We start from the raw sequence: 120,944 nt of genomic DNA, 5'->3' as shown, positions 1-120,944 counted from the left end.
GAAAAATAAGAGGGAAAGAAAGAATTTTGGGAATTCACTTATAAAGCTTTAATTGAGGGAGTACATGAAAAGATTATAAAAATCTTCTTCAACTCCCAAAACTATATCTTCCTTAAAGTTCTAACTTAACCCCACCATTCTGTGAAAAATTGTACTTACCTATTGCAACTCCTTTTTTTCCTCATGCAGAGGGTACAATCAGGATTCTCTCTTGTTTCTTGCATTACTACCTGTATCACTGCTATGTGTGCTGAACTCTGGGTCTTGGGCTGGTGTTGCAGCATGGAAGTGACCTTGACAGGGACAGGATGTTCCAAAGTTTCAGCTGCAGTGTAGCTCATATAAGGGCTAAGATATTGCCAGCTACTGCAATTTCAAATCTACAGGAACAAGATAATCATGCAGCTGTGCATATTGAATGCCGACAATCACTTGTGCTCTGGTGATTAATTAAGAAGAGCTCAGAGTAAAAAAGACTCACTTAAGAATTATCAAGGAAAAAAAAACTCACACTCCCTCCTGCAGCTTTTTTGTCTCCTAACAGCACAGTCTTGTCTTAGGCTGCTTTCTCTAAAGAAGAGAGGACGTGTCTGTTCAACTGTGATTCACAGGAGGCTTTTCACAGCTGACACAGGGAACTGCAAAGTGCCGTCTGCTTCAATTCTTTACCTCCTCAGACAATATCTGGTGGTGAACAGGTGCATGAGAATATTAAATACAGACAGAGTTATATCTTACTGCAGAAAAGGGAACACAAAAGAAGGAAAAAGCACCCAAAGAGATGAGTGTCCTCTAACGAGGAGCATTTTCAGTAGTCAGTGGGAACGTACCCAGTTACTTACTGCCCATTTCAGTTTGTATTGGTTGAACAAAGTTAATTCCTTCCTATTATCCAAGAGGCATTTAACCTCCAAATGAGACTGGAAAGTTATTTCAGATGGGTAAGAATAGGGAGGCACTCCGTGAAGCCAACAGATATTTAATGTGTCTTGCTGTATCCCCACAGTACTATGAGATACCCCCACAGTACTATAAGGATATTTAGGCTCCAGTTCACAAACCAGCAATGTGATGCAGAGGTGCTGTGAAGCCATTTATCAGGGGATATGCATCAAACCAGTGCCTAAGCCCAGAAGTATAGAAGGGTGCAAACTTACATCTATCTTCTCACTCCACTGGAAAGGATTATAGAACCATAGAATTGTTTGAGTTGGAAGTGACCTAGTTCCAACCCCCCTGCCATCAGCAGGGACACCTTCCACTAGACTAGGTTGCTCAAAGCGCTGTGAAACCTGGCCATAAACCCTTTCAGCAATAGGACATCTACAGTTTCCCTGGGCAGCCTGTTCTGTTGTCTCACAGTAAAGAATTTCTTCTTAGTGTCTAATCTAAACCTACTTTTTTCAGTATGAAGCCATTCCTCCTTGTCCTATCACTGCATGCCCTTATAAAAAGTCCCTCTCTGGCTTTTTTGTGGGTCATCTTTAGGTGGTGGAAGGTGCTATAAAATCTCCCCAGAGCCTTCACTTCTCCAGGCTGAACAATGCCAACTGTCTCAGCCTGTCTTCATAGCAGTGCTCCAATCCTCTGACCATCTTCACAGCCCTTCTCTGGACTCACTCCAGCAGGTCGATGTACCTCCTACACCAGGGGCTCCACAGCTGAGCGCAGTACTTCAGGGCAGAATCACTTCCCTGGATCTGTTGGCCAAAACTCTTTTGATGCAGCCAGGACACAGCTGGCTTTCTGGGCTGCAAATGTATATTGCCAGGTCTTGTCAAGCTCCTTCTCAACCAACAGCCCAAGTCCTTCTCCTCAGGGCTGCTCTTAATCCATTCTCCCCCAGGTCATATTTGTGTTGGTGATTGCCCTGACCCACATATGGGATCTTGCCCAACTCACCATGCAGGGTCTGCATCCCTAATTACAGCTCACCTCAGTGGGAAATTATGATGCCACAGCCAGCATCAAGGTCAGTCCATAAATTGCTGTTAAATATCTAGCCAGCCATATACACAGTCAGCAAAGTAAAAGAAATGCTATAAGACACCTTCCCCTGCTCTGAAAGTGAGGAAAATGTTGTTCTTTAACTCTCTGTACTTAGACAGCATGGGTCTATTCATCAGCTGCAGGGAGCCAAGTCTGTATTTAGGAAATGGTATTTATAATGCAGTGCTATACTCAATGTCAGTTCCCAGAGGACACTCTGAGCTGTCTCTGTTGCTCTAGTGGAAGTGAACAGCTGCTTTCTAGATTTCCCAAAGCCCTGGTGCAAAATAAATCCTTCTCTCTCCACTTAATTTTAAAGAGCAATGACGCCTGGGCAGGGAATATATGCAGGAGAGGAACAAAAGCAAGGAATGAATTGGTTTATATCATTTAACATTTGTATTATCTGTAAAATTATAATTTAAACTACAAAGCTGACAAAACTGAAAGTACCATCACGGATGCAAGAAAGTAACTGCCACAGGGCACAAACACCACTTCCCTCTTCCCCCCACCAAGCTGTGTTCAACCTTCCCGATTCCACGGAGTCTTTACCACAATGAAGGGAAAGCAAAATGAATCGGTAAAATCAAACGTATTTCATCCAAGAAAAAGAAAGAAAGAAAGAAATTGAGAGCAAAAAACACATAGGCTCACTGAAGGTCCTGTAAGCTAGCCTTCACAGGACTATGGTCAAGACTGGCTTGTTTCCATTTCAGTTCTTATTTTTAGCAGGTTTATACAGCACTGCTGACTTATTACACTGCAAACTGAAATCCAGTTCACAAAGCAGAACAGCCAATTGTTTAATCTGACAAGGTCACAAAACTAGTCTCAAGGTTACGTTACATTGTTTTAATTTCTGGTTGTGTGGGACTTTAAAATTTGTTCTTTTAAAAGCTGAGGCAAATCTTTACGTTCTTCCATCAACAAACCTGGAGGGGGCAGCTCCTTGATGTTTTTGTCCCCTTATTATTTGCCCTACATGTTTTTAAGATTTCCTCAGAGCCCTCTTTTTGAGCACATACCCATAGCCGATTGAGATGTTGGTATCCAAGCTAAGACACACTGGGGAATACAGCAAGAACAACCATGCTTTCATGTGCTCCTATTTATGGCACATGATTTCCAATGTATATTAACATTTACACCACCCATCTACCTTCTCAATCATCAGTGAGTGCTTCAGCTCACACATGATTACAGTTATTGTGCTGCCCTTTACATTCAGACAGTTTTACTAATGGATACAGCTTGTCTGATTGATAGAAATTTGTCTGTTGCCTGAACTTCACCTAGAGTTTTGCAGCGTGCTGCTCCATCTCCAACACAACTACAGTTTAACAGAGTAATACCTCATCTCTCATTCCCTGACTATAGAGGAGAGAAAGTAAATAAATAATAACATATACTTTTATACACTCACTTGGCTCTCTCATACATGTGTCTGCATTTATGCACACACAGAACTCATACACATAAATTGTGGATTTTATGTGTTAACATATACATCAGTTTAATATTCTCTCTTCTTTAATCAATTATCCATGATAATCCATTGTATTCCCCTAGGTACATAGTCATCAAAGCCACTTTAAACCTCTTCTTGAAGATCAAATGGCTCTTTAATCCATTTATTTACAGTTTACAGAGTTACAGAAAATTAATCAGGATCATAAGTTAGCTACTGCAGCAAGCATCTTCTGAAGCGTGCTATCATTACAAACACTAATTCTCAGAGACCCAACAGGACATGGGAAGAAAGGAATAAATCTCCTGATGTCTGTTCCTCCCATCAGCAGCTGTCAATGACCGTCTCTCTCTGATCCTTGTTTGATCAAACTGTGCTCCATCAAATCCATTTAAATGAATTAGCACTACTAAGGTAACAGGAGAGCTAATTAGTCTTAAACTTTGTACTTAAGTTCTTCATATAGGGTCTTCTGGTGCCTAGCAGGCTGGGCTGGATGTTTCCTTCTGAAGTTCACTGGGCACAATAATCCATATGTGAGGAAGAGTGTGGATTACACGAGAGACCACATTTCTTTGAACTCTGCTAAAGTTTCACTTTACTGCTCCATGTCTTCATCCAAACATTCCCTCCCTTGTACCCAGTTCTGTACACTAGGCAGCCTACCAATGGAGTTTAATGGCCAACTTTCTGCTTATTATCAATACTGAACCATTATAATCAAGCATTAACTGGATGAGATCTCACAAATTTAGGGTGTGACATTACACATTAGCATGTGAGCTGTGTATATTCACACCAGTTCTTCTCTAAAAGAGTCAAGAAACTCTGCCAGAAAAAGTGACACACAGTGAGCTCCTGAATGAATTTTTTATTAATTCTTCAAACCCCTATAATACTATTAATAATTACGTTCACCTACACATGCAAAACCAGCAACCCCTGAAATGCTATCATTGCATTAGAGACAGTAGGAGCAGAACATAGCTGTAAAGAAAAGGAAGTGAACAAAAATGCCATTGACAAATGGCTCTGCTGGAGGTGTTGGAGCAAACTCAACGCTATTTGGTGAAATAAAATTGACTGGGTTAGAGGGAGATCAGGCTTCCCATTCCAACTTACCCCACAAATTACCAAGACTTCACTTTTGCTTCTCCTACAAAGAAGATATTACAGTCATGAAATACATTTTCAAAATGTACATAGAGCAATAAAATAGATACACTAAAGCTTCGCTAATATTGTAATCAGTTCTCATGAAGGGATAATACATAAAACTTTTCTTTATCAGAAAATATTTATATATGCTGTAATCCCATTCAGAAAATACTCACATCATTGCCTCTTTTTCATAGAGTGCCTCCAAACAACTTCACAAATGACCTCTTCATTTGCAATTACTTCTGTGGATAAGTGATAATCTCATCATATTAGAAGGTTGCCATAGGGTAAAAGTCCCCTCCTGCCATATAATATCCATTTACTTTATTTTGATTACAGTAAATAATCAAGGAGTAGATCCTGTCTGAAACACAATGTGTATATAAGAGCACTATTGCTGAAAAAGTGCAATCTGGGTGCTCCTGAGAAAAGGGCATTTCCATGTTACAGCTAATTTCCAGACAGGCTACATGCTAAAACACATTTTTGTTGGTGTTTGGTTTTTTGGGTTTTTTTACTTATGCATTTTGGTAAATAACTTGGGCCTTGACAGACTGAAATTCTGTGTATTAAAAATTGTATTGACATATAAATGCTATTTAAGCAACTAGACTGCTTGGTATTCCTTCAGTAGAATTATTGAATAAAGGCACTTGGACCGAATCAATAGGAGGATGTCAAAAGGATAAAATTAAAATAGATCCTCCTAATTTAATGTGACAATTCCTTCTGGTTCTCTTCCAAGAAAAATCATACCAACTTGGATTCTTGTACAATCACATATCAGTACGCATCTATTAGTAAGTCTGGGCATCTAACTCTTCTCTCACATATTTCAGTCAGCTCTTAGAGAGGTGTTATCATGGCATGTGACATTTGCATCAGAGAGCCTAATTTTGCTTTTTCTTGCATTGACGTAAATCTTCAGTAACAGAGTTAACTCCCTAAAAAAACCTGCACAGGGGAAAAGAGAGTTGAGTCTAGTCAATATAAATACAATACCATATTTCCTTTTTCTTTTTCCTGATTACAGCTCTACTTTATAATCACCTTAAACATCTCCCAAAATGCCACACTTACCAGGGAAGGCAGTCAAGTAAGGACACAACAGAGTCCTTGACAAGGATTCAGATCACTTTCGCAGTTTCCCTGATTGTGTTCACCTTTAGCATGGAGAGAAGAGCCTGGAATTGCTCTGTCTGGTCTCAGCATGGTAGGGACTTGCTCCTAGAGAACATCTGCAGTTCCTTCTTCCATTTTCCCCATTTCCAGGCTTCATGCCTAAATTTCCCACTCTAAAGGTGTTTACACATCAAGGTTTTGGTAGCTATGGGGCTACAGGGGCACCTTCTGTGAGAAGCTGCCAGAAACTTCCCTCGTGTCCAGTTGGGCAAATGCCCATTGACTCCAAAACCAACTCACAGTTGGCCAAGGCCAAGCCCATCAGTGATGGGCCTCTGGAGTAACTGCAATGAAAGGCTCATGGGTTGAGAGAAGCACAGGAAGAGATCACTCATCAATTACTGTCACAGGGAAAAGAGACTCAACTTCAATAATTTAATCTATTTCAAATCAAATCAGAGTAAGGCAAAGAGAAATAACACTAAATTGTAAACCACCTCCCTGCCATCCCACACTTCTCCCTAGGATCAATTTCCCTCACAATTTTCTCACAGTTTTCTCTACATCTTCCCCCACTGCAGTTATGAACTGGAGGATATGAGTAACTTCAAAAAGTGAATTAGATGCATATTTCCTAAAAAGGTAAAAGGTAAAGCATGATGTTCACATCAGGCTTATTTACCTCTTATCCTTCATATCCTAAAGCATCTCAATACAGGGTCTCATAAAGCCTTCATTAAGGCTGTACAAGTATTTTTTTGCAGAGCATCAAACAATTTTGCTATGTGTAGGTCATTCTTCCTTTTGCCTAAGGAGAGAGCATTTGTATGCCTTTCCTGGACAGGTGCAGGAAGGAAAACAATGCAGCACTTTCTAAGCACCAAAGTTCACACCAAAATACGGTGATGTAGTTGTCCAACCTCCTCAGTGTAACACATTGCTGCATAGGATAAAAGTCGCTGGAGCATATAATGTGTCTCTCTCTTCCAAGACACCTATGAGAAACCCGAAACAAATTACGCAATGTATTTCCCAGACACCAAAAGGTGGCAGTGTTTCAGAGCATTACATGTATCTGTGTGTGGTTTGGCTAGTCTTATATGTTGTGCTCATAATGGTAAAGAATCAGCTGAATTGTGATTCTGCAATCCAGTAACAGGGAAAAAGCCAAATTTCTTCTATGCCACTTCATTACAAGGCGAGCCACAAAAACAAAGTAACCAACTGCAAAAGCTACTATTGTGCTCTGAATATTCTTCAAGATTAGCAAGCCAATGCCACATCCAATATGTACTTGTAAGACAGATATGTGTGTACATCAGTAAAAAATAAGTTTCATATTAAAGGTTATATTCTTAAAAGTTTTCTTCAACAATGTCTGGGAAAGGAGCACTGGTGAGCTAAATTTTGCATCAGAAAAGGTGTAAGAACTCATCCTGTTGCAGGGTAACCAAACACAAGGAGGGAAATTCACGCATAAGCCTGTGAAAGTGCTGTAATTTACTTTCAGTTGTGAAAACCACCTGAGAATCTCAAAGCTGCACCTTGCTAGCCTGTACCAGCATCACTGTAACATAGAGATATCATTATGAAAGTGCACTGGAATTCTTCATTCCTTAATAAGGAAAACTCTTGTTTCCACCTTCAGCATCTGTGGTCCTATGACATTTGGGGAGAAGTCTGCATCCCTCAAATGACTGAGGAGACTTGCAACTTCATTAAGCCTATTATAATTCTCCTGTCACACAGGTAGGTTGCAAAGTTGAGGGAACTTACACAGTGTTTCAGTATGCTGCTCTACCCCAGGCTCTCATAGATGTTCCACCACATCAGACAGGTCTTGAGACATGCAGGCCTGCACAAAGGGTCTACAGGAGTCTTGTAGAAGCATTTCTCATCTTCCTCTGCAATTGCCTAATTCTGATCCTAGTTCCAGGAAGCAGAGCATCTGCTTGCTTTCTGTATTCATTTCAGTTTCTCTTTTCCACGTCAGTTTTCAGTAATTCATCGTTCAGCTTTCCTTTGCTTTCCACTGCCTCTCTATGGATATACACAGTAGGTATCTTCTGTGGTCATTCCTGACACACAGCCTAGCCCCTTTAGCAGTCCTTCTTGAGTATCCCACTGCAGCTTTCTACTAGCCAATTAGTTTTCTGTTCTTTCTCCTGCATTTTTTGTGGATTCAAAGCTCTCACTATTCCATCTAATTTCTGCAGCTTTTATCTTGTCTTCATTGGGTTGCTTCAGCCTGTTGCCACCAGCTCATGCAAGGGCAGTACACATCACTTCTCTCAAAGGTACTAGCTGCTATGGTTCCTGAAATGTCAGCAGTCTCCCACATCCCACGAGGCTTCCACATACAGTAGTTGCTTGGATGGAACCTTCCCAATTTTCTTTCTTACTTTTAATTTTAGAGAATAAATCTGTTCTGGGGATGGACTGGGATTTGGTGGTAGAAAGAGCATTTATCTGTCAGACTCAAGGTCATCTGCTGACATAGGAAGACTAAACAGTAAGTAGGCAGGAAACTGGAGGAAAAGCAGAAAGATTTCATAGGTACAGAAACTGAAACTTTACCAGAAGAATAGTATCAAATCTCTGCCTCTGCTGCTGGATTTCCTTCTGATGTTTATTGGCTTTAATCTTCAGGTGTCCGTCTGCAATCTGTAAAAAGTGGATATTATCATCCCCTCTCCTTAAAAGGTCTTTTGAAGTCTTTACTGTTTAAAACCTAGAAGGTTATTTCAGCACAAGCACCCAAGAAAAGTCCAAGGTGAAAGGAAGCCATCCATGTTTATGCAAGAGTACACAGAGGAGTGGAAAAATACTTTGAAAGATATTTGGTGAATGAACACCAAGTGTCCTCTGTGCTGGGTGAGACAGGAGGCCTGTAGAAAAAACACAACCAAATAGCAAACAAAAGGCATATTGCATAGAGAGAAAGCAAATTAGGGCTTCTGCTGGGCATGAATTCCAGCATTTCTTTGTTTCTGGATACTTGGCTTTGCCTCTTTAATACTATCTTTATAAAATCATTTCATGCCATTTAGCTACCCTCTCATTAATCAGAGATTATGGATGCTTTTATTCCAGAGACATTCTTGTGCTCACAGAAAATGAGTCTCCAGTGACCTCAATGCAGAATATAGGGTGTTAGCAAAATAAAGATAGGTAACAATGAAACAATTCAATTGTTTTATTTCTCTTTTCCTACTGCAAGGAAGCCACATCCAGGGCTCTTTGAGATTAAAAAGCGACAGGACCAAACTGCCAACAGGTTTAGCAGTACTTAAAAGTCTGTTGGAAGACAAGAAAGTTATAAAAAAATTATCACCTGTTTCAAAGTGGCTGTATATTCCTGGGGTGGCTGTGCTGTGCTCATTAGTTTTGCAACAGTCCAATTCAGTTGCCTTGTTCTTACAGAAAAATAACGGAGGTCTGGATGTGTTCACTCCCTCCCCTTGATGGAACATAGCAAATCACCTTTGAGAGCCCAGGAACAGGCAGCTAAATATACAAAGCTGCCTCTTCACAGCTGCCCAGGAGGTAAAATCTCTGTGAAAAGATGAGAGAAACTGGAAGGGCTCCCTTCTAGCTACCCACAAATGTAATCCAGAGAAGGCTGGAAGAAGCTATTGCTGGCTTATCAGGCTCATCTTTGCTGGATCTCATTATCCTAGAAGAAACATTTTCATTTCATTATTTGCCTTGAAAGAGCATTGGGAAGGGGGAAATCTCTAATAACTTGACATCACAGAATGATAAAAACGAAAATGAAATTACTAGTAGCAGCACAGGCACTGGGTACACACGCCGTGCCAGCAGACCCAGCTTCTTTTTATAGTGGTTCGCCTTGTACCACTTCCTTTAGAAAATTAATTTGGACCAGTGACTCTCCACTGATTTCTCTAGAGCTCAGCCAGCTTCCTCCCACAGAGGCATGAATGCCAGAAAGCTGTTACTCATCTTCTCATACAAGGAGAGAGTCAGTATCAATTCTGATCCACAGTATCCAGAGATTAATGCAAAAATAATTATAAGAAAAATTATTTACTGAATATAATATACAATAGGTCAATCTATTGTTTCCCATCCTGTGTTTCATTTAGCATTTTCAGCATCAGCAAGCTTTTCAGTAACCCAGTTTGTCATTAGTCTTTCTGCTACTGCCACTATGCCATCCTTATCTCAACATCAGATACTACTAATACATGTTTTTGAGGTAATGTCATTGCAAGAAAAATATGGCAGTCCAAAGAAAGCACAAATCTCAGAAAATCAAAGGTGAGGCACTGCCTCTAAATCAAGAATTTGGATTAAAGATTAAATGCCCACATTCCAATTCTTCTTTTACTCCTGGATGATATTTGAAAAAATATAACACTATATAAGAACATCCAAATAGAAAGACAGAGAAATCGATTTTTATGGGAGGAACAGCAGTTAGTGATTGCACTTTCATTCCTTCCTGGGGACCAATACCTAACTTTGCTACAATAAATTCTCCCATTTTACACCTCCCTCTATCAGTGTTTACACGGCATGACATTCCTCCTATCTGCTATGCCACAATACCTACAGTCATATTCAACAACTATTTACTGCAAACAGTGCTTTATATGGTATATACAAGACCTCACAGAACATTGGAATATAGAATAAAACAATGCTGAATTGTGCAATTCTGCAATATCTCCCACATAAAGCGCATGGAAAGAGACCACAGTGGAAGTGAAGTTGGTCACAGTTTCCTTCACATTTTCCCAGCAGGAAAAGGAAAAAATGTATTTTTCTGCTTCCCCTACCCTGTCCCTCAGTGCTCTATTATACTTTTACTTCCACACCAGCACATGCAACACCATCTCCTGCATTCTCTTGTTACCAGGTTCCAGCAAGCCAATGTCTGCTGAGAATATCTCTCTTTCTGGAAACCCCTGAATTAGCTGGATTCGCTTCTGAGCGAAGATCCCTTCGATGGATGGTGGGCATTTATGGGCTCTCTTCTCGCTTTCTCATCCTTATGCCCCCAGCCTTTCCCACTTTTGAGCCATGAACCTACACCATGGATATCCAGTTATAGAGGGAATCCTGAGAATGGGCAATGGGAAGCTATGTCCAGATGCAGTGAAAGCACCCATCAGTGCACTGCAGAGGGTCATTCAATCATGTCCTGGCTCCAGGCATTTTAAGAGCCTGTCCACTTCATCCAAAAATTCTTTCAGCTTTTGCTTACTTTCAAATGAGATGTGTGGAGTTTTTATCCATAGGCACTGTCATTTCTTATTCCAAAACACTACCAGTATTTTTCAGGGCTATACACGTGGTGAGCCAAACATTACAGAGTATTTCTTTTCTCTCCTAACAAAAGCTATTAAAACATTATTTCATTTTTATCTTCATCATGACCTTTTTCCTTGTTTCTAATCTTGCACCTCTATACAACCTATTTGATGCTCTTTTCCATCACCTTCAAATCTTGACACAACATTGCACAGCAACAAAAAGACACTGCCAGAATGCGTTTCTCCAAGAAGCTGCTTTTTGGGACCACATGTCTGCCTCCCTGCCAGGCATGTGATTCAATCAGCAACAGTGCAAGCTCTGCTGCAAAGAGACTGCAGGCACATGGCTCACAAACTTTCCACCAGCCTGGGGAGGTTCTGGTGGTTTAACAATGCAATTTTGTTTAGTTTGTTGGGAATGCAAGTTTATTTAACACAATTGCCTTATAATAAGAATATGCTGGGTTTACAGACAAAAGCATAACTCTCTGACAAGTCTGAGCTAAGACACCACAGAGAGATGTTTTCTAAGTGATGCTGAGAGATCACAAGTGTCAGAAGACACCACCAAGCCATTGCAACTACCAGGCTGTGGAAAAGGAGGAAGATGACATTTCTCAGTTGAGTAAATAACATCTGATCAAGCTATAGCATCTATCTAGGAAAAACAGCTGCGACTGATTGCAGAACATACATCAGATTTTTTATTACTTTAATGCATTGAATAAAGTACATAAATAATAACCAGGATGTTTCCTTTCAGGATTTGCTTTAAAATTAGCAATTTATAACTGTGATAAATGCACAACTTGCTAATAGTCCATGGGTATGCATATTCTTGGCATACAATTCTTACTCAAGTAAACAGAGTAATTTTCTCATTTTCACCTTGAGTATCACTCAGACTCTCAATTTAAAAACAAGAGTAAACCCTGTCCAAAAAACTGAATGGGGTTCTCTCAGAGTTGTCTATTTGAAAGAGTATTATCCTACAAGACAGACAGCTGTTGTAACAAAATCATTGACTTTTAGAGACTTTTTGCAATAATAATCCTGCAGTGATTCGAGGCATAAAAATATCCAGAAAATGATAAGAAAGAGGAAATGCATCACTAACTGTTAAGTAAACATTAAAGAAAGTGAACTCTCCAACAAAGAACTGAATGACACTGACTTAAGCCATTGAATGTCAGAAGAAATTGTTTCAGGAGGATGAAGAGAGCACTGCATCCAGATAGGTATTGATTTCCATGGACCTGCAGTTTGCCTGCACTGCCTAAAGTCACATATCTGTGCTTGGGAAGTTCCTTTGCAAATCCTGTGTTCCTTATTTCAACTGCCACAAAGCTCCCAAAGGGGTTAAATTATAAGCCAGGATGTATATGCTTTAGGATGTATGAACACTGCCTTTGAGATGCAGGAAAGGGACTAGAAGAAAAGATGAGTCCCTGAAAGAGCATTTGACAATCTCCACATCAAGAAGAGAGAAGTGAATTCAGCTCAAAGAAGAGGGCTCTACTACAGAATTTTAACATTAGGTCCAAGTAACACAATCTGGCCACCATCCACTAGGGAGGCTCAGCCAAATCATGACAAAATTCACAGGCAGCAGATCACAGAAAATCCTCTCTTTGATGGCAGATGATGAAAGGAGAGGCATAAATTTCTAGCTGAATTATGCCTGAAGTAGAAAATAGAGACAAGAAAGATAAGGCAATGGATCCTGAGATTAGGAATCAAAGAGCTTGCAGTTCTCATGGCTTTAGCACTGTGTCACCTTAAAAATATTTTCAAGTCACGCTATAATAATTTGACTCCGTTTCCCCTACGTATTAAATATGAAGTATAAAAATAAATCATCAAGCTATATATATTTGTTCATTTACTTAAAAGAAAGAGCAATAAAATATAACACTACAGCAGTTGTTTACAGTGCAAATTTGTAACCAATTTGCAGTGGTTTATAGGTAGTTTGCAGCCCCACACTGAAGAACTCCCAAGCACATGCACCTTTTGAGTCACAGGCTTTCCCACTCTGCAGAGAAAATCACATTTAGAGTGTATGTATTTGTGGTCTGAGTACCCTCTTAACAACAGTCTCTTCTTACAAATACTTCTATCAATTATTCACAAATAAATATTAAATAGTCACTGTTATAAAACATGGTAAGTGGCACAATAAAGTACAGTGCCACGTCCTCCTCCCTGTCAGAACAACCTATGCCTTACACAGTTGAGGGACCAGGGAAAGAAAAAAATCTCACCACCACAGTGAACAAACAATTCCACACAGGCTCCCATGCTGTAATAAAAGCAATTGATGAGATACTTTGATCCATAAAGAATAGAGTCATTAGGAAGAAAAGGAGGTGACATTGCCTCTGTATTTCAGGTACTTTTTACTAATCCCAGACAAAACATGCAGTCCTTTTGGCTGGTTTTCCTGAAGGATAATGAAAAATTAGTGTGAAAAACCTGTTTAAAAATGTGAGAGCTTTATGGGACAAAGGCAATGAGTGCAATGCCTTTGACAACAAACACAGAAGTAATTGGAATGGTGAGGAAGAGGCATCCTAAGCAGAAAATATCAGCAATTTATTAAAAGAGATGAGAAAGATAAAATACTGACAAGTTCAAAGAAAATTTTATCAGGAGATTAGGTATAAGATTTGTTCTTGGTTTTCTTTTTATAGTGATGGTAAATAAGCATTTTATTTTTCTTGCAAGGTTAGAAGAACTGGATGCCTGTTAGAACAATGCATGATAGTTTTCTTCAAAGAATACCAAAAGGAGCAGCCAAGGTCAGGACAATTCTTCTGCAGAGGAGAGGTGGGTATGCAATGACTTTCTACAAACTTTCACCCCATCTAGCAGGTGTGGGTGGTACTTGGTGGCCTCCTAGAGACTCCCAGGGGATATGTGGAAATCAGGAGCACACAGCAGGAGGGAATTCCAGGGGTGGCTGTGGCCTTTTACACACCTCCGTTTCATGATCTTTCCTTAACAGTTTTTAGACCCTCTGAATTCACCTAGATGCCTCCCAGGAATCTCTCTGTTTACAAGCTAGTAATTGGACTTCCACCACATAGAAGACCTTCAGTGATGGTTTGGAAACTGTTGATTGCATTCATCTTCTACCAGCTGGTCTCTGGGAGTTAAAACACCAAGCGAAACTGAGTGAGCCATCTCCTTCTGGCCTTTTCCTCTGAGTGCCTTTTGGAACCCTCCCCTTCTTTTCTTTCTTTGCTTAAAGAATTTCAAAATACAATAATTTTAAATACTTGTTATCTTTTTGAACAAAGCATCAGAAAGAGACAAGGAAGTACAGTGACACAAGGGAGGCCTTGTAATATTGGTCACACAAGGAAAGAAATCAGACTGCAGTGTTCTCCATGTCTGTGACCTGAGGATCCAAAAAGCCCTTCTCCAGATCCCAATATTTTCTCACTGGATGACTGGAGAGTGTCTCTGAGCTTCAAATCACAACTCACTCCCTGGGCTCATTTACTTGCTTTGCCATATTGTATCAAGTATTCATTGGCCATGTTTGAGGCAGATTTGAGGAGAAAGAGCAAGACAGAAAGAGTAGGAATGAAAGAATTGTGTTCACCGACACATTCATGCCTCCACCCAAGAGCAAGTTTATTGAGCCCTGCTATCAGCAGCACAAACAAACAAACAAACACAACCCCACAGATTTAATAGTTTCTAAGGCTCACTGACAATCAATTGCCTTTTACTTGAAAATAAAGCTTAACTAATTTAATCTTGGGATCTTTTTACACTTTGGTTAGCCCAACTGTATTGCTCTCCTACGCTTAGATTAGCTGTTTCCCATCAATAAATACTTAGCCCAGTGACAAGATCCCTCCACAATTTCTTTTTGATTAATAGAGAAGCTACTACTGCTATCAGTTATTCTAACATTTTACTGCAAAAATAATTGGGTTTTAACACACCAGCTCAAACAAGGAATGCAACAAAAAACTGTTCCAGAGCCAGTCAAAACAGATATTTTCCAGACAATCACAATCATCTACACATTTTGTTCAATCTAAGACAACTTCCTGGTGCAATTATTTGTGTTATTTAACCATCTCAGTGTTTTTCTGTGTTTCTTATTTGTTTTTTAGACAATGTCTAAAGATACACTGCTCTCAAACAAAAGAGATTCACAGGCTTATATTGAAATGTTGAACCAATTCATTTCAGTACTTCCAGAATGTTAAAATGTTTTTATTTTTATTATTTTTAAATTTCTCCTTGCTTTTCATTTTTCAAAACAAGGTAGATGTAGTAGGACCACTACAGAGAAATTTTCAATTTTCGTGAATTTCCTTTCTTCCTTAAAGAAGATGGTTGGGTGGCCATTGTCCCCACTTCCTTTGTAGCTAATAGGGAATTTAACACATATACAGTGTCTGACTGGAATATCATAAATAATCCTGGCACCACCCACTAAGAAAGTATGAGCACAAAATATCAAGTAGCTGGCTTATAAAGACAGTACTGGCCACCCTGGCACCAAATGTGGGAAAAACACTACGTGATCATGTAATCAAAGGCTGGATCTCAAAGCACATACACAGGGGGATTGAGTTAAGCCTGCACAGGCAAATACCTGAATTCTGTTATTTATAAACTCAACTGGCATTTCCTGAACACTTAGACTTTGCAATTTAAATAGCATTAATAATTTAGGGGTTGTGTGCAGCTAATGATGACTAATGTGACAGACCCATAATTACCTCCCGATCATGGTGGTAAAGACAGATGCTTAGATAGCCACATTCTTCATATCATTTCCACTGAGTAACAAGTAAAGAACCTATGCCTGTTTTGAGTCTTACAGATAAAAACATGTTGGATAGGAGTCTGAATGTTCCTGTAATGTACACAATAGCAGATACCTCCGCACCACATTGCCCAACACCAAATGAAGAATAGGCTTCACCCATAAATGATACCTTACACTGCTCATGAATTCTTATCCTGAACACAGTAACTGACCCCTAAGAAAGACCATTACAATTTTTCACTGCTGTACCACCCCATTCACAGTGCAGTGTTTCCTTTTCATCATCCACCAGAATGCTGTTAACACTAGTGGAAGAATAGTTTTGTGTGAACACATATTTTTCAGTGTTCTCATTTTCTCAGCATTTCCTTCTTCTCTTTTTTATTTACTTCTTCTTTTTTTTTTTTTCCCCCAAAATCCCTGTTTAGAAGGGTCTCAGTGTTGCTCTTGTGCTGACTTGGTCATTACATTTCCCAAGAAATTTTTGAAACTGGCAGCAGTTCCATCTGATAACAGCAGCAGGAGGGAAAGGTAAGTAAAAAATAATGGCCTGCCAATCATGGCTGCCCAAGAAAGATCATGGGTCCCAACCAGAATCTAAAGTAGTAATAGGAAATTTTCCTTAATAGACTTCTTCTTGGGATGCAAAGTAAAGCCAGTGTGGCTAGACGGATTCTCTTAAAGAAGATTATCTTCCAGCTCTTCATGTTAACACTCTCAGATAGTAAAAAACAGGAGAAATTAGATGGCAGTAATCTCTGGAACACCCTAAGAGGTATGTTAACAAGTACTAAAGACATGTATAACATGTAACCTGGTACATTCCAAACATTAGAAGTCTGGAATTACCATAAGAGCCATGGCAACAACAGGCAATTAATTCACACTTATTCAGATTACCATAGAAACTCATCCAACATACCAGAAATTATCTAAAATGCCTCACTTCAAACATTCAAGCAACCTATAATTTCCATAGTAATTGAGTGCTCATAATAACCACAGAAATATTATAAAATCTCTATGAAACACTATGAAATCTTGGCATAATGAAGGCCAAACATAATTTTAAAAATCTGCACAGTTTTACCTGCATTATAATGTACCACAGAGTAGCCAGAAAACTTTTCATCTTCCAACATGAAATTAATTTCTTCCAAGAAAAATTAATGCCATTCTGTCAGACGAAAAGAGAAATTCATTTACATCACAACAAATCACAACAAAAATCTGCCAGACAAAGTAGAGCTAGTGTGCAGATCTCAGGCTCTCTGAAGTGTTGCCTTGTCCTTTTTTTCAAGAAGTCTTTCTTAGCTCAGAGTTGTGCAGCCATTGTATTAATGAAACTTCTTGTAGATAGTTTCTAGACTGCCTACCGTTAAGGAAAGCTTTAAAAATAAATAATAAAAAAAAGATACTTCCAATTCTGAAAGACATAAAGACATTTATATTCTTTCAAAACCTATTGCTCCTGCACGTGCCACAGCAACAGGACACTACATGAAGACTCTATGTGCTCAGGACTACTGTCCTTGACTTCTTGTATATGTTCATAGCTTTAACAAATCCCTAAATACCAAAAATTCAATTTGAAATATTGTTGACCCTAATATAAGAAGTGGGAGCCTGGTAGTCATCCAGTATGACTAATCCTATGTAAAGTCTACTTGGGTACTATTTACATGGGATTTTCACTAGTTTCAAAAAGCATTGCCAGCAAAACCATTAAAGCATAATTCAATTAATCAACACTAATTATTAGGGGGTGGGGGGAGAATTACTGATTTGGTGGAATTTTGAAGGCATCAGACAGGCAGGACTGGTGCAGAAGTGAATGCTAATTATTGTCTCAAAGAGCTGTGACAAGGAAGAGCAGTCCAGAAGAGAAACCTTCTCCCTTTTGACCCACTGGAAGACTAAGGATAACTGCTTTCCCATGCTAAAATTAATCTCTGAACATTTCTTGTCACCACCACCATCAGCCCACAACTCCATTACTTATTCTACATGACACGACATACTTCAAAGAACATGGAAGTCAATGGGAACATTCCCATTAACTCCAATTGCCCTTGAGTCAATTCTTCAGAGCAGTTTCACACCAGCTGAGCTTCATAGCTTTTGACTGAGTTACTCCTAATTTACACTGGCAGTAGAGATTTCTGTCGGTGAATGTGAGAAGCCTTGTACGTGTCTTTTCACACAGCAGATAATGAAGACAAATAAACATTTGTTGTCTGTAGGAGAATCAGAAAGGCTGGATATTTCCAAAAGATATTGTGAAAGACTCTTCTCTCTTAAAAATGTGGACAGCTTGAAAGGAAAATATCAGAGTATACCAAGGTCTTGCTGGACAGAGAGACAATTCTTGAAAGTGACTGAAATATTGAGAAGTTGGAGCCCTGGTTTGGGTAAATATCCACTTTCAACCTTAGGCATACTTCCTCAGAATACCCAAGCATCACCAATCAGAAAGTAAAACTTATGAAAGAATGGAAGTTTCTTACATTGCAAGAAAACATATACATGTTTCATACACGTGTGCAATGTTTTCTGTGCCAGTGGCATAGTAACGTTTAAATAATCAGCCCACTTTTTCTGTTTTCTTTTGCTTTTAGTTACCCTTCTTAGAGTATCTAAATTTAAGAAGTCCACAAAAAGAAAGAGTGCAAAATGTCTATTGCAAACTCTGTTGAACATCAACAAAGTTTAGTTCTTATTTGTTTTGCAATCCTGGTAGACTGTCACATCAAACAACCACAGTGTCTGATCCAATTAGACATTGGGCATCCTCATCTATAAATGAGGTACTGAATGACATTTGATATAAGTCACTTAGCTTGGCTCTCTCATTATTACATACATTAAGTGTTGCAAGGATGTTGTAAATCATTTGTCATTGATTCTTGAGAAGCACTAATTCTTGGCTGTAATTGCTAGAGTGGCATAGCACTGTACCTTTCATCGTACTTAAATGAGGTTTGGGGTTTCCTTTTTAATACCCCACATCATATTTTTCAGAAAACTTAATACTGACAGTTAGGTACAAATTTCTCCAGGCTGCAAATGCACAATATAAAATATTTAAAGTGAAATCTGGGCTTGGTGACAGTTACAACATTAATCTAGCGCTGCTTCTCAGCCTTTACAGCAAGTTGAGCACATCACAACCCATAAGACAAACTGCTCTCAAAATTGACGTGTACTTTGATAGGTAACTTAAAATTCAAGGCCTTTACAAGAACCACCTACACAAAGTATCATCTGTGGCTTCACTAGTGTAACTCACAGCAATTTCTGCCAGCTCTCAGATCCATGTGTGCTTCCCAGGCACATCCAGCCCCTCATGGCCATAGCTGAGAGTCCAGGACACCACAGGTGCTTACAGCATGCATCCAGCCCATATGAAACAGGCATAGACATTGTTGCCACCCAGGCTTCCTCCCGACAAGGCAGCTGAGATTCACAGCCCCGTCTTCAGCATCTATGAGGGTCTATTCCTTTTTATGAAAGTGACATTGGCAGAAAGCAGAAAGGGTTATGAAACCTTTATGGACACTAGTTTAGAGGTTGTGTTGTTGTAAGGCGGCTGAAGAGCAGATGCTCAGTGTGGGCACATTATCAAAGTGTAGTGAGGGGTCAAATAAGGAGCTGCTCCCAAAATTTAAAAATCAGAGACACAGTTCAGTCTGGTATAAACACATGTGATTTTATACACAAGTGTTTCTACTGAAGCTATGCTGCCAGACTATTAATGGTTTCAGTTTGATATGTTGATGTCCTTAAGCACCTAAGCAGAACTACGCACATGCTTTGCATCATATATACAAGTTGAATTAGTATGTTGCTGACTCAGTGCCTGGATGAAGCTGATGCTTAGAAAAACCATCATTTTTACAAAAAGGCCTAATGTCATCTCCAGAAGAGGGCAGTGCTGGCTTAAACTAGCAGGGCACAGACCCTCTTAACAGTCTTGGTTTGCAGAGGGCAGTACATTTCTTAAAGCAAAAACCCCCTGCGAGAACCTTGCACAGATGCATAAAAACCACCTCACCACAGAGAAGCAGCTGGTAGAGCAGTCCTGAGGGAGAAACCAAGTTTTGAAACGTTCATATCTCGTACTGTGATTTGGGCAGAAGCTGGGTCCCTTTCTCACAAATTTTCTGTCTTTAGAAAGCCCTAGACACATTGGATGAATTGCTATTTCTAGGAAAAGGAAAGCGATTGATAGTGGGGTTTATCTCTCGTTCGATCTTGTGGAGCTCAATCTGACTGTTTCTTTTATCAGTGGCAGAAGGAAGGACTCCATGCTCAGAGTGACCTAAATATTACAGCCCCAGAGGCACAGAGAAACTTGTGGGAAGGAAGTTTAGGTTCAGATCCTCCTCTTACTTGGCTAACTCACATGTAAAACCAGGAAAGGAACTTCACACATATAAAACTGACATTACTTAGAGAACTGAGGGCCTGGTACTAAAAACTGTAAGAGAACTGCTCACTTTCAAGCAAGAAAAACAAAAATCAGTTGTGGGAATCGTACAGAAGTAACCCCATACAAGGGTCAATGCCAGACAAGGTCAGCCTGCTGCTCTTGGAGGATCCTCTGACTGTCCTGATAACCACCTCTCCTCCTTAGGCAAAAGCAATGGGATGGTGAGGATCTGTACATGCTTTAGGAAGAGGCAGACAGAGGCAGGAGGTGTTTGACCACAGGCTGGGACGATGGGTTCCCACCCTGGATGGCCCAGGCAGTGGTTGGCCTCCTTGGCTCTGAGTGATTCCCAAATTACACATCATCCTGTGAGCAAAGCAAGCTCAGAAAACACCTTTGGAGAACAGAATTATCCAAGCCCCAGCCAGAGACAAAACTCATGGGAAATGGAAAGAAAAATAGGAGGCCACTGCCTAGGATTTAAACAGAGCTTCATTATGTATCGGCAAAAAATGGGTGCCAGCAAAGGGAAGGGCAATGAGAAGATAGCTTTGTTTCTGACAAGCTCCATTCCTGACAGGCTTTGGCTCTGGTCATTTGACATTTTAAAGAGCTTTTAGTTATTTCAGGTACAGGAGGTTATGAAATGTAATTATAGGAGCTGGAAGAGGCCTGCACACCAGATAAAGGCTTGGCAGAAATGCTTAAAAGAAAAAGTCAGGAAAACCAAAATCTTTGTGTATGTTTTAATGCGAAGAACAGGAGCACTTTTTGGGTCATGCTTGTGCCTCAGATCTGACCACAGGGAAACAAACTCCTGGAGCAGTTGGAAAAGCACAAGAACTCAAACCAGAGTAAAGCTGACCTTAGGAAATGTGAACAATGGCTTCACACTGTGAAATAACAAGATACTACCCAGAATAAAACTGGAAAACAAAGGCCACACAAAACTCATTTTCAGGACACTTGTGGGTCCAGTGGCCCTCTGGGGTCAAGGTCTGTCCCACAGCCCCAGCCAGGAGCAAGACAGCTGAAAGGAGACCAGGACAGCCCCGTACACCTTTCCAGGGAGGGGCCAAGGCTGGGCTGGGACATGCACCTGCAGGTGAAGGATTAGGATCAGGCCCTGTAACGGGACCCAGGGTCAGACAGCAAGGCCTTATAGCCCACTCAGGGCCCTGACACTCAGGGAGAACATGCAAAATTCAAGAAAACAAGAAGCCCTGCCCTCAGAGGTAACAAAATGCATAATCTCAGACAAGGACCAGAACTTGGCAGAGGCAGGGTGGCAAGGGAAATAATTACAACAGATCATAAACATACTGGGGGAAGTAGTGACGTGTCTGGTGTGGACAAGAGGAATACTATTGCTACCCACAAATGCTCTGCACAAAGCCTTGCTGAGTAACAGGAGACTAACAGTCCTGGGTTGGTATTACTACACTTTAAATTTCCATCTTAGAGAATTAGGCAGGACTAGGATAAAGGGAGCCCTCATCCAGTGTCGCTGCTCATTTCTTACATCTGTGTTTTCAAGGTGAAAGTCAGTGCTACCAGATAAACTTTGGCTTAGTACTCCTCTCCTGTTCATCTAAGCAGGAGCAAAACTTATTAACAGTTTGTAGTCTCCCACTAAAAGATTGAGCTCTAAGCCAACAGACAAAACTTGGATTTCTTTACCCACAGTTGCACTGCTGGCTGACTCCTAGGAGGTTTTGAGTTTTGCCCCTTATAAATATAAGCCACTAGGTGTCTAAAAAGCATTTCTGTGTCCAAGATCATTGCCTTCAAAAAGTTCTACAAAATCTGGAATTCCAGTACAACTCCCTAAAAGAGGTTCTAGGTATTCCCCCACACCCTCAAGTTAATGGTGTACAGAAGCAGTCCCGTGACTAGCAAGTGAATTGCATTTTACCTTGAAGGAAATGGGAACTTTTATTTCCACAGAGTATGGCTCAGTTTCATATACAGGAAAATACAGTTAAAGGAAAGGGAAAGAAAAGATCCATAGAGGGAGAGAGTAAAAAGACTATCTTTAGTCTATCAGCGAGATGGTAATAGCACTGCCCCATCCTCGATTCCCCTGGAAACATTTTTATAATTGTTTTTTAAAATGATGTTTTTGTAATTACATTTGCCTTCAAAAATCTTTTTCCTCCTTCATTGTTGTGGAAAAAATCCACATAGGCAACAAGGGAATCTTTTGACAGTACATGGGGGGAAAGTGAAATTATTCCATGTAAAATTGCTTTGAAATACACAAAAGGAATGTAATAAAATAATTGCAAACTCTTGGATAATCAGTAACATTAATAGGCACAGTCATGCAGACAGAAGTGGGATTTTTTTTTTTTTAATCTGACACCATGCATCAGGCTGAGAACCTAAATTATCTCCTTAATCCACACACAAAACACTCTTTTCTTTTTCTCTTTATCTTACCATATCTCTTCTTTACTTAAAGGCTAGGATTTCCCCTTGTTCTTTATAGAAAAAAACACTGAGCTAACAACTGAAATCCCTGCAAATGTAACACAGCTGGTGTGTTATTTCTCTGATTTAATTCAGTCGATTCAGGCCAGTTTCTTTAAAAAAAAAATCTGGCCTGGGATTCTTTAATGAGAACATTATGGTAGTGGCATCACACTGTAAGGGTGAAATTCACTTGTGAGAATCCTGAGGGGATTCTGAGGTGACTTGGCTATAGCCAAAAGCAGGCTTTTCTAAATTAGTTCTTGGAAAACATTGCCTGTGCTTCATCTAGACTTCTGATATTCAAGAATTGGCAAGAGGCAGCTATATGGAATTACAAATGAACCAGTCTAAACCCATTGCTTCTATTACTAACACCAGTAAGAACAGAACCAGTGATAATGCAGTAGTGACAAGTAAGCAGGTTTTATCACTTCAAACTAGAGGTTGACTGACAGAAAAATTATATAGCTGGATAATTCACAAGCACATGATTAATGCAAGACTTACAGTAGGTTTATCATGTTAAAAAAAAAAAGGGAAAAGCAGTGCATAGAATAGGGTATATTGAATACAGAGAAGAAACACAACACAGCGTTAGCCAGGATCACCCTCTTTGATTTCATTTTAGCAACAGTTGGACATAAAATCGCAGTCAGAGCACACAGCTTTGTGTAGCAATCAGTCAGCTATTAGGTGTTACTCTGTGATGATGTGACTCACTTATGTAACGACAATTAAGTTGCTGTGCTAAACGACTGCTGCTGATTAAATGCCTCAGTGCAGGTGCTATTCAGATTTACATCCATCATGTGAGGAGTGTGCTTAATGCAGATGCCGATGGTATTTACAAATTAGCAGCTGCAGGGAACGGAAAGGGAGCAGAACCTCGGTGGTCAATACCAGAGCCGTTTTAGTCACAGAGGACACACTCTGACCAGATGATCCTTTTAAAGCATCTTCTTTCACTGAGGGGGGGAAATCCCAGCACCAGTGAAGACTAAACAGGGCCGAGCAATCTCTGGTTACTTCTTTCATCTTTTACTGCACCCGTTCCATCAGCACTCGGCACTGTCATAAGGAGTCATAAGGAAGTCATAAGGAAAGGAGGCACCTAAGGGAACCTCAGAGCTGCAGAGAAAGGTTTCCACTAAATTTTGCTATGGGCTTTTCTTCTCCTCAATGAATTCAACTTACCACAGCTCCTTAAGGAATGCATCTGATATGTGGATAGTGTTGAAAAGTGTCAGCATAGCTTATGTGTTAGACACAGCCAGTACTTTTGCCTGCTAGACAGAAGTCAGATCTTGAGACTGGGGGAACACCTAGAGACAGTGGGTGTAACTGCTGCAGAGCAGAAGCAAGAGGCACAGAAAGCAGAAGACTGATTTAAGCCTCCTCTGTAATTTGGTAGTGGAGTTTGTGGCAGCTCTTGCTGTATTTAAAGTTGGGCTCTCTCAATCACTTATAAAACTTAGAATAATACAAGCTCCAATGTAAGGAGTTCCTATGGCTGGCAGCAGGGAAGATTTTGCAAGGAGGTAACCTTCTCAGCTTGCCCTGCTCTTTACAGTATTTTCCTGGGAGTCTGCCACTGGCTGCTGCCAGAACCAAGGACACTGACCACATGGACTTTTCTTCAGATCCTCCTGACGTTCCAGCAAAGCAGTGGATGCCCTGCCCTCTCAGCAGCACTGTCTGAGGAGCTATGCTCCTTCTGAGAAGAGAGACTTTGCATTTCACCCAGCTTGCAATAAGCTTCATGAAGCCAGGACAGGAACTCTGACAACACTATATACCCTGCCTGACAGACTGGGTCTTTTTAATATATTTCTTTTCATCCTGGCTTTACTGCTGCTACAGTACGCCAATAGGAGAAAAACAGGTTAAAAGCCAATGTAGATGGCACAAAAGAAAACCAGTCAAAAGTCAAGCTTTCCCATATAGTCAGATGCTCTACAAACATGTCAGAGTACAGCAGCTCACCTCACAGCACCAGCTGAGGATCACCAGTACAAAGAGGCAGAGAATCACACTCATACCTCTGCAGTTTCTTCCACCACTGGCTCATGGTTGGTAAAAAACATTAAATGTCAAGACGTCAGAAAAAAAGACTTGCTCTGATAGTGAAGATGACAGAGGATCTCAAATTCCACACAGAATTGCTAGCAACATGCTGAGGTAACAGTTATGCCCAATACATCAGCATCATACATCATAACTTGCCCAAGGATGAAAACTGCTGGAGCAGAAAACACATCACAGGGACCCTGAAATTCTGTTTCTTGAGGATATCTGTAATGCCATAGTCCGTATTCCTGGGCTGACAAGAACAATAAAGGTTGGTAAGCTACCCCATTCTTGTAAATGAGAAAAAAGCCTAAGAACAGCATGAGCTACATAGATAGATTTATGTCCCCAGCCAAGAGGCAACTGTAAGAAAACTGCTTGGACAGCTGGCTCAACAATGTGAAAACAACTGACCTTCAAAGAAAACATTCCAGTTATCATTTAGTATTTTTTCCTCCATCCTGAGCAGGAGTCATCTGTATTTTTTCAAGTAACTGTGTTCATTCTATGGTTATAGTCATATTCTTCTTGTTAATTCCATATCCCAGCTCATTTTAAATGATTTCTAGTGAGTGAGAAGAGCAAATGTAAACAGGTAAGCATTTTCAGAGTCTAAATAGCTGCTTCACTTGCAATTCTCAGCAACAGCTTATGCAGAATAAAAGGTCTGCATCAGTCAACCCTAATATCTAACCTTAATCTTGATATATTATTGAATTTATTCTTGTCTGCTGCTGTGACAGAAACTGCTCATCTATGAGGAAGAAAATGAGCAGAGCCCTGTTATATCATTTACATGGTGTCAAAAAGATGCACAAAAGCTTTACAAACAAATTTTTTAAAAAAGTCCCTGCCTTTGAGATTTTTAATCTTAAGGAGACACTACCAGTGGTTCCAGTGTCACATGGGCAGCAGCATGACGTGTACAGACTGGTGGTATATGTGTGAGGAGAGTCCAGGGGCTATTTTACTGACTATCATACAGGCCTAATATTTTAAAACTACCATTCCCACAAGAACATTTTCAGATATCAACCAACAAACTGCACCTGATAACACACAAAAATATTGGAAGTTCCTTATAAACAATGTCTACGTGCTTGACACATTTACAAAATCTTTAATAGCTTTTAGTTTAATTTTTTTCAGTTGAAAAAAAATTAAGCTATTTGTGTTGGCCTGTTGTATTACTTATTTTCATAGTTAGCCATCAGTACCAATAATGATGCTGGGGTTATGTTTCCTAAATTATGTTCATTGATTTTGGCATCAAAACATAGAATAACACTCTGAATTCACAAGGATTAACCTGTGGCACTCAACACACACCCAGATTTCTGAATGGCCTTTAACTGCTCTTAATCAGTCTCTGAATGCTACTGGCTTAATGTAATCAGGAACAGTATCTGAGCCTGGGCAATTCTAAGGGAAGTATAGTTAAGAAACCTGGCACCAGTGATATACAGGAGAGACATCCAGAGGGCATCTACCAAAAAATCTCAGACAAAGTAGAAGCACTGTGTTACAAGAGGACACCAAGATTGCCTTGCTCCACCTAGAAAGAAGAAAGGGGGGAAAAAGGTTGCCAGAGTTGGTTTTTACGAACATATGAAACATTGTGAGCACGAGATAGGGAAAAGAACCATTCAAGCCAAAGAACCAGAGGATAAAGACAAGTAATGAATACACTTAGCCTGCAAATTATGCCTGGCAAAGCAATTTTATTCATGAGCAGCCTTCTAATGGAAGACAGAAGAAAGAGCAGAAAGTTCTAACTACTTTTTAATGGAGATTGATTAATCTGTGGAAGAGATTGTATGATCTGTTTGCACCCCAGAAGCAGGACTTGATGATTCGGGGCAGGAGGGAGTTTCTTGCACAGTTTAAGCCACAGGGACTGGGATGGGATTTGAGCACCGTGTTATGCACAGAGCTGTCAACCAAAAAAGTGTGACACAGCAATGATGGCTTCTGATCCAGTATGCGCTTGGCTGTGAAAGAGGGGTTAACTCCAGCTCTGCTCTTGCTTTCTGCTTGTATCCTGTTCAGAAGAGCTAGTGGATGGCCAGGAGGTAGAAAACTGCTGCTGGGAAGGTCAAGGTCCAGAAGCAGGCTCATGGTACTGGGTTGACTCTTATGCCAAGGGATTTTCTACTGTAATTTCTTGTCAGAAATTGTTGAGCAAAACACCTTGCTGACAGGCTCTACGGTTTTCTGCTAAATCACTCCTCATGCCATTGTGAATGAATTCAGGAACTCAGGGGTTCTTCTCAGGAACTGAAACTCAGAAGTTTCTCTCTTCAATTAAAACTTACCCAAGAGAGCAGAGGGCTGTATAGATAAGTGACAACAATATGTCCACATCCACAAGAAAGATGTTGAACAACATGGGCCCATTCTCTGCAACTCAAACAGCTGTGAACTGTAAGCTTAGAAAAGTTGCTCTCCTCTTCACACAGAAAGATAAAAGCCTAGATTTGTGCTGCTGCTTTTTAAATGCCCCCAAGATAAGTAGCTTGCCACAGTGTTCAAGTGGGGGCCAAAGAGATTCCACAAGAGATGGAAAAATGTGTCTCTATTTATAAATGTTCAATGTATCAAGATTGTTTTACCCAAGGCAAAGCAAGACTAAACTGCTTAGTTTACTGGGGTGAGGCCAATCTCTTTTCACCAACAAAGGCTGAACAAATGCAAAAGGTCACTTCTAGCTTTCACACTTTGAGAGTGATCCATTACTCTTCCACAATCACTGTTACTGTTCAAAGGTGAAACCTGTGATTTATATGTGTTGTGACTCTTACCTGTTACATATGGCATCTCACACCCAGAATAACAGCTGTCTATATATTTGATTTCACAAAATTCTCCATAGAAGTTGCTGCCACTTTCACTATCTTTTTGGGATGTAGATCACATATTAACAGAGATTAGCATCTCATTAGCTGGATCTGATATTGTCCCTACAGGTACCACAGTCAGATATTGCTGCGTCACCCTTGTCTTTGTATGAGCAATCAGAGTGCTTGAGATGTCATGAGTGACTTTCACAAAGCAGGCTTGCCTCACAACCCTTAACCAGAGATTTTTACACTGAGCCACCGGATCATAACCTGTAGTGTTATTTCACACTTATTGACCACTGCACACCTGCTCAGGTTTCCTCCAAAACAATCTGCTCTGGCCCATTAATCAGTTACAGGACTCTACCCTGTACGGTGATGGTCAGTTGCAGACACACAGGGGAAATTTTATCCAAGATGTTAGTGGGCAGCCCTGCTAGAATAGGTGAACATCAATGTAGGTTCCCAGTCAGCACCCCCAGCCATTAAAACTGATGGGAAACAGAAGGCTAGAAAGAAATTTTAGTGTGAAAAAAATCAGGCTCTTCGGTGTAGCATAGTACCTGCTCCACCACAACAGAGACCAGATGCAGAGTAGTGCAGAGGGCAACTACTACTCAACTCCTTTGCTAGGGGATGGATGCACCAGCACTTCTGAGGTAACACAAAGGGACACAGGACCCTTGGGGCTTGTGGAACCTGGAGGAAACACATGGAGGAAACACACACAGGTGGCAGGACAGGGTCCAGTTCAGTGGAAGATTCATAATTCTTCAAAGAGATGACGTCAAATTGTAGTTAGGATGAGGTACTGGACTGAATTGTGAAGAAAATTCAGGAAACAGTATTTTTTTGATCAGAAAAACTAGAAATAAATGAAACAAAGGTCTATTTGCACTTTCTCTCTACACAAAGCTATGCAGCAATGATGAAGGGCACGCATCTTGGCTGGTGTCTGAAGGAGAAAGGACAATACGTAGACAACAGCACCCTCCACTGGGGCAGGATGCTTAGCACATCTGCAGCTGCAAGTACGGGTTCTCAGCACATGAAGTGGGAGTGAAGCAAGGAAGACGTTCTCCACCTCTTCACCAGTTACTTGTTCTTTGGGCTTGCCCTTCAAAGGCACTGCTCTCTCTTATGAAGGAGGCTGGGATATAGATTAGCACTTTCCACTAAGGATGGGAATCGAGGAAGCCTTCCTCCATCTCTTCTCCAGTTCTTCATATGCTTCAGGGGGAAAGGTTTGTCAAGCTGCTCCTACTTTAACATTACTACAGACTGTTTTAAACAGAAGCAATTTCTGTTCAGCAAATATCTATCACACTTCAGTTGTTGGTGGGTGTCTTCCTATTAGATAGTCACAAGAAGAAGGAATGAAACAGGCTTTCTTTCCCTTTTCTCAGCTTCCTTACAAAATCATATACCCCACTGCAGCTGTAGTTCCTCCTGTGGGGCTGCAGATGTTAGGAAGGAACAGCTGGCCAACAGAAAGAAAAGTCTTTAAAGGCCCACTTGGTAAGAAACAGGCACTTATCTAGATTTAAAGCGTATGAACAGCCTTTAGCTGGTTAAACAGACAGATAGATAGAAAGAAAGTCATGAAGAAAAGTGACATATCCCCAAAGTACTCTGACAAAGCCTTGAGAGGAGTTACTTGGTTGCAGGCAAGATGCCAATGAAAGTGGTCGCCTGACATGAAACAAATTCAGATGAGTCAGGAAAGCTATAAGGTCACATGAACACCGCAATGAAAGCATCCATAGCTGGCTCTGGTGGGGGCAGAACTCAGTGAAAGCCCTGCAGGAAACACAGCGTGTTGCTAACTGTGTTGCTGTGAGAACACAGAGCAGATCACGGCTTTGAGTATCTTTCCAAGCAAGCCCAAAGCACTCTCAACCCACCAACTGACCACAAGAATGGAAATCTTATTTTTTTTAATGATATGCCTTAGACACCTCTGAATTTCCCTGATGGGAGAGAGATCCTCCTTTCAAAATAAATTACAGCACATTTCACTTGTATGAAAACAATAGTGTCAGCAAGACTCTGGCTGTGTTTTTGGACTTCCCATATTCAGCGTATGAAACCGGGCAGGAAAACAATAATAGCTGTGTTTTCTTAAATACTTTTAGGCAGACTATTGTTTTGGGGAGAGTTAGAAGAACATCATGATTCAGTACTGGTAGTGTCATGGCACATAAATAAAATTCTCACCGAGAGCATAACAATAGCTTTGTTTTGATGTGCACAGCTGAGCAAGAAGTCATCACCAAAATAAACTTGATTCAAACACACCAGAAATGTTTTTGTTTCTTTTCTTTTTGCTTTTTCACTGAATTCTATGGCATGCAATCTGTACAGACTAGAGATTAATGTAACTATAAATACTTGTTTTCAAAATATCTGTTGACTTATCTTTTTTAACTCTGCCTAAATATTTTTCATTGCTCATTATTTTGTTTACAGCCATGTGATAAAAACCATGATAAGTAGATGAGCACAACTCTATCTCGTTATGGAAAAGAATGTGATTTAATTTGCATGTTTGAATACAAGCTCTGCTTGGAAAGCCAGTGCATGTGTGAAATTTCTTATCATAGAGGCCAAGGTATTTTTAAGGTGTAAAGCCAAGCATATATAATTATCAGGGAGCAACAGGACATTTGGGCAGAAACCCCCTGGTGCATAAATGGGACCCTAGAGGCTTGCAAAGCCTCACCTTCCATTCCTTCTCCAAAGAACTGCATAATCATTACTGAAGTAATGGTAATTGACAGTTCATGGACACACCTCAATTTTGTTTATATTTTAAAGCCTCCTCACATGGGAGGGAAGATATTCCCTGTCAGGCAATGCTTCCTCATGACTCTTTTTTTAGTCTCATTAAAGAAATATTTCTAATCACCACTTTTGCTGTAAATTCCCTCCCATTGCTTACTCCCCTTCCCTACTTTCACATGCTAGCAGTGATGCAAAGTCTTCAGGAATTTTCTATACAGACATTAACTATCCTGGTTTCCTTAGAGGTATGAGTTTCTCCCTCTCACACACTGTGGTATGATCTCAGTATAAACAGCGGTGGTATTGACAGAAGAGTCATGACTTGCCACAAAACCGCTCAGAGAAGGATATGGTTACCACAGTGGAAAAGGATACTGGGAGTATTCAGGTGGTATTCCAAGACTGGTTTTGTCTTCACTACTAAAGAAACTAAAAAGCTGATATCTGCTATTTTCAATAAAATGCTAGGGAAGACAAAGCTCCTGTAGTTTTCACTTCTAGGCAAGTTAGAAGTTTACCCCACAGGTAAGGCACAAAATGCTGAGCTCATCTTCCTACCACAGGGTAAGAGATACAGAGGTCTTGTTTCAACTAGGGTTTTATATCTAAGGTATCACATGTTGGCTATCCACTGGGAAAAGTACCCCCAGTAGCCAGTCGGTCTACTTGCACTGTGACCTCAAATAAAAGACAGTAACAAACAGCACAGGCAATAATTTGTGGTCAATCACACTGAACAAATGCCATAATGTCACCATGTTAAATAAAGGTCTAATTTAATATGGTATGACCCATGACCACATACAGGCTCACTCATGGTTTAATATTGTGCTTTTGGACACAAACAGCACGTGCTCTGCTGCCAGTTCTGATGCACATCTGTGTGCCTGCATGGATCCCCACAGCAGCAGCCAATGGCTTATCCACATCATAAATACTGCTGAGTTCCCTTCACCCCCCTTCACACAAAGTAAAGTCATCCTAATCACAGTTGGCTCCGGTGGCATTTTAAATTCCTTTTCTAGACTGCAGAAAGCTCCTTCTTTTTATTTTTAAATGAAAGTTAAATTCTTATACAAGCAAACTCCAAGACCAAACTTTAAAGAACAATGCTGCTGACCTAAAGGCATAATATGAACCACTGGAGACAGCAAATCCATCACCACTGAATCAAGGCTTAACTAACTTCAGATTATCTTCCCACAAGTGATTTCTTTATTGTTCTCATGAAAGTGACTTCTAAATTAATGAGAAATACCCTGGGTGTTTATCCTATTGAGCTCTTTCTCTTGCTGCCTGAAAAAAAAAATTAATCATTGTTTAATTAATTATTTAGTCAGGTCCCTTTTGCAAAGAAATGTCTTCATGCAAGCGGCTCTCACCACCAGATTTAAACAAAATCAGCAGTCCTATCTCTTTTGATTTAATAGGAGATTACAGACTAAATACCACTTTAATATTACATACTAAACAAACACAAAAAGAATAGTTCATCCAGGGGAAAACAGCAAGTTGGGGAGATCTGGTGTTATTTGCCTTCTACTGTCATCAAGGAGGACACTTGAGACTTGGAATGGCAGGCCTGTCATCACCACAGGATGCAGCTCTCGTTTAAAGGGAATACTATTTCTAAAATATAACACAGATGTCTTAGCAGAATTCTAAACAGATGTATGATAACACACAATCCACACATAAATAGAAATGGCCAAAGGCAAAACAACACAACTGGGCAAAAAATGAGACTTTTCTGTTCTGTTTTGATTCTTTTTCTAAATAAATATTGACAAATGTAATGGAAGAACATTGCAACTGCATCCCTACTAAAGGTGAGGGACTGAGACTGATATATCAGCTTTTCTCATTGTTACATTTCTTGGCTCAGGCGCACCTTGAGAAAAGTCCTTCCCAAGTGTACTTAGCAGCTGTTCTAAAGCCACCAAATTGATGAGTAACAGCAGTGCCAAGTCTTGACTACGAACAAAGAGGATATGACAAGAGATTGCAGTGGTGCTTAGGTGACAAGCCTTGTGGAACAAGTACATCGGAGGGACATTTGGGACAGGCAAAGCATTTCAACCAAGCAGTGAACTTGGATGACAATAATTCATGTTAAAACCTGTCAACATCCAAAGGTATGACACTGTCTGAGAAGTGAAGCTATCAGCCTCAATCTTGTGTTCCTCCTGTTTAAAAGCATGAGCTCTGCTTCACTTCTGAAAGGCAGCAGAGCAGCCCCTGGAAGGACAGAGCACACAGTGCACACAAACCACCTCCTCACTCATTTCAATTTTCAGTGCTTTTGTTGTTGCTTTCTTTCCCCAGTCTCACATGGAAGAGCAAGTCCCTTCTCCTCCCTATGGCTGCCCTACCACTCACCCTAGATAAAGCAAGGGTGTCTGCAGAAGAGATTACCCAGCACATGGGGCAGAGTAGAAACTGCCCCATCCCTAGCAACCACCTCTCTTAAGAGCTATCTCAGAGTGGGTGGATGGGGTGGTTTTCTGCCTCTTCACATCTCTTCTCTTTGCTCATCTGTGACTCCAGGTTTCTCCTGTGTGAAACAATCAGCTCTGCAGTATGGAACTTTTCTGACCAGGCTCCACCTCAGCATCAAGCTGTCAGAAGTTCATAGTTCTCCTACAAAATGTCCCAGGACTTTCCACATTACTCCTCTCTGCTTGGAGAAAGGCATGCAACACCAGTTCATGCCAACCCTTATTTACTTTTCCTGCCAGTGATGCTGCAAGGCCAGGATGCCTCCAGATTTGAGGATGAAAACCTGGATTTTGAGACTCTTTCCCCATTTCAACAGCCTGCTTATGGTGACCCAAGGCCATGCCTCCATATTGTGCTTAGTCAGAAAGCCCTGAAGATTTCTCTGCTTTCTCTGAGCTCAAGGCTGGGCAGCCAGGGCTGCACTTCTCATCAAGCACAGAGGAAGCACTGACCATACTGGACGGTGAATACCTGTGGTGGGTGAACAAAGCTGAAAGCTTAAACACCCCCACAGTTCTGAAAAGCCAGGTGATACAATTCATAAGAAGCCAGGAAGTCCAGAGACAAAGTTGTGTTCAACCAGACACATTGCCTTTGACTTTCCTCTTCCCAGACTGAGGTAGCACACCATTGTTACTCCCATTTTTTTCCACACAGAAATCCATATTCACAACATCTCAAAAGGAGTAATGATTCCTACCAGTCAACTTCAGGAAATCAAGTTGTGCTCTGCTCCCCATCTCCTAAGGCTCTTCACCTCTCTCCCTACCTCTGCCCCTCATTTACTCACCATGAGCATCAGCTGCTTGGTGCAACTCGTAGAGGAAACCTAACCAGCGGCATCTTTCACCTGAAGGAGGTCTGAAGAGCACGGTGAGGAGAGGAATCAGAAAAATCTGTCCTTTGCTTTCCAAACTGTGGTATGGAAAAAGAAGTCATTATAGAGTTTCAGTTGAAAATAAAAAGTTTTTATTTGAAACACTCTCTCTGTCATTGACTGCGGAAGGCATATTTTCTACAACTAATAAGTTCTATATCTTTATATACACTTTTAAGGGAATATATAACTAATAAGGTTTTAAAGTAAACTTACATTGTCAAAGACATTTTAGTATCAGCAAGTCGTAATTTCAAAGCTAGCTGTTAATTATTAAACTTGAGAATGTATCCAAGGTTTTTTCTGTTCCTCAACATCATACTGTTGGGTTAGTGCATTAAGATAAAATATGCTGGTTTATTTGTTATTGAAAGGGTATTTTCCCCTAGAAATGTGTATTTCTTTTATCTTTATAGAGTTATATTAAGAGAGAGAAAAAAATGAGCAAATATCTCTTAGTATGCAGTTCAGCTTTATCTGCCACCCAATAGACTTTGTGTGCATTAATTTTATTTATTGTTTCAAACATTATTTGTTATTTCATAAATATATATAAATGTAGAATCCATGTGCTAACTTAATTATACATAACATCTTTCCCATCCTGGAGAAAAAAAATCTAGAGTCCCTAGGAGAGAGAAGAGTGAAGGAAAGGACATGGGAGGACCAGAGAGAGGGTGGTGGCAATTGCTTTCCTGGACAAATGGAGGTGCAAAGACATGTCAAGAGGTTGGGCAGAAGAGAAGGAAGAATGAAGAAATGGTGCTGCACGGAAGGTCATACTGCTGTTGATGCTTCTAGAGGTTGGAAGAAGTGAGAGAAAAAGGAAAGAGTAAACACAGCTGCTTTCCAATGATGCCACCATGGCACGTCCCCTTGCTCAAAAACAATGGCAGCAGCAATCCCGGCACCGCTCTGGGCTGTCCAGTGGTGGACAGTCATGGATTGCCCAAGATCCAGCCTTCATATCAGGCGGACAGGACAGGCAGAGCAGTCTTCCTGGGCCATCCTGCCCCACACAGCCATCAGCATGAGCACCACAAACTGCTCTCCAACCTCATCTCCCCATAGCTACAGGAGAGACTCTGCCCCCAGGGTTTGCCTTTGGTAACTTGCCAGCACAAGGGTTAAGGAGCCCCAGAGGGCTGGTTGTCTGAATCACTTTGAGTTTTGGCCCAAGGGTGCTCTAAGAGTGATAGCATTAAGATAGGACTGCCTGTAATGATTTTTGGGCTTCCCAGTCCAAGATAAAGAGTCCAGTGAGAGGCCACTGAGGTGTTGAAGGGACTGGAGTATCCTGCAAGGAAAGTCAGAGAAATGGGGCTGTTCAGCCTGGAGAAGAGCAGGCTTAGGGAGATTCTCATGATATGTGTAAATACCTGAGGGGAGGGTGCAAAGAGGATGGAGCTGGGCTCTTCTCAGTGGTGACCTGAGGCAGATCAGAATCAATGAGTACAAACTGAAATACAGGAAGTTTTCTCTGAATGTCAGGAAACACTTTTTCACTCTGAGACTGACCGAGCACTGAGACAAGTTATCCAGAGAGGTTGTAGAGTCTCAGTCCTTGGAGATATTCAAAAGCCAACTGGACATGGTCCTGCCTTTGCCAGTCTGTAACAGAGATGACAGGCTGCATCCACGTTGCACAGTATACCAGGGCCATGTCTCAGCTGGGGCACACAGGCCCTTGCTCCAGCAGTACTTTGCCTTCATATCCAAGAGACAACTGGGCACAGAGGAACTTCCCTGCGCCTGCATTTCTCCTGGAAGGAAGCCCCAGAGGAATTGCAATGTGCTTGTCCAGAGTCCAGCCTGGGACAGTAGAAGAGAATGTAAAAGTCACTGACAGGTGTTGTCATGGCTGGTGATCCCACTTCACTTAGGGTTTCTGGATGCTACACCAGCACTGAAAGAGCTGACAAATGCAGGTGCTTCATGTCAGCCACACTTAAGCAACCTGACAAACTAGCTCCTTCTCCTGAGGGACAAGCTCCCACAGCTGGCACACCCAATTTTCTAGTCAATGTTTCATCATTACTTTTAAAATATACCTTCCACTTCACAATAATAAATGGAACAGGCTTTCAAAAGAGAGGTTGCTGCAGAAAAGAATTACTCATATATTATTGCATACAAGTATTTGAGCCCCTCTAAGGCAGAAGTAATACTACAGGCAGTATAGAAAAATCTTTTAATACCTTTGTACTTTCATATACTGTAAGTCTTGGCTAAAAATTAAAGTGCTTTTTCCAGAAAATTTACCTGGGAGATTAAGACCTGGGAAAAAAAAGGAGCCAGCTATCCTTTAATATGTGGGGTTTAATTTAATTTTGAAACCATGCAAAATTGAATTATAGATACTTTTTTTTTTTAATATTAACACAGTCTCAAATGTACTAAAAATATTAAAGGGAGTATGGCATTCTCAAAGGAAGACGTTTTCAGTGGGGAAAAAAAAAAAAAACACAGGAAGTTAGTCCCCACCCAGTGAAAGGTTAAAGACTTGTCACTTGAGGAATTTTTATTGTTTATACACACATGTATTCCTTTGGCTAGGGCGGTACACCTAAATGGTGTTCTTACTTCCTCTCTCTGTGCTCAAGGTCTAATAATACAAATAGAATTAGAGATAAATATCATTTTTGTGTTTGTTTTTCATCCCTGGCAGGTCTGTAAAGTGATCTCTAGATAAAGTTTCAGGGCTAAAATAAATTCACACATTTTGCAGAAAGTCTAGATGGGCTGCAGAAGTAGTTACATCGAAATGTCATCTAAGTACAGAAAATACACACTTCCTACTCAGACCCCATACCAACAGCCTGTGTCCCATCTTTTTCCCTTAAAGGGAAAATCCCAGACTTCAGGCATTAAATATTCTTAGGCTGGAGTGGGATTGGAAGGCAGCCTTAGACCACACATCACTGTTTCTAGAGGCTGCCTTGAGCAGAGGGAGAGAGGGGATCACGCACCTTGCCTGCAAGGGATGGCTCACCCGGGCTCTTTGTACTTTGCTCCTTGCATTTCCACAGGACTCGCCACCAAAATGGGAATAAATTGGTACTTTTTAACACAGGAATGACACCTGCTGCAGTCTTGCAGGGCACCGACAAGCAGACCTGACACCAGCACTTCATTACCACTGTCAGAATTACAGTGAGTGACAGCCAGAAAATTGTTAAGTATTTCAGCAGGATTGGGGTAGAACTCTGATTAATATTTAAGCACCTATGTTTGCAGAAGCAACATTCTTATTTACTTTTGAAATACTTCTCATTACAGTGTAGTCCAGCATTCATAAGGCAAAATATACCCATGTGGCATTTGCGAGTAATCCTATGCTTTGTTTTCTTGTTTGAGACAATTTTCATAACCATATCAAAGTATCTCAGTAATTCACACTGTAATTGAACTGGAACTTCTGGATTAAGACAATCTTCCACCATCAGTGCCTACCTGCAGAACCAATTTACTTCAGCACCTACCTCACAATGGAATACTCTGGAAATTGACGATTTTCTGATTGTGATTATTGGCTGCAGGTGCTGGAAGGGCAGGAGACTGCCCTGAGTCTGTGAGTTTCTTCTGTTTCTGGCTCTTACTGCCATAAAACACCTCAACCATGAAGAAAAAAAAATTGGTCTCATAACCTTGAATTATATCTCTGTCTGCAACAAAAACAACAAAAATCTGAGGTGAAGGTATGCAAAGATATTGAAAGTAGAATTATTTTCCTAGTTTAGGTGGGAGTTCCTGGAATTCAAAAAAACTGAACTTTTCTCAAAATACTAAATGATCTGAACCCAAATGTGGAAAATACTAGACCTGAAGTACTGGTCTGGAAAAAAATACATGAGATAAGACTGCAGCACAGCTTAAAATGAGCAGGGCTCTTCCTCGCTGGTACCTGTGCAGTAAATCTCTTACGCCATCGACTGTTTGAAACCTTGGGAGCCTTTGCTGGTGAGACATAGGAGAGAAAGTGACCTTAAAGAAGAATCACAATGACAAATTTTCACCATCAGTGCCAAGATGGTTGCACTTCTATCACTGTCCAAAACACAAAAAGCAAGGAAATTAATTCTTCAATTTGGTGTTGAGATTAGCTACGTTATGGATAAAATCCTGGAAGTTAAAATGCAGTGAAATCTAACGGACATACCTGTGCCAAGCCAGGTCAATGTCAGGTGAGAACTGTGTGCATCTAAGAGCGAAATTTTAGGTGTGTTGCAAGCTCATATATTTATTTTGTAATTGGAAAAGGATTCAGGGTTCAGTGACCCAAGTAAGCTGGAATGGGGTTAACACATTAAACTCCAACTGCTTCTGATGAGCAGTACTTTCAACCATTGTCATTTCTGATGTGGGGCTGCAAGGACTATACATAAATTATAAAAAATGAATGGAATTACATATGCATGTTCTGAAGAAAGATTGTGCAGGTGATATGTGGGAAAAGACTTGGTATAAAACCCCACATCTACTTGTGCAGCAATAGGAGGGTGCTCAAATCAGCTGAATTTCAGACTGACGGTCTGCAGAGTAATTTTTCAAAAGGGTTTGAAATATGAACCTTCTTAATAAAAGGGTTTACTTATGACAGTTTATATCTGCTTTACTTTCTTGCTACAAGTAAATCTGTCAAATGAGTTTTCAAGGCACTCTCTAAATTCACCACTCCAGGAACCTAAAGATGATTTCATGTATCTTAAAGCACTGTGTATTACTACTAAAGTGGTAGATGAAGCTATAAACAAAATCCAAATTATTTTGAAAATACCATTATTTATCTTAAAGCTGTCACTGTAGCACAGGAGAGAATGTTTCTACTCAACCACACGTGGCATCGTGCAAAGTTTTTATAATAAAAAGAGTTAAATGGCTACCATTGAGCATAAACCAGAATACTGTGGATAAGTTCTTAACAGAAATAGAAATCAGAGTGAGTTTTGTGCTTGGAAATATTCCACGAATGAGTCCAACACAGTAATTTCATTTGATAAAGGAGATGTCAGTCTGTAATTCATAAGGCACTTCAGTTCTGTGAGCATTAAAAACTGAGCCAGTTTAAAAGACTGCATATATTAAGGTCCTGGTCCCTTAGTCAGGCAAAATATAATATTTTGCCTATGTCAAAGAAAAGCTTTGCCGTAAGGCTTCAAGATTATATTGTAAGGGAGAAATATTGCCCTCTCCTCAGGCAGTAAAAGCCTGGTATTCAGTGAGCCAGTATGCTTCTGAAGCATGAACATGACAGGATTTCTGAGCAGGGAGTAAGAAAAGCCATTTTGGAGACACATCTGCACACTGACAGGAGTCTGAGAAGGGTGATACTTTACCTCAAGGCATCAAGGGGAGTCTTCTGAGTCATAGTGCACTTTAAAAGAACCTTCCCTTTTTCACTGCAAGACTCTGCTTTGCCTAAGTACCCCTTTCAAACCTTGTTTTGAAAGGTAATTCATAAGGAGTGTTCACACATGACTAACAGCATGGGGTTGCTGCTTTCATCGACCCTTGAAATATAATCACTCAAAACTATAAAGCAGCTTCTGCTGAAGAGAATGGATTTGCCTGAGGGGAGATGATTTGCACACCAGGGCCACCTGTCAACACCCCAAACCTGCATGCGCTTAATCCCTTCACAAGTAGCTGTGATGTGCCCTCTCGGAAAACTATTGAGTGGCCAAAGGACATATCTACCAAATCTAGACAGAGCATGTGAGCACAAATGCTTCTGCCTTCATCCACAAAGAAGTTAGGAGGCAGTCACTCGAAGCAAACCAAAGGTATTGATCTAGCTGACTCCTTTCCAATCATATAAGCTCGCACAGAAAGAGTTTACAGGCAATGTTTGGATATGTATAATTGGGAAACTGTCTTTAAGGAACCCACAAAAAATTACCCTCAAGTGCTAGCTTTCTAGAAAAAGCTAGGTCTTCCTTACGCCAGAGAGAGGTCTCACATCACGGAAGGTGCTTCTTGCTCCACTGCCTGCACCACCTGACTGAGCTGGTACAGAGCCAATGCAGGCTGCTACTGAACTGAGAGGTAACTTCTGCATGTTCAATTCAGAAAACAGTTCAGTGAGAGGGATCATTCCATAGAAAAATTAATTTCTGATGCCCTCAGAGATAGATATGTATCCAAAGTTTGCTTTAAACTCTGTATTGAAGGAAGATGAGCAGCAAATAATCAAGATACAAATCCACATTAAGCCAGCAGGGAGTTAAAGGGCAGTGTGCTGACCCAGGACTTTCTGGTCTGACTTCCATGCTGTATCCCAGCCTCTGTGAGCAAGAGAATAGAACTTCCAAGCCTGGGACTAGAGGACAAAACAGATCACTTGGGTGAAAAAAAAATGAGGTGCTTAGGTATTGTGGCATGAGGCCCATACAAGGAGGTTATCTGCAGTAATATCACTATTTCTGATGTCTGTGCATTTTAAACCACATTGGTTGAGAAATAAATTAATCACACAGCCATTTACTGCCAAACTGGCCTGCATAGCTGAGGAGGCACAGCCAAGCCCTTCATATTGTAAGATGATCTGAAATACAGAGGATAGTTTACTTACTTCTGTAATTGTCCTGAGGAGTAACTGTAACACAACAAACATTTCTGTGATTAATGGTATTTCAGATAATAGCATATACTGAAAATAGAATATACTGAGAAATATGAGAAACTCTACGTGATTTGTTCCTGTGTTTCTTCATTCAAATGTTAGAGGCAGTTTTAGGCAGTTAAGATGACAATGAGGAATGAGACTGCAGAGTACCAGCCTCAAGTATGTCGCAGTCTTAGTGGAGAAGGCAAAATCTGAGCATGAAGAAAAAAAAGCTCCAGTCTTAGCTAAAATGCAGCTACTTTCTTTCTATCACCAATTTCAAAAACACTAAAGGATTTCCCCCCTCTACTCCCCAGAGTGGCTTACTCCAGGTAATTGTGTTCATATTGAAATTAAGTTCTAGCAGGGAAAACCCTACAAGCTATGAAAAGTTTATGACATCATTGTATTATTTTTAAAACTTTTCCTCCACCACTTAGCTATGAAGTATCAAGACTACTGTGCTCTGGTTTTCTCCACAATTTTTCAGTAAATCACTCCTGTTCCACAATAGGTACTTAGCAGGATAAAAACTGAGTCAATCTCATGCACAAACCCTTTCTTTTTAGTAATTTTCCAAAGCCATTGATTGCAGTGTTCTCTTTCTCACTGAAACTCAATGCATTTCTATCCCCAAAAGGTTTAAGTGAAAGGGATAATAAATAAGAATAATTCTCCTGATTTTATATAAAAGTCATGACTTAAAAAGATCACAACATGATTTGTTGTTTAGTAGATATTACAGACCAGATTTAAACTGTGTTATAATCAATGGAAATCTTTCCTCGAGGCTTAAATTGGCTCCATATCAAGACACACAAAGAGATTCTCCCCTCTTCTCCCCATTACCTCAGAAAACTCTCAGGTTAAATGCATAAGCTCTATTACACCTGTAACTTCCCAGTTTAGAGAAGGGAGATGGAAGTGGCACAGCTCAAGCAGCACAGTGCCATAAATTCACAGATGCCTACTCTCTGAGAAAAGGGCACACAGAAATTGACAAAACACGTATATCCCACATATACAAACTGTTTTGGGAGAGCTGCTATCAGACTGTAAAACCAAGCAGACAAAATAGCCCAGGACTGAACTGGGAGTGCTTGCACATCCTCACAGTGGGCTTCATAGCTCAGTGCCACCACAGCTCAGAGGTCTCTGCCCACTCCTCCCAGCACTCCCAGCTCAAGGCTGCGACCCAGGCAGCTCATGTCTGCCTGCACCTCCTGGTGTGCAGGCTTACTGCAAGAGCAGCACTGCACAGCCAAGGCTACCTGCCTTCTTTACACAAGCTCTGCTTGAACTGACTCGGCAGCTCTTTCACTCTGATGCCTGACCAGCAGAAGGTTCAGCCCAGCAGTCATGAAAAAGCACTTATATGAAGTGGCCTAACCCCTCAAATCAGCTGTCCTTCGTTCTGACTTCATTCCTCACATCTTATGCTTGTATCCTCTTCCCACTTAACCTCCTGCTGACAAATACCTGTTTGCTCTACATCACCCTGGCCAAAACTTTTCCTGCAGCATCCTGATGAGAAAACCCTGGTATGCTAATTCCTCCACACCTTCCTCTGCAAGGACTAAGTTACCGGATTTCACTTTGGGGTAAACACCTGATAATGGCCAAGCCTGAGACCAGGACACCTTTGTCCCTACAATTATCTTCCTGTGTACCAGGCAAAGAGCAGCTCCATCCCACACCCATCTAGGAGGAAAGCTTCACAAACTCCATTCAAACTTCCAGAACCAAAGAACAGCTGAGTGTAGTACCCACTTTCTGTTCCCCTTACACTTTTAGCCACTGTTTACATCTTTTCACCTCATATCTAGAATTTCAAATGTTTTTTCCCATTCTTTACTGTATCATTCTTTAGAAATGAGTAAATAATAGAAATGCAGAAAATTGTTCTGAAAAGAGATTTTTTTTTCCCCTCTAAGAAAAATTGTAATATTCAAACGAGTTTGTATTGTACAGAATGTGACAAGTCATTTTGTTCCAGAAATTATCACATTATATTCATTAGCCACAGGACAATGGTGCCTCAAGGTTAGTGCCCAAGGTCTGGGAGTTTAGAATTAGGTGACAGCAATTGTATGAGCCATGAAAAAGACCACACTCGGTTAAGCACTGTTTAACATGCTGCCTACGTCTGCATGACATCAATGAGGGCATTATGTCCAAATCCTGTGATAACATCCACATCTGAAACTGAAATCCTACATTTAAATGATAAGACAGTGATGAAAGCCATAGACTGCATGACAAAGCAGCATCTGCAATCTCAGTCCTAAACTCTGAGCTGATGGGAGACGGACCTGAATGCTAAAGGAACAAGGAGAGTATCTATCACTTTTATATCCTAAATTCATGACACAGAGGGAGGATACTACATCTGAACAAATAATACAGAATTATCTTGGTCTCTGAATACTTTGTGATTGAAAGGAGTGGGCATAATAGATCCGCAGAGCTGTAGGCCACAAAAAGCAGGAATTAATTGACCCAGTATGCCTCTCTGTATTTTAAAAGTGGCTAATGATCATCTACCTAGTCTTGTACTGGTACCAGCATCTTGTACTTGAAGTATGAAGTATGAAGGCAATATGAACATCAGAAGGATGAGGAAGAAATTTGTGGGGGTTTTGCTATGTTGTTACCAGAGCTCCTAGTTCAAAATCTGTGCTGTATTTGCTGTCTCCACTGGTATAATTTTAGCTTCCAGCTATAAGATCATGTCACACGCTTGTCTAGACCTCATTACTCTCTCTCCTTGAAAGAACTTCTCCACTGTAAACCTGTCACCTCTTGATTCTCATTGCTGATAAAATAAACTGAGATACTTAAGTCTTGTTTCAACACCAGATCCCTAAGCCCTCAAAAACATTCACTTCATTTATGTTTCAAAAAATCCTTTTGAAACAGCAGACACTGGAAGACTGTAACAATCTCACTGCGGCCACACATGGGTCACATACTATTAACTAATAGCTTAATTATAGTTTAAAATATTAACACATAGGTCACAAACTATTAACTAATCAGTAAATCAGTCACAAGTATTACCTATATTTCACATATGTTTCACCACCCCTGAAGTAAAACCAAGTCCTGTTTCCTGTATATCATCCTTCTCTTTCCTTCCTCACTTCCTTTGAGAAAGATTCTAATTTCTGAATGCCAGTGGTTTCTGGAGGCCATTACTCCACTCCACCAAAGCCTGGTTATACCCTTAACTATCGCTTATTAAAACCAAAAAAGTACCAATTTCCAACAGTTTTAAGACACTACAAGTTTAATACTTATTTCACCTATGTTTATGTTTATATGCTACTTCAACTCCCATCTTTCACTTTTTTCTGTAACAGAAAAAACCTTTGTTCTTCATCAGCCAATTGTATTACTCCGGAGTTCCATTCATATCAGTGAACAATAACAGGTGCTAGAAAAGCTCACGAGCTGTTCTGATCATTCTTAAGAACGGTTTTCTTCTCGATCTCAAATTTAAACTAATTTTCCTTAATGTTAGTCTGAAAAAGCACCACTTTTATGTCACAAGCAGAGATGATCTGCACAACAATAATTACTGTATGTAATAAAGCACTTAATAATCTCTATTATGATGTCTACTGAGACTCATCATGTCTCAAAATAAAAGCCCTCACAGTAGTATTTTGCAGCTCTATATATCTTGATGTTGACATCAGCAGTAGTCAATGGTCATGACTGAGATTTCGATGGCATGGATACAGAATACAACTGAAAGCTGAGTGTAGCGGGTTGAGTTCGAAACCGGGCAGAAACACCAATTAAATGTAGTGGTTTTGGTTCAAAATATTCATTACTTACTTATTTTCCTTCTGTGAGATAAGAATTAGGAGAAAAGCAAAGCAGGCACAAACCTTAAACAGTTGCAGTACAATGAAAGAGTTTTATTACTAATAGAATTAAAAGTAAAGAGACAATAACAAAACAAAAAAACAAATCCCCCCCCCCCCCCTCCAGCCAGCACTTCTCTCCTTTTACCTAGCTCACACAAGGGATAACAGAACATGGGATGTTAGTCAGTGTTCCAGTTCTTGAAAAGTCTCTCTCTTATGCTTAAGGGAAAAAAGGGTTTTTCCTTCAGTTGCACGTGGTTCCCAAACTGCCACCAACAGCAGATCCGCCCGGAAACAAACAATCTGCTGTGTGTAGAACATCTCTCCCATGAAAAATCTTACAGTTCCTTCACACTGCAAAACATGGGCCATCACATGGGGTTATTCATCTTTTTAAGGATAAGTTCTTTTGGCCTGCACATAAAGGCTCTTCTTCGCCACAAGTCTCTAGCAGCCTCTTACTACTATAAAGCCTGACATCGGCATTCTTCACAATCTTCACAGGCACACGAAGATACTCCATCCCCCCATGTTCTTCAAATGGATTAAAGAGACAAACAGTTTGTGGTATTACAGTTTCTTACCACGGCATGCAAGAAGGTTTCTTTTAAGCTGCGCGCCAGAATCGCGGCACCGCCCTCTTTTCTCCCAGTCGCCATTTCCAGCTCCGTCCCACGGGACTCACTTCTCTTTCTCTCTGACTCTGACGCCGCCATGCTGAAGGGTGTTCTTGTTCGGCCTTTACGGTGGGGAAAGCCTCGCTCCCTTTGTGCTGCTGGCTGCGTGGTGTCTTCTTCAGTTCAGCACGAAGTGTGCTGGCTGCAGACAGGAGGCTCTGCCGGCTCCCGTTGACTCCGCCGGCCCCGCGTGGAGAGGAGAGGGACCCGCCGGTCCCCAGAAGCCGCGCTGGATGGGTTTAGCTGTGAGCAGTCCATGGCTGGTTTCAGCTGCCTGTGGCTCTGAGGCAGTCCCCCCCCAGCCACCCAGGGTCCGTGCTGCGGTGTTGGGAAAGGGAGAAAGGGGGAAAGGGGCAGTGGCCCCGGCCCGGCGGGGCCGGGAGGCTCGGAGCCCCCCCCCCACCTCCCAGCAGGCGAGCTCCGACCAAAGGGGAAGTCCCGCCTTTCTGTGCGGTTTAAATATGTAAATTGTGAGAAGCGTAATTGGTCTTAAAGACTGTCCATCAACTCAGGGTCAACCCAATACACTGAGTAAATATGGAAAAACAAACAGCTCACTGGGGCAATATGTTCACATTAATCTGTGGATGACAAAAATCTTTGGTTCTTCCCTTTTGGTGACATGCATCAAAATTAGTCACATACCTGGATTTGAAATGTTGGTCTGAATGACCAACAAAGAATTTAGAAAATACCGTGACTTTTTAAAGTTGAATTCTACTTTGAGGAGTGAATATTCCTGTTAATTTTAATGTTCTAATAAATGCACAGTCTGGAAACTCTCAAATCAGCAAAATTAAAGTTGCAGCATTCTCATGGTTTACAACACTTCCAGTGTCCAGCTCATCCTCCTCTTATCATACTGAATGCCACTTCAGTTCTGTTGGTTTAGGATTTGGTTGGGGTTTTTGTTTGGGGTTTTTTCTTGTGAAAGTCATCTGTAGTAAACTGTCCTTTTCAAAAATCACCCTCGGGAGCCTAAGAAACTGAAACTGGCACACCCCATGCAACAGAGGGAAGCAAAGACATAAAATCAATGAGTAGAGAAACTTTGGAAAAGCAGCTGATCCCACTCAAGACCAAACGCTCCTTGCCATTTTCTACTGACTTTGCTAATCAGGACAAAGCAATTCAGATGTAAGAGCTCATTTATAATGTCATCCTTCAGGTCAGTCTCAGACAAACAGTGCAAAGCAAAAGCACTTTGCTGTTCAATGAATCATGTTGTGGGTTTTGAATAAGGAATGTGAATGAGCTTGCTGCTGAAGGGAGAGCAATGGGCAGGAGCCCAAAGTGTCAACAAATGGAGAAGTAGGTGTGAAAAATGAGGTTGTTTGTGAGCCTGGTGAATGGAGAATGAACGGTCAGCAGGATGAGAATGAACAAAAGTGAGAGATCACTTGGCTAAAAAGTGGCAGTGTTTTCTACAAGATGCCAAGATGAGTATCTGAAGAGCAATCTACTGTCTCCTCTCCCCAGCAATCACAAACCAGGTGGGCTTAAATCATTAAGTTGCAGAAAACTGCATCGAAAGCAAATATTACTGAGAAGGGAAGGTGCAACTGCCACCATTTTGGGCTACCCAGGGTGAAGCACTCTAATGGGCAAATATCTCAAGGACTTGGAGTCTCAGCAGTTTCTGAAAACAGGAGCCATGTAATGCGTCCCAGTTGGAGCACCAAAACAATGAGGCTTTGTTGCTGCTGACAGACAGAAACAATCAGTCAGGAAAAAAGGAATAAATGTGAACACAACCCCTTGTTTCTGCAGAGAAATCTATTTTTAGGTGCAGAATTCAACATAGTGGCATACAGCCAGGTTTCAGCAGATGAGTACATGAGCAAATGTGCACAAACAGGTAGCCACTTCGATCCTGAAGGAATTTCCCCTTAACTTCACTAAGAGCAGAAATGGATGCTAAAGGCTAATTCTCTGGCCTGAATTCTTCCAATTCTCTGAGCAGCTGCAATAATTTGACCTGTGAAGTACAGAGGTGAGAAATTATATCATCATTCAGCCCCAAGGATTTTGTGAACCCATCTGACTCAGAAAGAACCAAAGATACAAATATTTTCCAAGCTCCGACCATCCAGCTGATCCTCATAATGCTGTCAGTGTAGAAGACTTGAGAGACAGCAGTTGAAAGGTTATAAAATCAATACACAGAAAGTCATCTCACAGAAAAGTCAATAGGAGAGTACCTGTCCTTTATTTCAGAACAGGAGAGAAAGGTACACCTCCCTGATGGTTTCTAGGTGGCAGCTTCTCTGTTGCTTTTAAAGGCCAGAGGGGCATCTTTGGTTTTATACATCCAGCTTGCTTTTGCAATCAGTCCCATCTGCAGACACCATAATAAGATCAGTTCTTAAACCCAGAGGTAAACACTGTTTCTCCTGGATGATTTACAAGCAAGGATTGAGAGAGGTGCTATCTGATCCTTCAGCTTTCTGGATGGACCATAAGTAGGACTGCTCTGTGCAGGCTACAAAAGGAGCAGAGCTTGGGTGCCTATGGCTAAAACAGGCAGTACAGCTCCAGCTGGTCAGGTGAAACCACACAGGCTGCAAGCACAGCCTGAATAAGCCCTGTAACACAGCAGTGCTTAGGAGGAGCCCAATATTCATTCGCTTCCACTTCACAGCTGTGGATGCTTTCAGGACTCTACCCAAGGATATCCTTCCAAGGATAAAATACAGTTGCATAGCACTTCTCCAGCTGACAGTCTCTGTTGTGGGAAATGTCACTGGATGGATGTCAATCATTTGGTTTACAGGTGGTTTTCCATCTGGACCTGGATTGTTCTGCATGGTGGCCAAAACTGCATGGGCAGGATGTCACGGCTCACTCAGGAGGGGGCATGCTGTTCATTATAAATACTCATCAGGCTGAACAAAGACACCAGCCCACGTGTCAGGGATCTCATATCTTTTTTTTATATAGTTGCCTTAACTCCAGAAACTAGCCCAATATGTAATCAGAGAAGTGTTGAATAACAAGTTCTCAACTTTTACAATTACCTTTAACATGCTCGCAATCCTCACAGCAAACTTCAGTACGGAGTACAGGGTAAGGATATGATAGCTGCACTTTGCCAAGACAAAGCAAGGGAGGAGAGAAATTAAGACGGAAAAGGGAGAAAGAGAAGGAAAAACTCACCAGTTCTGAGATCCCATGTTGGTCCAAGTCTGGGGTCAACAGAGAGAGAGAGAAAGAGAGAAAGGGACCAGTCCACTTTCTTTTCTAGTTTATCTGGTGCACACCTCTTACGTAAAATAGGTTTTTCACACCATTCACGTTACATTGTTTGTGCATGCACAGAAAGCCCTTTAGAGCCCTCCAGGAACAGAGCTGGGGTGAGGGGAAGTCAGTGAAGGCATGCTGAGCGCAAGCCTCAAGGCAGAATAGGAAGCTGGCTGAGAACAGTGCTGCTCCATCTCCACAGGACCCTCTCTTCCATTAACAACTTTCCTCTCACAACAGTCAGAATGTTTGAGAATAAAACATGCTTATCTGCTTATGCCAGGTCCTCCACACAAGATTACCCCAGAAATTATGTATTTTCTTCTTGCATGAGGTAGCAACCATAAGCATAGAAAAATGAACTGTCATGCTGCAGGTGAAGGGAAAATAATGAAAGACCCACAGAGAGGATAGAGACAACTTCCTATAGTGAGAAATGCCAGCAACTCAGTTTAGGTTACAAGCATAGGTAACCATTTGTGTGCATAATGGATTTACTGCAGTGCCCTTTTCCAGCAATCTCCCTGTCTCCAAACCCCACAGCCTAATTTCTTTTACCTGTTGAGACCCCAGTATAAAGTCTCCCACAGAACATTTTGCGTATTTTCAGGTCCCAGCTACAAGTAATGCAACTAACCTGGGCATGCCAGTTATTCCTCTACAGTGTCTCGAGTGTTATTGAGGGGTTATGGGCTGTACGTGTGAAAATGTGGTGCTCTAGTACCACCTGTACTTTAAAGAAGCTTGAGGGGAAAAACTCCAAGTGTTGTAGCTTAAGGGGAAGATTCCATGAACCAACAGAACAACAGAAATGTGCAAGAGTGTCACTTGCATTCAGCTGGCAGTGGAAACTACCCCAGTTGCTCTGTGTCATGGTTTAGAGATGGTACTCCCCAATCCAGTGCTCCCACTGAGACTCTCCAAACTACGTGCCCTTCACTCACTCCCTCTTCCCTTTCCCCTGCAGCAGGATAGAGAGGAGATTTGGAGCCACAAAAGGTAAAGATCATAGGTGGAGAAAAGAACAATTTACTGGAAACAGCAGTGAGATCTGAAAATGAACAATTACAGCAACAATATTACTAACAAAGCTATGCAAGAAACAGAGGATTTGCACGTGAGTTCTCACCCCTGACAATACCCAAACTCTCCCTCCACCACACTACACTGACCCATTCTCCATCCCTGGAAAATGACCTGAGGTGATACAGAACAACCTCTGGGTCCTAGCCATGGCCCCTCTTGGCCATTGCAAAAATTAACCCTGTCCTCCCAAACCAGGACACTCTCTTAAATACGTAATGAGTTCAGGAGTATCTATTTGTGCTTGCTTCCCTCAAATATTTAGTCAAAGGAATAGAAGCAAAAACAATCATCTTAAGAGTGCAGTACCAACAAATGCATTTTTTTAATTTAAAAAAAAATAATTGATCACAAAAAAGAAAGCATATCCATATGATCTCTCAATAGAGATTCATATGATCAATATGAATTTCTATTGATCCACAGCTTACCACACTTTTGGCTTTGAGATACCTCTGAATAGTTTCCTGCTGAGCAAAAAAAGGATGGTTGAAAATACAGTGGGGTACTCACAGGCAGTACATGGTCTACAGTAATGTTCATCCAGCTTTGTTACGAAGCATTCCACCAGATTTTCACATGCATATATTACATCGGTGTATTATATAGATCAATTTTCACAGGACATTCACATGAAATTATTTCCAAGATGAAAGGGATGAGGAGGTGCTCTTTTAACATTGGAGTACAGCTATCCAGTAATTTGGAGTCACCTCCTATCAGAAGGTATATCCATCCATATGTGTGCATGCATGAAGGAATGAAAGAGCAGAGAGAGAATGCTCCTTGCAAAACTGAAAAGTTCCATGTTGAGGTGAGATGCACTGAAGAGTAAAATCTCCAACCTTAGATGGGCTCTGATCAACTGGGTCTAGTGGGAGGTGTCCCAGCCCACAGCAGGGGGTTGGAACAAGATGATCTTTAAGGTTCCTCCCAACCCAAACTATTCTGTGAATCTATGATGATTCTGTGATTATTTTAGATGAAAGGATTTTGCAAGCTTTTCCCTATGAGTCTTTTATAACCTTACAGAAAATATTCTGCATTGCAGAGGCTTCTCAAGCAATGCCATGTGATATTGTTCAATATACGTAGCATTAAAAATAAACACACGTATATATGCACATGCACATATATCAATGTCTGTTTATACACATGGACATTTATAAAATATGCTTCAGCTTGCACTATATCTGAACTTACACATAGATTTTGGATAAACATGAAAGAACATCTAATTGTGGCATTATTATTATTTCACAAACTTTCAAGGAATACATGTTATTAGCAAATTTACCCAATTCTGACATGATACCTCCATCATACTTCCTGTTTGACTAAAACCATACAGGCATACAAGAGGAACAATTTACTAACACTGATAACTACATTACCAAAGTAAAGGACAAAACCATGTTTGTCTGAAATTTTTACTTTCTTTCGCCTTGAATTTGTCAACTGTTAAATAATTTCCAAAGCAATTGAAGGGTTGTTTTAGTTACATTAATATACAGGGTTGATGTTGATACATTAATGTACAATTCAATTTTGAATATATATGCAGTTTTCATAGAAGCCATATTCTGAAATGCAGGATAATGTTTAAAACAAGTTTTTTAGCAGTTCATTTTTAATTCAGCTATATATTCTCAAGTGATCAAGGTCAGAGACTTCATTTAAAACAACACCTGAACATATTTTTAAAAAGGTATTTTAAGATAGTTGTTGCACAAGGTCTTCAGGAGGTGCCATATGGAGGGTTGGCAGTGGTGGGTTTTTCTTTCAGGTTTGAACAAGTAGCCTATGCTACATCTTAAAATGCAGCATTATAGAGCCTTATAGAAGGTAGCAGGGATAATTAGACCGTCTAGCCTGATTCTCAGTTTCATCCAAATATCCTGATGCTACAGGTATGCCTTGCTGCTTCAAAAGGAAAAGTATGGAGCACTCATGGAAAACAAGATGGAGGAATGCATCATCTTCACCTGGCAGCTCTCCAGTGTCTGATCCTGTTTGGCAGACATGTGACCCCAGCAGCTGAACCTCTCTGCCTATAAAGAGACAGAACACCAACACCCATCTAACCTTTGAGGGAAATATTTTTGCTGCCCTTAGCATTATTGATTATCATTGCCAGAAGCATGTGAGCAGGGCATGGTCATCAGGCATCTCAGAGAAAGCTCAGTGCCAGCAGCGAGCTGCTCCATTCAATTTTGTGCCTACAAAAAATGCCACATGCTTATCAGCAAGGCCAAGAAGCAGTGCTAGCCTTAGCTCCTCTGCAGCGTTCAGGTGCCCACATATGCTAACGAAGTCACCTCCCCTCCTCCAAACATGCCAGCAGAGAAAGCTGAAATCTTAACACTCCCCTCAAAACTGGCTTTTAACATAGGCAAATAATAATTCTTTTAGTGCAACAGATTGTCAACCACAGGAAAACACCTACAGCCTCATTTCCTACTTTGCTTCTACTGGACTCCTGGTAAACCAATCCAGCTGCTGTGGAGCTAGAGGGTGAAGAGGGACCCTGACATAGGGGCTACTACACCAGCAGTTGTCTGCACGCTCCCTTTGCTTCAGTTGTAGCATCCCAACACTTCAGCCCTGCTCCTTTTTTCCAACCACACTCCCAGCAGACACAGGATTTCCCAGTTCTGGGAAGTCCGATAAAGAAGAGCCCTGCTTGGATGGTGTGGCAGGAGACCAACGTAGAGGTGCCATGTCAGCAGCTGCTGCCCCCACAAAACCAGTGATCACACAAGTGAATTTGGTCCTGCTGGGGTGCCAGCACTGTGGACCTCTGCAATGCAGTTTTGGGACTGGGTGTCTGCCTGTGGGCTGCCTTCAGCAGCCCCATGCCAAACGGGATCTGCATTAATTTATTAGAACACAACTGTTTTGATTTCAACAAGATCCCTTTCAATAAGTTCCAAGGGAATCTGGCCTTGTTTCAAGCTATGTTCTGCTTATTCTAGATCTTCCTGGAGAAGGAACTTCTAAGTAAGCCATTATAAATTTGTTTTCTTGCCTAGGTACATTAGTACTTCAAACCCAGCTGGAGACAATAATATTTAAAGTATATATATTTAACAACTGAACTCCACCCAAGCTTTTATTTCAGTGCGCTACTCAGACCTTACCCATTCCTTGGTCTCTGTGTAGACTTCTCTCATCAGCATTTGCATACACAGAGAAAAAAGGAAAAGCAAACAAAACAAACATAATTGGAGACAAGAATGTCAGGGTGTAAGTAGAGGAAAAGGCTTAATTTTAGATAAGCGCTTGGCTCGGTGTGCTAATCTGCTGTTCAGGGACACTCACCCATGCTGAGAGTATTTCACTCACTGTTAGCCCCAGTGTTCCAAATCCCTCTCCTGACATGGCATCTCGCTCTGTGAGCACAGGGGTGGCAGAATGAGGCCTCCATGATTTATCCACCTTCCTTGTGCAGCCGCCACAAAAATCTGCACAAGTTGCATTGTTCTCCTTGTGTAGGCATGACTGGGATTCGACAAAAGTGATGATACATTGGTGCAAATAAAGTGTTCATCTACACCTCTGACCAACCAATTAGGTTGGAGACACATTAATTAGGCTGTTGAGCTGAACAGCATCTTGGGAGCTACTTGCATGCCACAGACAATTGTCCTGGCTTTCTAACCAGGTCAGAAGTGGATGAAAATGCTGATTTGTTTACTTATTTGTGTCACTTGATTCCCCTGAATATGTTCTATATTACAGCCTCCACATTTTTGGTTGGGTTGTTTGGGTTAGTTTTGTTTTGTATCTTCTCAGATACAGGTAGGTGTCTTGGGGTGACTCTGTGATGTGTATCCCCTATCGCTGCCCTATGCCCAGAAATTAATTCTGTGTCTTTCTGTGCCTTTAAACTGAGCCTGAGAGGGGGAGAGGAAAAAACCGAGAGAACTTTTCAAAGCAGTTGTTCAAGGACACAGATATACATTCCTCTTCTTCTGCAGCAGCAAGAGCAGAGGAAACACCCTTCTTGCTTTTCAGCCAGCTTTTGGCTCCTCTTCTCTGGAGGGAGACGGAGAATTGAACTTTGTTTTCCTGGGACTTCAGTTTTTCCCTTCTCTTCTGGACTGTTTCAACAACATCAGAACACACCAGGAGAATTTTCCACCGAGGCCCTGAAAGTGGGCCCACACTGACCCAGCTCCGAGGAGGAGGAGAGAGACCACACCTACAGAAGGACTCTGAAATCTTCCCAGGTTTCTCTCCACAGCAAGAGGTTTTATTATATAGCATTATTATCCTTTTCCTGTGTTTTCTATTTGTTAAATAGATATTTTTTATCTCTTTCACTTTCCTCCGAAGAAAATTTCTTTTTTCCCAAACCTGGTGGAGGAGGATGGTTGTAACCTGCCTTCTATCAGAAGATATTTTCCTCCAAATTTGTCCAAACCAGCACAGTAGGATGGAGAGCTGGGGGTCACTGAGTGAAGGAGACACCTCATTGTTGAAGTCTAGGGATTCTTGTTTGTCCTGGACACAGCAGACTTGGAGACAAGTCCCTTCATCCAGATGCCTCAGCAGCAAAAGCTGTATGTAAAGCTGATGAAAGATTCAAATTATTTTGTATGAGTTAGGAGACTTGATATTTAGGTAAAAAATAGTGTCAGAGTGAAAACTGCTGAATATACTTTGTCAGCCTTGCCACTGTATTTCTTCTGCTAATATATTTTTCAGCCATGCCAGGGAACACAACCAACACCCTTCTTCTCAGTAAGGTTTCCTGAAGGATTAATTTGACCCACTGCATTTTGCAGGCAGCCCCTGTCCTGGCAGCCTTCAACTACAGCCCCACAGGTCTCAGCTTGTGGCAGGTGATAGCAGCATAGAGAGAAAAAAATTGCAAGTGAGAGCCCCAGGCCAGGATAGTGCTGGCAATAATCTAAGCCCAGCTCAGGATGTGTGCAAATCAGCCAGTCAGTGCTGTGCCTTCCAGTCAGGGCTTCACAAGCTCATTTGCATCCATTCCTCCAACCTGTTCGCTTTGTTCCCCTTCCCTAGGGCCACCGAGAGCCCTGTGCTACATCTTCAAACACAGCATCTAAAATACCAGTGAAACACTACAGCCTTACTGCTCCTACCCCAAGGTCAACTTGCAAGCGTGCCCATTCAAAGGGGCAGAGGCAATCACTCTAATGTAGCCACAAGGCAAAATGAGGAACTGGCTCTTAGCTGGGTAAATGGTTGTGATATCATCACCAAGCCCAGCGAAGGAAGAAAGCAAAGCAGTGAACACCATCAAGGTTAGGAAGGCTGGATTCAGGCATTAAACACACAAAGCAATATACTCACCTAGGTGAAACTTAAAACTGCCACAGATAACAAACAGCAGACAGCAAATCAGTCCTTCAGATACCAGGAGAAACTTCTGAAAAGCAGTCATTAATTTTGCTACCGTGATGAATTCCTCCATGGTGAAAGCAACAACCCACTTCACTGCTTCACTGATTCATTGCCTGGGAGGCCATGAAGAACACTGTGATAATTTAACCTGTCTTCCTGTGTAAGACTTCAGCTACCAGCAATCTTTTATAATGACTTCAGCTGGTAGGAAGGGGGTGGTTTTGATGAAACAACATTTTTCATACCTTTGTGTGCAGCTGTTGCCTCAGTCCATTTCTTGTGGGGAGCCTCCTCCCAGCTTCCTGCACTGGCAATGGAGAGGAAGCCCAGCAGCAGAATCACTACAACTGGCCCTATTTCGCTTTCCTTTTTTACTCAGAGAAGTAGAGAAACATCCCACCAAAAGATGAGCTCAGCAGAGTAAACCTGCCTGTTACACCAACACGGAGCAAGTTATGGCTGCCAGATGCTTACATACATTGCACGTGTAACTCTCACACTGGAGATGCAGCCCTTGATTCCAGCACTGCAGTCTGGGACAGACACGAGAGCAGGATTCAGGGGAGTCTGCATCTCCTAATGGTTATTCAACCCCTAGGTAAGCCCAGTTCAGTCTTTTTTGTTCTTTCTCTTAATCATTCTCCATCTGTCTGAAGCAGTAACTGCTGACACACAATTTCTGCTCCCCAGATGTGTTTTCACTGCTTTGCACTCTTTAAGCTATTCTAGATAACTCGAAGACATATGAAAGGCTTTTATTCACTGAAGCAATGTATCAAGTCTTTGAACAAATCTGCCTTATATGAGACTTACACAACCGAAAACACCAAATGCCCTTATATCAAGCTTTACTCAGAAGCCCTATTTGGTATTACTTGGTTTAGAGACACTGGAAATGTCCACTATGCCTGCCTGTTGATGGCACAGTGGAAAAAATACATTGCTATTTGAGAATATTTCCATCTGGCTTTGGAATTAACAGCTGTACTGGATCCTGAAATTTCTTCATCTGAGACCTACTGAATATCTGTATTTCATGCCAAATTATAAGCCTCCCTCAGGCCTTTTCTCCCTTAACCACTTCAATTTTTCACTAGTGAAATTGTCTCTTGCACTCTCTACCTGTTCTGTTTGGCTAAAAACTCTCCTGGCCTTCAACAAAATTTCCTCTCCTCCATAGATCGTATCTCTCTTACTCTCTCAGTACTCCGAGTAAGCGGCGTAACTAAATCACCTGTATCTAGTTTTGATGTTGGCTACTCTTATTGCAGCCTTGAAGAAGGGGAGCTTGTGGGCACAATAATTCATTAGTTTTCTGTCTATTGCTTCAAGTAGGAAAACATGTTACCTCCCCTAACTTATTTTACACTCCTAGTTCATCCCAGCTAAACCAACCCTATTTACTATGCTATCATAAATGACAGAGCACTGTATGGTTTTTCCTTGCTTTTGTTAATAAAACCCAGTCAGATGCATCATTACCAGGCATTTCCCTTTGATGACGTGCCTCTACAGTTCTGCCAGTTGGTATCTGTCCCCATCTCAGTGAAATTGCTTAGTTGTTTAAAGTGATGTCATGAAAGTTGTGTTATGACTTTACTAATGAAGAGATTCAGCTTCTGGTCACAGAAAAACTCCATTTGCCTTGGGCTGTATATTGCCAACCAGTGCCACTTAAATTCATCACTCAAGACTAAAATATATGTATAAAATGCTAGAAGAGGCTGCATTTCAAAAGGAAAGGAATTGCATGAAAAGAAGCAAAAATAAAATCTAATTTCCTGTACTGTCTGACTGTTCACTGCAAGTTTCACTTTGAGTTTTTCTTCTGCTTGAGTCTTTTATTGGGGGTCATCTCCCACATGGTCTTTATAATGAGACTCAAGTACACACTACAGCTTTATCAAATATTTGGGACTAACAGGATCTGTCTCTCTTTTCCCTCTGCTCTTCTACCTACACATCATCAAAACAGAAATTTAATTATCTTTTGGATAGCTATCACTGTTAAATCTGGTTTGAAAGGTCAGTGGAAAGGGATATACAGATGCAGAGTACGCGTGAGCATGTCTCATTTCCATAGGAAATCAGGCTTTAAAAAATGGAATATTTACAAAGAAAATAAGCTGCACTTCTGCTCAGAATAATACACTGACTTTAAACTTCAGAGATTGGTGAATATAAAATGTTATCTATCTCTATTGGTCTTCTCTCTGGGTGTTGCAATTCCTCAGAGGTGCTCTGAAGTCACTGGATTTACATTCATTAATACCAGTAGCCCATTAGTTCCATATTTGTAAGGATGTATGTAAGTTAAGGAGGTAAGAGAGCATCTACACACATGAGCATAGACATGAGTGTGCATGAGCACTCAGGCATCACAGAGCATTCACAGTGAAATGTCACAACAGGTCCTGTCCCAAAGGACAGAGATTTGTACCTAAGCCAAGACCAAAGTTGTATCAAACTTGTAGAAGTAGAGCTGGCCAGGGAAAGAAGGGAAGTGCAAGCCATTCATTTTTCTCCCTCTCTCTCACAAGCTTGCAATAGTGGCTTTCTGATGGACCACTTGAATGTCACCTCCACCCCTCTGAAACTTGGCTGAGGATCTCAGTCTTTCTTAATTACTGTGCAACTCTGTTAAAGCTCTCAGTGGAACCAATGAGTGAATGTTCCAGCCAATTTTACTTCTTGTATTTTAAAAAAAGCACACTCTAGTCTGTTGAAAATAGTTTTTAAGAATTTTAATCATAGCCAATGTGTCTGAACTGCTCTCATTAAAGAGGCATTCCCACCTATACAAAAGACAAGACTACAGAGATTGACCTACAAAAGTACCGTGTATTAAAAGAGAGGCAGGGAGAAGGGGGTGGTTAGAAAGTGAGCAGTATTTGAGACACCTACTAGGGCAGACATAGCAAGCAAAGAATGCTTCTCCAGACATTCTGATTTATCCAGCACTTTGATTTCACACTTATAAAGTAAATATTTGGCAAGGGTTTGACATGGTGGCCCAGCAGGTCCTGTATCTATAATGGCTGCTTGGCCCTTCACAAGAAAAGAAGGGGAAAGTTACCTTAAACCAGTGATACTTGTTCTTGCTTCTGAAACATCAAGGACTTCAGCTCACAGCCACTGAACACTGCCAGCCTGCTTATTTAGCTAGAATATAATTAATGAGGACCGGGGAGGGAGCCTGGGGAAGGCAAGGGACCATGTAAAACAGAGTGTAAAACAAGGAGCAGAGACAGTGGTAGAGCTCTAGGAGAGCCATGTAATACCCGCATGCCCGAGGCTAGACTCAACCTTCCAGCTTCTTATGCAACTATTCTTAAAATAAGAGACAAGCCTTCATTCAGCTCTTGTTTTAATTAACACACTAACTATGTGAATCAATACACACATCTTCAAAGTTGGCACCGAGATAGAAAACTAGGTCTCACTTCAAAGCTGTGCTGAGGACACTTCAGCTGACATAAAGATTGTTCCGTATTTTTCCTTCGCCTTTTTGTTTTAACACCTGTCAAAGGTTATTTACCTTCACCAAAAAAAGAAAACAAACCCCAGCCATCCAACCATCCTCACTCCTCCCTATCTCCCCTAGTACTACAGAAACCTTTGCTAATGGGGATAGTGCAGACAGGCCCTGTGGGATGAGCTTTTCATGTCTGCTTTAGATTACAGCTCACTTGCATTGTCTTTGGAGCAATCAGAGATAGAGTAGCTGAAGTAATTTAAACGGATACCAACTGCAAGCAGCTCAAAATACACATAGGGAAGCTGTCAAGCAGCACCCTGAGAGAATACTTGTGTGTGTGCAGCCAGTCCTGCCCTCCCGCTGCTGCCCTGTGCTGCACCATCCTGCTGGTCTCGAAGCACAGGGAGAATGCCTCCCTGCAAGGACTGACACTGCTCCCTCTGCCCTTTCCAGCAACCACCAACCGCATCTGCTCACTCCTGGGACTTAAAAAAAAATTTTCTTCTCAGAGATCCTCTGCTTAGCAAGGTTTAGTCTCCAAAACAGGAAGCCCATTGGGATTCATTTGGAGCACAGCTGAAATTCAGGGGCACCTCTGCTTTCTCCCAACAGAGTTTAAATAGATACAGAACAGATGGTATAAACGTGGCCTGAATTAATAACAGCTTTACTCTTCTTTTTGTTTTTCTTAGTGTCTGTTTTTGTTTTTTCCATAACAATATTAAGCAAAAAGAGAGTGGGGGAGGAGGGGAAGGATGAGAAATACTTTTTAGAGGCTACACAAAACAGCATCTGAGCAGCGCGTTAACTCTCAGTGCAGCATCAGCCACAGAGCCCTGCCACGAGGCAGGTTACTTTGGGACTTTCCTCACATGAAGCTGACTAAAAGGGCAGGTCCTCCAGTTTGCAGAACACCTGATGGCCAGATCTTTACATTTCTGTCAACTTAGACAGTTGAAGGAATCTTGCAGAATTTTACCGTTCCCTTTAAAGCTTATAAGTCCTACCTACAGCAGAGGAACCCTATGCTCTTACCAGAGATGTCAAGTTGGGCCATTCCAGCAAGGAGCATTATCTGAGGTATGTACTTATGGGGCCATTGTCTCAACAGAGATCTGTGGTGGGTCACATCCCATCACCTGGTTCTGCACCCCTCCCAGGACACCTCCTTTCTCTGGGCCACCAAGCAAGAACAGCAGGGTAGGACAGAACCTGGACGATTTAACCAAATTTCCATTTCCTTTGGCAAAAGGTGAGTCACTGACCAAATCAAGGATTTAAAAATCTCTTAAGGAGGTGGATAATTTGCCTGCAAAATTAGTAAATGTCTCCTTACCAAAGGCTGCTTGCTTTAGATCTCTAAAGTTAGGGCTGCCACTGCATCTAGGACATGTGACAGAGCCTCAGAGCCCAAGTGTGCTAACGGCTCTAAATGAGGCATAAGACTCAAGCTGAGTCTCAGAGAATTGACAGTCACAAGTAATTCCACATACAGTGCTCTCTGTACTTGACAGCCAGAAAGTCCAGGCTCTGCACATTTCAGCAGGCATTTTAAACTTACTAGGCAGCACGTGACATTTCGTTAAGATTTTGGTTCTACAGCAGTTTTCAGCTATTAGGAGGTTCATGAGGTTTTACAAAGCAGAAGCACATACACACATTTTGGAACTCAGCAGATCTAATCCGAGCCATGAATATGGATTTTCTTTTTCCTTATCTCCCTCCCTCACCAAAGGAAGTGGAATCTCAAAATTAATGTAACTGATACACTGAACAAAACAAAACAAAAAAAAAGAAAACCACTGAAAAGACAAGCAAACAAACAAAAAAATCCATTCATGTTAATGATCCTATCTTAAAAATCAGATTGTGCAAATAATTTCTAGTCTCCAAGTTGCTTTATCTTGTTCTGCTATTGCTTTTTTCAAAAATATTTGGACTATATTAAAGAAACAATAATCCAAAATACTGATTTAGAGAGGACCTATGATAATAGCAAGTAATGAGGTATTGCAAATAGGACTTTCGAGCCCTGGAGAAATTCCTGTTTCTGTGAAGACTTTGTTACCATTTTCATCACTGAAAATGCAGTAGGAATTTGCAGTCACTCACACATACAAAGGTAAGTTTCTCCTTGCAAATCTGTAGGGAAACAGCACGGCCCAAACAAAGGGCTGAAGAAGAGGAATCAGGAGACCGCAGGCTCCTAAGGAAGCAGCACAAAGTGATTTTTAGGCTGCTTGTTACAACGGACAAAAGAAAGAACCTCAACTCAAAGATGTCAAGTATCAACAATAACAGACAGTATCTATGGTATTAAAAATATCCTTGTTTATGCACTACTCCTGACATTTCTCTCGATCCCAGAGGTTGTTTGCTGGAGTTGCTGCATGCTTGTTCCGCCTGGATGGCTGCCAAAAGACATTCAGTGTTGCAATCCTTTGTTTATCACAAAACCACGCTCCTTGCTGGTAACATTTTACAACGCTTATCACGCTGTTCAATCCAGCTACAACTGTCCAAATCTTGTCTTCTCTAAACCAGGGGAGGTCAAAAAGAAAGAACACACTATATATCCATTGCTGTTAGATGGTTTAGCAAATACCATTAAGCAGGGATTCAGTTTTATCAACCTGTAGGTTTAGCAAATCCCTCAACATTTCAGCATAGCAGAAAAGAAGTGATCAGAATTCAGTTTATTTCTCCCAAGTTTTTAAAATCATGATTGTTCTGGATTTCTAAGGTGGGTTTTGGTGTGGGTTTGAACTGCAAGGTTGTGGGGTTTTCCACTATAAATTAAGAATTCACAGCTATGTCGTAATAAGCAATTAAAAACAGGAGCTACAGAAATACAAGTTTTTAGACTCAAATGATTGAAAACAGCTGCCTTGGGGTATTAAAGAGCCTCTCCTAGTCAATATACTTTCAAATTTCAAAATAAAGCCTTCCCCAAAGCACAGCTTTTTACTTCAAATGTTTCTTAAGAATTGTGCAGACTAGCCAAGCATCAAGAAACAAACACTTGAATGTAAAGTCCACCTCTGTTCAAGAAAGCATTTAATCATCTGTGACTGAATCCCTTTGGCTTCCTCAGATTTAATACTTTAGGGCTTTCTCAGCATATTTTCTGAATCATGTCCCAAGTATTTAAATACACTCCTTACCAAATCTTCGAGAAACATCTGCAACCATTATTCAAAAAAATTTAGGCGAGAAATTATTAATTTGCAATTCAATCAGCAAATTGGCCCTACTTGGGAACTGATCTCCCCGTTATGCTTGTAGCCAGCCAGCCCCATGTGTCCACCACGACAGACTGCTTCGACAGCCTTGTAAGATTCACCACCATATTTAAATTCTTCAGTGAGATCACACACTTTACAATGACACCTGAATTCAAACCATCTTGCAGAAGATTATTTTTCTTGGTTTTTTGTATTTGGTTTTTTTTCAGATCTTGAGGCACACCCAGATTTTTCTCAAGCACATTCAGACCCAGTCAGGGCATGCAGGCACCTGTGGGGCAATGCTTCCCAAACTGATGACTGCAGTGACAACACATCATCTTTTTGTAACTCTCAAGATAAAAATGTAAATAACCTTCAGCCTGAAACCATTCAGGTTTCTCAGTTCAGGGTTTTTTTTACTCAATCTTGAAAATCAAGCCAGAAAGTTACAGACCCCTAACCTAATACTACTATTTCTTTTGAGTGCAGTAACTGTACCAAACAGCGACTTCTTTTGTTTTCAGCTTCTCAGATCTACTAGGTTCATTAAGACCTGTCTTCAGATGTTTGGCATTATCAGCATTGTCAACTTCATTATTTGTCCTGGGAGACACGCATGCAAAGTTTTTATTTTAAACAATGTGACTCAACTGCACACACTGAGAATTAAAGACTTTGCATTTTTATCCCAGTTCTCCCGCACTGAATTCCTGTTCAACTTTAGTCCAAGTCCTGAGCTTCAGTGATGATTCAGCACCCTAAAAAATTTCTGTACGTCCATTAAGTGTTTTCAGTGAGGTAAAAAACTGCACTTTTGAAATAGGCTGCTTCCCAGATCAAAGGTGTTGAAGGAAAAGCAAGATCTGGAGTTTCAGTGACATTCTTGAGATACAATTTGACAAAAATGACATAAGCAGGCCACTGCAAAACATGCCCAGTGGATGTTTTTGCACATACAGATCTGAATTTCCAGGCTAGTGTCTAACCGTGTGCTCATTTTCAGGTGTCCTTTCTTTCTCCCTCCAGTCTTCACTCTTTCAAACCAGTTACGCCAAGTCTGTATGTTGCCTTCTAGCTTTTAAGAGTGCTCTATGCAGTTCTGTTTCAGAAGAACTTCAGCTGGTCTTACAAACTCCTTATAAACTAAAAGACCAGGCATCTGGTTGTTCCCTTTTAGGTGGCTATTCCAGCCTAAAGGGACAGAGGAATGTGTGGTTCCTCACCTGAAATCCAGAAGAGGCGTCACCCATGGAGCAGAGTTCCATCCAACAGCAGGAGGAGTCACAGCTCAGAGGGGTGGCAACTCAATCCCACAGGAAATCCACACAGCCGTAACAAAGCTTCATGTTACCGAACTATCCCAGCACCATAAAGTACATGGCCTTCCTGACACAGAAGAGCCTGAGACTCTTTTACCAGCCCTCTTGACCCCTGTTGACTATACATGAGCATGTGCTGTGTGCATGCCCTCCCCGAGCACGGGAATGCCTCCCTGTGCTCATCTGTGTAGGCGCTCCGTGCATGCCCATGAACTCCCATTTCATCTCCAAGCCTTTGTGCTCCAGTTTGAAATGGACAAGGAGAGTGAAAACAGACTCATGTAGGTCTGAAGGGGGACTTTGGGATGCATGGGAAATGTTTTCCTCTGCCTGTGGATCTTAACTAATCCCTTGAATTGATATTCAGGAACATGATTAGCACAAAAAAAATCACAGGATTTAGAACTACAATAAAAATATATTGACGCACAAGGAAATGCTTGAAAAATGCATTTTCTGAACATTCATTAAGCATTAAATTTCACTGAGCTTGGAAAGTTAATTGTTTTTCATTAGAGTTGCTCAGGGCAACTTAAGAAATGTCTTGAAAATAGTTCTACCTGAGGCTGAAGCAAGAAGCTTTGCTTGTTGACACAAGCATGCAAGAGGTAAAGAGACAAAGAGAGAGAACACAACAAGCCCATCTGACAGGCCTACAAACACTGTACAGCACCAGAAAGGTCACCAGCATCTAAATCTTCTAAATCTACTGCATTTCCAGGCATTCTTGTCCTACTGAAGCTCTTACTTAAAAACTTTGCCTTCAGGGCCAGCAGATCTTTCAACAGCCTCCCAGATGCTGCTGCGGTTAATTTGCTACAATTTTTTTTTTTTAATTAATTGCTTCTTCCCTCCCTCCCCCCTCCATCCACACACAGAAAAAGTCTGGAAAAAACAAACCTCAAGCCACGCTTTCTGTACAATTGGGATAAAGAAGCATTTCAACCCCAGCATCTACTAGAGAGGTGTTCACTCGATATGTATTATCTCCTGCAGTACTCATGCAAGTGTCTCATGCCAACAGGCCCCATTCCCTGGGGCTAGTTTAGCTGCGGATGGTGGGTACACATCCATTCTCATGAGTGTGAGGAAGCAACATCCTCCACTCCCTGGCATTGTTGTGAGAAGATCCAGAGAACACAGGCTTGGCTCAATTTATGCAATACACTGGTTCCTGGAGCTTTTGATTCTGGGACACCTACAGGAGAGTTCAAACCATGTATGAATTGTTTGGGTTTGGTTCAGTCCTGCTGTGAATGTAACAAAACCAGTGTGCAATATTGACCATGTCTACTCCAGAAAAGCACTTGCACTATCAAAAAACGCTGGCTGCCCATGGCTGCAGCAGTCATGTGACTGGGAAGGGGGGCTCAAGGGAACAGGGAACCAGTGCATCGGTCTGTACAATGCAAGCTTAAGTGAAGGCCAACAATCCCTCACTTCCATAAGCAAAACACTTACTTAAAATTTTTAATTTGATTAAAACATATAAAAAGTTTTGTGGCTTAATAGTCACCAGCTATAATTCTGTATTCCACACCAATTAAAACATGAATGCCCTTTTACTATTTACCACAACCCATACTTTACACATTGCCTTAAAATGCCGAGTGATGAATTTCAGCCACCCTCCCATAAAATATGGATCAATTCTGCCAAATTCCCTCCCATGCTCTTCATTTGATGGCAAAATAACAGAGGAACCATAATTCACTTGCTATCATTCTTTTCCTGCTAACGTTTTATTCAGAATGAGCTTCATTAATAAAGATGAAACTTTGGACTCATGACTGCTCCATGTTTACAAAACATACAGGCTCCTTTACACCTTGGTTAAGCATGAACAATCACTGAACACACAATTTCCTAAAAAAATCCTGCATACCAAAATTGCATATTTTGAATTTTTAAAATTCACTAAACAAAATTTCACAGAGTGAACCCTAAACTCTGTTTGCCAGCAAAGCACAAGCCAACAATGGAAGTTGGGACCATCCAGGAGAAAAACTGAAGCTGGACCCCAACACACACATCCTTCCTATTAAACAAGCAAATAAATACACATTCATACAAAGTAATGTGCTCTAAAAATGCAGGTGCTTGAATAATTACCCACACATTTTAGCAGAAGTTTTGGTTTCTCTAACAGTACTGTGTCACAGTAAGTTTCTGTCTTTCTTTTTCGTGGAACTGGGCAGTGACTTCTTACTGGACACCAGAGAACAAAAGCTAACCCAGAACCTGATGATTTTGGCACAAGCCGAAACGTGTTTCTCCACAGAGGAAAAATTACAAAGACAAGGCTGTTTTTTAAAATAATAATTAAAAAAATATTAGCAGTATCACTTTTTAATGCCAGGTACTGAACCAAGGAATGGGACAGACTGCACTGCATTTTTAAAGTAGTATGACTATTGACATACTTGAGAAACATTTTAACACTGTACATTACAACAAACTATTTAGTTCATTTCTACACAAGTCAGCAAAAAAGCTAGGTGATCTAACATATATGACAGCTGTAAATTTAAAATTCTAGTCACAGTCTAAAGCCAGAACAAAAACTTTTCAAGAACTCCTATTTATAAAAAGGAATGAACATACACACCATGCGCATACACGCAGGCAAAAATCTTGAGGTTTTACTTATTGCTCTTACACAAGGCTGTGAGCAGGCAAATGTCTGGATCAGAAATTAGGTCAAACATGCACTTCAGCAGGCACAAAAGTACAGGAAATTCATATTAATGAAACAATGTACTGTGTTACGTAGCACAGGATGGCATTCTGCTAATATAACACATCATTAATTCCGGATAAACTCCAGGGCTGCCTGTTGTATAATGTGTTATGCAGCGTGGTATTTTAACCTAATTTCTGATTCCTCTTTTATTCTGCGCTCTCCTTATGGAGATGAAGAGGGCCTTTCTTTGCAATGCCAGAGAATCCTTGGCCTCAAGAGCTTCAGTCGGGCAGGTATGGCTGGAAGGAGGTAATGTTACCTGTGTCACCAGGACCTGCTCCTTCACTGCCTCGCGGTTGGTTTTGTGCATTCACTGATGACTCAGATAAACAAATGCAGAAGCTGGCGCAAAACACACCAGCGCTGCTCTCGGAGCATCTTTCACCTACGCCATAAGCTTCTGGCACACCCAGCAATTGCTACAGGATAAGGCAGTAGAGGGTCAAGTCCTGTGTCTGGTCAGTTCCTCAAGAGTCTTATAAAAGGCAGGAGTTTTTATAGGATTTTTATAAGCAGCAATAAGTAGCATGGATGTCAGTAGAAATCTGGCTACCTACTGGCAACAAGAGACGAGCACGTTCACAAGACACATTTGGGACTACCTGGTGTTCCCTACTGCAACCAAATGAAACATGCTGCGGAGAGGTGTCCATGTAATTACAACATTTGCAAACCAGGATCAAGGCATTCTGCACATGGGCCTCGCACAAAAAAGGCATTGAGTGTGTTATCTAAAGACTTTTTTTTTTTGCTGTGCTATGCATACATATGACAGTAGATAAAAATCAGCACAATGGTTCCTCTCCATGTGTGACCAAATACACATCATCACAACTAAGCACCCTATATTCTATTCTTCAGTTAATGGGAATCAAGGAAGAAAATGGTGGTTTAGGAAAAGGGAAGGAAAGAAATCCAGCATGAAGTCAGAGGTATGCTCCAGACAGAAGTCAGAGCTGAGAATATTTATCATGAACCAGCAACTGGATTTGTGACACAACCAGAAAACCAAGGACGATTAAGGGGCCAACTTGGGCACTGCATAGTCAGAACTATGTTATAATATGGCATTCAGCAATCTCCAAGTACTAGAAAGAGCAGTTGGTAGACAACAAGAGGACTCTCGCTCCAGGGAGGTTATGCCTTGTTCCCACAAGAAGCAGCAGTGCAAATTAACAGATTTTTCTGTCTCATTAAAGGTCTGTCATGTGCCCCTTGATCCAATCCCTAAATCTCACCTAAGTTTCAGCTTTCAGACTTGCCAAATACCCAAATTCACACTGGGCTCTATTTTACTTATAAGCAGTACTACTAAAGCTAGTGGGACTGCTTAGAGCAAGGCGCTACTGCAGTGAACATTCAGGAATTTGGCTCTTCCCAAGAAGTCACCTGCAAATGACTGGGGTTTCATGACAGTCACAGGTAGAGGGAGACACTTCCTGTATTTGTTTTTCAAATCTGTCCTTATGAACATCAACATTAGTAAGACTGAAACATGGGAAGAGGCTCTGTTATGCTCGCCCAGACATTCTGATACCAGGACAGCCACAGCAGTTTAGGAGGAGTGGCCCACCCAGTAAAAGGTTAGGCTGGCCTGGATTCTTTTCCAAGATATGCCACTGCCTCTTACTAGATGATGGTATACAAGAGTCCTTGGTCTCAGTTTCGATGGTGAAGCTTTCTTAGAGCAACATCTCTGTCACACCAGCCATGGGTGCACAGTTGCAACTCCTAGGAAAGAGGAAGGCAAAATGGGTCTAAATTCTTCAAAAACAATTAAGTAAACCTAACCTGCAGAAAATTAAGAGCAATATGTTATCACATCCTCACAGGGGTTCTAGGACTTCTCATGACCCATTTCTTCACTAATGGCTATGAAGGCCAGGTCATCAGGAAGTCTGCGGCCAGACTGGAGGTAAAACAGCATGTCCAATGTTTACCATGCAAAGCCATCCTTTCCATAAAGCCAGTTAGGCAGAACTCTTTTGACTGCATTTTTAGGTTTTCCTTCTAGCCCACTTTTGCTTCCCTTCTTGGAAGCTCCTTCACATAAAAGATGCTGGAAATACCACTTCCCTGTAGTTGAAAGAAATGGGGAAATATGGGGAAAAACAGAAGCAAAAAACAGATACCAAGGGAAGAAATGATTGCTTGTAAAATGCCTCCTTTTAAAAACTATTGTACAACTCCCTAACTTGGTTTAATTAATGCGCCGTTTAAAACATATAAAATGCTTTACCACCTAAATGATTTCTCTGTTTCATGAGTCTCCCTCCCTCCCCTCATTAACAAATAATGTGTGTGTGGACTGGTATTGAACACCTCGTACAGTTGTGCGCCAGTTCTCATTTCATTCTCTGTGGAGCAGTTTTGATTTTAATATACTGTGTTTAAAGAAGAGCCCGTACTGTATACTTCACAGTATAACCAGCTACACAGAGGTCTTTAATCTTGTAACACAATAAAAAAAGATCACTGTGAAGTTGCAGTCCCTTTGATAAATGGTTACGGTGACACATGCAGTCCTCCTCAGTGTCACTGCTGCCAGACACGGGACGTGATTTTCTCCGCAGGCTGCCGAGAGGCCTGATGCCACCCCTCCAGGGGACAAAGCCAGACAGGCACCACTGCCCTGGTGCATGGCATCCTGCAGTCACTGGGGAAAGCTGCACAGAATTGTCTCGCTCAATACCATCACCACCGACCCAACCCAACCCGACCCCCAGGGGAGCACAGCCCCTGCCGCCTCAGCCGCAGGAGATCACCGTGAAGCGCTTGGAAATGCACGACATGTTGTGGAGGACGATGCCCAGGAGGAAGACCAGGACGCAGGCCACCAGGATCACAGTGCACACCCCCGACCAGGTGGAGCTTTTCACAGCGCCTCTACGGTCCGGCTCCTCCGCTCCCGCCTCGGCGGGAAGGCCGCCCTGCAGCGGCTGCTGCTCTGTGGGGATCGTCACCACCGTCAGGGACTTCTGCTGGCTGCCGGGCAGGAGGCGGCAGCCAATGTCTCCCGGCAGCAGCGCCCTCTCCTTGGAGAGGGGTAAGGGCAGCATGTAGCACCCATTGCTGGGGAGTTTGATGAAGACGGGGGTGTGCTCTGAGGTGTGGGGGATGGCGATGACAGCAATCACCTCGGGGTCATCAGGCAGCTGTGACACAGAGTACCCCGGAGGCAGCTTGGTGATCCCACGGCACCAGGGGCAGCGCAGGTCCTTCTGGCTGGTCCTCATCTGCTGCAGGCACACGGAGCAGCAGGTGTGCTTGCAGTCCAGCAGCTTGGGCCGCCGGCGGGGGCTGTAGTAGTTGAAGCAAATCTGGCACTCCAGCAGAGAGTCCTGGGATAAGGTCTCCATGGTGGCCGCTGCAGGGAAGCCCAGCAGGCCTTGTGATGAGCCTGGCCCTGACACCCCGTAGGCAAGGAGCAGCAGCCTTCCCACTGCTTCCCCTCAGGGCAGCACCTGCCTTCGCAACACTGCTTCTCCTCAGGGCAGCACTGGGCAGCAGCTACGGAGAGCACAGGAAAACCTCCAGCCTGAAACTTTCAGTACCTGAGACAAACAGAAAAACGTGAAGGAACAGGTTACTCACAGGAACCAGTGGGAACATAACAGTCCAGCCAAGAGGGAATGAAAACTAACACTGGCTTTGTTATCTGGTGGGAGAAACAAATTAGCGATCCTTCACTAGAAAGCATCTTCCCACCAGCTTCAGCTAACAGCCCAGTGGCAAAGCTTCAGGTCAGTCATCAGTACTATCATCAGGTTTCCTTTATTTCTTTTTTTTCCCCAATTTTCCCAGCAATCAAACCCCCATCACCCCATCAGTCCACCACTCACAGTTCCATTTATGCCCATAACAGGAATGGCTGTATAGTTCACTAGGCAGGTCCCACAGCAACTACCTCCTGTCATATTTCCAGGACTTTTCAGCCCTTCCTGTGCCAAAACAATTGTTCTCATTTAATCCTTTAAATCCTTGAGGACTTTTAGCTATTTGGCTCAACCGCTAAGTCTGTATGAAAGGTGAGGGAAAGAAAAAGCATGTTTAAATGGAAGCTTTTCCACAGGCTCCTGAACTTGTGCCTGTGCACAAATGAACTGCAACACCTACATTTGCACATAATGAAAAAGAACGGTATCGTTTTCAGTCAAATTAACTGTTTGCCCAGTTACACAAGCAGCTTGTTGAACACAGCCCTCTGAAACGTAACCTTCTCACTAAAGAAAACCTCACCTGTGACAAAAGGCTCTGTTTAGACCGAGGACCACTGAACACCCTGAAGAACAGAAATAAAACCGAAAAATAACAGAAAGAAAGATAATGCACTGAATTAAAAGCAAATTGTTACTAATCTTGCTCTAAATTATTCCTTACAAAGGGATTCCCTTTACAATTCGCATTTTCCCACTTATTACTTACATCTTTGCCAAAAAAAAAGGCATCTGTGTTTACTTGCACAGTGCGTAGTTTAGCTTTGTTTGATTTTGGTCACTCCCAACACAATTAATATGAGGGGGGTGACAGTTTTACAACATTTTACCCTTACTTCCTTCCTGTGTTTGAAAAAGTATCAGCCTGCATTTGCATCCAGAGAATAAAGAAAATCCAAAATATTTGCAGGGTGACCTTTGATCTTCTCTTATTGCAATGTTATTGCCAAACCAGAGTTAGCACCCAAGGACCACAGCTTTCAGAGGACTTCCTCCTTTCTATACAGTAATTTCTCGCTCTTCTCTCTAGATTATAGCAACTAGGTTGCAACATCCTAATCAATGGCTGATGTCAGTAAAACAAATATTGTAGCTTAGGAAGAGAAAGCAGGCATGGACGCGGGGTTTGCAATGCAGGACAGTGCTCTGGACCTCATTGTCCTGTATCCTGCTTCAGCAGTATTTAAATAGGGAAAACAAAATTCACATCATCTCTTCAGATGCTGATGACTGGTATCACCGACATTGGCAGAACTGGCCCTGCTGCTGATTTTGTAACAGCAGTGGATTTTGGCTCACAAGATGCTTCAACAAATATGCAGTGATAATCCTGACTCAGGAGGGAGTGAGGGTTGCAGTTAAGAAGGCAGAAGCTTCTGAAACATGTACAGTGCCTGCAGGAGGAACTGGCATACACTGTCCACCAGCACTTTTGGGATGCTTTATCTCAGTGTGGCACAGAGGCCACTGGTGAGAGAGACCCCCACCACCATGAAGCCCATGGGACACCTGCTCCACACCAGTGCCATGCTACACAAAGGCATTAACAGATACTCCGTGTTCAGCTGGGGGGCTGAACACTGCTGCAGCAGAAGGGGCTACACATCTGCTGCCTGTGTGCAGGCCACACCAAGGGAAAGTGAAAGAAAATGAGGAGAGGTTTTATCCTCTTTATTTCCTTATCTATTACTATCTCCATATCCCTATGGTACAGGCACACACAAAGGAAGACTATCAAGAAAGGAGCTGACATGATAATAGACTAGCATGCAGCTGAGAGAGAAAAATGAAAGAGAGATATCCATCATGCTGGGCAATTTCTGGCTGAAAAAAACATATTAAGAAACAAAGGCCAGAATAGAAATTAGTTTTAGAAACTCAGGAAGGAATCACTGAATCCACCAGATCCAGTTTTCAGCCACAAGCAACCCAGCAGATTTGCATTTTAAACAGAAGTATCCATACAAAAACTGCACTTATGCACCATGCAAGTCAAAGTTGAGCTCTTACCTGCTTTATCTGCAAATCTATCAAAAAAATCAAGTATCAGCCAAAACCATTGTTGTGTCATTTGCCCTCGTCACACAGTGACACCCAAGGTGGGCAAGGGACTGATGACAGGACAACAGAGGCGGGGGAACAAAATATAGTAATACTGCAGTATTATTGCAAGAAAAATTCCTAACGCCTAGAAATTCAGAAATTAAGGCTTATCATAGAACCATAGGAGGGCCTCAAAGATCATCTCATTCCAACCCCCTTGCTGTGGGCAGCGACACCTTCCACTAGACCAGGTTGCCAGAGCCCCATCCAGCCTGGTCTTGAACACTTCCAGGAATGGGGCACCCACAACTACTCTGGGCAACCTGTTCAGTGCCTCACCATCCTCACAGTAAAGAATTTTTTTCCTAATATCTAACCTAAACCTACTCTCAGTTTAAAACCATTCCTCCTAATCCCAAGACTACTCTGCCCAAGGACAGAGTGGAGGTACTCCTTCTGCAGATGTACATCAGTACCTCTGCAAGGTTAAGATAGGGCTTACCACCTACATGACATGAACTGTTCATACTTTCCCAAAACAGCTCAAATAATAATCAGAGCTGTGGATCATCAGTAATGACCAGTAAGCAGAGAGGTTAGTATGATTCCTTCAGAACTAAAGACAAGTTAAAGAGTAGCCACAGCCATCTAACCCCGTGGCCTTTGCTGGCATTGCCTCGTTCAAAGGTTAGACATGTAGCTTCACAGGTGCAATGCAATTTTATCTCCAACTATACAACCCTCTTGCACTCTGCCACAGCTCAATTTCAGGATAAAAGAAAGTCAAGCCATCATCTACAGTAAGAACCAATTTGAAAAAAATTTTCGCTACGTAGCTAAGAAGGAAAAATCCATGGGAGCTCCCACTACCCTTCTACCACTTCACTTTAATAACTGTGCCAAGAGGAGTAGATGTCCTCTTGGACAGGGGACTGAGCTCTAGTTTGCCCTCACACCAGCTGAATGTACTGAGCTGTCACAGGTGAACAGCTCATTCAAATCTTACTCAGACTGGACTCTTCTCTGAGGCTCAAGCACAAAGATGCAGAGGCAGCCAGGACTGTACATGAGGACACAGCTGACATCAAGTATCAGCCAAAACCACTGTTGTGTCATTTGCTCTCGTCACACTGTGACACCCAAGGTGGGCAAGGGACTGATGACAGGAAAACAGGCGGGGGAACAAAAGCAGAAAACACTGTCAGGGATACCCACAGGTCTCTGCAAAAGTGATGGCATGGATGGATAGGGGCACACAAGTGGAATGGGGGGCTGGGGACTATGACAGTGAAACCACACACACAGACACAACCCCAGCTGACAAGCAGTGACTGCCTGGCACAAACCTGACAGCAACTGGAAGCTCTTCAGGGCTGAGATCTAACTTTTAACACAAATAATAACTAACTGGAAATTAAAATCCACAAGCTCCAAAACACGTGTGTCAGAAAGGTGCAGCAGAAGCAAAGGAAGCAAGAAGAGACAGACTGTGCAAAGAAGTATCAGGAAAGCTCTCTGCCTGCCCTACACTCTTCCTTTTCTGTACATCTGCTCTACATCCACAAAGTTGCCACTGGCCAGCAAGGAGAAGAATTCACAAGCAGTTACAGACACCCAGGGGGAAACCTGCAAAGCTGATGACCCCTGCAGCAGCCAGGTGGCTGAGAGCATGGCACAAAGGTCCTCCTTGCAGATCTGGGCTGCCCTCTGCACAAGCCATGAGTTTTTCAAATTGTATGACTCAAGACCAGTAAAGCTCTGAAGAATAAAACAAGTATTTCAGCTGTCTGTCAGTCCTGCTATCTGTTCTGCCAGTATCTTGTTGGAGACCACAGCAATGACCCAAGCTCTCTTTGTTTGGGTGAGCAGGAGGCCAGGAATGCCAAGGCATCAGCTTCCTACTCCCCAAGAAGCAGAAGTGGCATGTGTTGCTCTTACTATTGACAGCTTCCCAGCACAATGGGGGGGGGGGGGTGCTGTGGGAGGTGAACAGATGAAGGTGGCTGCAGCTGTGACAGTGAGAGGAAGAAAGCACAGGTTTGCTCTGCACAAATACTAACTACAAACTGGTCCCCAACTGGCCAGGTCAGAAAAGACAGCTACCTGAACATCCATGCCCAGAGCTGCACATAAAGTCAAAGAACACAGTAATTAATGGCAAATCCTTGCCCAGTCTTTATTTATAACACCCAGCAACATGGTATTTTTCCCATGTAAAGGTAGCCCCTGTGATATTAAGCAATGGAAACCACAGCCTTGAAGGGGTGCCACCTTCACTGAAGAACTCAGAACTACCTTAACACATACTTCCTAACTTACTAGGGCCCAAAACTATACTAACTTGAAAACCCAAAAAATACACTTCATTGATGCCTGTGGAATCCAAAACAATTCACAGATGATTAAACATCATATAACATTTTAAAAGACTGGCTCTGGGGCATGCTGATGTAGTCAACTGATCACTGAGAGAAAGCCTCAAAAACTTTGCATAGACTTACACATGGATTTAGGCAGTCTACTTGCTGTACAGCAAGGTTATAACAGAATTTCAGCAGGGCGGTGCACTGACAGTACTTCACCTTTCCCGAGAAAGGTTCATTATGTAAACTCCCCAAACACATTAACAATTCTTTGGCAGTATTAGTGAGTATGTATGATTCATGAAGAAGAAAGAATCATTCATTTCAGGTGCCCTTAGGCTGTAAAGGAGATGGGGTGAGGAGCGAGTGCTGTTCTCAATAGGAGAACTAATACCAAGAATCATGTGCCCACAGATACGGAAGGAAATGTGTGCTAGAGTCACTTCAAACAGATAATGAGGAGGAAGGAACATATTTAATATTTGGAAGCATTTCTGCTACAAAAATTCAGCATCGGTGAATGTTTTTCATAAATTCACGTTTGCACAAAACATACTCGGGCTACTGCAAATGCCCAGGACGTACTCCCTGATTTCCCCTGAATATCCTTCACTAAATGATCTTACTTATTTTTAGGCTGTTCTGTAGCACTAATTACCATAGTAACTGAGAACAGCACAACGAACAATTAATTTATTCATCACAACACCCATGTTAAGAGGCAAGTATTATCATCATTGTATTCTTTCATCATCTAAGAAAAGAAGTGCTGAGAGACAAAGCAGTTGGTCCAAGGTCACGGACCACCCAGATCGCCTCAAAAGTTCCTGTACAATTTCATCACAACTCTACTTTTCACCCCATGAGCCACAGGCCAGAGGTAACAGATTCTTTTCTGCAACAAAGCTCAGAAACCTACACATTTTTCCCCACTGCTTACAGCTGGCAGAATCCCCATGGTACGCCTGGGATTTCGGGGGGGGCTTTCATTAAACATAGCAGCTTTTTCACAGATTATGAAAAACACGAGAGCCTGTGCTCCAGAAGGTAAGTATCTCCAAGGGCATAGTTCATCCACCATGCACATTACAACTGAGAGGCTACATGCATTTTGAGGGACATAAAGCTAACAATAAAACAACAAAGTAAATCCATTCTTCCCTTCAGAATTACATGTTTTCCAGGAACCTTCCTGTAAGCCAGGCAGCCTACACTCACCATCCTTTCCACTTAATTATTCACAATTGCACACAAATATTGAAGATGTAGTGTTTTAATTTAGCCAAAGCCTCAGCCAGTGCAAGCTGTCACTGCTCCTTTAGCTTTAGTCCAGCCCTTGCCAAGATGAGCATCTTGGTCTACACAGTCCTGGGTGCATAAAGCCACGAAAAAGAAAGCTGAGTGAAACTGTGGTACTTGAGTCTGTAATATCCTATGAACCAGCACCAGGGGATCCATGCTGATGGCAAGAGAACCTGCTGTGGGTGATCCCGACGGTACACATCTGACAGAATGCCAGTCTGTCCTGCCTCTCAGGAAGCTGAGAAATCAGTGGTGGATCACAAAGAAGGAACCTAGTTGCAAGGTATCATCCCACAGCATTTACCTTAGAAATTGTCACCAGTCAGCCCTAGGAAGAGGAGCCAGAGGCAGAAAGGTCACCTACAGGAATAGAACGACATGTAGACGTTTATGGGTTTGGAGCAAAAACAGATCAGGTGAAAACACTAGACTGTGGCATTTAGAGAAAACAGAGAGAGACTCACATGCTGCTTCGTGTTCCATCTCACACAACCAGCTGTGCTGCTCCCTCCTTTTACCTGCAAACTTTGACACGTCCACATTCCCTGCCTCCAAAGACCTTATTTTGGTCAAATATGACCAGGAGAAGCTGCACTTTGTTCCAACAGCAAACACTACTAATCACCTGCAATGTGCCAGGTCAGCAAACATTTCATCGTGCTGAGACAGAACAGTACAGCTGTATGCTCATCAGACAGTTTCACATGAGGCACTTTACAAGTAAAAACCATTATCTGAAATTAAAATATTCCACAGAAATATACCCATTTCAGACTAGCAGAGACAGAGCTGACAGCTTTCCTGCCCACACAGCCTCTCAGGAGCCCTCTGTGCAGGTGATCCTAGAGGCCGGGTGGTGGGAGCATGATCTCCTCCTCACCAGCCCAACTCTGATAAGTCTGCATGATTTTGACAAGGTCAATTGCAAAGCTGTCCCACAGCTGTGATCCCCTACATCTCCTAGTCCCCCTCCATCCTGGCAGAGCACCTCCAGGTGCAGCTCTGCCCTGCTAAAAGGAGTGTGATGGTACTATTCACCATTTCGGCTGCTCTAAGTTTCCCTTCTCTCCATGAGGGGTGCACTAGCAGGATGAAAGACCTGACTGTGGTCCTAAGACATACCACATCAGAAAATTTCCCAGTGCAGGATATAAAAAGGTTCCTCGAATTTTGCGAATAAACAGAATCTCCAGCATTCAAAGCATCCCGAGGGATGATGCTCATTTCTACAGCCCACTCTGAGCACAATGCCTGCAAGGCCATTAGCACTTCCTCACTTTTTATTGGCTGCTCTTAATTGTGCCTGACTCACTTCTAAACCCCAGGATGAGAGGAATCAAAAGCCAGGTTTTTCCACCACCATGTGAGAGATCCATTTGCCATTCAAACCACCATCATGATGAATAGTGGTGGAAGGTGTGGTGTGAAAAGAAATCTACCTCTCAGCCCTGAACAAAAGCAGCACTAGTAGCTATTTATGACCAGGACAAAGGGGCAAGGGGTTAGGTAGTTGGCAAAGACAGACTTAGAAGCTGCTTCCCGAACTTAAAGTGAGGTCACAAGTTAAGTCACTGAGGCCAAAATCCCACAACATATGGGAGGAGCTACTGGTGCTAAACTCACACTCAGTAACAGCTTTCAAATGCAATGTAACATCCTCTTTCTAAGGGATTTTCACTTATGGCAATATAATACTGTGGCATTCAAACTACTGAGGGAGGCATGAAGCACCTGATCACTCAAACTACAAATTTTACTCTCCCATGAGAGCTTTATGCTTCATCTGCCATTGATAGGATTTGCCTGATACCTAAATAGAAACTTAATTAAAAGATTCTTCCCTCCCTCCCCTGAGGATCTGGTATTAGACTTAAAAAATCCACCATCAAAAAAAATCAAATTTAAATAAAGCTCAAATGCAGACTTTTCTCACTGTTACAGGTCAGTGGGTGACTGAGTCTATTAAGACACTGGTCTATAATTACAGAAAAGAGTGCTACAGCTCTCCAAGGTCATTGAGTGGATTTTGATAAACTAGGACAAAATCTACCTGCCTATGGGCCCAAACAGTGAGGAAAGGAATCAATACTCACATGTTCATACACTGCCTAAACAATGCAAAAACTGGAAACTCGACTTCACACTTACCTCAGGAAACAAAAGCCCTTCAAATGAGTTTTAATTGCTGTGACTGCTCTGTGCCCCACCTCGTACCCACCCCGACCCCCACCCACTTAACATGGTTTCTGCTCTCTGCACTCATCCAACACAGCTTCCCGAAGACGTGACTATGTGACCCACCTTCACGTGGCTGCTCTCAAGGCCTGGGATGGCCTGGGGTTTCTTTTCTTCAAGTACAGGAAGGGGTTGTGTCATTTTTTTTTTAGCTTCAGAAAAAGTGGGGGGAAAAACACAACAGACCTAGAGGAGTCAAAGTAATACATCCTTTTACCTTCAAATAGATGGAATTAAGAAATTGGAAAATATTTTATTAAAAGCCCCACAACAATAGGTAAGGAAATTCTTTCATACATCATAATTAGTAGAATAAGGTCTGAAAGGGATTAGAAGGGCACAAGGAACTTTTTCCATCTTTCTACCTTTCTCCTGCAATCTGCTAAGTGGGCAGCACAAAGGAGTAAAGCCCCCTGTTTATCAACAGAGAATGTGTAACAGCAATACCAATGCCAAGCCGCCACTTCCAAGAGTTTATCTTCACAAGAGAGTGGAAGATAGCCAACTAATCTGCCTCCTCAAGGTCAACGGCTCTGTCATTTCATAATGCAGACAAATCATGATCTTCATGAAGTTTTGGCCTCTGATAAGCGCTACAGCTACTCCAGGTCACGGCACTGGTCATTCTGGTTTGCAGATTACACCAAAAGGAACTGGAATTGATCCAAAAGCTCCTTTCTTATTGGAAACTAATCATTCACCCTGTAACGTTCTGTCAGCTAGTAATATTAATACCACCCTCACTTCCTGGATTTTGGGAACAGTCCAGCTCTCACTGGAAATACGGATCAGAAGCAGAGTTAGATCAAGCCTGAACTGCATAATATTGATGATTTCCCATTTCATGATTTATCTCTGTCTTTACACCAGTAAAATCCTCTGAAGAGATGTAGCAGGCTATATTGAATAAGTAATTGCTTCCAATACTTTTCTAAACCATGTGTTTCTACCTGTGACTACAAACACTCCACAAGCTTCAGTTCGACCAGTTGTGGAGCACGTGACATTACCTTAGCCAGGGAAGTTAATGGGATGACACGTGCTCTTGAGGTCAGTAGCATTTACATACTTAACACATGATCCATCAACACCACCAATACAGAACCTGGTGCCAGAAGCCACAGGCAGATCAAGGTAATCTCCAAGTGCTGACACCTTTGCTTCCCCTGCACCACCCTGAAACACAATACAACCTTCCCAAAACAGCTGCAACTAACAAACTGGTTGCACATCAACTATCCCAACCAACTCCACATTGTCACACAAAGCCCCAGCATCACCAGGTGAAATTGCAGATTAATGGTGAGACAAGAAACTAACACCAGGAAAGGCTCCTGGCTCTCTCCATGCCCATGGGCATGCCCATGACAGAAACAAGACTCCCAAGGACGGACATCTAGAAGGAAGCCTAGAACAGAATGAGGGGATTTGCACCAAGTCTCCCCATCACATGAACCAGCACTGTTTTCAGCCAGCAGCAGTCTTGCAGCTAAGCAAAGCAGTGCTCTCTCTCAAGAGAGATGATCGTAACTCAGGTTAGCACTACCACAACTCTCTCCAGTGGGCTGAGATAAATTACAGATCTGGGACACTGAGCTCAGAGCTGCTACCCCTTCTGTTATGACAGACAGGCTGTGGTGGAGACTGGCAACTGGCGGCTCAAATGCTCATGCATGGGAAGATGAACTATTCCTGCCCACATTACGTGAAACCTACTGTTTGCTTTCCTTCACAGAGATGGTAGTCTATTCCAAGAGCCACTGCTGTAGCTGCATGAAGTTTATCGGACCTGCCAAGCTTTGTCAAGTTAAATTTCGTTCTTTACAGCAAGTTTGAAAGTTTGGGCCAGACATCACCCATCATACTTTTGCCAGTCAAAATCTGCTTTTGAAACATCCTGGTGTGAAAATACCCTCCATTTGGCAGCACTTAAACTAACAGTTTACAGCAATTTTGCTGTATGAAGGAGTGCAAATGCTCAGAAAGGGCTGTGTTATGCCACATTAGAGCAAAACAATCAAAGTGAAGCAAACTGCTTCACACCTCTTAATTCTGTGCTTGGATCTGCAGTCCTTGCAATGTAACAGCAAAACAGACAAGGAAACTAGCATAATACTGCTAATGCTCAACACATCATCACAATCCTGATAGTCTATGGCCACAGTGAGTCCTAGGCTCACAGGATTATGGACAATCAAGTCAATATTCAGTAAAAAGAAGGCTGCTAGTCCCATTTATCCGAAGAAAAGCCTGAAAACATGAACTTCAGATCCCAGTTAGGTAGGACCCTTAAACTTCAGTCTCTGATTTGCAGGCCAGTCTCGTGATTTCTGCATGAGAGTTAGAGCTAACTAAAGAAATCAAGTTTTGAGGTGAACAAATTCACTGGCAGTTTTCATATCAAATTATGCAAATACCTTCTCCTTTGGCAAAAATGGAAATTTCCATTAACACATCAGCTCGTTTCAACTTCCATTTCAATCTGTTTTCGTTCAGAAGAAATTTATAAAAAGGTAATGTAAAGGGCAAAGAAAGCTTTTTGTACTGACTCTGGAATAATTTTTCTTCTGATATGGTCAGCCACTGCATAAGCCAGAAGCGTCTCTCACACTGCTCTGCTGTTGAATGTGGGTGGAATGCTTAAGTCTAGTGCTACACCATGTTTTTTTTCCTTTCCTAATCTAACAAGGGCAAATGAAATACACTCCAACTATCTGCTGTAGTTTTGCAGAAGTGTGCTTTCAGTAACTGTTATTCAGCTTTCTTTGGTTGTTGGCTTAAAAATAAAATCACAACATGGGGCATTTTCAACATACAAGTTAGATTTCATGATGTGACTGAAGCTGAAGAGGACTATGTGGTCAATAGGACTGCTGGTTTTTACAAGTATTTCTTGAAAAAGATCTGAAGCATTTTACAGGGAAAAGACAGGTGGTTAAAGGATTTCTTAAAAAAAAAAAAAAAAGTCACACTCATCCCAGTGCTCTCCAGCATACATCCCAAAATCATTCATTACTTTTGAAGCCTTACATCAGACAAGCCTCACCACTTATTTCCAACATGTATTTCACCTTGAATTCTGTGTTTAGTTCTGATCCCCTCACTACAAGAGGAACATTGAGGTGCTGAAGCATGCTTGAAGAAAGGCAATGGAGCTGGTCAAGGGTCTGGAGCACAAGTCTGATGAGGAGCAGCTGAAGGAGCTGGGGGCCTTTAGCCTGGAGAAAAGGAGGTTCAGGGGAGACCTTATCACTCTCTAAAATTGCCTGAAAGGAGGCTTGTGGTGAGGTGGGGGTTGGTCTCTTGTCCCAAATAACAAGTGACAAAACAAGAGGAAATGGCCACAAGTTGCACCAGGAGAGGCTTAGATTAGATGTTAGAAAAAAATTTATTCACAGAAAGGATGGTCAAGCATTGAAACAGCTGCCCAGGGAAGCGGTGGAGTCATTATGCCTGGAGGTATTTAAAAGATGTGGAAATCTGGCCCCTGGGACATGGTTTAGTGGTGAACATGGCAATGCTGAGTTAATGGTTGGACTCAATGATCTTAAAGGCTTCTTCCAATCTAAAGAATTCTGTGATTCTATTCCATGCAACATCACACAGAATAGCAATTAGGAACCAAAGAGGTGCTTTAGGGACGTCTCAGCAAGGAAGGCAGAAAAGGAGGAAAGTCTAGAGAGTGTTGTACTGGATGTGATTATCTAAGTCACAGTGTGAATACACACAGCTTTATGCATCTCTGCAAGATCTGACCATGTTCCACTCAGTTGAACTCTTTATTTTATTTTTGTTATAGTATTTTATCTGTGTCTTACAGTGGCACACTGAACATGGGCAATGCCAATGCACACAACCAAACTGATGCCAAAGGCACCTCACTGACTTAACGCCCATTTAGGCTTTGACCCACAGATGGAATTAAATCAGTGTTAAAAAACAGAATCAAAAACTGCCTCTTTTATACTGCCAAAACAAGTTCTTGGCTAGGATGAAAAAAATTTCAGCTCTGGATCCATATCTCCTTTGTGACACCAAGTACAACATCCCTTGCTTTCCAGCCAAAAGGTTTTCAGAATTACTTTACTGACATAATTTTTACTTTTCAGAGTTGACTCAGTGTTTTCTTAACTTCTGCCTAAGTGTCTGCTCTGTCAGGTGTCTTTCAGTGAAATGATTACTGCTTTGGAGGTTTTTTTGCCAACTACAGAAATAATCCAAACATTTTACTAAAGCAAGCCATAAATTTTAAAAAATGCTTTATATTTTGCCAAACAACAGCACAGATTGGAAAAATAATTTTCTATTTTTTAAACCATTCCTTCACACTTTGCTATTTTCTAAGCAGTGAAGCCTCTGCCAGTTTCTTTCACGCCAAGTTTGCAGAACACCTGCCAGAGTGCGTTCTTTGCCAATAAACAGGATCCTTAAGTGCCATGATGATTAAAAAAATAATGTAAAGATCAATACAAATAATTAGTACTGTTATTCTTATTACTAACATTCATGCTTCTTTGCTCTGAGTTCCCATCATCTGGAGCAGCTGCCTCTAGAAAAAAGCGAGTGAAGAGAGAAGTGCCAGCAGGTGGCACTCCAGAATATAAACCATGAAGCACCAGAGCTCACAGGACCAAGGAAGCTAGCTCTGCTTGGCTGTCCCACTACCCCTTCAGCCTCCTTCAGGAGGTTTGGTTTAGGATGATAGTCTCCACCTTCCTTCCCTCTTCCAAACGGCAGAGAAAAATGCTGCCAGTCCCAGCTTTTACCTTGGTGCTGGATGGGATGCACCAGCAAGCTGATATGCACCTTATGGGTCCTTTCCAAAAGCAAGGAAGGGGTGCCAGCACACCCAAAGCACTGAGCTCTTTACTCGCCCCCTGACTGAGGGGAGAGCTCCCACAGGGCAGGGAGAGTTGCTTTCTCACCTTGTGCATGGAGAGGTGGCAGCATCTTACTGCCTCCCACCACTCTCCTACACTCCTCCAAACACAGGACAGAGCTGAAATAATGCTGGCTTTTACTGCTTTAAGACAGCACCACCAACAAAAAACAGACGCCAGCAATTAGGAAACCAGTTCCTTTGTGTATATGTTTAGCTATGCCCTATACACACATAACAGCTACAGCGCTCACCTGCATGGTTAGGAAACATCACTACAGATGGTTCCTCAGGGCACAATGAAGACACTGCTCTGAGCCTTCTGCCTTGCCCCACACTTGCACTCCTCCCACAGCAAAGTCAGTCCCACCAGCACTTCTTCCACTCGACCAGTGACTGCCAGTAAAGCCTCTATTGAGATGTCTCAGCAACCAGAAGAAATAAATCCACCGCAAAGAGCTGTGGCCCACCTGGTCTTTGCATCTCTCATTAACAGCAACTCCTTGTTCTGCTCCTGCTGAAAACACCCCCAATCCTTCAATGTTCAAAATTAGACCCTTTAAAACACTGTGCAACTTGAGGGAGATAGAAGGAGGTATCCTTAAACCCAGAAGGATTGTGCCATTCTCTTAGAAAAAGAAACTTTAAAGAAAAACTGTGAAGGACAGTTGTTTTGTCCAACTCTAGGCATCCAGCACAGCAGTCAAGATTTAGAGAGATAATGAATTGCTTGACAACGATGTGATTTTCACACCGTTCTACCCTGGAAAAATTTACAGTTTAAAAGTACTGAAGGTCATACAACTGGGTGAGAAAAAAGAAAAAAAAAAAAACACCCTGCATTTTTATCAGAAGTCTTTATGAATTACCTAAAAGCTATACAAGCATGGAAAATAACCAGCCCTCTTTAAAAAAGTGAAGTATTTACTGCTTAAACTCTCCTTAAAGGCAAACCTGTACCATAGGATCCATCTGCTCATGTGGAAATAGCAGAAAAGATCTGTCATAAAGTAATTTCCTTTCCTCTCCTGTATATGTCAGTGGATCACTGGCATTTCCCTGCCCCCTCCCTCCAAACTGATCCCAAATATAAATAGACACATAACTGGAAAAGTTTAAGGTCATATCTGTGGATACGAGCAACAACTAAAACCAAAGTAATGTGTCCTTCTTGCAGAACAGGGGCCGTGATCAATGCCATGACTTCCCTGTGTTTAGGAAATTCCTTTGTATCTAGAATTCCGAACTCACTTCCTCACAAGATATAAACACCTTTTTTCTTGATGGTTCACTACTATCACCCACTGAAAGAGGCACAATTCAGCTCAAGGTTTACGTACTACATGCGCTGCACATAAGTTTGCTCAAAACATGTTTTTAGATTAAGTATCTTTTAATACACAAAGATGGGCTGACAGCATGGAAAGAAGAATGAGACAACTGTTCATGCTTACTCCACCTTCCTAGCTGCTATCCTACTGTGGATTTGGACCATAAAATATTCACCTGTGGAAAAACAAATCACGAAGCATAACTGTAAACCATACTCTGAGCAGCAATGAAGTGTGTAACCATCTGGTTATTACCGTGAAGCACCAGAAGTACTTCCAAGTTCGCAAGTCACACAGCTGTTGCTCTAAGAACTTACGTGGATCTCCTGTTTCCATGGATGTCCCCAAACAGATGCACGGATGCTCTGCTTGATATTCCACCCACCTGACTGGGAAGCACAACTAAAAGGTGGTGAGGCTTCAGTATTCTCCTTGCTATTAAGTGCAATAAACCTCCATCTCTAATGAGCAACCTTGCTCTAGTGAGGAGATTGCACTTAGTGTGGACTCTCAGGAGCTTTAATGTTGCCAAGCAGCAAAAAGTAGGCAAGTGCATTGTAAGTGGGTTCAGAAAGGCACACAAAATTCTCTGGCATTGACTAGCCAATAGATATGAAAAGGGTCAATCCCTTTGTAAGTTCTGAATTTAAATTTGGAATAAAATATCATATATTTAATTGAGGTGGGGGACCAGAGGAGGAACATTAGAATGTCTTGCTTTAAAGACAATAGTTTTATCCACCTATGTTCTTTTTTTTTTAGCTTGATTTTTGCAAATGAGCTCAGATTTTGCAAGCAGACTTTCAGGCTCCTCGAAATAAAGACTGCAGGTGCAAGACACAAGTGTGGGATGTACAACCATAAGAATAAAGGCATAAGACCTCTTTTTAAGAAAAAATAACATTAAATATTTTAATTCTCATATGTTGATTGCATAACCCCTCAAAAGAAAGCAGTGAAGGTCACTGAAATGCACAGGCCTTTGCTGATGGAAAAATGCTATTGTGTATTGTTTAAAATGACACAAAAGAAATCAGCATGAATGCTAGAAAATGAGACCTCTAAAGGAGTGAGCTGAAAAATTCCAACTCAGCATTATATCCTGATTTTAAAATGTACAAGTACAGGTTGTGGACCTCTGTGTCCCTCTTCATTTGAAAAAGCAACAGTATTATAATTTTATTAAAGGACAAATTTGTGGATTCTTAAAAATCGCCAGTGCGTAATCTTACTTTTTTTGTTCTCATTTCATAACCACCCATTAACACAGATGATAAAAGAGTTTCTCCAATAGACCACATAAAGGAGTTTCCGCCGGCAGAGGAAGCAGCAGCACAGGAAAAAATGAGCCAGGTTCCTCAAAATACCAAGGGTTTTTCGCTGTAGCTCCTCCAAGAGCTACAACCATAAAGTTCCTGTAGTTGTGCGATTATGTTTCCACTGCCCCTCACCAAACACCGCCACTTATCTTTGGGTCACACTAACTCCAAGAAGAAAGACATAAGGAAGGAAAGCCAGCATGACACACAATCCTAACTTTTCTTCAAATAACTCCTCACTATCGTAAGTAGCCCTGTAGCTCACACCTTCTTGTGTCAGGATACAGCTGCATCAGAACCAACCTGCACAGTAAATCAGGACTCCAAGAGTTAAGTCAGTGTGAGGGAGTTTCTTCCCTAAACTGCTTTTGAACAAGCGCAAAATACCCTCTTTAAGTGCACATTTTGTTACCAAAACACTTTTCACTTGTTTGCCTTGCCGTTTTGCAAAGATGTTCAGGAGCACCAGTAGGATAGCATGAATTAATTTATTTTACACATGAAAATAATTTTAAATTTATACATGAGCTTTAAAAAAATGTATCACAGACACTTTTTAGGTGGACAGACAATTTCTTTAAAATTGTGAAAGCCAGCCTGGGTCCAGTTCTGCCAGCATTTCTTTCTGCCAGTGACCATTCCATATGAAGCAGTTCCACTGAGCTGGGTGAAGCTCCTTTCACAGTAACTGCTCTAAAGAGCAGATTTGAGCCAGGCGTGCCCAGGAATCCTTCCAGTGGAGAAGCAGTCCTGGTCAAATTCCCAAATGCCAACATATGTGACATGCGCTGTCTGAGAGGAACAGACCTTCCCAACCTTTAGAAAAAGAGGAGGAAGGCTAAATCTCAAACATTCAGCAAAAGCTTTCAAAAAAGACAACCACTGGATTTTTTAAGACCACCTCAAAATCATCCTGACATACCCTACATTTCATGATCTATTTTAAAATTCCCTTTCAGCTACTATTACTTGTATTTTCTGTAGAAGTCACACAAACAGGGAGAGTGGCAGCTTGCAAGAGACCACAAGCTGAAAGGCAGAAGACACCGTGAAACTGAGAGGATTAAAAAATCCAAGTTTCTGTATGCTTGAAGACTTTCAGGAGGGTCGTTTTTCTTTCCAAAGGGGGTTGCTAATTAGCCAACCATAAAAGTAGCAGTTGTAAACAGTCCTTGTAAAAATAGCTCACTGCTTATTGAAAGCAAATTTGTGAGTAATACAACTTCACTGAATTCTAACTAATTTGCTAGTGCTGACCAGCTTCTCTCTTCTAGACATCCTTAAATTTCATACACTGACATCTCCTACTCCACAGACTGACTATATATCAGTCTGTTCAATTAACACAATTTCAGCATTTCTGCTGATTTCTATTTTCAGAAGGGAATCTGTCTACTTCAGAAAGTAAAATCTGAAGTCTGAAGAGTAGTTTATTCCTGTTCCCAGTCTAGCTCTGTTCCACATGTCAGAAATATTTATGCCAAACAAGAGGTCTCCTCAGGCAAATCATATCGGTATACTTGCTGTACTTTGAACTTACAACTAACTCCAGTATCCTAGTATCACACTTCATTAGTGTGGGACAAGTCCCTAAAAAAGGTATTTTGTGCTTGCAAATTAAGCCAAGATGATGACTTAAAAATAGAGAAAAGTGAGTTTTCATGAAAATGTAGGGTTTCAAGACCTTACGGATTATATGAAATGAACAGCTATGTCACCGGTACTAAGGGAAGTGGTGCCTTACTACTGAATGCTGGAAATTCGGCAATCCATTTTCAGAACTGTGAAATGCTGCTTACTCCAGCTCGAGGTACTTGCATACAGGATGACCCTTGTTCCCAACCTCCAACAGGGACTGGGCTTCCCAGCTAGACTGCATCTCCCATAACCACAACAGCAAATAAACTTTAAAAGAAGAGATGGACGTCAGCCATAAAGCCAAACCCCAAGGCAAGAATGGGAAAATAAAGTATGCTAATTGCAATTCCCATGGGATATGGTGATTGCATTCCTAAACCTAACCCTTCCGTTCTGTTTTTCAGTGAAAGGAGATTTGCTTGGGGTTGGGGGTGTCCCTCCATAAAATAAACCAATGAACTTTGACAAAATTAGGATGCAGACTCTTCCAGAAGGCAATGCAGGACAAATCTTCAAACCAGCTTGAAACCACAGAAGAGGCAAACTGTACTGAGATTGTACTGCTCAGACGCTAAGGAAGAGGGATTTTTGTAAGAACATTCTTGAATCTTTGTACCAATATATCCCTGACTCCCTCCTGCACCATGCAGTTCTTCCCATTTTTAGCTTAAAAGAAAACCACTACACAGGACTGGATCTTTACATGCTGAACTCACCAAAATGCCTTAAGGCTTTAGCTAGCTTGCACCAGCCTGACAGAAAGACCTTGATGTATAGTCTTCATGGTGGTGCCCCAGTGCTTGACACTGAAAGGAAACGGAATTAAGAGAGGCTCATGGCTTCTGGATGCTGCAAACACACCATTTCCTCATGCCACTAACACCTCATCCTCAAACTAGAATATAAATACGTCAGGGCTTACAATGCACTAAGACAACCAAAACACAGCAAGTACCTCATTAAACATGAGGGGAAAGCAATCCTTTTCATCATCTCCAGGATCCCTGTACAAGTTACTGCAATGAAAAAAAAAAAACCAAAAAAAAAAGGCAAAAACTATTCAGACAATTAGGCACAAAACAATCTAGCCTGATGAAAAAACTCATTATTTCAACACAATCCAATAATCTAGCATATCAGTAGTGCTGATAACCTGCTCTCGTCAATGGCCCCTTGTTCTTCTTCTTACTCTGAAAAAAAGCTATTCCAAGCTGCAATGCACCTGGAGGAGCAATGAATGTGTCATGCATGCATCTGTCACGGGGCTGGCTCACCTATGTAAGGGGCTGGCTTGAGAATTGCAGTAATCTCTCCAAGGGGTATCTAGTGCTTACCTTCCTCAAGGCAGAACCTCACACAGAAGGTAATGTTCAAATTAACCCTTTTGCAGACAGTCTTTCAACACAGTCTCAAGAGTGGCTGCCTCAAAGAGATCTGAGGAAGGTAACTAAGAAAGTAAGCCTGTTGACTGCTAGCTTATATTCTGAGCAAAGAGTACACCGCCAGCATTAAAAGCTGAAGGAGTACTACTTAAGAAAAAGCTGAAGCACGCATAGTTGCAATACTGGGTCTGTGATCTGCAATTTAGAAAGCGCCTTTATTAATACAGTTAGGCACTGGAACGAGCATCTGAACTCTTAATATTGATGTTACTGGAGATCTCAGCTTTACCTGCAATAGCAAGATCTAAGCTGGCCTAAATTTAGCTTCAAACAAGCCTTCAGTTCAAATTAAACTGCACACAACAGGGTCAAAACTTCCCCAAGCCACATGCCAGTGGCAGACTCAGTGAACCCACACAAGAACCTGGGTATGGCTCACAGAAGAAGGAAACTTTTCTTTACCAGGGGTGAATCTGACTAAGTTATAATATTCCTTTTCCCTTCTCCCAGATTAAAGTTTCAAGTACCAGGAATTTCAGGAGTTCAGGAGAGCTGCACCAATGCCTCCTCTTCAACCCCATTCCACTTTTAAGTGCATAATTCAATACCCAGGTCACAAAGGAAAAGGGAGTGTGAGGGGAAGCAAGTTCCTGTCCCTACTCCAATGAATGTTTAATTATTTTGTATTAAAAATTAATTTGAAAAAGGGCTAGAATCCAGGCAGTCTAATAGGCTTACGTATGAAAAGGATCCGTGATCAAATGCTGCTAGACAAAGGTGGGAACTCAGCCTTAGCTTCTTTGGGCTGAGTATCAGACCTAACTCAGAGAGAGCAAGCCCTAGCTCTTCCACTGCTTACAACTCAGCAGAAGGTACCCAACTCCAGAAAGGAATACAAAGGAGCAGTTCAGCAGATTTTCATGCAACAGAAAGAGGGCTACCGACTTAGAAGTCCTCGTCTTGATCCTCCCTTGTAGCCAGTTCATGTGTCTCCTGATTTGGGATGCCAGTTTTTGCAAATCCCATTCCTGGGCCAACTTTTCTCTGGGCATTGCACAATAAGCCTTGTTATATGCATCCCATAGAATACAGTCCCCAGAGCTTTGGTATCGCAGTACTTTAAATCTTTTGTGGACCAACTCTGTTGCAAATGTTCCCAAGTTGCTTTAATGTTTTGAAAACCGTGTGATTACAAATGACAGCCAACCCAACTGAAGTAAACACTGAACATCAAGTACCTTCCCATCCAGTGCTCCCCCTCAGCTGAAAGAAGTCAGGAGGGTGCAGAGTTTCAGATACTCATCTGAAGTCACATGTGAAAAGTTAGTCAGTATAAAGAAAAAATGAAGCTATTCAGAGGCATTTCACAAGCAGGAGAAAAAAGCAAATAAATTATCTGCAGCAAACAGCCCACATGCAGTTAGTTTTTGATTTAATACATCTCAAAACCAGGACAAGCTAGCAGATTTTCTTGCCAGTGAATGAAAACCCTACAAATAATCACACTGCCATAAAAAGGTTAAAAAGGGTGGGTGGGAGGAGGCATTCTCTTTGCAGAAATCAGGAGCTGCATCTCCTGTGCAAACAGGAAGCCATGACCTGGGCTGTCCCTCCGGCCAGGAGGCCAGACAGGGACTCACTGGGCTGCCTGTCCAATCAGGCAGTACCAAGGCAGCCAGCAGCACATCAGCTGGGAGGCAGGATGCTGCAAAGCTCTGGTGAAAAGCCTGCCCTACCATGGCCACCTTTCCCTGAACACTGGGGCTCGGCTTTTAAAATCAAAGCATGTACGACGACCATGTCTCCATCTCAACCACACGTGTCCATCCACAGCAGACATCAACAAAAATTAATTTTCAAAACAAGCTGCTTGATTACTTTTTTGTTATTTTATATGATTCCTCATTCAGAGAGTGGCACCATTATTGCCTCCAGCTAAATCCACATGTAAGGGACAACATACCAGGCAGCTTTCACTGTGTGAACTGAGGGTAGACAGGAGGGGGCATTTCCTCCACTTTCTAGAAGCGGATGAACTCCCACTCAATAGTTAATTCAGACTCTAAGCTATTTTCACCAATCACTTGAAAGTTAAATAATTATCCCATTTAAAGAAATCTGGCAATTACATTTTGCATTCCCCTCCTCCCCAGCAGCTATTGCTCCTGTGACAATATTCATCTTGTCCATGATGTCTATTATCTGCTATATAAATATTGATGATCTGAGTAATTGCTGTTCTGTACATATGCTTCTCAAAGATATAAATTTCTCTGTCTGAAGTAGGCTGCTGACAAAGTGCTCTCCTCCTTTTGCATGGCAATGAAACATTACTGGAGGTGTCACTGGGAGGGGGGAAGAAAGAAGTAAAGCAGCGAGTAACAACAGCCTTTGAAGAGGAGAAATTATGTTTGTCTGTGCTCGAAAGACCAAATAGCAAAGAACAACAAGTTAGCTAAGCTGGTATTCAGGCAGCTTAAGTTTAGCTTACACTGTGCCAACACCAGGCACAGCTGAAAAGGAAAGAACTCCTCTGGACTCAGTGCTGGCCACCACTAAACTGGGCAGGCCTAGTAGTGACATGGTGTGTACAACATCCACGCTGTACCCACTCTGGTTCACTGATGGCAGGGGTTCCTTTTTCGGATCAAAATCCAACCAGAAAGACAAGCCAATCTTGTACTGGAGGAAGCACACCATGCTGAACATTATGCAGGGACAAACAGGGGCCCAATGCCACCCTGTAACCTTTGCCAGCAAAAAGTCAACGTGTCACACAAAAGCAAAGATAGTCTTGACACACCCAACACTCATCCATGAATACCACAGGCACAAAACACAGCATTGCTTCAGTCTCTTTTTGCTTGTTCAGTGCATTTGCCCAGCAGGCCTTGTGAACAGTCAGGTAGCTCTCTGTCTTCCCGCAATTGATGAAAATCACTACAAACACCCCACTGCACGTTCTGGCTCATCTGATCATATTGCTCTCTGGTCTGGCAATACAAAGACCCGATTTTGAGAGAACCCTCCCAATGGCACATGGCCTCACACTTTCAGACTTGAAATTTGCCTCCAGACAGTAAACAGTATGTGAGAGATGAAAGCTCTTCCTTAGTGGACACAGACTTCCTACAATACAAAACCTGTGTCTGAACCTCAGTAAAATTACCCCTCTGGAGTTATGGGTCAAGAGATTGTTCTTTTCAGCTATGTAGAATTTGGCAAAGTTTATACTAAAAGCTTCCTTATAAAAATAATCTAAGGTCTTCACCAATCGTTTACAGTATCTGGAAACAAACACTGGACAAAGACCTTTATTAAATTTTTTAAAAATCTTTTGAACTTACATATGCTACAGAAATTAAGGGGAAACTAAAAATCTGCCAGAAGTTTAGGAAGTGTGTGAAGAGGCTGGAGAAGGCAGCAGGAGAAAAGACACCAGACTCCCTGTGGGAGCTGGAGGTCAGGACAGGGGCAGGAGGTGGGTAGGGACGGAGAGTGAGCAGGAAGCAAAGGGGAACATGCAAGCAACAGATAACATGCAAGCAACATCTGGAGTGTCCAGAGGTGGAGAGAGAGGAACTGAATGTTTGTAATGAGCAAAAGAAGTACATCTGGAAGTCTTACTTCTCTGTTGCCTTGTTCTAACAACTACATAATAATCCATTATACATAATCACAGCAGCCACAAATCTTTTTCTACATACTATAGGCACATGAACAGACTCAGTCAAAGTAGTTACTTAACACTCATACAACCTATTTTCTCCCTGCAACACTGTGTTAAGCCATCTGCTTGTTCAGTGGATCCCTTGTCATGCAATTAACTCCCCCTTCCAGTTTCTACAGCTTCCTGTATTTTCTACAATGCTTTGGGGTTTGTATGTTACGATCTCTAATCACAACTGCTGTACATCTCTGGATTTTGAAGGGAAGTTGCTTCCAGCAGAAAATTAAAGGTTGAACTCTTACCAAGAACTCTGGGCATGCTTAACTAATACTAAGCCACATAACATAACCTAATTAGTCCAATAGGTCTTTTTAAAAAAATCCACATGACCTTGGTTCTTACACTGAGTCATTTTGGAGACCAGTTGAAACAGAGCCCTGAGTAATTCTTTAAGATCAACAGTGCATTTCTCAAAGTGGACTGGATCCTAACTACAACATTCACATAACCCCTACCACCTCACCTCAATTTTTTCTTCCCCGTCTTCTGTTTTCAAGACAAGACACAATTAGTGACCTCCAAAAAGTAGCCCATCTTAACAACACAGCCTCCTACATTTCTGAGAACTACTTTGTTTGTGTGTGGATTAGTTGTAACACATGCTGTATGCACATGGAATGCTCTACTGCTAATGTAAATTACTTTGCATGTAAACACAAAACGCAGGTAGGCCAAGCCACTAACTGCCCAATTCACAAGCACAGACTTCATACTCTCAAGCTTTTACATGCATAATAATTTCAATGCACTGAAATGTGAAACACCTTTAAGAAATGTGCCTCAAATCTAAAGTGTTTGCATTCCTGAGTCACTAGAAAGTAAAATTAAATTATTTTCTGGGTAGTTCTTAATCCCATGTTTCACTATGAAAACATGGTCACGTAACTTTACTAAAGCTATGCCTGTCTGGCACATCTTTTCCTGCACAGCCATGTCTATCTGGAGTGTGACGAAATACAATCTCCATCCACTACAACTGCATCACCAAATGTCCTCGGAGAGGATGCAAACCAGCAGGATGCAAATCCAGCTCAGAATGTTTTCATGAAGAGAGAAGCAAGCTTCAGCACAGCTGCACCAAACTCGCTATGTCCACAAAAAGAAATGCTTCACTGGGTTTGTATCCTGCTACAGTCTCTCTCACGGAGATATGAAAATGCAATTTCACTATAAAAATAAATACACTGGAGTGAATAATTTCTTGCACTGGGCACATGGCCATCTAATTTCATTGCTTTCAAAAAGCCACTGTACTAAGACCTAGGAAGCAGACAGTGTGTGGATTGCAGGACCCTGCTTCTCTTTCTCTTCTTTTCTTTCTAATTCACCTCAGCTTTCCTGGGAAGGGTTGCAATATGGTATCTGTGTCTCCCAGATGCCGAGCACCCTGTCTCAACAGGTAAGGACAGGGGCACCTCCCTCTACCGCTGCAAGACCCGTAAGGAGGCCTTGCAGCAGCAGCCAAGGCACAGGGAAAGGGGGATGCTTGAACTGTGATGAAGGAAGAGCTAAATCATCAACATGCTTCCTCAAAGTAGCACAGAGATCTGTATGGTTTTGGGAGGAGCAGCACGTTTACTAGTCTTTCCCTTTGACAGAACAGAATTACTCTGCACCTGCTTTTTACAGGAAAGGCATTCACAGGAAGACATTTTGCCAATACCTGGAGTTTTGTGCTTTACAAAGCTAGAAAAATCCAGTCCAAAGACTAACAAAGTGTATGAACACTATTCTAATCAAATTTATTTACACTGTACTTCTGATACACAACACCAGCTACCAAATACATCACCTGATAATTCAAAGAAACCTAATGAGCAGTTTGAGATTCCAGGCAGTCCACTGAAATTGCTACTCCTACAAACCTCTTTCTTCTTGATTTTTGGCTACAGAAGGTAATGTGCCAGCAATCTATCTCAGAACAGGAGCTGATGAATTGGGGGAATTTACAAAAAAAAAAAAAAGCAGTACAATACAGTTCATAAACCAGTTTGCTTACCAAATGAACATGTTTAGCAGTTTCCTTTTATACCGCACTAAAGAACTGCAACTTACATTTCTTCTGTTTATGATTTTTGTGGCTTAGACCCTTTCTTCTTCAGCCTAGATGACTCCCAGTTCTCACTTTGAGAATATTCCAAGAATACTCAAGCTCTTAGAGTCTAAACGCATGTATCCTGACACAAAAGACTAACTCCCACTTCCTAGGTCCACTATAACCAAACCACAATTCTGTTTTCAGATGAAGTTGATCTTCAAATGTACTGAAATAAGGCCAGCAATAAATTTGGGATTGGCTGGCAGAGGAATAGGAGTGGTCAGTCCTCTTTGTACTCATCTCCAAATGTTGACAGTTTTGTGATTTTTTTCCTTTTTTTCTTTAGCAGTAAAGCTCAGCTGGTTTAAACAATTGCCTCAATGTTCACCAACACAGGAGAAAAGAGCAAGAGTTGATACAAGAAGCTGTTCCTTTTGGGCAGTTCAGTACCTTCAGTGCTTTGGCTTGTAGGTTTCTGCCTGCTCGGGGCTCCCAATGGAAAACACTCATGAGATCCACTGGAGGTCACAAAATGCTGCCAGGAACCAGATGCAGACAAGATGTACTAAAGAAGTAAAACAAACAACCCCCAAACAAACTAACTGCTCTCTTACGTTACTTTTCTTTTTTCTTGCCTCAAATCTTGACACAATTGGAAAAGTGGCAAGAAAAGAAAATGTTAATGTGATCCTAGAGTAATTACTTAACCCACAATATCACAACAGGTTTTAAAAGTCCTGTAACTTAAATTTAAAATTTTCCTCTCTTGAAAAGGAAGAGGAATTTCACACAAAGAAGCTCAGAATTTCTGTCATGTGTGGCATTACTGAAACACTCAAAACCAGTTTCATCCGCCTAGACAACTGCATGCATCCCTTCCACAGAATAAGCAAGCCAAGCTGAAATATAACAGGATCTGCACCTTACGCAGTATGATTTGATTTACAAAAGGGGGAAGCTGATACATCTCAAAAGTATGCAGCATATCACACCCATGACTTCAGACCCTCTTAAAGCAGTCCCTGGCTTTTGCTCAGACACGTGTCATGAAGGAAATGGAGAAGAGAGGCTCCCGAACTGTGACGAAGGTCAGGACACTCAAAGAAGTGTATTGCACACTTCAGAGCTAGGAGTTGCCACCACCTCTAATACTAATTAATAGCAAAAAAGAAAAAAAAAGCCAATAACCTGAAAGAAAATTAATTGGACATGGCTATTCAATATCCTAGTTTTAAATGAACAGAGACTGTGCTGTAAGTTAGAAAAGGATATGCAGGGGCAAGAAAGTGGAAAATTAAGCCTATGTTTATGTACCACCAGAATACAAAGTGGAGTAACTTGCAAAGTTGCTGCAAGTTGCTAAATGCATCTTTTTAATACAAGTAAATTTACATAAATCACTGATTTTCACTAGCCTATTTTTGGTAAGTCAAAAGCATCCATGTATTTTGGGTTTTTCCTCCATACATACATGTGTGAATGCACATTCAAAACTTTTTCTTCAACCTTTTACTTTTCTCATTTTGCCACCAAGAGAAACATAAAACAAAGAGGGTGAGAGAAGGAAGCAGAGAAGAGGGATCTTTTTGTATTTTGCTTTTAAATTTAAAAAATAGGTCTAATACATTTCTTTTCATGAAAGTTTTCTGGTTTGGGAAAAAGCATTTTCCATTTGATTAATTCAGTCAACTAAGCATGTGACAAATACCAGGAACAAATAGTTTTGGACCAAGGAGCCTGGCCTTTTGATTTCAGCTTTTTTTTTAAGTGGGTATTTCTATACAAAGAAAGCCAATCGTCAGTTCTAAACAGACTTCAGAAGATATGAAAATCAGATCCCCTGCACTGCGCTCCTGATCCACAGAATAGAGGAGCATCTAAGCCTCTGTGGGCCACATGCCATGGCTGCCTTTGTTCCCATTTGAGAGCACAGGACACAATTAGCATTTTCCAGCTTCTCCTCCCCACTGCCACTGTGGAATAATTAAGAGCTCGAATGAAGGTTTGAGCAGCAGGCCTCATAAATTACACACACACAGCTATCCTTCTGTTTGATCCCAATCTTCCATAGGTCTCTAATGAGAGCCATGAACACCGTCTACTAATCATCTCGTCAGTAATGCAAATAACCATCTTGACCTCTCATCAAGTGTCTCTCCAGCTTAAACACTGTACCCTCAGACTGCACAGCCCTGGGTGCCAAAGCTGCCATGTCCCACTGAAAGAACCTCGGCACAACAACGCTCCGTACCTCACACGGCCAGCTGAGCACAGCCACGCATCGGGAGCCAAAGCAATCCCTCAGCTACTATAAGGATTCCCATCTACCCCTGGCTCTGCACCCACCAAACAACCAGGTACTGCAGAGGCAGGGATCTCGGATCTCACCGAGGAGGCGCTGTTCAGCTACAGCAACACATCTTCAGTCCCCCTAAAACAAAACACTGAATAAGCAACACAGCACTGGCGTGGCAACTAAAATATGGAAACATGACCTTGTTTAGTCCCCCCCAGCGCCATCACACCATGCTCTGGGGATGCCACAGCAGTGCTGTTATCCTGGACGGACCTCAGGCTCATCCTATGCCCCCAGGCCCATCTCCATCCCCATCTCCTGCTGCTGAATGGACCCTGATCCTGGTGCATCGTTTGCCATGCCTGAGACTGTGGATGGAGCCTGTTAGAACACTTTGAAATCAAAATGATAAGAAAGGCATTCTTCTGTGAAACATCATTACCACCCTGCCAGCGAAGTGTGAATTGCAAGAGCTTCCAAAATAAAAATAAATTTATTTGTATTAGTCCCTTACCCTTGGCATCAGGCCCATACTGCCAGTTCTCATAATATTTACATGGAAACTGCCATACAGAACAGTGCAGCAAACAAAAGGAAATTCTGTGAGAATCAGATCAAAACATACCAAACAGGGCTTGGTACCACAAAAGCAAAGACAAGCTTCACCTGGACAAGCAACCTGTAGCTGTAGTCACTGACATTAACAGATCTACCACGGCAAAAGGAAAAAAACAGGCTCCCAAGCATCTGCAAAATAGCATATTTCAGGTTTTCTTTTAAATAAATAGATTTGGAAAGTATTGCTAAGAGAAAAAAAAAAGTTTAAAGAATTTAAGTATTTAAATATTCCAAACAGTGCCAGCACTTCAGCACCTCTGGTCTTGCTGTGGCACAGCTCAGCCCCCACCAGCAGTTCCCTACCTCACTGGAAGGAGAATTGCTGGGCTTCCAGTGCCACTGTCAGCAAATTTCTACTTTCTAAGCAGCAAGCGTCCGTACAACAGAAACCCTCCTATCAGCATTACCAGCTGTGCCCACAGCACAAAAAGCGCGAGCACGTACACTGCAAAATCTCAGTGTTTGTGTGTGTGTAAACAGTGCACTTCTGGAAAGGCAGAGAGAATATTTTCAGAGTAAACACTGCAAAGATTTTGTGTCCTTTAGGATGTCAGAAAGCCGCTGTGATCCACTGCTCATCTTCCCCACTTACCGCCTGCTCAGCTAAGGCGCCTCTGGAACTCACAGGGATCACGACCACATCTCACAAGCCTGTTCTCCTGCCTGCGAGAATGGGAGGAACTTTTCCTCTTACAGCAGTCCAGCTCCTTGGTGTGCTACCCTCCCTAATGCTAGCTTACAGACATTAAAATACCAACCAGCTCCAGAGCAGGAAATGAAGTAAGAAGAACCAATTTCTAAACCTCACAACTGGGACTGCAGCTGCTGTCCCAGGAAGGTAAGTAGGGAGAAATGGGGGAGCTCCTCACAGCCCAGCTGGATCCCAGAAATCCTTCCAAAGGTATGAGAGAGATGGAGGAAACACACATGCTAAAGCATTGAGGCAGAAGACCATCTCTGCCCCAAATTATTAATTTTCAGAAACAGAGCAGCCCTCCAAGACCCCAAGGATACCTTCCCTTATGCAACTTCACCTGCAGCTGATGGAAAAGAAGGCTTGTTTGATGAAGATGCCAGGACTTTGAGACTGGGACTTTAATTTAAAGAGCCCACTCCTGAAAGGTGTCCCATTCTTGGATTTTGACTTGGGAGAAAGCAGGAGGCGGCAAGCAACAAGGCTGATGCTTTCTTCTCTTAACCACCTACGCAAGTACTTTTTCAAAACATGCAGAATTATGGCAAGTTATGTTTGAATTAAGGAGCTTGTGGGGAGAAGTTCTCAGTCACAGAGGAAAGAAAAGCTACGAAAAATACTACAAAGAGAATTGGTTTATTTAAAGCCTGAAGAAAAACAAAACTTAGAAGAGAGTGTTTTGGTCCAATCCTGGGTGAAGCATACTCAAGGAAAACGCCTGTCCGGAAGAAAACCTCATGCAGCACACAACTGCTACTTGCAGACTGAGCAGGAGGGCTTCATCAGCTGAAAAAGGATCTCCCTCAGGTTAAAGGCCAGCAGATGTCAGTGCCCAAAGGCTGACATGCAGCATGGAGGACCCACACTGCTGGTCACCACAAGCCAGACAGCTCCATCATCCTCACTCCTTTCCATGGGGATGAAGGGCACACAGAGGAAAGTACAAGTCCAGAACCGAGGAATCCCTTAAAGGTTTGAGTACCTTGACACCACAGGTGCTTGCAAGAGCCTTTTTCCTCTAGCTGCATCAGGACAGTCTTTCAGATCTGATTTACTGTCTAGACACAGCATACTATCACACAGGACAAGTGAAGAAGACTGAGAGCAGCAGAGTGTGGAAAACAGACTGGCCCAATCTTTTTCTTTCTTTAAAAACAGTGCAGTGTGCAGCCCACATCAACATCCTCAAAAAAATGCTTAATCTGTCCTGCACCCCAGAAGCTGGCTGCTGAAAACAATCCAGAATACAATTAAAACATGGATTCTGTTAACTTTCACTTCCCTCTGCAATTCTGTAATCATCTCATCCATCAATTTTGAAAGAACATTAATAGTGGCATCAGCTGGCTCTCCACCTCCTCTGCTGAGCCAGCTTTTTCCAAGCCCTGTCCCCTGCCTCTCAGCATCTGACCACAGATGCTGTGAGGAAGAGGAGAGGAGGGAGGCAAACCAGGGGTGGAGAGAGGCCAGCAGGGCACACCTAACACGGGGGTCACCCCACAGAGGAGTCACTTCTTTCCCAGGGGAGCTATGGCAACTTACAGTGCCTGAAGGTCTGCCTAAACATGCTTTACTCCAAAAGAAAACCACACACACAAAATAGAGAGAACAAGGTTCTATCAGGGATTAAGTGAAGTCTATCCAAGCTCAGACCAAATCCAAGGCTCACCACCACCTTCCAGGCTGGAGGTGCCTAGGCCAGTGGTGTGCAGTGGTTTTTGTTGTTTATCCTGCCCCCCCATCCCCCCCCCAACCCCTTCCCCCACCTCTTAAAGATGTGTAGATGTCTCCATTGATACAAGCCACTTCTCACAGCAACCTTCCACAGGCTAGACAAAGTCCCTGGATCCCCAAGAACTTCCAGATAAGAGATGAAGACCAGTCCCATTTTCCTTTTAATTGTCTTTCCTTCTCAAATACATGAAGTTCAGCAATCAAATACTGACTCTTGGACTTAACACACCGTGGCAACGCAAGGAGAAAAATCGGTTGGTGCTTGTTTTTAGCATCTGGCTTATTAATTATTTTGTAAAGGTGTACAATCCTTTGAGTCATCTGAAACTTTTTAAGACACTCTGACATTATTTTATTAATCGAGTTTGACATGGTTTATTATAGTGATCATGGCCATGATTTACATCACAAATTCCCAAGAACACAAGTCTGACTTTTAAATTATTATCATCCCAACCATTTCACTGCAGGTCAGCCTGGTCCGTTCCAAGACCTGATTTTGTTGGCAAGCATATTTTCCTTGCTGGTACATCCCCTTTTCCTCATCTAGTTAGATAAGGCAAAAAAAATCCTAAAGTACATAAAGAAAGCCTATTGTTATGCTCATTTGAACACAATCAGAAATTGTCTGCTTCATCCTCTCTTGCTGCTGTGTGAGGTTGGTATTAACCACCCCCCATCCCCTGAGTAAAGATGCAGGAAGAGACCCACTGTAAATTGGTCAGAAGACTTGCAGACATCTAATGACTTGCTGGAACTACAGACATCACTTTTCTGGAAAGTGGCCAAGTTCACCGACTTGCATTTCAGCTGGAAACTCAGCCTCCAGAACCTGCACACTCTTTCTTGCACTATCATGTTGCTATTAATTTCCAGAAAATAATAAAAGCATGAGCAAGCAGGGTTCCTCACTATGAACTGATACAATTCAGTGTAATATTCAACCCCATAGAAGGTAGGTGGGATCAAGCAAGACTGCTGCCAACAAAACACTGAGGAACAGGGCAGAACACAACACATTCTTTAGATATAAGCTATGAACAGAGTTGGCCTAAAGCAGCCATTTCCCCATTGCTTGATCTCAAACGATCCCACAGTAATGGCTCTGGTCTAAACGTAAGGAAGATGAATCCTCTAAAATGCTTCAAAGGTATTTCCCTGGCTGGCCTTCATCTATAGTTTGAACAAGCAAAAAATTACAGACCTACACTGGAATCAAGATTGTACATAACCCTACCAGGCTATCTGGGACGTCTGGAAAATGTTACGTGCCACCAGAAACAACAGGCTAAAGTGATGTTACCCAAAAACATGGAGAGAAGCAGATGGTACTTGTTAGGGAAGCACAGAAACAGAGGGAAAGGAGGGAGGACTGCGGAGGGCGAGTTTAAGGGGATGACTAGGCTGCCACATAGTGAATAGCAGAACACACACAGCCAAGTCAAAGAGGACTTGGGAAGCACCACAACTCTGCCTACCCCATCCTTACCTGGGATCTGAGGGTATCTCAGTTCTGGGCTGCAAAGCCCCCCAGTACAGCACCAGATGACCTGCTGAGCATGTCATCCCACTCTAGCCACTGACCACCATCCATAGCCAAACAGTGCTTCCCCAGCAGGCCCTTATCTCATGGGTTAGAAATAAATGCTACATCCCAAGGGTATGTGCTCTCTGGATGACTCAGGCCACTGCAGATTCATGTGACAAGCCCTAATTTTTATTTCTCTCCTGCTTTTCCCTTTGTACAGTTATAAAATTACATTTAAACCTATGTTATTTTTTTAATACAAAGACTGCAAACTTGATCACTTCAAAATTAGGAAGTATCATAATGAAGACCAACCTCTGTATATATCTGCACTGTCTCTGTCTCCAATTCAATGACCACAAATCATTTGAGCCCTGCTTTCAAAAAAAACACAGTAAGGTTGTGTGATAAAAGCAACAGCTGTCCCTCAAACCCTGCCTCACTCAATGAAGGTCAGAAACATTTGTGAACAAAGCAATGCAGGAAGAAAGAGACAATCACCTTGCTTGAGGAAGTTGGACATACCACCTGCAGGCAGGAACTACCTCCTTCTTGGCTCCACACTCAACCTTTTAAGATGCTCACCAAGTCTCTGAAACTAGTTTTCTCTTCAGGTGACCCCTAATGGGGTGGTTCCATCCTCAAGTCAAGGCATTTAGGGCTAATCTACAGACACCAGCAGCTGAGGTCAGCTGTCCTTGTGCTTCCAGCAGATGAACTGCTACATCATGCCAGGTACTCTAGGATGAGTAGGAAATAAAATCACACCCAAGTATCTCTTTGACACAGCCAAAATTGAAGGTGTTTAAATCACCTGAGATTGATTTGCTCTTTGACTTCATTCCTCAGCTATGAAAACAAAGACAGTACCTGTACCTGAGATGCTGCAAGAATAACTTCCCCACCTGAGAAAAACCCCCCCGAGGAAGGAATTAGCAACTGTTCAGCCAGCTCAAGGTCTGGGTAGGGTGTAAAATAAATAGACTTAGAGACACATGCAGAAACTAAATGTGGGAAGAAAAAATGAATTATGCAGCAATTACCTATCCAGTGAAAAAGGGACTCTGTGAAAGGGAAAAAATGATGCAATTACAGAATTAAAGATTGTATCATAATGCAGATGCAAAGGGGAGTTCTGCAACATTAGTCCTGGAACTTCATTGTTTTTGGACACCTGATTTTGTAATGCCACTGTTCTGATGTCATTATTTTGTAAGCACTTTAAATGCAACACAATTATGTGATCATATGTTTATATATTTTCATCATTAATAACATGTGGAACAACCAGCAGCCTGTGCTCCTAACATGATGGATGCCTCCAGCAGATGGCTGTGAACAACTCCCTTTCTTCCACCTTTATCTGAGCAGGGAGAGTAAAGGGAGAGTCTTTATACTTCAATTCCATGCACAAACATTTGGGGATTTTGGGGTTGTTTCAGAGGAGGAAACCAAGACCATTATCAATCAACTACTCTGAAACTGATTGTCACAAATCAGATTTTAGGAACAGAGGTGCTGAGCAGCTGATGTGCTTTCCACAAGGTCAGAAGGAAAGCTCCCAAGGCCTGGATCCCAAATGACCCCACTAAGAGCCTTCTGCCCTAGCCACTGAATCCCTCCTACCTCCACATTAAAACTTGTTTAAGTGTAATTATTGCTCCTAACTGCAGGTCAGGGACGAAGCCCATCATGTCCAGGCTGTGTTTGCTGGTAGATGCAGTCAATGAGCAACTTCAGGGAGAGTATCATATAAAATACAACTGGAAAACAAACATTACAGTTGTATGTGTTCATCCTGCATGGTAACTGTTATATTGGGTCTTTTAAGTAAATTACCCTGCACACCTCCAACTTCAGGCCAATTGCCAACACCTTTCTCAGCATCTGGGTCAGGCTGCTTTGTGAGGGGAAGCAGCTGCAATAGCAACAACCTAACTTGTTTTATTTGCAGATGGTATTAGCTGGCAAGAGGCAGTGCTGTCTGACAGCATGCTCCCTACACATGCTTCATGCTTTTTAAATAAGTCTTACTTGCCTTTGTATGTCCTCAGCTGCAAACACACACCATTTCTTTCTTTAAGCAGTATTTTCACCTTGTCTGTGGGGTGTTGGCAGCTACTACCACAAGCTTTACATGATCTTGTACCTAACAAAGCAAGTTTCACTTCTATCTTTCCCCATCCTCAGAGAACAGAGCTTGCAAAACCTGGAGCTGTCAAGTCCCTGAGGTGCAGTCAGTCAGAGCCTGCAGTGTCCCAGGCACTTGGGTCATACCAGCTCTTCTCAGTGCACATCTTTTGGAAGAGCTCCACCATGGAAAATCCGCTGTGGTGATGGAAATATTGCAGTCCTTCCCTCTTGGCATGCAACCTGCTCAGTTCAGTTTAAAAGCTAAGAGAGAAAGCACTGCACCATCCCTAAACATATACAGGTAGCACAAGACAGTTAAGAAGAACAGGCAAAGAAGATACCACAGCAATGTTTTACCCCACATCTGCCTGCTTCAGGATTTCTGACACAGAAGCTTGGGTGACTGGCACCTTCAGAGGAGGGCCCTGCAATGCCTTGTCCAAGCCCAAGTCCATTCTTACCTACCAGAGTTCTTTACCATGCCAAGCTACCGGTGGCCAGAGATGGTGCTCATGGAGGGGAAAGGACGGGAAGCAAGAGATGTTCTGCTTCACTGAGTGGCATATCCCTAATAGTGTAGAGAATTACAGATGGATGCCAGAGATGCCCAGGCAGAGATTTTGTGTGCTGAAAGGGAATAGAATTTTGCATCACTGGCATGACTTGGGGCTCCACATCCTCGGTAAACCACGACAGGGAGCCAGCTCTACAGTTCCTCCCTTCACCTCACCTTGACAGGTGCGTCTGGTTTTACCTACATCTATATGGGTGTTTGAGATTTACCTTGGCCCTCTAAGGCGTCACATAGTATTTTGACATTAAAGCCTGACACTGGTGATCTCAGCAGGGCCATGCCCTGTGATCCAGGACAGCAGGTATACACTGCCTGACAACCAGCAGCAACAAAGAGGGCATGAAAATGTGCACTGGGTGAGGAATTGCACGTGCATCCCATAAATGTTCGGCACCTCTGACACTCCTATTTCTACTGTCACTGCTTGTCTTTTCCTTCAGTCCAAGTCTGGAAGGAGTGTGCGCACCATATCAGCACAGCTATACCGTCTAGGATGGACACAGCCTGGGTGAGGGTAAGTCTGCTTTTCTTAGTACACCAGTGTCCAGATTTTGGAGGCAGACCCTTCAAGACACCCATGCCACAGCTACATCTATACTGGGATGCTTAGCAACACACAAGCATGCCCCTGACATCTCACAGCACCACCGCAGCCCAACTGCACACCCACCTGAAGTAACTCTGGGGAGAGGGAGAGATGTGAGGGAATCCAAGACTGGATTCACTCACAGAAGCTACTCTGGGAGAAATACACAGCACTGAATGTTATCAGTGTCAGATTACTGAATTCAACAGGATGGCACCAGTGAACACCCAGATTATCATACTGCCATTGCACATGTGCAAGTTTGCCCACGCACACACACCTCTGCCTAAGTCCTGCCCAGGGGGCACATTCCCCTCAGCTCCAATGCTCACCTTAGTTCAGCCCAAAGTGTCCTGGAGGTCAAAGAAAGCAGGCTTGTCCAAGCTATGGCTGTCAGACCACAAGCCTTCCTAAATCTCAAGTGGCTTTATCTTGACAAACCAAAGGGTAGTCATGCCACAAAGAAGAGTAACAAAGAGGACACATCTGTGGGACATCTGTGTCCTCTGCCCTCCTGCCCCCACCGCTCCCTTCAATGCGACCTCACACCCACCCCTGCCCTGGATCCTACACATACCCTGCACATTGGCCAGGGCTACAGAGGCGCTGCGTGTTTGACCACCACACATGCAACGCCTGGCTGGCCAGCTGCCACCAGGCAGAACAGAGAGTAGCTGTAAGCAGTCTAGTTTTCATCAGAGAGCATTGCTTCAAAGATTTCCCAGCCACCCACTACTCTTAACAAACACAAGTGGGAAATTAGCGATCTTCCAGACTGCCAACCATTGGTGCAATCTGGTTGAAACCGGCCAAAGAGAAGACAAACAGCACTCATTTCCTGGGGAAACTAAGTTAAAATGAAGTAAAATAAAACCAGATGAAAACTATGATGTTTGATTAGTGGTGTTTCCATGTTCTGCTACATCTCAGGAAACAAAGCCTTGCCCAATCCAGCCTGTGAGCTGCATAGCACACAGTGCAGTTCAGCTCTGTAACTACCCAGATGTTATACATCTGGAGCAGGAAGGGGCAAATTTCAAACTTATTTACATCTGGGGGTTGCTCTGAAGGGGTAATTTCTGCAGCAGAAAAACAGACAGAGCAAGGGGATTTACATCTGAAAGGGGTGAAATGCTTTGTCAGGGCTAAAGGACTGTTACTCAGATCCAGTGTGAAAGCAGCTGAGGCTCATCTCTCCTTCTCCTGGAAATGAACTCATCCCAGAGACTTTAGCATCCTTCTCCTTGCCACCCCCAGCGTCCCTTAACCCATGCTGTTGGTGCTTGGCCCCCACCGGTGCCTTTGAGGCAGGGGGCAGCTCTGCTGCAGTCACACCAGCAAATGTTGAGCCCTGGACAGTACCGGACACAGGGAGAGGCTGCACTGATGAGGGCTGGGAGGTTTTCCTCCAGCCCGGCTCGGTGTGACAGATCATGCTACAGAGCTACAGCAGTTCCAAGGGCTCCTCTGCTCCCCTCGCAGGGCACAGCACAGCAGGAGGAGACAACAGCGACAAAGCAAGAAGGCAACTCCAGACAGACTCAGAAACAGCTGTGGAATTTCTCTGAAGAGCGGCTTTCTGCGAAGGAGAGGAAAGCCCAGACTCCCATCTGACTTCCAGCCCACCCACCCACCGGACAGAGGCAAAGAATAAGAACAGGAGAAAATTTAAGGCATGGCAAGATCCCAGCCTCTGGAAATTAGTTTCCCACATTTGCACAAAAAGAGCACTCACACCCAAAATCTACTGCTTTGAACTCGGATTGCACACCATTTACTCAGCTGAATAACTACACTCAAGTCAGTGACATTACTTGCCTGAATATCTTCTACTTGATGTATGGAAGGGGGCTGCAGAACTGGCTGACAAATAAATACAGGTATACAAAAGGCAGTGTAAGAACACTCTTCTTAGAAAGGCTGGATCCCTGTGCCAGGTCCCAAAGTCAACAGCCATGTGACCAGAACCACAAACCACCAAGTCTTCGGTAGAGTCATATCAACTGATCAGGGCATCATCTAGATCCATTCATACCTCTAGATTTGTATCCTCCAGGCCCCATCAACTGACTGGGGTCACAGTCTGAAGAATACTTCACTGAGTTAGAAAACTAAATTCTGCTTGAAAGGATGACTTGAGCATTTAGGAGTAAAAGCTTCATTAGCTTCCAGCAAGACTTCAAGCCCCAAGCACAAACTAATGCTCCATAAAACTCCAGCAGAGAAGCACCACTGCTCCTACTCTGCCAGTACTGGTCCCGGGTATGGTCAGCTGTTCTGGATGGAACCCAAACACGGTACGGCATTTGTTCTCAGCCCTATGCAAGGAAAAACGATGTGCAGTTCACACCCTGGAAAGCTTATGAGAGGCAGCCCTGAGCTTAAAATCTTTATGTGCAAGCTTGCTTCCAAGTACCCCTCTAATTTCACTGCAGCAACTCACATGACTGAAGTTAAAACTGTGCTGAAGCCTCCATCGGACTGCAGCTGATGGAGTTCCTGATCTAGTTCATCGAGGGTCAAGGTGAGAACCCCGAACTGGAGCCAGGAACAAGTATGACAAAAACATATCCACGGATTTTGGCAAATCTGAAGGATCAAGTGAGTCCCTTGGGGAAGGGTGACCAACACCCAGAAGCATCTACCTGCTCATTCCCTGGGCACTGCGCTAAGCCACAGCAGATCTTTGGATGAGAGGCTCATTCTGAGTTCTTGCAGTTGCATGTATAATTTAAACACACTATATAAAGGCCAAAATAATATTTATTATCTTCCTGGCATTTCTAATCTGAGTATCTCACAGCACTGTCCAGTACTCCCAAGAAGACTTCACAACACGCATATAAAACTTCTATCAGGTGTGGTCCAGCCAACTTTCTTCCCCCCAGAAAAGCAGCAAAAAACCAGGTATCGTTTTCATTTGTTTTCACATACCTGGCCAGCTGTCCAAACCCTCTGAGAGGCCTCACACCTTTGAGCCAGAGGCTTGGGCTTTTTAACTGTACTGCCAGCTTGTGCATAGCGGGAATTCTCCACAGAGCCCCGTCCCGACAGCCATGGGCACACCAGTGCCACAGCCAGCAACAGCACGAGGCTATCCCAGCTTTGCACTTCTCAGCCAGGACTACTTTTATGTTTCCCCTTTCATGAAGCTCGTAAGAAGCTAAAATCCAGTCGTACACTGTTACATAGCCAAAAACAGAGGTTTCAGCAGAAGGGTTTTTCCCTAAATTGCTACTTTTGTCATCCCATAGGCTCTACATTGGTGCAGACTCGCTGGGCATTTCAAAAAGGCCTGTGGTACAAAACGGCTGAGAACAGGACCTTCATACTCATCCTAAGCTGAAAGACTACAAATAATTTCCAACAGCCTAAATCAGCCAAAAAATCTAAGTAAATCTGTATCAAAAGCTCTCTAAAACGTACTAGGTGAAAACAAAAATAAAAAGCAAGCAAAAACAAACCACGGGCCGTATCGATGAGAAGCAGGAAGAGTTTCAGTAAGCAAACAAGCGCAGAGAAATTACTATGTTTACAGTTCAATTAATGGAACCTTATCAAAAGCCTGTTTGCTTTTTTTCTTTTTTTTTTTTCTTTTTTTTTTAAGACACCTATTACACAAACACACACTTAATGCCTCCCCGGCTGGCACCCTGGTGCACGTATCCGAAGTGTATCCACATTTCAGGAGAGGCAGAGCTGCTCCCGGAGAAGTCCCTCCACCGGACGGCGTGTCGGAACAAAGCGCTTGGGTGACGGATATCAGCAGGGTCCGTAAATCACATTTTTGGCAGCTCGACCTCAGCTGGGAGACGGCATCTAATGCCGTAAGAAACTCTGAGTGCTGCCGCTCTGTAGAGCGGGTCCTACCCGGGCAGGGGGCTTCACGCCTCTCCTCCAGGCTGGTTAAATAAAATAATTAAAGCTTTTTTCTAAAACCCCGGTGAGATGTCTGGCACTTAATGACAGCACCCGAGTTACGGCGTATCTTCTCCGCTAACTGCCGGCATAAGAAAAGCAAGGGAAATCAACCCAAAAAAAAAAAAAAAAAAAAAAAAACAAACCAAAAAAAAAAACCAACGCAAAACCACCACCGAACCTCCCGCTGGAACAAAGAACCCCACCAAACCCCGTGTCTAAGTTATCTGGATTTACTTGCTCGCAAAGCACACAGATAAGCCTCCTCCGCTCCGAACAGCGCTGGTGCGATGCAGGCGCGACCCCGCCGGGTTTCGAAGTAACCTCGGCGCCCTCTCGGGACGCGGCGGCGGCCGCGGGCGCTGCTCGGCCGCTCACCTGCACCGCGCATCGCGCCGCGGCACCGCCCGGGGGGGGCTCCGCTCTGCCGCGGCCACTCGAGTGCGCCGGGGCCGGCCGGGGCAGGCGCTTACGAAACCCGCGTCTGCCCCTCGCCCAGGCGGGAGGGAAGGAGGGAGGCGTGGCGGGGGGCATCCGCGCCCGCGGCGGCCCCGCTCCCCGCCGGGAAGAGGAGGAGGGAGAGGCGCCCCCGCCGCTGGATCCACCGCGCGCGAGCATCGCCCGCCGCCCCGGGGGGAGGCCGACAGGGGAGCCCCGCCGGCGGGCAGCGGGCGCCCACTGACCTTGCCGCCATCCACCGCCGCCGCCGCCGCCGAGCCTGCCCGCGGGATGGCAGCCCCGCGCCCGCCGCCGCAGCCGGCGCCTTCGCCCCGGCAGCCGGCGCCGCCCCCCGTCCCCCCCGCCCCGCCGGGGTGCGGGGCTGAGCGAGGCGTGGCCGAGGCGCCGGGGAGCGCCGGAGCCGCCCCGGACCCCGGTGCGCCCCACCCCGCCCCAGCCGGAGCCGGAGCCGGTCACTGCTCCGTCGCGGCCGCCGCGGGCGAGGCTGCCCAGGGGGCCGGAGCGGGGCGGCCTCGCAGCAGCGGTAGCCGCGGACACCCCGTGCCCTGCACGGTGCACCCGGCCCCGCCAGCGGGGAGAGGGACGATACAGCGGCCGAGGGCTTCCTCAGTACTGAGAAAGGGCTGTGCAGCTTTAAGCTGCAGCTCGTTGTGGCACCTGGCCCAGGGTGAGGGACAGCTGCACCTGAGCGCATTCCCGGCGGGACAGAGTGGCGCCTGCCCCGCGCACCCACCGGAGCTGCTCCCGCGGGGAACGCCGGGCTCCCGGACACCCCGCGCAAGGCAGGTTCTCTGCCTCAAGTGCCTTGAGGACCATCAATCTCAGCTGGAGGCTCAGAGCTGTATTAGTGCACATTAAAGTAAAATGTACGGGTGGCGTGTGGTCTTACCACACCAGACCCAGGGCCGGGCGAGGGAATAAGGCCTCGTTTTTATCCATTGCACCAAGGCCTATGCTGGCAACAGAGCATAGGACCACGGACTCGTTTCTGCTCTCTCTGCAGAGAAAACAATCTTATTTCCATCAGCAGTAAAAGAAAAAATGCGTATGTACCTCCTAGCGTCTCACATGGGATCAGTAATGCCAAGCGGCAAGAGCTACAAATGGCAACAGTAGGCAGGAGTCTTTCACTCCTCACTGCCTTATCTTTTTTGTGGATCCAGTGTTTTTTGGGGGCAAACAGTTGCAAGTGGTGTGAAAACAGACCTGTAGGTTATCCAGGTGCCAGGTTTGGTTAGAACACCCTTCTCCTCCTTGTATCCTATAGCTCCACACTGAAAGTGTAGCCTGTGAAGGAGTAAGCCTTCTATAATCAGCTAAATAAATCATTTTCACAAAATAAAATTACTTTCTCCCCTCTTCGCTGTACTGGGGCTATTTGCAGCACAAGGTCTCCAGCAAGCCAGGCTTACCACTAGGGAGAGTCTATAATGCATTCACTAGTACAACTCCAGGTTCTGCCATAAATATTTAAAACTCAATTACCATTCTCACAATGAACGTTTGAAGCAGATTTTTGCATCCCACGGTGTTTCTTGATTCAAAACTTCGTAATGAAATAATTGGGATAACACAGGAGAAGTCAAATAGGTCAAATTTCAGCCATCAGTTTGAGTCTGGTTCCCCCTTCATGTCGGTCTCTGAAGTATTGGTCACTACCATCTCTGACCTCTCACAATGTATTTACAGGCATCATTTTAGCACATGCAGCTGACTTTCGCTTCTCTGTTGATCAGCTGGAACAACTGTGTGAAATATTTTGCTGCTCTCCCCTTCCCCCCCCACCCCGTCAGTCAGTGCCCAGCTGAGTAATCTGAAGAGCAAACATCTGAATTGCTTCTTCTGAGGTGTCCCTTAAAGGGACAGGAGCCTCCTGCCATCCTTCCCTCTGCTCTTGGGGATGGGCCGTGGCCCATGGCACCTGCTGTGACCCACACCTTCCCACCCTGGCCACTCAAGGTTCTACAGATTTTGTTCAGAAAAAGCCTTTGAGATGCTGGAGAGGGGGGCTGTACAGCTGTTTTTACAATTCAAGAAGATGCCTATACCAAATTCACATCAGGCATTTGTGTAACATCCTGTTTTTGAAGAGACGTACCAAGTTTGGGAGGCACAGTTCCTTACATGCCTCTGTGCACCAAGTCCATACCCTTCCCTGGGTCATTTTCCCCTTTCTTCCTCAGAAAACAAGTGGCAGCTGGTGCCTACAGGCAGTGCTATGGTCCCAGATCTCTCAGGGGAGGAAAATTCATTACAAAATGGAATCAAATGTCCCTCCAACTCTGCACTGGTCAGCACTGCTGCAAATGATGTCCACCAGTAAGGCAGGGGGGCTACACAGGTGTAGGAAAAGATCCCACGCTCACTGAGATGGATCTCGCAGTGTTTGAAGAGCATTTACGCAATGCCTCGATACTGCTGTTGTTGCTGCTGTGATTGTGTCCTTACAGCACAGTTTAGCCAGCTCAGCTGAGACCAGGACACCCCAGACACCCGGGTTAAGCAGACAGCAAAGAATCATGTGTTTCAGATCCCACATGCAAATACAAGGTCCTGGTCTGGAGGGGCTACTGCAGATTTTAGCATCTGACTCCCTCTGCTGAATGGATTACATGCACAGCTCCTGGCAGAAGTGCTACCAGAGAGATGCAGCAGATGAGGGAAACTGGAAAAGGTAATTACTCCCCATCGTCCCCTAGGCTGCACCTGTTATGACAAGAGTCTGTAAGTCTCTGGGGAGGAAACCTTGAAAAGTTCCCAGCAATAGGCTTGGGAGAAAAAAAGAAGGATAAATAAATTTCATCTTCAGATTGCTTCACATGGTTTATTTCGATAAAACTTTTCACTAGGAGATGGATTTGTAAAAGGCAGTAAGTTCTTTGGTACTGCCCTTTTCAGTTCCTACCTGAATGAAAAGGATCAAAAGGGTTCATCCAGTGCCAGAGGCATGGAAAGATGAAGGAAAGGATGGCCCTGCGCTCTGCCTGCAAAGGCGGCTGTGCTCTTCTGCCCTTTGCTATTCTCTATTCTCTCACCAGTCTGGTTTGATATGGGGACCTTTGTTTCCCCATCTGAATTTTTCTAACTATTTTTATAAGTGCATCATATGTAACAGTCAATGAGAGCAAATTGCTATCAGACACACTCACTCAAGCATGCTCAGTACTGGGGAGCTGGGAACACCCATCATTCACAGGAATAATAGGAGCAATACCTACAAATGCTGTGGCAGCACTGGGATACCATAACAAAGGTAACTAACTCATGGTTTCTCCATTATGATCACCTAAGAGACCTCTAATACACAATATGTATGTAAGACCCAGTATCAAACTTTCAGTTCCAGGAGCAAGTCACCAAATAATCATAAAACTGAATGGTTTTATGGGAGCTTGTGAGCATTTTAAAAATAATCAGCACATGGGGGATCCATTCCTTTTCATTTCTGAGTCAACACTGGAGGCTTAAATCATATTTTGAATGTTTATTCTGTTATTAAGAAGCCTAGGAATTCTTTTTAGCCCAGTTTCCTAGAGAAACTAAGTTTCTATCATCTCACTGTCTGTGGATCTATCTACCTGTTTTCTTTCAGCTGCTTTTGAAACAGTTGGCCAAGCTGTCAGAGGAGGAGAAATCAGAGACAGTAATGTCCCTAATTTTTGTTGTTGTTGTTTATTAAATCATTAATGGCACAAAGAAATTTCTTTGAGGGAATGGGGGCAAGAAGCTTCTTTGAACCCTCCCCAAGCAAGAGGCAGGGAGAGTTCAGCGCTTTTCTCTTCAGTCCAGCAGCCAGCAAGCACACCTGCATGAGACAGCAGTATACATACATATTAGAGCATCTAACTAAACTTTGTAATATCCCCTGCTCACATAACATCTTTCAGTGGGAAAAAATGAAGACTTCTATGGTCTCAGAGCTCTGGGACTAAGGAGGAAAAATTACATTGGCCATTGAAACCACTACTGAATCGGCCTGTCAAATCTCACGCCTTGCACAAAAGCTTCGCAGAAGGCTGTTGCCTGAAACTGTGAGACAAAAGTACAGCCCATAGTGATTAAAAAAGCATCTGTTGGTGGAAACAGCTTCAAGCCCTGCTGATCACAGGTAATTGTCACTTCTCATATTGATACCCTGTGATAAAATTACGACGAACATTTTGGCTCATTGAAATCTGACAGGCTCATACACATTCCCTTGTTCTCTTTCATAAAACTCTGTTTTATTGCATGCTTTAAAAGATTCAGCAGAGTGAGTATTTTTACAGGTCACTAACCTGAAAACAGGCACGTAAAAAGGATGCATATTTGCGGTAACTCCGTTTAATAAATTGCTGTGAAACTCCAGTCTCCCTCAAAAAAGAAAAAAACTCCACCCTAAAGTTAAGAGGACAGCCTTTACCCCTTTGTTAACATTAAAGGCTTCAAGCAGAAGATGGTCAATGTGCCTACCTTAGGAGAACAACAAATTCTCTGTTCAACTGTGTGCCATTCAGCCCACTTTTTGTCCCTGGGTTGTGTACAGAAATTTGATCGATAATTTTCTCCTCATAGCAATAGTTTGTAAATGCTTATCTATTAATTATGGCCTTAATAATGAACCATAGAATCATAGGATCACAGAACCATAGAATGGTTTGGGTTAGAGGGACCTTAAAGTTCATCTTGTCCAAACCCCACCTGCCATGGGCTGGGACACCTTTCACTAGACCAGGTTCTCAGAGCCCCATCCAGCCTGGCCTTGAATGCTTCCAGGGACGGGGTATCCACAGCATCTCTGGGCAACCTGTCACAGTGCCTCAACATCCTCACAGCAAAGAACTTTCTCCTAATTTCCAATCTAAACCTACTATTTTTTCCTTTGAATCAATTCCCCCTTGTCCTGTCACTACATGATCTTGTAAAAACCCTTCCCTTTTTGTCTTGTAGGCTCCCTTCATGTACTGGAAGGCTAGGTCATCCTAAAGTCTTCTCTATTCCCGACTGAACAATCCCAACTCTCTCATCCTGCATTGACATGTCAGGTGATTTGACACCTTTAAGTACAAAATGTAGGGAAGTTGCTCCTTCAGTACCAGCTGACTGCCTTTACACTCAAAGGGGAGATGTCCCTGGAGGTGATTTGGAGCAGAAATCCATACTCTGAGTCACCTTCTTTCTGCCTGGGCTAATCTCCCTCCCCAGATAAGATAGGGGGAAAAGCTTCCTGCACTGAAGTTTAGTGCCCAGAGATAGGCAGTGCAAAGAGCCCCCTGAGGCTCCCAATCTTGGAAACCACCTGGATCTGCTGACACATCCCTTTGCTTCCTTCAAAGTGGTGGCCCAGACTAGTCTCAGTGAGTCACCTTGGAAGAGCCACAAACCCTGTATCCCACCAGCCAGGGTCCCACCTGTGGCACTGTGTCACCGCCTGCCTCTGGGCAGCACGTTCGGATGTTCCTGAGATGTGTTACCCGTGTCAGCACAGCACGGCCGCAGTGGAGGGGGCCCTCTGCAGATCCTCCTGTCCATCCCCCTGCTCAAAGCAGGGGCAGCATCAGCCAGGCACTCAGGGCTGTCTCCTGCTGCATTTTGAACATTTACTGCCAGTACAGAGAGCTGGATAAACACACCAGGGGTGCTACCGCAGCAGTTGCTCTCTGTACAGTCCTGGATATTGTCTCTGCTGCTGCAGCTGTCATGAAATGAAAGGGAGGGATTGTTTATAAGCTCTGGCAATTATATCCAGAGCTGCACTTTTCTGTCCCCTTATCCCATCACAAGGCGATATTTGGAAAAATAAACTTACATGAATCAAATCTTTGGTTTTTACTGTACTGAGTCATGCCTCTATCTTCTTAATAATTAATAGTTCACTATATATTAAACAAAAGAGAAAACATATATGTGCAATATATTTTCACATCAGTGAATTTCAATTACCAAAGCCCGATTATTTTAAAAACCCAAACTCTTCTGTAAATCCAAAGCAACACTGAATTCATTGCTGGGCACTAACTATACCGAAAGTCCATTAGCTAGACAGCCCCTCAATCATCCATGTTAATTCATTCTCCTTTGAAGTAGATGAGTTTTAAGAGAATTTCAGTCCTCAAATACAAACGGCACCACAAATAAATGGCACGAATATATTTCATCATAATTTACTAAGTGCAACAGCTACTTCACTGTTCAGGACCTGCATACTAAAGCACCACGATAGCCCTTTGGCACCAGCTCTCTACAGAGTACATACAGGTAATCCTATCGCTGACAAAAAGCTCCATTGAAAAGAAAATTGAGGTTGCAAACATAAGCATTGAAAATTAGAAAGCACCCAAATTAAGCCTGACTGTGCAAGTCCCTCCTGACATAATCGCTTGCTTCCATTACATGAGTGCATACTGCTTTTCACAGCATCCTGGGCTTCTCTTCGGTTGTGTGGGATCTCAGAAGCACAACCCCAGCATTCTGCTCCCCACTGCCAACCTCCTCTGTCATCTTCCCCTGTGCCACACCCAAGTTCCATGTCCCAGGCTCCCTGTTCCCTCGTTCCTGGTCTCCAGCCCTGACAGGCCGCTTTTCACTCTTCAGCACCATCTCCCCCATTTTCCTTGTCTAGCTGTCACCCACATTTCGTCCCAGCAGTTCCCAGCCTCAGTTTCCAATGCGAGCTCCCAGACCAGGTTTCTTACAGTGAGGCCCAAGTATCTTCTCCACTCCAAGTCCCCAGTTCCAGTGTTTCACTGCAGGCTGCTTTAGTCCACCTGTTTATGCCAGCTCCACAAATAAAGGCCAGGTTCCTTCCTCCTCATCACTTGGGATCCAGGAGGTCATTGACACAGAGCACAAGTCTGCATGGCTGTACCAGGAGACACCAAGAAGAGCATTGCCAGAAACCTCCCACTCCGTCCCTGCAGCCATAGATAGACCAGGGCACAAGTCTCCACAGACCGAAATATCAAAGAGATCAGCAGCCACACTTAGAAGCCTCTGCCAGGTGTGTGCAAACTGAGATTTTTCAAGGATTTATAATTTAACTGAATCTGGGTATTTTTCACAGGAGCCAGAGTTGAGTTGCACCACTTTTTTTTTGCTCTTGCATTTTGGAAGGAGAACCACAACCAGGCAGTAATTAATGTTATGTAGAAAATTTAGTTTCATGCATTCAGTGGTGTTACGTCTTTCACAGGAAAGAATGTAGAGAAAGAGCTGAACAGTCAGAAACATCCCTCCAGAATCAGACTGAGGTATTCATCTGGCACAGAAAAATGTTCACCCAAAAGATTAAGGTTTCAACAAGGTACAGAATATGTAAAAAAGAAGTGATGCAACTCAACTCTGACATTAATTAAAGCAAACTGAGTAGAAGAAAGATTATTTTCTCTAGCCTAGCAGAAGTACCAGATATATTATCCTTAGGGTAGTAAGAGTCCACAGTTCACATTACAGGCCTTGAGAAGATGAAATATCACTGTGTAAACACTCTCAGTATAGTTCATTAGGACCAAATAGGCACCGGGGTCAGGGTGCTTTACACCCTGTGATTGGTGTTATAAACCCTATGGTTACATCCAACAAAGTCCAGCAATCATCAAGACATCGTGTCTGTCATCGTGTACTTTAGCAGAGAAAATAAAGTGAGTTATGCAAGTCTCTATGCTTATGCAAACTTGTTTTCATGGCTTGTTTACACTACACATTTCCAAGCCACTGGCAGATCTTCCCAGCTCTTACCTGCAGGACAAGCTACTCTGAAGCATCCTCAGCTTCAGAGAAGGGTAACTTCACTCACACAGTGTTAACAGAATGAGAGCCAAGGCCTGGAATTCCAGAGTCTGATCTGAAGCACACATGGAAAAACATGTGCTGGGTGCTAGCATGGCAGTGACTGCGCTTCATCCTGACACTTCCTGAAATGACATCATTTATAATTAACACTACAGCTGCAGATTGCCCACCATTTACAATGGATTAAGTAGCAGAGCTCTTTAGGAAATCCCACGGATTTCCTGGGATAGACGGTATGGCTAGTTAAGTACATGAATATATGAAGTAATATTTTTTTTTTTTTAATTGGGACTTCTGAAAATGAAAGCATCCTGTCTATGCCTCACAGAGGAGATGGCATTGCTGGTAGCCAAGAAATACATCAAAAACAATGCTGTCCCTACCACAGGTGCCTGGTCAAACTGCACTGGTTGATGATATCCTTGCACAGCAGTCTTTCATTCAGGGCTTCATTCTGCAGTCCTTGCAGCCCTGGAAGAAGCTTGGGGAATTTCAGTGGTGTCTAATTTGAAATTTATTTATGCAAGCAAATGTCTTCAGGACATACCCGCCAAGGCAGGGACATTCAAACCCGTGTCAGCACATCCAGAGTCTGGGGGACTACAGTTGCTGCTGAATGTTCACATGGGCTCTCCACCTCCTGCCCTGCAGGATACAAGATGATTCTGAGGGAATTTCTGCAGTGGCAGAGCTTCGAAACAGTCTTTTCCCAGCCTCACTCAGTTAGTAGGTGTTTTTCCAAACAACCTGCTTATGGTCTGAGAGAATAAGCTTCTTATTAAGTTCACAGACCAGTCTCATTAGTCCTCACTCTTCTAGAGCTCCAGTCAAGCGTGTTCATGTTTTCTAGCACAGCACTGCTTGTATCTCATGTCAGATTGGTGCCAGAGTGCAGAGTTCCCAGTTCAGACCTGTGGGCTGTAAGGCTTGCTTAAATCCTTGTCTAATGTCAGTCCTGTGACATGGCAGCTCTTACACATAACTCTGATTTTAAAAGAGGTGTTCAGAACCCTATTTTCACACCTTCCTTAAAGGACTACAGACCTCCTTAGAGAAGTGTCTGAAGGGCAAAAAACTGCCTAAGTCTCATTTCTGAAATCAGATGGGACTTACACCCTTAAAGCTTTTGAAGAATTTACTGTGTCACTGTTTGGGCTGAATAAAAATTACCTGTGAGAAAGGCTTTTCTTTCCAATACTTTTTTTCGGCTTGGAAAAGGCCTCCCCTTACTCAGGAAAAGAATTAAAAGGATTAGGTTGTTTTTCAACTTCACAACTTTCCCAATCCTTTCAGATTCTCTGAAGAGGCCACTGTGTGCAGGTGGATGTGATTTTCAGGGCTGTGAGTCTTGCAGGGCCACACCGAGTCACATTAAAGTGAGTGGCGAAGTTTCCATTGGCTACAGCGGGTTTTGGAGGGTCCCATATAGAAGCTGCTGTAGATCTGTGAGAGCTGATGTCCCCGCCCACCTGTCTGCAAGGAGTGAGCACAGCACATGCAAGGAGGGATACATCTCTCCTTTTTGCAAGGAAAGTTTGCCTGATTCTCACTTATTTCAATCCTAGTGTCTATATTTCAGCATTAATAGTGGAACAACCTGCAAAAGGAGCTCATGGAAGCCAACAAAGCTGCCACGTTTCCACCAGGGAGGCTTGGGCTTGAGGCTGCCCAAAGCAGAAGGGAGCTTGGGAGAGTGCTTTGTTTAAAGTTGAAGTGTTCAAAACTGTTTTGCACATTCATCATCCTCAAAGAGAAGTGTTTGGCTGCCCTCCATGGAGGGAGGGGAATGTGCAGCAATAGGACCCTCAGCAGCTGCCAGCAAAAAATAATCCAGAAGAACCATGAATAAATAAAATACACTTTGCTAGTCCTAATATTACATGGCTTTCTTCATGCTCTCCCTCTAACGTTGTAATTCCCTTCCAACCATTTCTGGTTTTAGTTTTTCTCATGGGTTGTTCTCTTCCTGTCTCTTCCTTTAAACCCTAAACTGCTGCTTTCTCCTTACCTGCAAGTTCTCCCCCTCCATTTCTTAATTTCCTACTGATTTCTCTCTTTTAGTCTTCTTTTAAAACCATTCTGACATAACTCCACAATAATTTGCAGACTTCCAAGCCTCTTCTGTCTTATTTGTTTTCTCTGCTAATGCTTCCTTTCATCATCATCTTTCCAACTTTTAACAAAGATTCACTTATGTGTGACAGAGCCCAATTCCATCTTAAAGTCAGAGGTGTTTTGCTTTCTCTGAATGTGTTTTTATACCAGCAGTGCTAGTGACAGGTGACAGAACACAGATTATCTACTGCACTATATCAGAAGTGGAAAAATCAAGTGGTCTGCAGGCTCTGAACTCAGGATCAGCATCTTTTAGGCAATGCCTAAAAGGAATCGTGAGAGAGACCAGCTTCAGCACACTCTTCTCTAGCTTGGGATGTCACCTTGCCTACCCATCATAGCTGCCTTAGGCAAATTGGGCTGCTCTCCACAGGATACTCATTGGCCCAGATAGTTTCAATCTTGTTCACTGTGGCCTTATCAAAGTTAGATCAGAAGCACAGTTCTCAGTGCTAGGATTTTATTTTATTCTTTCCACCTCATGGCCCATTAATTCCTTCCCTGCTGCGCTGAAGTGTATTCTTCGGCCTGAACTCCTTAACCACCTTCTTCATCCTTGCCGTGTTATAAATAACAGCATCCTGCTCCATCCAGATCCAGCCCCAGCTAGCTTGCTCTATCCTCTAATTTATGAGGAAAACTTCTCTGATGTGCAATGGTGGCTCCAGGAGACTGCCAGGTAGCTTTTGGGGGTAGTGCTCAACTGGACAAGGAGGACCAAGCTACAAATCTGAGGTGAGGAGGAGCCCACCTCTGGTGCCTTGGTCCTGCTTTCTCTCGGTGCAGCCAATCCTTGCCTTGCATTGAATTACTTTTGAGCTCTGGAAAAAGCTGCAGTTGCAGGTTGCTGCTTGCCAGAGCCTAATGCCAGAGTCCTACCTGTCCAGACATCCCGTATAACAAGAAAGTGCTGATGGCAGCATGACAAACCTCTCTTTGGAGCTGATGCTATGTAGTCATGCCTGCAGCTGAAGCCCCGTCACAGCCTCACCAGCGGGTTGGTTCTTGTGAATGCGATGTTTTAAGGCAGAGGGGGTGCAATGGTGTTGCCACAGCCTGAAAAGTTAAATTTAAAATAGTGAATATTTACAGAGCAGAGTTATTCTGACTGTCTGTGAGGTGTGATCTTTTTCTGCTGAGTACATGTAGTGCACAATTTCATTTCGTTCTGCCACCTGTAAGCTTAGGCAAGAAAAGTGTGCTATGGCATTGGGCTCTGCATATGGTATTTTCTACAGATCTCTCACACGCTGCTAATCACTTCTGGGATGTAGGGGTTTGGAGGTTTTTTGTGGAGTAGTATCAGAGAGTCTCAGTTTACGGCCCTAGTGATAAGAGCCATGGCTGTTACTTGTCCACAGAGGTTTCTGCATACTTATCAAGATGGATGAACAGCGGCTGTCACCCCCCAGTGACGCACCCTCGCCTGCAGCGATTGCTCTGGATGTGGAAGCTGACAAATCTCTGTTTATCTGCCGATGGCTTAACTACTCTTATCCCGAGTGTACCTCTTTCAGGAAACATCCAGCAGAGTACTCACACTGGCCAGAGATATAATTGGCGCTAAACCTTCATCTTTCATGTTGCAATACTGTAGCAGCTGCAGATTGTTTTATTAAAAAAAAAAAAACAAACCAAACACCACAACAACCCCTACCCTGTTTCGTCACCATTGTCTTCTCCAGATAATGTCCCAGCAGTCTCGGCCAGGCTTGCCTGTGACCACAAAGATGTGTTTCACTCAGTCAGTCCTCAACATCTCTCCTGGCTTCTTCCCTCCAGGCACCGTGTGATAGACTGGGATGTGGCTGGGATGTTCCCTCTAGGAGCTGATAGCAATCATGGTCTTTGCCTCCTCATCCTCTCCCTCCTCTGTAAGTCATCAAGATTCACTCCCGGGCCTTTGTCTCTTTACATGGGTGTCATTTGACTGTATTTATGTTCTTTGTCTTTCTGCTCTCAACCCTTAATGGCTTAGGTCTTTGTTTGTCCCCTGTTCTAGCTTGTCCTTTCTTAGAGGAGCTGCGTGTGGGAGGGGGGCCCTGTGATGGTAACAACCCGCTAAGCTGAGGATTTTCTCCGTCCTTAGAAGGACAATGCAGCAAAAACAAAACCCCCCATTGCCATAATTTGCTTTGTCCCATTTCTCACCTTCCCTCCATCTGGGAGCTCCCGGCCCACAGCAGCTGGTCACCCACTGGAATGGGCGGTTTTCTCCAAACCTGAAGCAAAGCCCACCTACATTGGTGGGCGACCACCATAACAGAAATGTCACCAAAGTAGAAAAATTTGGATGAAAGGGAAAAAAAAAATACCAGCATTGTATCCCACACATAAAAGTGCAGAGTAAGCAATTGCTGCCCTATAAAGCTTGTTTAAACGCCCGCGGTTTTGAGGGAGCAGTTTGGAAGCAGCTTTGGCTTGCACAGTAGAATAGCAGGCCAATGCACATTCATCACTCTAATTTTATACAGCTGCATTATTTTCACAGTTTATGGTGGCACCATCTCATTTATGAAGTACACACTGCAGTTACACATATGGCTGTATTATTTTCAGCACTGCAAGTTCAATTAGTAGTTTCACTGAGCTAAGACTGTCAAAACAACAGCAGGAGTACACACTGTATTGCAGCTGTCCAAAATTTATATATGTTTATGCAATAAATACATAGCAGTTTGTGTGCTTCAATTTGGGTCACTGTTCTAAAATATTGCCAGAAACATCAGGTGAAATTCGCTGTCACTGACTCAATTTCAATGACTGTGGCTCCAGCTCTTCATTTACACCTGGGATAATTATGGCATGATCATGGGTCACAGAAACACTGCTTCTTCTGTGCCCAGAGATGTCATGAGACAAAACAGTGATGTGAGCAACCGGGTCTCTTATTCACAGACCAAGCCTTTAAATACAGATTCCTGTTCATCCTGTTGCCCAAGTGGTAGGGTGCCAGAAGCTGGCCTTTGGAGACATCTCTGCCCATGATCCTTCATTTGAGTCATTTGCCAGCACCATAAATGGCTCTCCCCATTAAGAACTGGTTTCCTAGGGAAAGATGGGCAGGATGGGGACAAGGAGAAATACTATGCAAATTTCCTGGGTGATTGTGCTTGCTGAAAAA

General features: G+C 42.8%; 1 protein-coding gene across 3 annotated transcripts; it reads right to left on the bottom strand.

Annotated features, from left to right (window-relative positions):
* Positions 1-68,166: 68,166 nt before the first annotated feature.
* Positions 68,167-108,251, bottom strand: RNF152 (ring finger protein 152; the record flags this gene model as incomplete). 3 transcript variants are annotated; one of them, XM_082277299.1, is made up of 3 exons in its annotated part: positions 108,160-108,241; positions 77,145-77,264; positions 68,167-68,973 (listed from the first exon to the last, which is right to left on the bottom strand). In XM_082277299.1, the coding sequence occupies exon 3, from the start codon at positions 68,776-68,778 to the stop codon at positions 68,167-68,169; it is 612 nt and encodes a 203-aa protein (XP_082133425.1). In that variant the 5' UTR covers positions 68,779-68,973; positions 77,145-77,264; positions 108,160-108,241. The 3 variants fall into 3 exon arrangements, with proteins under 3 accessions (XP_082133425.1, XP_082133426.1, XP_082133424.1); XM_082277300.1 differs by lacking the exon at positions 77,145-77,264 and having other exon boundaries at positions 108,160-108,251; XM_082277298.1 differs by lacking the exons at positions 77,145-77,264; positions 108,160-108,241 and adding an exon at positions 107,714-107,866.
* Between the last annotated feature and the right edge of the window lie 12,693 nt (positions 108,252-120,944).

This window comes from Coloeus monedula (assembly GCF_965178545.1).
Source record: "Coloeus monedula genome assembly, chromosome: 1".
Taxonomy (NCBI): Eukaryota; Metazoa; Chordata; class Aves; order Passeriformes; family Corvidae; genus Coloeus; species Coloeus monedula.
The sequence above is the reverse complement of the archived record's forward strand: the minus strand, read 5'-3'. Positions and strand labels throughout refer to the sequence as shown.